At 57.0% G+C, this 131,736-nt stretch overlaps 41 protein-coding genes across 46 annotated transcripts; 24 read left to right on the top strand and 17 right to left on the bottom strand.

Annotated features, from left to right (window-relative positions):
- Positions 1-37,045: 37,045 nt before the first annotated feature.
- On the top strand, positions 37,046-37,772 carry KRP23_13454 (uncharacterized protein; the record flags this gene model as incomplete). The annotated part of the gene is made up of 2 exons (XM_067884169.1): positions 37,046-37,624; positions 37,695-37,772. The coding sequence occupies 2 exons, from the start codon at positions 37,046-37,048 to the stop codon at positions 37,770-37,772; spliced, it is 657 nt and encodes a 218-aa protein (XP_067738779.1).
- A 280-nt stretch (positions 37,773-38,052) lies between these two features.
- KRP23_13453 (NAD-dependent protein deacylase SIR4) lies at positions 38,053-39,071 on the top strand (the record flags this gene model as incomplete). The annotated part of the gene is made up of 3 exons (XM_067884168.1): positions 38,053-38,241; positions 38,303-38,748; positions 38,813-39,071. The coding sequence occupies 3 exons, from the start codon at positions 38,053-38,055 to the stop codon at positions 39,069-39,071; spliced, it is 894 nt and encodes a 297-aa protein (XP_067738778.1).
- A 221-nt stretch (positions 39,072-39,292) lies between these two features.
- KRP23_13452 (Myophilin) lies at positions 39,293-41,002 on the bottom strand (the record flags this gene model as incomplete). The annotated part of the gene is made up of 1 exon (XM_067884167.1): positions 39,293-41,002. The coding sequence occupies one exon, from the start codon at positions 41,000-41,002 to the stop codon at positions 39,293-39,295; it is 1,710 nt and encodes a 569-aa protein (XP_067738777.1).
- A 550-nt stretch (positions 41,003-41,552) lies between these two features.
- KRP23_13451 (uncharacterized protein) lies at positions 41,553-44,321 on the bottom strand (the record flags this gene model as incomplete). Its single annotated transcript, XM_067884166.1, has 1 exon — positions 41,553-44,321. One exon carries the CDS (start codon positions 44,319-44,321, stop codon positions 41,553-41,555), a length of 2,769 nt encoding a protein of 922 aa, XP_067738776.1.
- Positions 44,322-44,505: 184 nt separating this feature from the next.
- On the top strand, positions 44,506-45,670 carry KRP23_13450 (uncharacterized protein; the record flags this gene model as incomplete). Its single annotated transcript, XM_067884165.1, has 2 exons — positions 44,506-44,571; positions 44,633-45,670. The coding sequence occupies 2 exons, from the start codon at positions 44,506-44,508 to the stop codon at positions 45,668-45,670; spliced, it is 1,104 nt and encodes a 367-aa protein (XP_067738775.1).
- A 398-nt stretch (positions 45,671-46,068) lies between these two features.
- On the top strand, positions 46,069-46,992 carry KRP23_13449 (Uridine phosphorylase 1; the record flags this gene model as incomplete). Its single annotated transcript, XM_067884164.1, has 1 exon — positions 46,069-46,992. One exon carries the CDS (start codon positions 46,069-46,071, stop codon positions 46,990-46,992), a length of 924 nt encoding a protein of 307 aa, XP_067738774.1.
- Positions 46,993-47,244: 252 nt separating this feature from the next.
- Positions 47,245-48,687, top strand: KRP23_13448 (uncharacterized protein; the record flags this gene model as incomplete). The annotated part of the gene is made up of 1 exon (XM_067884163.1): positions 47,245-48,687. One exon carries the CDS (start codon positions 47,245-47,247, stop codon positions 48,685-48,687), a length of 1,443 nt encoding a protein of 480 aa, XP_067738773.1.
- Positions 48,688-48,823: 136 nt separating this feature from the next.
- KRP23_13447 (Phenylalanine--tRNA ligase, chloroplastic/mitochondrial) lies at positions 48,824-50,296 on the top strand (the record flags this gene model as incomplete). Its single annotated transcript, XM_067884162.1, has 7 exons — positions 48,824-48,906; positions 48,974-49,129; positions 49,206-49,293; positions 49,359-49,882; positions 49,953-49,988; positions 50,061-50,175; positions 50,246-50,296. 7 exons carry the CDS (start codon positions 48,824-48,826, stop codon positions 50,294-50,296), a joined length of 1,053 nt encoding a protein of 350 aa, XP_067738772.1.
- Positions 50,297-50,594: 298 nt separating this feature from the next.
- KRP23_13446 (uncharacterized protein) lies at positions 50,595-51,091 on the top strand (the record flags this gene model as incomplete). The annotated part of the gene is made up of 4 exons (XM_067884160.1): positions 50,595-50,666; positions 50,729-50,758; positions 50,837-50,935; positions 51,026-51,091. 4 exons carry the CDS (start codon positions 50,595-50,597, stop codon positions 51,089-51,091), a joined length of 267 nt encoding a protein of 88 aa, XP_067738771.1.
- A 1,737-nt stretch (positions 51,092-52,828) lies between these two features.
- Positions 52,829-53,218, top strand: KRP23_13445 (uncharacterized protein; the record flags this gene model as incomplete). Its single annotated transcript, XM_067884159.1, has 1 exon — positions 52,829-53,218. The coding sequence occupies one exon, from the start codon at positions 52,829-52,831 to the stop codon at positions 53,216-53,218; it is 390 nt and encodes a 129-aa protein (XP_067738770.1).
- A 23-nt stretch (positions 53,219-53,241) lies between these two features.
- Positions 53,242-53,454, top strand: KRP23_13444 (uncharacterized protein; the record flags this gene model as incomplete). The annotated part of the gene is made up of 1 exon (XM_067884158.1): positions 53,242-53,454. One exon carries the CDS (start codon positions 53,242-53,244, stop codon positions 53,452-53,454), a length of 213 nt encoding a protein of 70 aa, XP_067738769.1.
- A 2,145-nt stretch (positions 53,455-55,599) lies between these two features.
- KRP23_13443 (uncharacterized protein) lies at positions 55,600-56,514 on the top strand (the record flags this gene model as incomplete). Its single annotated transcript, XM_067884157.1, has 2 exons — positions 55,600-55,629; positions 55,690-56,514. 2 exons carry the CDS (start codon positions 55,600-55,602, stop codon positions 56,512-56,514), a joined length of 855 nt encoding a protein of 284 aa, XP_067738768.1.
- A 518-nt stretch (positions 56,515-57,032) lies between these two features.
- Positions 57,033-58,214, top strand: KRP23_13442 (Gamma-aminobutyric acid type B receptor subunit 2; the record flags this gene model as incomplete). Its single annotated transcript, XM_067884156.1, has 1 exon — positions 57,033-58,214. One exon carries the CDS (start codon positions 57,033-57,035, stop codon positions 58,212-58,214), a length of 1,182 nt encoding a protein of 393 aa, XP_067738767.1.
- Positions 58,215-58,414: 200 nt separating this feature from the next.
- Positions 58,415-59,837, top strand: KRP23_13441 (Protein ABHD11; the record flags this gene model as incomplete). Its single annotated transcript, XM_067884155.1, has 7 exons — positions 58,415-58,473; positions 58,563-58,672; positions 58,736-58,769; positions 58,833-58,882; positions 58,986-59,049; positions 59,131-59,282; positions 59,356-59,837. The coding sequence occupies 7 exons, from the start codon at positions 58,415-58,417 to the stop codon at positions 59,835-59,837; spliced, it is 951 nt and encodes a 316-aa protein (XP_067738766.1).
- Positions 59,838-63,745: 3,908 nt separating this feature from the next.
- Positions 63,746-64,224, top strand: KRP23_13440 (uncharacterized protein; the record flags this gene model as incomplete). The annotated part of the gene is made up of 2 exons (XM_067884154.1): positions 63,746-64,000; positions 64,060-64,224. 2 exons carry the CDS (start codon positions 63,746-63,748, stop codon positions 64,222-64,224), a joined length of 420 nt encoding a protein of 139 aa, XP_067738765.1.
- Positions 64,225-73,408: 9,184 nt separating this feature from the next.
- KRP23_13439 (uncharacterized protein) lies at positions 73,409-74,245 on the top strand (the record flags this gene model as incomplete). Its single annotated transcript, XM_067884153.1, has 4 exons — positions 73,409-73,663; positions 73,722-73,826; positions 73,887-73,980; positions 74,046-74,245. 4 exons carry the CDS (start codon positions 73,409-73,411, stop codon positions 74,243-74,245), a joined length of 654 nt encoding a protein of 217 aa, XP_067738764.1.
- A 112-nt stretch (positions 74,246-74,357) lies between these two features.
- KRP23_13438 (uncharacterized protein) lies at positions 74,358-76,121 on the bottom strand (the record flags this gene model as incomplete). The annotated part of the gene is made up of 1 exon (XM_067884152.1): positions 74,358-76,121. One exon carries the CDS (start codon positions 76,119-76,121, stop codon positions 74,358-74,360), a length of 1,764 nt encoding a protein of 587 aa, XP_067738763.1.
- Positions 76,122-76,228: 107 nt separating this feature from the next.
- KRP23_13437 (uncharacterized protein) lies at positions 76,229-77,239 on the top strand (the record flags this gene model as incomplete). The annotated part of the gene is made up of 1 exon (XM_067884151.1): positions 76,229-77,239. One exon carries the CDS (start codon positions 76,229-76,231, stop codon positions 77,237-77,239), a length of 1,011 nt encoding a protein of 336 aa, XP_067738762.1.
- A 268-nt stretch (positions 77,240-77,507) lies between these two features.
- On the bottom strand, positions 77,508-78,890 carry KRP23_13436 (the record flags this gene model as incomplete). Of its 2 annotated transcripts, XM_067884149.1 has the most annotated exons (2): positions 77,508-78,323; positions 78,395-78,400. In XM_067884149.1, the coding sequence occupies 2 exons, from the start codon at positions 78,398-78,400 to the stop codon at positions 77,508-77,510; spliced, it is 822 nt and encodes a 273-aa protein (XP_067738761.1). The 2 variants fall into 2 exon arrangements, with proteins under 2 accessions (XP_067738761.1, XP_067738760.1); XM_067884148.1 differs by having other exon boundaries at positions 77,508-78,890.
- A 136-nt stretch (positions 78,891-79,026) lies between these two features.
- Positions 79,027-80,111, bottom strand: KRP23_13435 (uncharacterized protein; the record flags this gene model as incomplete). The annotated part of the gene is made up of 2 exons (XM_067884147.1): positions 79,027-79,950; positions 80,007-80,111. The coding sequence occupies 2 exons, from the start codon at positions 80,109-80,111 to the stop codon at positions 79,027-79,029; spliced, it is 1,029 nt and encodes a 342-aa protein (XP_067738759.1).
- Positions 80,112-80,221: 110 nt separating this feature from the next.
- KRP23_13434 (Cotranscriptional regulator FAM172A-like protein) lies at positions 80,222-82,995 on the top strand (the record flags this gene model as incomplete). The annotated part of the gene is made up of 4 exons (XM_067884146.1): positions 80,222-80,243; positions 80,312-80,524; positions 80,588-82,142; positions 82,836-82,995. The coding sequence occupies 4 exons, from the start codon at positions 80,222-80,224 to the stop codon at positions 82,993-82,995; spliced, it is 1,950 nt and encodes a 649-aa protein (XP_067738758.1).
- A 68-nt stretch (positions 82,996-83,063) lies between these two features.
- On the bottom strand, positions 83,064-84,004 carry KRP23_13433 (Dual specificity protein phosphatase 2; the record flags this gene model as incomplete). The annotated part of the gene is made up of 3 exons (XM_067884145.1): positions 83,064-83,572; positions 83,671-83,836; positions 83,891-84,004. The coding sequence occupies 3 exons, from the start codon at positions 84,002-84,004 to the stop codon at positions 83,064-83,066; spliced, it is 789 nt and encodes a 262-aa protein (XP_067738757.1).
- Positions 84,005-84,276: 272 nt separating this feature from the next.
- KRP23_13432 (E3 ISG15--protein ligase Herc6) lies at positions 84,277-88,057 on the top strand (the record flags this gene model as incomplete). Its single annotated transcript, XM_067884144.1, has 8 exons — positions 84,277-84,359; positions 84,424-87,013; positions 87,080-87,154; positions 87,225-87,314; positions 87,388-87,513; positions 87,575-87,731; positions 87,795-87,937; positions 88,028-88,057. 8 exons carry the CDS (start codon positions 84,277-84,279, stop codon positions 88,055-88,057), a joined length of 3,294 nt encoding a protein of 1,097 aa, XP_067738756.1.
- A 181-nt stretch (positions 88,058-88,238) lies between these two features.
- KRP23_13431 (ATP-binding cassette sub-family F member 1) lies at positions 88,239-90,830 on the top strand (the record flags this gene model as incomplete). The annotated part of the gene is made up of 1 exon (XM_067884143.1): positions 88,239-90,830. The coding sequence occupies one exon, from the start codon at positions 88,239-88,241 to the stop codon at positions 90,828-90,830; it is 2,592 nt and encodes an 863-aa protein (XP_067738755.1).
- A 448-nt stretch (positions 90,831-91,278) lies between these two features.
- Positions 91,279-92,013, top strand: KRP23_13430 (40S ribosomal protein S24-2; the record flags this gene model as incomplete). Its single annotated transcript, XM_067884142.1, has 3 exons — positions 91,279-91,353; positions 91,437-91,505; positions 91,744-92,013. 3 exons carry the CDS (start codon positions 91,279-91,281, stop codon positions 92,011-92,013), a joined length of 414 nt encoding a protein of 137 aa, XP_067738754.1.
- A 532-nt stretch (positions 92,014-92,545) lies between these two features.
- KRP23_13429 (uncharacterized protein) lies at positions 92,546-93,013 on the bottom strand (the record flags this gene model as incomplete). The annotated part of the gene is made up of 1 exon (XM_067884141.1): positions 92,546-93,013. The coding sequence occupies one exon, from the start codon at positions 93,011-93,013 to the stop codon at positions 92,546-92,548; it is 468 nt and encodes a 155-aa protein (XP_067738753.1).
- Positions 93,014-93,707: 694 nt separating this feature from the next.
- Positions 93,708-95,638, bottom strand: KRP23_13428 (Transmembrane protein 87A; the record flags this gene model as incomplete). Its single annotated transcript, XM_067884140.1, has 5 exons — positions 93,708-94,023; positions 94,117-94,208; positions 94,280-94,674; positions 94,742-94,863; positions 94,941-95,638. The coding sequence occupies 5 exons, from the start codon at positions 95,636-95,638 to the stop codon at positions 93,708-93,710; spliced, it is 1,623 nt and encodes a 540-aa protein (XP_067738752.1).
- Positions 95,639-95,808: 170 nt separating this feature from the next.
- On the top strand, positions 95,809-97,523 carry KRP23_13427 (Transmembrane protein 87A; the record flags this gene model as incomplete). The annotated part of the gene is made up of 4 exons (XM_067884139.1): positions 95,809-95,973; positions 96,031-96,642; positions 96,718-97,245; positions 97,344-97,523. 4 exons carry the CDS (start codon positions 95,809-95,811, stop codon positions 97,521-97,523), a joined length of 1,485 nt encoding a protein of 494 aa, XP_067738751.1.
- A 204-nt stretch (positions 97,524-97,727) lies between these two features.
- Positions 97,728-100,319, bottom strand: KRP23_13426 (Gamma-interferon-responsive lysosomal thiol protein; the record flags this gene model as incomplete). The annotated part of the gene is made up of 12 exons (XM_067884136.1): positions 97,728-98,072; positions 98,139-98,237; positions 98,302-98,346; positions 98,425-98,550; positions 98,613-98,781; positions 98,857-98,913; positions 98,982-99,391; positions 99,480-99,524; positions 99,602-99,730; positions 99,804-99,951; positions 100,033-100,113; positions 100,183-100,319. 12 exons carry the CDS (start codon positions 100,317-100,319, stop codon positions 97,728-97,730), a joined length of 1,791 nt encoding a protein of 596 aa, XP_067738750.1.
- Positions 100,320-100,600: 281 nt separating this feature from the next.
- KRP23_13425 (Phosphatidylinositol transfer protein SFH5) lies at positions 100,601-101,543 on the bottom strand (the record flags this gene model as incomplete). The annotated part of the gene is made up of 2 exons (XM_067884135.1): positions 100,601-101,042; positions 101,125-101,543. The coding sequence occupies 2 exons, from the start codon at positions 101,541-101,543 to the stop codon at positions 100,601-100,603; spliced, it is 861 nt and encodes a 286-aa protein (XP_067738749.1).
- Positions 101,544-101,976: 433 nt separating this feature from the next.
- KRP23_13424 (uncharacterized protein) lies at positions 101,977-102,927 on the top strand (the record flags this gene model as incomplete). The annotated part of the gene is made up of 1 exon (XM_067884134.1): positions 101,977-102,927. The coding sequence occupies one exon, from the start codon at positions 101,977-101,979 to the stop codon at positions 102,925-102,927; it is 951 nt and encodes a 316-aa protein (XP_067738748.1).
- Positions 102,928-103,127: 200 nt separating this feature from the next.
- On the bottom strand, positions 103,128-105,152 carry KRP23_13423 (uncharacterized protein; the record flags this gene model as incomplete). Its single annotated transcript, XM_067884133.1, has 3 exons — positions 103,128-103,569; positions 103,642-104,190; positions 104,323-105,152. 3 exons carry the CDS (start codon positions 105,150-105,152, stop codon positions 103,128-103,130), a joined length of 1,821 nt encoding a protein of 606 aa, XP_067738747.1.
- Positions 105,153-105,835: 683 nt separating this feature from the next.
- On the bottom strand, positions 105,836-107,717 carry KRP23_13422 (uncharacterized protein; the record flags this gene model as incomplete). The annotated part of the gene is made up of 2 exons (XM_067884132.1): positions 105,836-106,174; positions 106,257-107,717. The coding sequence occupies 2 exons, from the start codon at positions 107,715-107,717 to the stop codon at positions 105,836-105,838; spliced, it is 1,800 nt and encodes a 599-aa protein (XP_067738746.1).
- An 88-nt stretch (positions 107,718-107,805) lies between these two features.
- On the top strand, positions 107,806-108,760 carry KRP23_13421 (COMM domain-containing protein 4; the record flags this gene model as incomplete). The annotated part of the gene is made up of 6 exons (XM_067884131.1): positions 107,806-107,808; positions 107,897-107,980; positions 108,046-108,102; positions 108,174-108,221; positions 108,289-108,471; positions 108,548-108,760. 6 exons carry the CDS (start codon positions 107,806-107,808, stop codon positions 108,758-108,760), a joined length of 588 nt encoding a protein of 195 aa, XP_067738745.1.
- A 161-nt stretch (positions 108,761-108,921) lies between these two features.
- KRP23_13420 (uncharacterized protein) lies at positions 108,922-112,157 on the top strand (the record flags this gene model as incomplete). Its single annotated transcript, XM_067884130.1, has 4 exons — positions 108,922-109,246; positions 109,308-109,739; positions 109,826-110,929; positions 110,995-112,157. The coding sequence occupies 4 exons, from the start codon at positions 108,922-108,924 to the stop codon at positions 112,155-112,157; spliced, it is 3,024 nt and encodes a 1,007-aa protein (XP_067738744.1).
- A 239-nt stretch (positions 112,158-112,396) lies between these two features.
- On the bottom strand, positions 112,397-112,903 carry KRP23_13419 (uncharacterized protein; the record flags this gene model as incomplete). Its single annotated transcript, XM_067884129.1, has 3 exons — positions 112,397-112,468; positions 112,525-112,596; positions 112,667-112,903. 3 exons carry the CDS (start codon positions 112,901-112,903, stop codon positions 112,397-112,399), a joined length of 381 nt encoding a protein of 126 aa, XP_067738743.1.
- Positions 112,904-113,546: 643 nt separating this feature from the next.
- KRP23_13418 (uncharacterized protein) lies at positions 113,547-114,338 on the bottom strand (the record flags this gene model as incomplete). The annotated part of the gene is made up of 1 exon (XM_067884128.1): positions 113,547-114,338. One exon carries the CDS (start codon positions 114,336-114,338, stop codon positions 113,547-113,549), a length of 792 nt encoding a protein of 263 aa, XP_067738742.1.
- A 2,845-nt stretch (positions 114,339-117,183) lies between these two features.
- KRP23_13417 (uncharacterized protein) lies at positions 117,184-118,198 on the bottom strand (the record flags this gene model as incomplete). Of its 2 annotated transcripts, none has more annotated exons than XM_067884127.1 (4): positions 117,184-117,581; positions 117,665-117,718; positions 117,797-118,030; positions 118,099-118,198. In XM_067884127.1, the coding sequence occupies 4 exons, from the start codon at positions 118,196-118,198 to the stop codon at positions 117,184-117,186; spliced, it is 786 nt and encodes a 261-aa protein (XP_067738741.1). The 2 variants fall into 2 exon arrangements, with proteins under 2 accessions (XP_067738741.1, XP_067738740.1); XM_067884126.1 differs by having other exon boundaries at positions 117,818-118,030.
- A 263-nt stretch (positions 118,199-118,461) lies between these two features.
- KRP23_13416 (Paired amphipathic helix protein Sin3a) lies at positions 118,462-123,318 on the top strand (the record flags this gene model as incomplete). Of its 2 annotated transcripts, XM_067884124.1 has the most annotated exons (2): positions 118,462-120,271; positions 120,346-120,401. In XM_067884124.1, 2 exons carry the CDS (start codon positions 118,462-118,464, stop codon positions 120,399-120,401), a joined length of 1,866 nt encoding a protein of 621 aa, XP_067738739.1. The 2 variants fall into 2 exon arrangements, with proteins under 2 accessions (XP_067738739.1, XP_067738738.1); XM_067884123.1 differs by having other exon boundaries at positions 118,462-123,318.
- A 217-nt stretch (positions 123,319-123,535) lies between these two features.
- KRP23_13415 (uncharacterized protein) lies at positions 123,536-125,677 on the bottom strand (the record flags this gene model as incomplete). Of its 2 annotated transcripts, XM_067884122.1 has the most annotated exons (6): positions 123,536-123,590; positions 123,652-124,132; positions 124,212-124,343; positions 124,418-125,313; positions 125,374-125,591; positions 125,663-125,677. In XM_067884122.1, the coding sequence occupies 6 exons, from the start codon at positions 125,675-125,677 to the stop codon at positions 123,536-123,538; spliced, it is 1,797 nt and encodes a 598-aa protein (XP_067738737.1). The 2 variants fall into 2 exon arrangements, with proteins under 2 accessions (XP_067738737.1, XP_067738736.1); XM_067884121.1 differs by lacking the exon at positions 123,536-123,590 and having other exon boundaries at positions 123,597-124,132.
- Positions 125,678-125,930: 253 nt separating this feature from the next.
- KRP23_13414 (Transcriptional activator Myb) lies at positions 125,931-127,645 on the bottom strand (the record flags this gene model as incomplete). 2 transcript variants are annotated; one of them, XM_067884119.1, is made up of 4 exons in its annotated part: positions 125,931-126,647; positions 126,728-127,154; positions 127,225-127,493; positions 127,559-127,645. In XM_067884119.1, the coding sequence occupies 4 exons, from the start codon at positions 127,643-127,645 to the stop codon at positions 125,931-125,933; spliced, it is 1,500 nt and encodes a 499-aa protein (XP_067738734.1). The 2 variants fall into 2 exon arrangements, with proteins under 2 accessions (XP_067738734.1, XP_067738735.1); XM_067884120.1 differs by having other exon boundaries at positions 126,788-127,154.
- Positions 127,646-131,736: the final 4,091 nt, after the last annotated feature.

The following is a 131,736-nucleotide window of genomic DNA, read 5'->3' as shown; positions in this document are numbered from 1 at the left end:
CAGTGCGTAGTGGTTGCGCCGGGCTGGCCGCGGGCCCACTCTGTGGGCAACCGACGAGCTTGTGTCGGGTCCGAGAGGCTGCCTTTCGAGCCCGATCGTTGAGGCTGGTATGAGACTCGTGTGCGCGTGTTGGACGGTGTGTGGCGTGTGGAGGTGGTAGAGAAGCGATGGATGGCGCACGGGGGAGCGTTTGGTGCGCGGGCTGGGTGGTTGCGCGTGGTTTGTGTGTTTGCTATGCGCAGCGCAGCGTTGTGTTGTGCGAGCGTGTGTGTGTGTCCGTGCAAGCGCCGTTGGTTTAGTGGTAAAATATCTCGTTGCCAACGAGATGCCCCGGGTTCGATTCCCGGACGGCGCATTCTCTTATGCCGCCTCGCCTCTGCTTTTGCCACCGTGCGGGATCGCGTGTTTCGCGGCGTCTGATGGCGGCAGTGCGTAGTGGTTGCGCCGGGCTGGCCGCGGGCCCACTCTGTGGGCAACCGACGAGCTTGTGTCGGGTCCGAGAGGCTGCCTTTCGAGCCCGATCGTTGAGGCTGGTATGAGACTCGTGTGCGCGTGTTGGACGGTGTGTGGCGTGTGGAGGTGGTAGAGAAGCGATGGATGGCGCACGGGGGAGCGTTTGGTGCGCGGGCTGGGTGGTTGCGCGTGGTTTGTGTGCTTGCTATGCTATGCGCAGCGTTGTGTTGTGCGAGCGTGTGTGTGTGTCCGTGCAAGCGCCGTTGGTTTAGTGGTAAAATATCTCGTTGCCAACGAGATGCCCCGGGTTCGATTCCCGGACGGCGCATTCTCTTATGCCGCCTCGCCTCTGCTTTTGCCACCGTGCGGGATCGCGTGTTTCGCGGCGTCTGATGGCGGCAGTGCGTAGTGGTTGCGCCGGGCTGGCCGCGGGCCCACTCTGTGGGCAACCGACGAGCTTGTGTCGGGTCCGAGAGGCTGCCTTTCGAGCCCGATCGTTGAGGCTGGTATGAGACTCGTGTGCGCGTGTTGGACGGTGTGTGGCGTGTGGAGGTGGTAGAGAAGCGATGGATGGCGCACGGGGGAGCGTTTGGTGCGCGGGCTGGGTGGTTGCGCGTGGTTTGTGTGTTTGCTATGCGCAGCGCAGCGTTGTGTTGTGCGAGCGTGTGTGTGTGTCCGTGCAAGCGCCGTTGGTTTAGTGGTAAAATATCTCGTTGCCAACGAGATGCCCCGGGTTCGATTCCCGGACGGCGCATTCTCTTATGCCGCCTCGCCTCTGCTTTTGCCACCGTGCGGGATCGCGTGTTTCGCGGCGTCTGATGGCGGCAGTGCGTAGTGGTTGCGCCGGGCTGGCCGCGGGCCCACTCTGTGGGCAACCGACGAGCTTGTGTCGGGTCCGAGAGGCTGCCTTTCGAGCCCGATCGTTGAGGCTGGTATGAGACTCGTGTGCGCGTGTTGGACGGTGTGTGGCGTGTGGAGGTGGTAGAGAAGCGATGGATGGCGCACGGGGGAGCGTTTGGTGCGCGGGCTGGGTGGTTGCGCGTGGTTTGTGTGTTTGCTATGCGCAGCGCAGCGTTGTGTTGTGCGAGCGTGTGTGTGTGTCCGTGCAAGCGCCGTTGGTTTAGTGGTAAAATATCTCGTTGCCAACGAGATGCCCCGGGTTCGATTCCCGGACGGCGCATTCTCTTATGCCGCCTCGCCTCTGCTTTTGCCACCGTGCGGGATCGCGTGTTTCGCGGCGTCTGATGGCGGCAGTGCGTAGTGGTTGCGCCGGGCTGGCCGCGGGCCCACTCTGTGGGCAACCGACGAGCTTGTGTCGGGTCCGAGAGGCTGCCTTTCGAGCCCGATCGTTGAGGCTGGTATGAGACTCGTGTGCGCGTGTTGGACGGTGTGTGGCGTGTGGAGGTGGTAGAGAAGCGATGGATGGCGCACGGGGGAGCGTTTGGTGCGCGGGCTGGGTGGTTGCGCGTGGTTTGTGTGTTTGGTATGCTATGCGCAGCGTTGTGTTGTGCGAGCGTGTGTGTGTGTCCGTGCAAGCGCCGTTGGTTTAGTGGTAAAATATCTCGTTGCCAACGAGATGCCCCGGGTTCGATTCCCGGACGGCGCATTCTCTTATGCCGCCTCGCCTCTGCTTTTGCCACCGTGCGGGATCGCGTGTTTCGCGGCGTCTGATGGCGGCAGTGCGTAGTGGTTGCGCCGGGCTGGCCGCGGGCCCACTCTGTGGGCAACCGACGAGCTTGTGTCGGGTCCGAGAGGCTGCCTTTCGAGCCCGATCGTTGAGGCTGGTATGAGACTCGTGTGCGCGTGTTGGACGGTGTGTGGCGTGTGGAGGTGGTAGAGAAGCGATGGATGGCGCACGGGGGAGCGTTTGGTGCGCGGGCTGGGTGGTTGCGCGTGGTTTGTGTGTTTGGTATGCTATGCGCAGCGTTGTGTTGTGCGAGCGTGTGTGTGTGTCCGTGCAAGCGCCGTTGGTTTAGTGGTAAAATATCTCGTTGCCAACGAGATGCCCCGGGTTCGATTCCCGGACGGCGCATTCTCTTATGCCGCCTCGCCTCTGCTTTTGCCACCGTGCGGGATCGCGTGTTTCGCGGCGTCTGATGGCGGCAGTGCGTAGTGGTTGCGCCGGGCTGGCCGCGGGCCCACTCTGTGGGCAACCGACGAGCTTGTGTCGGGTCCGAGAGGCTGCCTTTCGAGCCCGATCGTTGAGGCTGGTATGAGACTCGTGTGCGCGTGTTGGACGGTGTGTGGCGTGTGGAGGTGGTAGAGAAGCGATGGATGGCGCACGGGGGAGCGTTTGGTGCGCGGGCTGGGTGGTTGCGCGTGGTTTGTGTGTTTGCTATGCTATGCGCAGCGTTGTGTTGTGCGAGCGTGTGTGTGTGTCCGTGCAAGCGCCGTTGGTTTAGTGGTAAAATATCTCGTTGCCAACGAGATGCCCCGGGTTCGATTCCCGGACGGCGCATTCTCTTATGCCGCCTCGCCTCTGCTTTTGCCACCGTGCGGGATCGCGTGTTTCGCGGCGTCTGATGGCGGCAGTGCGTAGTGGTTGCGCCGGGCTGGCCGCGGGCCCACTCTGTGGGCAACCGACGAGCTTGTGTCGGGTCCGAGAGGCTGCCTTTCGAGCCCGATCGTTGAGGCTGGTATGAGACTCGTGTGCGCGTGTTGGACGGTGTGTGGCGTGTGGAGGTGGTAGAGAAGCGATGGATGGCGCACGGGGGAGCGTTTGGTGCGCGGGCTGGGTGGTTGCGCGTGGTTTGTGTGTTTGGTATGCTATGCGCAGCGTTGTGTTGTGCGAGCGTGTGTGTGTGTCCGTGCAAGCGCCGTTGGTTTAGTGGTAAAATATCTCGTTGCCAACGAGATGCCCCGGGTTCGATTCCCGGACGGCGCATTCTCTTATGCCGCCTCGCCTCTGCTTTTGCCACCGTGCGGGATCGCGTGTTTCGCGGCGTCTGATGGCGGCAGTGCGTAGTGGTTGCGCCGGGCTGGCCGCGGGCCCACTCTGTGGGCAACCGACGAGCTTGTGTCGGGTCCGAGAGGCTGCCTTTCGAGCCCGATCGTTGAGGCTGGTATGAGACTCGTGTGCGCGTGTTGGACGGTGTGTGGCGTGTGGAGGTGGTAGAGAAGCGATGGATGGCGCACGGGGGAGCGTTTGGTGCGCGGGCTGGGTGGTTGCGCGTGGTTTGTGTGTTTGCTATGCTATGCGCAGCGTTGTGTTGTGCGAGCGTGTGTGTGTGTCCGTGCAAGCGCCGTTGGTTTAGTGGTAAAATATCTCGTTGCCAACGAGATGCCCCGGGTTCGATTCCCGGACGGCGCATTCTCTTATGCCGCCTCGCCTCTGCTTTTGCCACCGTGCGGGATCGCGTGTTTCGCGGCGTCTGATGGCGGCAGTGCGTAGTGGTTGCGCCGGGCTGGCCGCGGGCCCACTCTGTGGGCAACCGACGAGCTTGTGTCGGGTCCGAGAGGCTGCCTTTCGAGCCCGATCGTTGAGGCTGGTATGAGACTCGTGTGCGCGTGTTGGACGGTGTGTGGCGTGTGGAGGTGGTAGAGAAGCGATGGGTGGCGCACGGGGGAGCGTTTGGTGCGCGGGCTGGGTGGTTGCGCGTGGTTTGTGTGTTTGCTATGCGCAGCGCAGCGTTGTGTTGTGCGAGCGTGTGTGTGTGTCCGTGCAAGCGCCGTTGGTTTAGTGGTAAAATATCTCGTTGCCAACGAGATGCCCCGGGTTCGATTCCCGGACGGCGCATTCTCTTATGCCGCCTCGCCTCTGCTTTTGCCACCGTGCGGGATCGCGTGTTTCGCGGCGTCTGATGGCGGCAGTGCGTAGTGGTTGCGCCGGGCTGGCCGCGGGCCCACTCTGTGGGCAACCGACGAGCTTGTGTCGGGTCCGAGAGGCTGCCTTTCGAGCCCGATCGTTGAGGCTGGTATGAGACTCGTGTGCGCGTGTTGGACGGTGTGTGGCGTGTGGAGGTGGTAGAGAAGCGATGGATGGCGCACGGGGGAGCGTTTGGTGCGCGGGCTGGGTGGTTGCGCGTGGTTTGTGTGTTTGCTATGCGCAGCGCAGCGTTGTGTTGTGCGAGCGTGTGTGTGTGTCCGTGCAAGCGCCGTTGGTTTAGTGGTAAAATATCTCGTTGCCAACGAGATGCCCCGGGTTCGATTCCCGGACGGCGCATTCTCTTATGCCGCCTCGCCTCTGCTTTTGCCACCGTGCGGGATCGCGTGTTTCGCGGCGTCTGATGGCGGCAGTGCGTAGTGGTTGCGCCGGGCTGGCCGCGGGCCCACTCTGTGGGCAACCGACGAGCTTGTGTCGGGTCCGAGAGGCTGCCTTTCGAGCCCGATCGTTGAGGCTGGTATGAGACTCGTGTGCGCGTGTTGGACGGTGTGTGGCGTGTGGAGGTGGTAGAGAAGCGATGGATGGCGCACGGGGGAGCGTTTGGTGCGCGGGCTGGGTGGTTGCGCGTGGTTTGTGTGTTTGGTATGCGCAGCGCAGCGTTGTGTTGTGCGAGCGTGTGTGTGTGTCCGTGCAAGCGCCGTTGGTTTAGTGGTAAAATATCTCGTTGCCAACGAGATGCCCCGGGTTCGATTCCCGGACGGCGCATTCTCTTATGCCGCCTCGCCTCTGCTTTTGCCACCGTGCGGGATCGCGTGTTTCGCGGCGTCTGATGGCGGCAGTGCGTAGTGGTTGCGCCGGGCTGGCCGCGGGCCCACTCTGTGGGCAACCGACGAGCTTGTGTCGGGTCCGAGAGGCTGCCTTTCGAGCCCGATCGTTGAGGCTGGTATGAGACTCGTGTGCGCGTGTTGGACGGTGTGTGGCGTGTGGAGGTGGTAGAGAAGCGATGGATGGCGCACGGGGGAGCGTTTGGTGCGCGGGCTGGGTGGTTGCGCGTGGTTTGTGTGTTTGCTATGCGCAGCGCAGCGTTGTGTTGTGCGAGCGTGTGTGTGTGTCCGTGCAAGCGCCGTTGGTTTAGTGGTAAAATATCTCGTTGCCAACGAGATGCCCCGGGTTCGATTCCCGGACGGCGCATTCTCTTATGCCGCCTCGCCTCTGCTTTTGCCACCGTGCGGGATCGCGTGTTTCGCGGCGTCTGATGGCGGCAGTGCGTAGTGGTTGCGCCGGGCTGGCCGCGGGCCCACTCTGTGGGCAACCGACGAGCTTGTGTCGGGTCCGAGAGGCTGCCTTTCGAGCCCGATCGTTGAGGCTGGTATGAGACTCGTGTGCGCGTGTTGGACGGTGTGTGGCGTGTGGAGGTGGTAGAGAAGCGATGGATGGCGCACGGGGGAGCGTTTGGTGCGCGGGCTGGGTGGTTGCGCGTGGTTTGTGTGTTTGCTATGCGCAGCGCAGCGTTGTGTTGTGCGAGCGTGTGTGTGTGTCCGTGCAAGCGCCGTTGGTTTAGTGGTAAAATATCTCGTTGCCAACGAGATGCCCCGGGTTCGATTCCCGGACGGCGCATTCTCTTATGCCGCCTCGCCTCTGCTTTTGCCACCGTGCGGGATCGCGTGTTTCGCGGCGTCTGATGGCGGCAGTGCGTAGTGGTTGCGCCGGGCTGGCCGCGGGCCCACTCTGTGGGCAACCGACGAGCTTGTGTCGGGTCCGAGAGGCTGCCTTTCGAGCCCGATCGTTGAGGCTGGTATGAGACTCGTGTGCGCGTGTTGGACGGTGTGTGGCGTGTGGAGGTGGTAGAGAAGCGATGGATGGCGCACGGGGGAGCGTTTGGTGCGCGGGCTGGGTGGTTGCGCGTGGTTTGTGTGTTTGCTATGCGCAGCGCAGCGTTGTGTTGTGCGAGCGTGTGTGTGTGTCCGTGCAAGCGCCGTTGGTTTAGTGGTAAAATATCTCGTTGCCAACGAGATGCCCCGGGTTCGATTCCCGGACGGCGCATTCTCTTATGCCGCCTCGCCTCTGCTTTTGCCACCGTGCGGGATCGCGTGTTTCGCGGCGTCTGATGGCGGCAGTGCGTAGTGGTTGCGCCGGGCTGGCCGCGGGCCCACTCTGTGGGCAACCGACGAGCTTGTGTCGGGTCCGAGAGGCTGCCTTTCGAGCCCGATCGTTGAGGCTGGTATGAGACTCGTGTGCGCGTGTTGGACGGTGTGTGGCGTGTGGAGGTGGTAGAGAAGCGATGGATGGCGCACGGGGGAGCGTTTGGTGCGCGGGCTGGGTGGTTGCGCGTGGTTTGTGTGTTTGCTATGCGCAGCGCAGCGTTGTGTTGTGCGAGCGTGTGTGTGTGTCCGTGCAAGCGCCGTTGGTTTAGTGGTAAAATATCTCGTTGCCAACGAGATGCCCCGGGTTCGATTCCCGGACGGCGCATTCTCTTATGCCGCCTCGCCTCTGCTTTTGCCACCGTGCGGGATCGCGTGTTTCGCGGCGTCTGATGGCGGCAGTGCGTAGTGGTTGCGCCGGGCTGGCCGCGGGCCCACTCTGTGGGCAACCGACGAGCTTGTGTCGGGTCCGAGAGGCTGCCTTTCGAGCCCGATCGTTGAGGCTGGTATGAGACTCGTGTGCGCGTGTTGGACGGTGTGTGGCGTGTGGAGGTGGTAGAGAAGCGATGGATGGCGCACGGGGGAGCGTTTGGTGCGCGGGCTGGGTGGTTGCGCGTGGTTTGTGTGTTTGCTATGCTATGCGCAGCGTTGTGTTGTGCGAGCGTGTGTGTGTGTCCGTGCAAGCGCCGTTGGTTTAGTGGTAAAATATCTCGTTGCCAACGAGATGCCCCGGGTTCGATTCCCGGACGGCGCATTCTCTTATGCCGCCTCGCCTCTGCTTTTGCCACCGTGCGGGATCGCGTGTTTCGCGGCGTCTGATGGCGGCAGTGCGTAGTGGTTGCGCCGGGCTGGCCGCGGGCCCACTCTGTGGGCAACCGACGAGCTTGTGTCGGGTCCGAGAGGCTGCCTTTCGAGCCCGATCGTTGAGGCTGGTATGAGACTCGTGTGCGCGTGTTGGACGGTGTGTGGCGTGTGGAGGTGGTAGAGAAGCGATGGGTGGCGCACGGGGGAGCGTTTGGTGCGCGGGCTGGGTGGTTGCGCGTGGTTTGTGTGTTTGCTATGCGCAGCGCAGCGTTGTGTTGTGCGAGCGTGTGTGTGTGTCCGTGCAAGCGCCGTTGGTTTAGTGGTAAAATATCTCGTTGCCAACGAGATGCCCCGGGTTCGATTCCCGGACGGCGCATTCTCTTATGCCGCCTCGCCTCTGCTTTTGCCACCGTGCGGGATCGCGTGTTTCGCGGCGTCTGATGGCGGCAGTGCGTAGTGGTTGCGCCGGGCTGGCCGCGGGCCCACTCTGTGGGCAACCGACGAGCTTGTGTCGGGTCCGAGAGGCTGCCTTTCGAGCCCGATCGTTGAGGCTGGTATGAGACTCGTGTGCGCGTGTTGGACGGTGTGTGGCGTGTGGAGGTGGTAGAGAAGCGATGGATGGCGCACGGGGGAGCGTTTGGTGCGCGGGCTGGGTGGTTGCGCGTGGTTTGTGTGTTTGCTATGCGCAGCGCAGCGTTGTGTTGTGCGAGCGTGTGTGTGTGTCCGTGCAAGCGCCGTTGGTTTAGTGGTAAAATATCTCGTTGCCAACGAGATGCCCCGGGTTCGATTCCCGGACGGCGCATTCTCTTATGCCGCCTCGCCTCTGCTTTTGCCACCGTGCGGGATCGCGTGTTTCGCGGCGTCTGATGGCGGCAGTGCGTAGTGGTTGCGCCGGGCTGGCCGCGGGCCCACTCTGTGGGCAACCGACGAGCTTGTGTCGGGTCCGAGAGGCTGCCTTTCGAGCCCGATCGTTGAGGCTGGTATGAGACTCGTGTGCGCGTGTTGGACGGTGTGTGGCGTGTGGAGGTGGTAGAGAAGCGATGGGTGGCGCACGGGGGAGCGTTTGGTGCGCGGGCTGGGTGGTTGCGCGTGGTTTGTGTGTTTGCTATGCGCAGCGCAGCGTTGTGTTGTGCGAGCGTGTGTGTGTGTCCGTGCAAGCGCCGTTGGTTTAGTGGTAAAATATCTCGTTGCCAACGAGATGCCCCGGGTTCGATTCCCGGACGGCGCATTCTCTTATGCCGCCTCGCCTCTGCTTTTGCCACCGTGCGGGATCGCGTGTTTCGCGGCGTCTGATGGCGGCAGTGCGTAGTGGTTGCGCCGGGCTGGCCGCGGGCCCACTCTGTGGGCAACCGACGAGCTTGTGTCGGGTCCGAGAGGCTGCCTTTCGAGCCCGATCGTTGAGGCTGGTATGAGACTCGTGTGCGCGTGTTGGACGGTGTGTGGCGTGTGGAGGTGGTAGAGAAGCGATGGATGGCGCACGGGGGAGCGTTTGGTGCGCGGGCTGGGTGGTTGCGCGTGGTTTGTGTGTTTGCTATGCTATGCGCAGCGTTGTGTTGTGCGAGCGTGTGTGTGTGTCCGTGCAAGCGCCGTTGGTTTAGTGGTAAAATATCTCGTTGCCAACGAGATGCCCCGGGTTCGATTCCCGGACGGCGCATTCTCTTATGCCGCCTCGCCTCTGCTTTTGCCACCGTGCGGGATCGCGTGTTTCGCGGCGTCTGATGGCGGCAGTGCGTAGTGGTTGCGCCGGGCTGGCCGCGGGCCCACTCTGTGGGCAACCGACGAGCTTGTGTCGGGTCCGAGAGGCTGCCTTTCGAGCCCGATCGTTGAGGCTGGTATGAGACTCGTGTGCGCGTGTTGGACGGTGTGTGGCGTGTGGAGGTGGTAGAGAAGCGATGGATGGCGCACGGGGGAGCGTTTGGTGCGCGGGCTGGGTGGTTGCGCGTGGTTTGTGTGTTTGCTATGCGCAGCGCAGCGTTGTGTTGTGCGAGCGTGTGTGTGTGTCCGTGCAAGCGCCGTTGGTTTAGTGGTAAAATATCTCGTTGCCAACGAGATGCCCCGGGTTCGATTCCCGGACGGCGCATTCTCTTATGCCGCCTCGCCTCTGCTTTTGCCACCGTGCGGGATCGCGTGTTTCGCGGCGTCTGATGGCGGCAGTGCGTAGTGGTTGCGCCGGGCTGGCCGCGGGCCCACTCTGTGGGCAACCGACGAGCTTGTGTCGGGTCCGAGAGGCTGCCTTTCGAGCCCGATCGTTGAGGCTGGTATGAGACTCGTGTGCGCGTGTTGGACGGTGTGTGGCGTGTGGAGGTGGTAGAGAAGCGATGGATGGCGCACGGGGGAGCGTTTGGTGCGCGGGCTGGGTGGTTGCGCGTGGTTTGTGTGTTTGGTATGCTATGCGCAGCGTTGTGTTGTGCGAGCGTGTGTGTGTGTCCGTGCAAGCGCCGTTGGTTTAGTGGTAAAATATCTCGTTGCCAACGAGATGCCCCGGGTTCGATTCCCGGACGGCGCATTCTCTTATGCCGCCTCGCCTCTGCTTTTGCCACCGTGCGGGATCGCGTGTTTCGCGGCGTCTGATGGCGGCAGTGCGTAGTGGTTGCGCCGGGCTGGCCGCGGGCCCACTCTGTGGGCAACCGACGAGCTTGTGTCGGGTCCGAGAGGCTGCCTTTCGAGCCCGATCGTTGAGGCTGGTATGAGACTCGTGTGCGCGTGTTGGACGGTGTGTGGCGTGTGGAGGTGGTAGAGAAGCGATGGATGGCGCACGGGGGAGCGTTTGGTGCGCGGGCTGGGTGGTTGCGCGTGGTTTGTGTGTTTGGTATGCTATGCGCAGCGTTGTGTTGTGCGAGCGTGTGTGTGTGTCCGTGCAAGCGCCGTTGGTTTAGTGGTAAAATATCTCGTTGCCAACGAGATGCCCCGGGTTCGATTCCCGGACGGCGCATTCTCTTATGCCGCCTCGCCTCTGCTTTTGCCACCGTGCGGGATCGCGTGTTTCGCGGCGTCTGATGGCGGCAGTGCGTAGTGGTTGCGCCGGGCTGGCCGCGGGCCCACTCTGTGGGCAACCGACGAGCTTGTGTCGGGTCCGAGAGGCTGCCTTTCGAGCCCGATCGTTGAGGCTGGTATGAGACTCGTGTGCGCGTGTTGGACGGTGTGTGGCGTGTGGAGGTGGTAGAGAAGCGATGGATGGCGCACGGGGGAGCGTTTGGTGCGCGGGCTGGGTGGTTGCGCGTGGTTTGTGTGTTTGCTATGCGCAGCGCAGCGTTGTGTTGTGCGAGCGTGTGTGTGTGTCCGTGCAAGCGCCGTTGGTTTAGTGGTAAAATATCTCGTTGCCAACGAGATGCCCCGGGTTCGATTCCCGGACGGCGCATTCTCTTATGCCGCCTCGCCTCTGCTTTTGCCACCGTGCGGGATCGCGTGTTTCGCGGCGTCTGATGGCGGCAGTGCGTAGTGGTTGCGCCGGGCTGGCCGCGGGCCCACTCTGTGGGCAACCGACGAGCTTGTGTCGGGTCCGAGAGGCTGCCTTTCGAGCCCGATCGTTGAGGCTGGTATGAGACTCGTGTGCGCGTGTTGGACGGTGTGTGGCGTGTGGAGGTGGTAGAGAAGCGATGGATGGCGCACGGGGGAGCGTTTGGTGCGCGGGCTGGGTGGTTGCGCGTGGTTTGTGTGTTTGGCTATGCGCAGCGCAGCGTTGTGTTGTGCGAGCGTGTGTGTGTGTCCGTGCAAGCGCCGTTGGTTTAGTGGTAAAATATCTCGTTGCCAACGAGATGCCCCGGGTTCGATTCCCGGACGGCGCATTCTCTTATGCCGCCTCGCCTCTGCTTTTGCCACCGTGCGGGATCGCGTGTTTCGCGGCGTCTGATGGCGGCAGTGCGTAGTGGTTGCGCCGGGCTGGCCGCGGGCCCACTCTGTGGGCAACCGACGAGCTTGTGTCGGGTCCGAGAGGCTGCCTTTCGAGCCCGATCGTTGAGGCTGGTATGAGACTCGTGTGCGCGTGTTGGACGGTGTGTGGCGTGTGGAGGTGGTAGAGAAGCGATGGATGGCGCACGGGGGAGCGTTTGGTGCGCGGGCTGGGTGGTTGCGCGTGGTTTGTGTGTTTGCTATGCGCAGCGCAGCGTTGTGTTGTGCGAGCGTGTGTGTGTGTCCGTGCAAGCGCCGTTGGTTTAGTGGTAAAATATCTCGTTGCCAACGAGATGCCCCGGGTTCGATTCCCGGACGGCGCATTCTCTTATGCCGCCTCGCCTCTGCTTTTGCCACCGTGCGGGATCGCGTGTTTCGCGGCGTCTGATGGCGGCAGTGCGTAGTGGTTGCGCCGGGCTGGCCGCGGGCCCACTCTGTGGGCAACCGACGAGCTTGTGTCGGGTCCGAGAGGCTGCCTTTCGAGCCCGATCGTTGAGGCTGGTATGAGACTCGTGTGCGCGTGTTGGACGGTGTGTGGCGTGTGGAGGTGGTAGAGAAGCGATGGATGGCGCACGGGGGAGCGTTTGGTGCGCGGGCTGGGTGGTTGCGCGTGGTTTGTGTGTTTGCTATGCGCAGCGCAGCGTTGTGTTGTGCGAGCGTGTGTGTGTGTCCGTGCAAGCGCCGTTGGTTTAGTGGTAAAATATCTCGTTGCCAACGAGATGCCCCGGGTTCGATTCCCGGACGGCGCATTCTCTTATGCCGCCTCGCCTCTGCTTTTGCCACCGTGCGGGATCGCGTGTTTCGCGGCGTCTGATGGCGGCAGTGCGTAGTGGTTGCGCCGGGCTGGCCGCGGGCCCACTCTGTGGGCAACCGACGAGCTTGTGTCGGGTCCGAGAGGCTGCCTTTCGAGCCCGATCGTTGAGGCTGGTATGAGACTCGTGTGCGCGTGTTGGACGGTGTGTGGCGTGTGGAGGTGGTAGAGAAGCGATGGATGGCGCACGGGGGAGCGTTTGGTGCGCGGGCTGGGTGGTTGCGCGTGGTTTGTGTGTTTGGTATGCGCAGCGCAGCGTTGTGTTGTGCGAGCGTGTGTGTGTGTCCGTGCAAGCGCCGTTGGTTTAGTGGTAAAATATCTCGTTGCCAACGAGATGCCCCGGGTTCGATTCCCGGACGGCGCATTCTCTTATGCCGCCTCGCCTCTGCTTTTGCCACCGTGCGGGATCGCGTGTTTCGCGGCGTCTGATGGCGGCAGTGCGTAGTGGTTGCGCCGGGCTGGCCGCGGGCCCACTCTGTGGGCAACCGACGAGCTTGTGTCGGGTCCGAGAGGCTGCCTTTCGAGCCCGATCGTTGAGGCTGGTATGAGACTCGTGTGCGCGTGTTGGACGGTGTGTGGCGTGTGGAGGTGGTAGAGAAGCGATGGATGGCGCACGGGGGAGCGTTTGGTGCGCGGGCTGGGTGGTTGCGCGTGGTTTGTGTGTTTGGTATGCGCAGCGCAGCGTTGTGTTGTGCGAGCGTGTGTGTGTGTCCGTGCAAGCGCCGTTGGTTTAGTGGTAAAATATCTCGTTGCCAACGAGATGCCCCGGGTTCGATTCCCGGACGGCGCATTCTCTTATGCCGCCTCGCCTCTGCTTTTGCCACCGTGCGGGATCGCGTGTTTCGCGGCGTCTGATGGCGGCAGTGCGTAGTGGTTGCGCCGGGCTGGCCGCGGGCCCACTCTGTGGGCAACCGACGAGCTTGTGTCGGGTCCGAGAGGCTGCCTTTCGAGCCCGATCGTTGAGGCTGGTATGAGACTCGTGTGCGCGTGTTGGACGGTGTGTGGCGTGTGGAGGTGGTAGAGAAGCGATGGATGGCGCACGGGGGAGCGTTTGGTGCGCGGGCTGGGTGGTTGCGCGTGGTTTGTGTGTTTGCTATGCGCAGCGCAGCGTTGTGTTGTGCGAGCGTGTGTGTGTGTCCGTGCAAGCGCCGTTGGTTTAGTGGTAAAATATCTCGTTGCCAACGAGATGCCCCGGGTTCGATTCCCGGACGGCGCATTCTCTTATGCCGCCTCGCCTCTGCTTTTGCCACCGTGCGGGATCGCGTGTTTCGCGGCGTCTGATGGCGGCAGTGCGTAGTGGTTGCGCCGGGCTGGCCGCGGGCCCACTCTGTGGGCAACCGACGAGCTTGTGTCGGGTCCGAGAGGCTGCCTTTCGAGCCCGATCGTTGAGGCTGGTATGAGACTCGTGTGCGCGTGTTGGACGGTGTGTGGCGTGTGGAGGTGGTAGAGAAGCGATGGATGGCGCACGGGGGAGCGTTTGGTGCGCGGGCTGGGTGGTTGCGCGTGGTTTGTGTGTTTGGTATGCGCAGCGCAGCGTTGTGTTGTGCGAGCGTGTGTGTGTGTCCGTGCAAGCGCCGTTGGTTTAGTGGTAAAATATCTCGTTGCCAACGAGATGCCCCGGGTTCGATTCCCGGACGGCGCATTCTCTTATGCCGCCTCGCCTCTGCTTTTGCCACCGTGCGGGATCGCGTGTTTCGCGGCGTCTGATGGCGGCAGTGCGTAGTGGTTGCGCCGGGCTGGCCGCGGGCCCACTCTGTGGGCAACCGACGAGCTTGTGTCGGGTCCGAGAGGCTGCCTTTCGAGCCCGATCGTTGAGGCTGGTATGAGACTCGTGTGCGCGTGTTGGACGGTGTGTGGCGTGTGGAGGTGGTAGAGAAGCGATGGATGGCGCACGGGGGAGCGTTTGGTGCGCGGGCTGGGTGGTTGCGCGTGGTTTGTGTGTTTGGTATGCGCAGCGCAGCGTTGTGTTGTGCGAGCGTGTGTGTGTGTCCGTGCAAGCGCCGTTGGTTTAGTGGTAAAATATCTCGTTGCCAACGAGATGCCCCGGGTTCGATTCCCGGACGGCGCATTCTCTTATGCCGCCTCGCCTCTGCTTTTGCCACCGTGCGGGATCGCGTGTTTCGCGGCGTCTGATGGCGGCAGTGCGTAGTGGTTGCGCCGGGCTGGCCGCGGGCCCACTCTGTGGGCAACCGACGAGCTTGTGTCGGGTCCGAGAGGCTGCCTTTCGAGCCCGATCGTTGAGGCTGGTATGAGACTCGTGTGCGCGTGTTGGACGGTGTGTGGCGTGTGGAGGTGGTAGAGAAGCGATGGATGGCGCACGGGGGAGCGTTTGGTGCGCGGGCTGGGTGGTTGCGCGTGGTTTGTGTGTTTGGCTATGCGCAGCGCAGCGTTGTGTTGTGCGAGCGTGTGTGTGTGTCCGTGCAAGCGCCGTTGGTTTAGTGGTAAAATATCTCGTTGCCAACGAGATGCCCCGGGTTCGATTCCCGGACGGCGCATTCTCTTATGCCGCCTCGCCTCTGCTTTTGCCACCGTGCGGGATCGCGTGTTTCGCGGCGTCTGATGGCGGCAGTGCGTAGTGGTTGCGCCGGGCTGGCCGCGGGCCCACTCTGTGGGCAACCGACGAGCTTGTGTCGGGTCCGAGAGGCTGCCTTTCGAGCCCGATCGTTGAGGCTGGTATGAGACTCGTGTGCGCGTGTTGGACGGTGTGTGGCGTGTGGAGGTGGTAGAGAAGCGATGGATGGCGCACGGGGGAGCGTTTGGTGCGCGGGCTGGGTGGTTGCGCGTGGTTTGTGTGTTTGGTATGCGCAGCGCAGCGTTGTGTTGTGCGAGCGTGTGTGTGTGTCCGTGCAAGCGCCGTTGGTTTAGTGGTAAAATATCTCGTTGCCAACGAGATGCCCCGGGTTCGATTCCCGGACGGCGCATTCTCTTATGCCGCCTCGCCTCTGCTTTTGCCACCGTGCGGGATCGCGTGTTTCGCGGCGTCTGATGGCGGCAGTGCGTAGTGGTTGCGCCGGGCTGGCCGCGGGCCCACTCTGTGGGCAACCGACGAGCTTGTGTCGGGTCCGAGAGGCTGCCTTTCGAGCCCGATCGTTGAGGCTGGTATGAGACTCGTGTGCGCGTGTTGGACGGTGTGTGGCGTGTGGAGGTGGTAGAGAAGCGATGGATGGCGCACGGGGGAGCGTTTGGTGCGCGGGCTGGGTGGTTGCGCGTGGTTTGTGTGTTTGGTATGCGCAGCGCAGCGTTGTGTTGTGCGAGCGTGTGTGTGTGTCCGTGCAAGCGCCGTTGGTTTAGTGGTAAAATATCTCGTTGCCAACGAGATGCCCCGGGTTCGATTCCCGGACGGCGCATTCTCTTATGCCGCCTCGCCTCTGCTTTTGCCACCGTGCGGGATCGCGTGTTTCGCGGCGTCTGATGGCGGCAGTGCGTAGTGGTTGCGCCGGGCTGGCCGCGGGCCCACTCTGTGGGCAACCGACGAGCTTGTGTCGGGTCCGAGAGGCTGCCTTTCGAGCCCGATCGTTGAGGCTGGTATGAGACTCGTGTGCGCGTGTTGGACGGTGTGTGGCGTGTGGAGGTGGTAGAGAAGCGATGGATGGCGCACGGGGGAGCGTTTGGTGCGCGGGCTGGGTGGTTGCGCGTGGTTTGTGTGTTTGGTATGCGCAGCGCAGCGTTGTGTTGTGCGAGCGTGTGTGTGTGTCCGTGCAAGCGCCGTTGGTTTAGTGGTAAAATATCTCGTTGCCAACGAGATGCCCCGGGTTCGATTCCCGGACGGCGCATTCTCTTATGCCGCCTCGCCTCTGCTTTTGCCACCGTGCGGGATCGCGTGTTTCGCGGCGTCTGATGGCGGCAGTGCGTAGTGGTTGCGCCGGGCTGGCCGCGGGCCCACTCTGTGGGCAACCGACGAGCTTGTGTCGGGTCCGAGAGGCTGCCTTTCGAGCCCGATCGTTGAGGCTGGTATGAGACTCGTGTGCGCGTGTTGGACGGTGTGTGGCGTGTGGAGGTGGTAGAGAAGCGATGGATGGCGCACGGGGGAGCGTTTGGTGCGCGGGCTGGGTGGTTGCGCGTGGTTTGTGTGTTTGGTATGCGCAGCGCAGCGTTGTGTTGTGCGAGCGTGTGTGTGTGTCCGTGCAAGCGCCGTTGGTTTAGTGGTAAAATATCTCGTTGCCAACGAGATGCCCCGGGTTCGATTCCCGGACGGCGCATTCTCTTATGCCGCCTCGCCTCTGCTTTTGCCACCGTGCGGGATCGCGTGTTTCGCGGCGTCTGATGGCGGCAGTGCGTAGTGGTTGCGCCGGGCTGGCCGCGGGCCCACTCTGTGGGCAACCGACGAGCTTGTGTCGGGTCCGAGAGGCTGCCTTTCGAGCCCGATCGTTGAGGCTGGTATGAGACTCGTGTGCGCGTGTTGGACGGTGTGTGGCGTGTGGAGGTGGTAGAGAAGCGATGGATGGCGCACGGGGGAGCGTTTGGTGCGCGGGCTGGGTGGTTGCGCGTGGTTTGTGTGTTTGCTATGCGCAGCGCAGCGTTGTGTTGTGCGAGCGTGTGTGTGTGTCCGTGCAAGCGCCGTTGGTTTAGTGGTAAAATATCTCGTTGCCAACGAGATGCCCCGGGTTCGATTCCCGGACGGCGCATTCTCTTATGCCGCCTCGCCTCTGCTTTTGCCACCGTGCGGGATCGCGTGTTTCGCGGCGTCTGATGGCGGCAGTGCGTAGTGGTTGCGCCGGGCTGGCCGCGGGCCCACTCTGTGGGCAACCGACGAGCTTGTGTCGGGTCCGAGAGGCTGCCTTTCGAGCCCGATCGTTGAGGCTGGTATGAGACTCGTGTGCGCGTGTTGGACGGTGTGTGGCGTGTGGAGGTGGTAGAGAAGCGATGGATGGCGCACGGGGGAGCGTTTGGTGCGCGGGCTGGGTGGTTGCGCGTGGTTTGTGTGTTTGCTATGCGCAGCGCAGCGTTGTGTTGTGCGAGCGTGTGTGTGTGTCCGTGCAAGCGCCGTTGGTTTAGTGGTAAAATATCTCGTTGCCAACGAGATGCCCCGGGTTCGATTCCCGGACGGCGCATTCTCTTATGCCGCCTCGCCTCTGCTTTTGCCACCGTGCGGGATCGCGTGTTTCGCGGCGTCTGATGGCGGCAGTGCGTAGTGGTTGCGCCGGGCTGGCCGCGGGCCCACTCTGTGGGCAACCGACGAGCTTGTGTCGGGTCCGAGAGGCTGCCTTTCGAGCCCGATCGTTGAGGCTGGTATGAGACTCGTGTGCGCGTGTTGGACGGTGTGTGGCGTGTGGAGGTGGTAGAGAAGCGATGGATGGCGCACGGGGGAGCGTTTGGTGCGCGGGCTGGGTGGTTGCGCGTGGTTTGTGTGTTTGCTATGCGCAGCGCAGCGTTGTGTTGTGCGAGCGTGTGTGTGTGTCCGTGCAAGCGCCGTTGGTTTAGTGGTAAAATATCTCGTTGCCAACGAGATGCCCCGGGTTCGATTCCCGGACGGCGCATTCTCTTATGCCGCCTCGCCTCTGCTTTTGCCACCGTGCGGGATCGCGTGTTTCGCGGCGTCTGATGGCGGCAGTGCGTAGTGGTTGCGCCGGGCTGGCCGCGGGCCCACTCTGTGGGCAACCGACGAGCTTGTGTCGGGTCCGAGAGGCTGCCTTTCGAGCCCGATCGTTGAGGCTGGTATGAGACTCGTGTGCGCGTGTTGGACGGTGTGTGGCGTGTGGAGGTGGTAGAGAAGCGATGGATGGCGCACGGGGGAGCGTTTGGTGCGCGGGCTGGGTGGTTGCGCGTGGTTTGTGTGTTTGCTATGCGCAGCGCAGCGTTGTGTTGTGCGAGCGTGTGTGTGTGTCCGTGCAAGCGCCGTTGGTTTAGTGGTAAAATATCTCGTTGCCAACGAGATGCCCCGGGTTCGATTCCCGGACGGCGCATTCTCTTATGCCGCCTCGCCTCTGCTTTTGCCACCGTGCGGGATCGCGTGTTTCGCGGCGTCTGATGGCGGCAGTGCGTAGTGGTTGCGCCGGGCTGGCCGCGGGCCCACTCTGTGGGCAACCGACGAGCTTGTGTCGGGTCCGAGAGGCTGCCTTTCGAGCCCGATCGTTGAGGCTGGTATGAGACTCGTGTGCGCGTGTTGGACGGTGTGTGGCGTGTGGAGGTGGTAGAGAAGCGATGGATGGCGCACGGGGGAGCGTTTGGTGCGCGGGCTGGGTGGTTGCGCGTGGTTTGTGTGTTTGCTATGCGCAGCGCAGCGTTGTGTTGTGCGAGCGTGTGTGTGTGTCCGTGCAAGCGCCGTTGGTTTAGTGGTAAAATATCTCGTTGCCAACGAGATGCCCCGGGTTCGATTCCCGGACGGCGCATTCTCTTATGCCGCCTCGCCTCTGCTTTTGCCACCGTGCGGGATCGCGTGTTTCGCGGCGTCTGATGGCGGCAGTGCGTAGTGGTTGCGCCGGGCTGGCCGCGGGCCCACTCTGTGGGCAACCGACGAGCTTGTGTCGGGTCCGAGAGGCTGCCTTTCGAGCCCGATCGTTGAGGCTGGTATGAGACTCGTGTGCGCGTGTTGGACGGTGTGTGGCGTGTGGAGGTGGTAGAGAAGCGATGGATGGCGCACGGGGGAGCGTTTGGTGCGCGGGCTGGGTGGTTGCGCGTGGTTTGTGTGTTTGCTATGCGCAGCGCAGCGTTGTGTTGTGCGAGCGTGTGTGTGTGTCCGTGCAAGCGCCGTTGGTTTAGTGGTAAAATATCTCGTTGCCAACGAGATGCCCCGGGTTCGATTCCCGGACGGCGCATTCTCTTATGCCGCCTCGCCTCTGCTTTTGCCACCGTGCGGGATCGCGTGTTTCGCGGCGTCTGATGGCGGCAGTGCGTAGTGGTTGCGCCGGGCTGGCCGCGGGCCCACTCTGTGGGCAACCGACGAGCTTGTGTCGGGTCCGAGAGGCTGCCTTTCGAGCCCGATCGTTGAGGCTGGTATGAGACTCGTGTGCGCGTGTTGGACGGTGTGTGGCGTGTGGAGGTGGTAGAGAAGCGATGGATGGCGCACGGGGGAGCGTTTGGTGCGCGGGCTGGGTGGTTGCGCGTGGTTTGTGTGTTTGCTATGCGCAGCGCAGCGTTGTGTTGTGCGAGCGTGTGTGTGTGTCCGTGCAAGCGCCGTTGGTTTAGTGGTAAAATATCTCGTTGCCAACGAGATGCCCCGGGTTCGATTCCCGGACGGCGCATTCTCTTATGCCGCCTCGCCTCTGCTTTTGCCACCGTGCGGGATCGCGTGTTTCGCGGCGTCTGATGGCGGCAGTGCGTAGTGGTTGCGCCGGGCTGGCCGCGGGCCCACTCTGTGGGCAACCGACGAGCTTGTGTCGGGTCCGAGAGGCTGCCTTTCGAGCCCGATCGTTGAGGCTGGTATGAGACTCGTGTGCGCGTGTTGGACGGTGTGTGGCGTGTGGAGGTGGTAGAGAAGCGATGGATGGCGCACGGGGGAGCGTTTGGTGCGCGGGCTGGGTGGTTGCGCGTGGTTTGTGTGTTTGCTATGCGCAGCGCAGCGTTGTGTTGTGCGAGCGTGTGTGTGTGTCCGTGCAAGCGCCGTTGGTTTAGTGGTAAAATATCTCGTTGCCAACGAGATGCCCCGGGTTCGATTCCCGGACGGCGCATTCTCTTATGCCGCCTCGCCTCTGCTTTTGCCACCGTGCGGGATCGCGTGTTTCGCGGCGTCTGATGGCGGCAGTGCGTAGTGGTTGCGCCGGGCTGGCCGCGGGCCCACTCTGTGGGCAACCGACGAGCTTGTGTCGGGTCCGAGAGGCTGCCTTTCGAGCCCGATCGTTGAGGCTGGTATGAGACTCGTGTGCGCGTGTTGGACGGTGTGTGGCGTGTGGAGGTGGTAGAGAAGCGATGGATGGCGCACGGGGGAGCGTTTGGTGCGCGGGCTGGGTGGTTGCGCGTGGTTTGTGTGTTTGCTATGCGCAGCGCAGCGTTGTGTTGTGCGAGCGTGTGTGTGTGTCCGTGCAAGCGCCGTTGGTTTAGTGGTAAAATATCTCGTTGCCAACGAGATGCCCCGGGTTCGATTCCCGGACGGCGCATTCTCTTATGCCGCCTCGCCTCTGCTTTTGCCACCGTGCGGGATCGCGTGTTTCGCGGCGTCTGATGGCGGCAGTGCGTAGTGGTTGCGCCGGGCTGGCCGCGGGCCCACTCTGTGGGCAACCGACGAGCTTGTGTCGGGTCCGAGAGGCTGCCTTTCGAGCCCGATCGTTGAGGCTGGTATGAGACTCGTGTGCGCGTGTTGGACGGTGTGTGGCGTGTGGAGGTGGTAGAGAAGCGATGGATGGCGCACGGGGGAGCGTTTGGTGCGCGGGCTGGGTGGTTGCGCGTGGTTTGTGTGTTTGCTATGCGCAGCGCAGCGTTGTGTTGTGCGAGCGTGTGTGTGTGTCCGTGCAAGCGCCGTTGGTTTAGTGGTAAAATATCTCGTTGCCAACGAGATGCCCCGGGTTCGATTCCCGGACGGCGCATTCTCTTATGCCGCCTCGCCTCTGCTTTTGCCACCGTGCGGGATCGCGTGTTTCGCGGCGTCTGATGGCGGCAGTGCGTAGTGGTTGCGCCGGGCTGGCCGCGGGCCCACTCTGTGGGCAACCGACGAGCTTGTGTCGGGTCCGAGAGGCTGCCTTTCGAGCCCGATCGTTGAGGCTGGTATGAGACTCGTGTGCGCGTGTTGGACGGTGTGTGGCGTGTGGAGGTGGTAGAGAAGCGATGGATGGCGCACGGGGGAGCGTTTGGTGCGCGGGCTGGGTGGTTGCGCGTGGTTTGTGTGTTTGCTATGCGCAGCGCAGCGTTGTGTTGTGCGAGCGTGTGTGTGTGTCCGTGCAAGCGCCGTTGGTTTAGTGGTAAAATATCTCGTTGCCAACGAGATGCCCCGGGTTCGATTCCCGGACGGCGCATTCTCTTATGCCGCCTCGCCTCTGCTTTTGCCACCGTGCGGGATCGCGTGTTTCGCGGCGTCTGATGGCGGCAGTGCGTAGTGGTTGCGCCGGGCTGGCCGCGGGCCCACTCTGTGGGCAACCGACGAGCTTGTGTCGGGTCCGAGAGGCTGCCTTTCGAGCCCGATCGTTGAGGCTGGTATGAGACTCGTGTGCGCGTGTTGGACGGTGTGTGGCGTGTGGAGGTGGTAGAGAAGCGATGGATGGCGCACGGGGGAGCGTTTGGTGCGCGGGCTGGGTGGTTGCGCGTGGTTTGTGTGTTTGCTATGCGCAGCGCAGCGTTGTGTTGTGCGAGCGTGTGTGTGTGTCCGTGCAAGCGCCGTTGGTTTAGTGGTAAAATATCTCGTTGCCAACGAGATGCCCCGGGTTCGATTCCCGGACGGCGCATTCTCTTATGCCGCCTCGCCTCTGCTTTTGCCACCGTGCGGGATCGCGTGTTTCGCGGCGTCTGATGGCGGCAGTGCGTAGTGGTTGCGCCGGGCTGGCCGCGGGCCCACTCTGTGGGCAACCGACGAGCTTGTGTCGGGTCCGAGAGGCTGCCTTTCGAGCCCGATCGTTGAGGCTGGTATGAGACTCGTGTGCGCGTGTTGGACGGTGTGTGGCGTGTGGAGGTGGTAGAGAAGCGATGGATGGCGCACGGGGGAGCGTTTGGTGCGCGGGCTGGGTGGTTGCGCGTGGTTTGTGTGTTTGCTATGCGCAGCGCAGCGTTGTGTTGTGCGAGCGTGTGTGTGTGTCCGTGCAAGCGCCGTTGGTTTAGTGGTAAAATATCTCGTTGCCAACGAGATGCCCCGGGTTCGATTCCCGGACGGCGCATTCTCTTATGCCGCCTCGCCTCTGCTTTTGCCACCGTGCGGGATCGCGTGTTTCGCGGCGTCTGATGGCGGCAGTGCGTAGTGGTTGCGCCGGGCTGGCCGCGGGCCCACTCTGTGGGCAACCGACGAGCTTGTGTCGGGTCCGAGAGGCTGCCTTTCGAGCCCGATCGTTGAGGCTGGTATGAGACTCGTGTGCGCGTGTTGGACGGTGTGTGGCGTGTGGAGGTGGTAGAGAAGCGATGGATGGCGCACGGGGGAGCGTTTGGTGCGCGGGCTGGGTGGTTGCGCGTGGTTTGTGTGTTTGCTATGCTATGCGCAGCGTTGTGTTGTGCGAGCGTGTGTGTGTGTCCGTGCAAGCGCCGTTGGTTTAGTGGTAAAATATCTCGTTGCCAACGAGATGCCCCGGGTTCGATTCCCGGACGGCGCATTCTCTTATGCCGCCTCGCCTCTGCTTTTGCCACCGTGCGGGATCGCGTGTTTCGCGGCGTCTGATGGCGGCAGTGCGTAGTGGTTGCGCCGGGCTGGCCGCGGGCCCACTCTGTGGGCAACCGACGAGCTTGTGTCGGGTCCGAGAGGCTGCCTTTCGAGCCCGATCGTTGAGGCTGGTATGAGACTCGTGTGCGCGTGTTGGACGGTGTGTGGCGTGTGGAGGTGGTAGAGAAGCGATGGATGGCGCACGGGGGAGCGTTTGGTGCGCGGGCTGGGTGGTTGCGCGTGGTTTGTGTGTTTGCTATGCGCATGCGCAGCGTTGTGTTGTGCGAGCGTGTGTGTGTGTCCGTGCAAGCGCCGTTGGTTTAGTGGTAAAATATCTCGTTGCCAACGAGATGCCCCGGGTTCGATTCCCGGACGGCGCATTCTCTTATGCCGCCTCGCCTCTGCTTTTGCCACCGTGCGGGATCGCGTGTTTCGCGGCGTCTGATGGCGGCAGTGCGTAGTGGTTGCGCCGGGCTGGCCGCGGGCCCACTCTGTGGGCAACCGACGAGCTTGTGTCGGGTCCGAGAGGCTGCCTTTCGAGCCCGATCGTTGAGGCTGGTATGAGACTCGTGTGCGCGTGTTGGACGGTGTGTGGCGTGTGGAGGTGGTAGAGAAGCGATGGATGGCGCACGGGGGAGCGTTTGGTGCGCGGGCTGGGTGGTTGCGCGTGGTTTGTGTGTTTGCTATGCTATGCGCAGCGTTGTGTTGTGCGAGCGTGTGTGTGTGTCCGTGCAAGCGCCGTTGGTTTAGTGGTAAAATATCTCGTTGCCAACGAGATGCCCCGGGTTCGATTCCCGGACGGCGCATTCTCTTATGCCGCCTCGCCTCTGCTTTTGCCACCGTGCGGGATCGCGTGTTTCGCGGCGTCTGATGGCGGCAGTGCGTAGTGGTTGCGCCGGGCTGGCCGCGGGCCCACTCTGTGGGCAACCGACGAGCTTGTGTCGGGTCCGAGAGGCTGCCTTTCGAGCCCGATCGTTGAGGCTGGTATGAGACTCGTGTGCGCGTGTTGGACGGTGTGTGGCGTGTGGAGGTGGTAGAGAAGCGATGGATGGCGCACGGGGGAGCGTTTGGTGCGCGGGCTGGGTGGTTGCGCGTGGTTTGTGTGTTTGCTATGCTATGCGCAGCGTTGTGTTGTGCGAGCGTGTGTGTGTGTCCGTGCAAGCGCCGTTGGTTTAGTGGTAAAATATCTCGTTGCCAACGAGATGCCCCGGGTTCGATTCCCGGACGGCGCATTCTCTTATGCCGCCTCGCCTCTGCTTTTGCCACCGTGCGGGATCGCGTGTTTCGCGGCGTCTGATGGCGGCAGTGCGTAGTGGTTGCGCCGGGCTGGCCGCGGGCCCACTCTGTGGGCAACCGACGAGCTTGTGTCGGGTCCGAGAGGCTGCCTTTCGAGCCCGATCGTTGAGGCTGGTATGAGACTCGTGTGCGCGTGTTGGACGGTGTGTGGCGTGTGGAGGTGGTAGAGAAGCGATGGATGGCGCACGGGGGAGCGTTTGGTGCGCGGGCTGGGTGGTTGCGCGTGGTTTGTGTGTTTGCTATGCGCAGCGCAGCGTTGTGTTGTGCGAGCGTGTGTGTGTGTCCGTGCAAGCGCCGTTGGTTTAGTGGTAAAATATCTCGTTGCCAACGAGATGCCCCGGGTTCGATTCCCGGACGGCGCATTCTCTTATGCCGCCTCGCCTCTGCTTTTGCCACCGTGCGGGATCGCGTGTTTCGCGGCGTCTGATGGCGGCAGTGCGTAGTGGTTGCGCCGGGCTGGCCGCGGGCCCACTCTGTGGGCAACCGACGAGCTTGTGTCGGGTCCGAGAGGCTGCCTTTCGAGCCCGATCGTTGAGGCTGGTATGAGACTCGTGTGCGCGTGTTGGACGGTGTGTGGCGTGTGGAGGTGGTAGAGAAGCGATGGATGGCGCACGGGGGAGCGTTTGGTGCGCGGGCTGGGTGGTTGCGCGTGGTTTGTGTGTTTGCTATGCGCAGCGCAGCGTTGTGTTGTGCGAGCGTGTGTGTGTGTCCGTGCAAGCGCCGTTGGTTTAGTGGTAAAATATCTCGTTGCCAACGAGATGCCCCGGGTTCGATTCCCGGACGGCGCATTCTCTTATGCCGCCTCGCCTCTGCTTTTGGGGTGCTGCGTGTGCATGTGCGTGTGTGCACCAGGTGTGGGTGCAAGGCGTGTGTGCGTGCGCGTGCCTCTACGCGTGTGCGGGGGGATTTGTGGCGGCGTCAAGTGCTCATGATGAGACGCGCAGGTTGCGTGCGCGTGAGAACAAGCGTGTGGGAGCGTGTCCAAGTGCTCAAGCGGCGTGGACATGCGTGTGGGTGCATAGTAGGAGTTACATATGTAGGAGTAGGGTGTGCGTGACTTTGGCCATGCAGTATGGTGTAGTGGGTTAAGTGCCGGGTCTTTGATCCGAAGGGTGTGGGTTCGAGTCCCCACATGGACGTTTTTCTTTTTGCCGACAAGAGAGCGTAGGAGGCAGGCTAGCAGCTAAAACTCACTCAATCAATCTCACTTTTGGTTTTGCAATCTCGGCCCGAAGCCGTCTTCTAAGCTTTCAACTCTCCGCAGCTCGTAGCCCAACTTCCTTTTGGTTATGAGCCCAAGTACCGACACCAAGTTCAAGGTCGAGCCTTTCGACGGCTCGAACTACTCGCTGTGGAGCTACAAGATGAAGATGTACCTGATGTCCAAGGGATTGTGGGAAGCTGTCTCCGGGGAAGCCGGATCGACGGCGAAGGAGCAACAAGCGCACGCGGCGATTGTGCTCAACCTAAACGACTCGCAGTTGATGCACGTGGTGACGTCCACGACTGCGAAGGAGGCGTGGGACACGTTGAAGAAGTTCCACAAGACTCAAGACATGGCGAACCGGCTGTGGCTCAAGGAAAAGTTCTCGGCGTTCAAGTTCACGGCGTCCTCCGTCGGCAAGCACGTGACGGAGTTGGAGAAGCTCGTGATGGAGATGAAGAACGCGGGGTGTGAGCCAACTGAGGAAGACGTCTGCGCGACGATGCTGCGGAGTCTGCCATCGAGCTACGAGGCTCTGGTTCAAGCGTTTCGCATGTCAGTGAGTGAGTTCAAGCTTGCAGACCTGGTGAGCAAGCTGATTGCGGAAGAAGTGCGTCAGAAGGACTCGAACCGCATCGAAGAGGCGACTGCGCTTCTTGCCGGCAAGGGCAATGGGAAGCAGCAGCAGAAGAAGAAGAACCCACGCGGGATGCGCAAGAAGGGGCCCTTCGGGAAGTGTTTCAACTGTGGCAAGCCTGGCCACTATGCGAGGGATTGCCGTTCCGAGGCAAGTCCCGATGAAGATGTCCAAGACCAGTCGAACGTTGCGTTCCACGCGACGGAAGCTTTTGCTAGCGAGTGCTGGGTGATGGACAGCGGTGCTTCGGCACACATGTGCAAGACACGCGACGCGTTTCAAGAGTACTCGGGTGTAAAGACTGCGCGCACCATATCGAGCGCAAAGAGCAGCGCGAGCTTGAAGATTCTCGGGGTTGGAACAGTTGTTCTGCGTGTCTGGACTGGTAGTGCGTGGATAAATGCGCGACTGGAAAACACACTGCACGTTCAAGATTTGAACAAGAACCTGTTCTCTCTCACGGCTGCAACGGCACGCGGCATGACCGTGACTATGGACAGCGAGCAGTGCGTTGTGAAACGCGGCAGCCAAGTGGTGGCGACGGGCAGGAAGCAAGGCAAGCTGATGTTCCTCAACATTGAGGGCGGCGACGAGTGCCATGCGGCTGAAGACAATATGGATTTGTGGCACCGGCGACTCGGCCACGCGTCTTTCGGCACGCTGAACTCCATGATCAAGAACGGGAAACTCAAGGGTGCGCTGGCAGAGCCTGGAACCGTGTGTGGCGTGTGTGCGACTGCGAAGCAGGCACGCAAGCCTTTCAAGTCGACCAAGGAGGGACTCGAAGCCAGGGAGAGCGCACGCAAGGACACCACTGTGTGCTCTGATGTGTTGGGGCCCGTCACTCCTGCATCCAAGTCGGGCTACAAGTACATTGTGAGCTTCATCATGATGAAGAGTCGCTTTGTGACAATCTACCCACTGCACAAGAAGAGCGAAGTGTGTGAGGCGTTCAAGAAGTTTCTCAAGGAGGCAGAAACAAGTGCGGGCATCAAGGTCAAGGTGCTACGCAGTGACAACGGCGGTGAATACTGCAACGCGGGGATGGTGGCTCTGTGCGACGAGAAGACCATCAAGCAAGAGTTCACGGTGCCTTACAACCCGCAACAGAACGGCATGGCAGAGCGGATGAACCGTACGCTGGTCGAAATGACACGCTGCATGCTGGGGGAGAGCGGGATGGACAAGTCGTACTGGTGCGAGGCCATCATGACAGCTGCAGACATTCGGAACGTGTTGCCTAACACGTCAAGCCCACACGCAAGCCCATTCCAGCTGGTTTTCAAGAGGGCGCCACGTCTGGAGCACATGCGCGTTTTTGGGACCGAGTGCTACGCCCATGTGACCAAGCAGAAACGCAAAAAGCTGGACAACTCGGGGATCAAGTGCGTGTTTCTCGGCTATGCCAAGCAACACAAAGCATATCGACTCCTGGACCCCAGCGACGGATCGATCGTGATTTCAAGGAGTGTGGCGTTTGCTGAAGCGCCACCGGTCACAATGGCGAAGACGCGCAACCAGGAGGTGATCGACATCATCGACAACGATGAAGAAGAGGAGCGCACCGAAGAACCCAGTGTTGACGACGGTTTCAGCACGCCCCCGACACGCCCACTCCACGAACCCGAGGAGCACAGCGGACCGACCGGATCTGTGCCAACGCGTGGCTCTAGCACGCCAGGGAGAGACGGCGAAGAGGAGTGGATGGTGCGTCCGGCACGCAAAAGGCGTGGAGTCGTGCGCTACCAAGACGAATTTCCCGGGACTCGAAGGGGTGAGTTCAACCTGGACGACTACGAGGCTGAGTTCGATTCCCTCTACTGCTTCCTCACCGAAGACGACGACGGTGAGCGCGCGGTGTCGTACGATGAAGTCATGCGGAGCAAGTACAAGGACGAATGGCTGCGCGCCATGGAAAGCGAAATGAAGTCGCTTGAGGATCACCGCACCTGGAAGTTGGTGGACATGCCGTCAGACAAGAAGGCGATCGGGTGCAAGTGGGTGTTCCGTATCAAGCGTGACCCGAGCGGGAAGATCATCAAGTTCAAGGCTCGTCTCGTGGCGAAGGGCTTCACGCAACGTCCAGGGGTCGACTACACGGAGACTTTCGCTCCTGTAGCACGCAAGGAGTCCATCAACACGGCGGTGGCGATTGCAGCAGAGGAAGACATGGAGGCTGAAAATGTGGATGTGGACACCGCGTTTCTCTACGGCGACGTTGAAGAGGAGCTCTATATGGACCAGCCGGACGGATTTGAAGACCAAGTCAACCCAACCAAGAAGTGCCTGTTGATGCAAGCGCTTTACGGCACGAAGCAAGCGGCACGCCAATGGAACAGCAAGCTGAACAAGCACCTGGAGGGCCAAGGTTTCCATCGGTCAGCGGCGGATCCGTGTGTGTATGTTCGGCGTTCGGACTCGAAGTTCAGCATCATTATCGTCTACGTGGACGACCTCATGATCTTCAGCAGGACGAAAGCGGAGATCGGTGAGATCAAGAAGGCGCTGAAGCGCGAGTTCAGCATCAAGGAGCTCGGTGAGCTGAAGTACTGTCTCGGCATCGAGATCCACCGCAACCGCGACGACAAGACCATCGTCATGAATCAGCGAGCGTATATTCAACGACTCGCGGAGAAGTTCGGCGTGGAAAAGTGCAAGGCAGTGCACACACCAGCGGACAGCAACTCGAAGCTGGTGAAGCCGTCAGAAGACGAAGATTTCGTGCCCAGGTACCCGTATCGCGAGTTGGTGGGGGCTTTGATGTACCTCGCAACTTGTACGCGCCCGGACATTGCTCAAGCTGTGGGTGAAGTGGCCAAGTTTTGCGAGCGGTACAACAAGTCTCACTGGGTGGCTGCGAAGCGGATTTTGAAGTACTTGAAGACCACTCAGGACCTGGGACTCGTGTTCAACGGCGGGACTAAGGGAGAGCTGATCGGCTACGCGGATGCGAACTGGGCAGGTGATTTGGACACCCGGCGCTCGACTACTGGCTACGTGTTCTTCCTGAACGGGAGTGCAATTTCGTGGAAGTCGAAGCGGCAACCGACAGTGGCAACCTCGAGCACGGAGGCAGAGTACATGGCACTGTACAACGCCACTCAAGAGGCAGTGTGGCTGCGTCAGCTACTACTGGACGTGGGGTGTGAGTGTGTGGATGCGACTACCATTTTTCAGGACAACCAAGGTTGCATTGCGCTGGCCAAGAACCCAGCGTACCACTCACGCACCAAGCACATCGACTTGAAGTATCACTTCTTGCGCGAGAAGGTGGAAGACAAGGTCATCGTGCTCGAGTACAAGCCGACAGACGAGATGATCGCAGACGGGTTTACCAAGGCACTGGCACGACCCAAGCACCGCCAGTTTCTCGTCGGACTCGGCATGGACGCCTAAGACGCCAAGCACAGCGCATCAAGGGAGAGTGTTAGAGGGTGCTGCGTGTGCATGTGCGTGTGTGCACCAGGTGTGGGTGCAAGGCGTGTGTGCGTGCGCGTGCCTCTACGCGTGTGCGGGGGGGGATTTGTGGCGGCGTCAAGTGCTCATGATGAGACGCGCAGGTTGCGTGCGCGTGAGAACAAGCGTGTGGGAGCGTGTCCAAGTGCTCAAGCGGCGTGGACATGCGTGTGGGTGCATAGTAGGAGTTACATATGTAGGAGTAGGGTGTGCGTGACTTTGGTCCATGCAGTATGGTGTAGTGGGTTAAGTGCCGGGTCTTTGATCCGAAGGGTGTGGGTTCGAGTCCCCACATGGACGTTTTTCTTTTTGCCGACAAGAGAGCGTAGGAGGCAGGCTAGCAGCTAAAACTCACTCAATCAATCTCACTTTTGGTTTTGCAATCTCGGCCCGAAGCCGTCTTCTAAGCTTTCAACTCTCCGCAGCTCGTAGCCCAACTTCCTTTTTAACCAAAATGATGATTGTCTTATGAACGATGTCGTGAATGTGAAGCTTGAAGGTGGTGAGCACTCCTCGTATGTCTCGAACAGCAAGCTATTACACCATTGCATGACGTTATTCACGAAGTCAACACTCGAATTAAAAAATGCGCACTCAAAAGCAAAATTCACTGTAATTTGTTTTCATTGGCGCGGTTTTTATTTTTTAGGAAATATTGGTTGGTGTCAAATGCACTTCTCGATGGCGGGAAACTTGACGCGAAGCATGTCCCCGACGGCAGAACATCGTGCTGGGTAAAGCTTGCAACAGGCTCCTTGTTTCCTAAGTGATATACTTGGTATGGCGACACGTTGCGCAAGGTTATACAAGTCCATACAGGCGTATACTGCGGATACAATAGGTCGTTTCTCGAGTTGGTTTGTTCTGGCATAAAGATCAGATGGTTAGCCCAAAGCGTATATGTAACTCGCCGAGAAACGCTGTTAATAGCCACATATCCAAAACAGTGGGAAGAACCTGCTGGACCGAAAAACATTTGCTTCTTCACGGGAGAGCTCTCGCCACGCGAACGCTCAAATCTATCCCGAACGCTTTGAATTCTCGGGAAAACCAATGCTCATTTGCCGATTATCCTCGTCTTTTGCGTCCGCACATACAAGACCAAGTGACTTATGCCTCGCCAACCAACTATCGAAGCTCAGCAGTACCGCAATTCTCAGAGTGCTCCCGTTGGTCGTGCCAGCCACAGTTCTCGCGGAGCGCTTGTCCGGCAGGTCTCACACAGACCCCCGCCGTTCGTACCGCGCAGGCCGAACGCGATCATGTTCAGGCTGTCCTAAACGCAATAGAGAAGCGTCGTATCGCCAGAGAGCAAGACATGGGGCAGTATCCAGCCACCCGACTTCATGACATCGATGACGAAGAGACAGACACGCCCCATTTCGATCGGTATCGTGACATCGGTGGTTCGTCTGGGGTGGAAGACATGACCAACTTCACCACGCGCGAGTTCAACGAGTTATGGCTCTCCATTCGCGACTTTATAGTTGTGAACTACAACGCTGGCAGAGGACGCCGTTCGCCAATTAGCGGGAAGGATGCGTTTTTCATGACGCTGGTTACGCTGAAGCAGGGAGGGACTTGACACCACCTCTCTGAGATTTTTAGGCTCCCGTCGACGTCTTTCATGGAGACAGTGACCAAGTTCATACAGCTCATTGCCCCTAAGCTGTACGTAGATCAAGTTGAGAACCGCTGTGATGACACGAAGATGCGAGCCGTCGCCACGTCCGGCAATGCTTTCAGCTACTTCCCTTGCGCGCTGTACGCCGTCGACGTGACTTTCCAACAGAGTTGGCGACCGCGCAGAAGAGACCAGCAATGACCAGATTTCCAGTGATCGCGTCATTGTGGAGAATTACTTTGGACGCCTGAACGTGCTGTGGCGCATCACGACCGACAAGTATCGGTGGAATGAAAGTCTGTACGATGACGTCTTTCGGTTGTCTGTTGCACTGACCAACTTCCACGTGTCGATAAGCCCACTGCGCGAGCAGAACGGTGAGTGGTACCGCCAGTCTCAGCACAAACTGATTCAACTAGGCTTGAAGATCAAGGAAAAACGCCGGCTTGCTCAGGAGAAGTATCGTGCGAAAAAGCGCAGACGTCGCTCGACTGAAGTGGGGGATCTGGGGGAGAAAACGACGCTAGCGAGGACGCATTGACGCAGCTTAGCCAGGAATTCTGAGGGAGCACGTATGGTATCTTTCAGAGGCATTTGTTGTGTGGTTTTATAGGCAATACATCGATTTGTGATGAGTTAGCGATTGTTGCGTGTAAGCTCTGTTCACACGTGTGTAAACCTACTTTTTCGCGAACCGGTTGAATACTGCATGCTCGCTCCTGTGGCCTTGCGAGCCACAGTGTGCCACGACCATCAATCTAAGCAGCAGTTGGCGCGCCGCCGAAGGAACCCACATCTTGCCTGCGACCATTATCACACCATTGACTACTTGATGCTCCACCGATAAAGACTGCGATGCGGTACGTACAGCACGCTGTGCCTTCACAATGTCTTCTAGGGCAGGAAATCGGAAGTCTTCGTCAGCCAATGGCCGCAGCGCTGACGGTCGAGGCTGGCTTCGCGTTCTGACCGCGGCTGCACGTACTCCACTTGGTTTCTAACGTGATATAATGTCCGCCCATGCATTGGTTTCGCCGGCAACATGTTCGATGGTGAACCGAAGTCCACAAAGTCTCATCGCCCAGCGCTGCAGACGATCACACACGTGCTTCTTGAGCTCAACGTGCGGCGCGAAGATGTAGATCAGGTTCACGTGGTCGCAGAAGAGCTTGAAACCGCGCTCACGTTGAAGGAGATACTCCAAGTCGGTACAAGCCTTAACGATGGGAAAGGCTTCTTTTTCGACGATTGCCCAGTTGAGTTGAGAGTCCTTAAAGGTACCTCCTTTGCAGAGTACCATCCGATGTTGTTGCTTGTCAACCGGGAGTGAGTCGTCCCATGCCTGTATTTCGGTAACCACAATACTCCAGCCAGTTAGCGAGGCGTCCGTCATCACCACTAGCTCCGACGTGGGGCTAGGAAATACGAGCTGTACAGAGGCTTTGATCAGCGTCTTGACCTCGTTGTAGCTGGTTACCTCAGCCTCGGTTAGCGTGACCGCCACGTTCAGCGCATTCTTGTTGCGCCGGCCAATGCGCTTGCGCTCCATACCCAGCCTCTCCTGCAGAGGCGCAACGACGCGCGCGTAGTCTGGTAGAGAACCGTGAAGCCAGTTGCTGGCGCAGACAAAGTATTGCAACTCCGCCACTGTCGATGGTACCGGCAACGCTGATAATGCATCCACGCGTTCTGAATCATGGTGAACACCCGATCCTGAGATCAGCTTGCCGCACCATAACGCCTCCAGCTGGAACAGTGAGCTCTTGGCAGCACTCAGCTTAAGACGTCGGTCTCGTAAGATGATGAAGAACTCCTTGAGTGCTTGTAGAAATTCCTCCACAGTTGGAGCAAAGATGATAACATCGTCTACCCACACCAAAGCGTTGCGCTGCAGCATCGGTGCCATCGCGTCTTGCATCTGCATCTGGAAATGGATTGCGGAGTCCACCGCACCCTGAGGCCGGGTAGGCGTATACACCGTGTCCTCCGTCATGAACGACATGAGTTCTTGACTATCAACATCAAGAGGTAGCTGCCAGAAACCTTTAATCATGTCGAACTTTGCGAAACATCTTGCACCGCGGACACTGGACGAACAACCGCAAGGTTGGGCATGGCCCCCGCAATTGGCACCGTCACCTTGTTGACTGGTCGATAGTCAATGGTAATGCGAAACTCCGTCTGAGAGCCCGGTTTCCGCACAGGAACAGCAGCGCAGGCCCACTTGGCAGCGTTGTTCTTCCTGATGAAGCCACGCTTTTCCAGTTCTGCCGTGTACTCTCGGAGAAACGCACTCTGGAGCGGGGCATACTTCCGCGGCTTGCAGCAGAATGGCACCACGTCGTCAGTGAGCGTTACCTTCAATGGCTCCACCAGTGCAGGAGGGTCGTCACCAAGTCTCTCACGGAAAACGTCGCCATGTTCATGTACCAGGGACCGTAGACGGTCTACATGTTCGCCGGGCATGCCATTGGCGAGCGCCTCATCCACGAGCTGATCGAGAACTCCATCTTCTCCAGAGTTAGCTGGTATCAGCTCATCTCCAACGGGAAATTCGTCTTTCTCCTCGAGTAGACTCGCCCCAGTGAGCTGTTCAATCATGCGCTCCACGTCGATGCCTAGAGACTTCATCACGTCATTGCCCAACAGGAGTTCCTCCATATCACTGTCCAATACGAGGCACACTACATCCCGCATGTGAACAGGACCAGCAGCAGTTACCAGCTCCAGCGCCACAGTAGCCTTCTCTAGACACTCGATACGCCTGCCACCGGCCAGGTAGACGGCCACTGGTGCCTCCAGTTTTGACAACTTGAGGTCGGGAGAAAATTCGGCCAGCGACGCGACGACCGATCGGGAAATCATCGCCCGATCAGCTCCACTGTCTGGGACGTACGGTATATCCACCATACCGTTGACGCGTACCATGTTCGGCCTTGCTGTAGCTAACACCGCCTTTGACTGCACAGATTCTTGTCGCGCATTCTTGGCGGCTCTAAGCTTTGCCAATGCGTCGGCCCGTTGCTCCGACGTCGCAGTAGGGCACTCGTCGAGCCAGTGCGGGCCACGGCATACCAACCAGCCATCACGAGGTGGTGTACGCACCTTCTTCACCCCTGCCGGGTGAGAGGGCTTCGCCGACTTCTGCATCCGCTTCGACTGTTGCTGCGGAGCCTGAGCTCGGGACTGTGGCGTAGTGCGCTTCCCTGCTTGCGAGTGGAAACGCTGCTGCACTCGTGCGTGCTTCAGAATCATGTCGAAGAGCGTCGCATCATTTGTCTTACAGTCGCGCCTCTCATACTTGATCAGCCTCTCGATCTGCTCGCGCAGCATCGTGGGCTGAATGTTTTCCACTAGGATTGAGCACCGAGCCTTCATACGGTCCTTGTATCCGAGGCTAGTGACATCGCCACTGCCAATCAAAGCCTGTAAGCCATTGTCCTCTACGATCTTTGTGAATGCCTGGAAGTACTTGAACACTCGAGTGTCACAGTCGTCCACAGTCATGTCCATCTTCAGCTGTTTGCGGAAGAGCGTGGTGACGTCGGGGATGAAGGCGTTCTTGAGGGACTTGCAGCGCTTCTGCACCTGCGCCAGGATCTCAGCATCGTCCAGGTTTCTTCAACACGTACGTAGCCAACGTCTTCAGCACGGCCGGTTCGACCGAGCCCTTCACCGTTGCCACTACACCCTCGAAGCTCTCTCCAGTCACGTTACAGCGATGGCGGATCTTCATCACATACTGCTCCCACTCACGATTCCATGCGATGAGGGAGGCCTAGTCCCAGCCGGCCAGTCGTGGCGCCTTGATGAACTCATACACCGGTTGAGGCGTGCTCATTTCGACGTCTCCGTCAGCGTCGACACCGTAGCGAGTTCCCATCGTGCCACCTTGAGGTACCGTAGTCTAGCACCTCGTTCACACCGAACCCGACGTAGCGCGTAGCCAAGTAGTCCTTGCAGCTTCAGCCGTCGTTCCTTGGTCCGGGGGGGGGGGGGGGGGGGGGTTAACAAAAGCTCTTCGGGAAGAAGCGTAAAGTTAACTTTATCGCGATATCCGGACTTGTTTGCGAAGAAGCAAATTTATTAATGAGCAAAATGTAAAACCCAGAACTAGACAACTAGCTCCGCTACATGCAAGGCACCAAGTGCTCCTAGTGCCCGGGGGACTTGTGCAGCGTCAACACAATATCTTCGTAAACAGGCTCGTAATCGAACGACTCCATAATCACCATCATAATCATCCTTGCCGCACGATGTTAGAGTCCGTAGGACCTGCCGACTTGAAGTGCTTGAACAGGAGATAATCGTGCTTGAACCTTGCCCTGGCGACACAGGTATTTAGTAAAGTTTGTCGATCGCTTTGTCACTCGTGAAACCAGAGCGAGCCGGGGATGATACTACATCCCAAAACACTTTTCTCCTCGAATATGCGAATTTATTCACGCCGCGCTCGATTTCAGTGAAGCCCTTTGCTGGTTTCAGGCCGTCCCACCCGAATAGGTATGCCATAACTCGAATAGATTCTTAGCTCGTTTTGAGAATCTAGCAGCAGATGTACACTGAGGCGCCGAAGGACTGAGCGAAGTATTACCTGGATTGTTTGCTGAACATCGGTCATTACCTCCGTTGTGTAGCGACGTCCCGCTGCGATCTGCGAGTTAAGACCTGCAAAGCGCCTTCAATCGTTGAGCACGGATTACTGGTACGTCGTAGGTTTGTTCATAGACCTCGTAGCTGTCGATAACAGCAAAATTTAGCTGAGAATCATCACTCGTAACGTAAAATCCCGGCCGGTGAACGGGGCCCATGTCTGCCCCCCCCCCCCCCCCCCCCCCCCAGTGTTCATGTAAACGCCTAAACTTTTCTGATTCAGCTTATTCGGCAGTAGAACATAGCTGGAACTATCAGGTGGTTCTAGAGCCGTTGTCGCAATTGATTCTCCCATAAGCTGTTTCACGGTCGGTCTAATCGACGAGAAGATTGGGTGTAATACATCTAAGTTCAGGTTTTAGAGAGTAAAAGCACGGGCCTGCTGATCCTGTCAGTGCCGCAGCAGTCAACGCATCGGAGTAAGGCTGTGCTCTATCTGTGTAGACGTCTTTTCGAGTTCGCCAACGCCCACAAAGATTTACAAATCCTTCGAAATGCCACTCCGACTCGCATACGTTGCTGCTCCTTTGCGAAGTCTGTGCGTTCCCAAATTTCCTGCCTTCGGTTTCTTAAAGGCTTCGCGTTTAACCATATCCCCCTAAGAAACACCGCACTGAGCGATCGCCATCCTTTGGGTTACTATACACAAACTCCGAACTTGTAACATTCGCCGTTGACTTGATGTAGACAGGAAGGCTGAGCAAAGCACACGGTTTTGGGTCCGTGCTACCAGTAACAAACTGTTCTGGAGCGTCTCTTTCTTCATGTATGTTCTTAGAGCACCGCATCTGGAAGAGGAGAGTTGATGAGTACTGAGTATTTGGCGAGAAATTGCTGAGCTGTAGTTACATCATGTCATCGATTCGAGCACACATGTGCCACTGAAGTGCTAGGACACTGCTCACCATGTTCGCTGTGTTTTCCTTCCCACAATGAGCTCTCACGACTAGCAACAGACCCATCAAACTCCACAGGGCGGCGAGCATTTGGGACTTCACTCACTCTCGTCGAACTTCTTCACCTTCTCAACCAACATGTTGACAGCATCCGAGCATGTGGGGTTTGCCGCGGTCTCCAAATTGAATGTATTCGCGGCATGAACGACGAAATGAACCTCTTCGAGAACTCCAGTGTGTTCGATCAGCGATGAACAGGTCCCATTTCTTCACCCTGGGAACTGAGTGGTTTGTAGCTCGGCTTGTCATGGGGTTTCGCATTCTCTCAAATCTGTTGAAGAAGTACCGTACTGGTTTTTTAATTTATACATATCAAATTAAATGAGGACCACGGTACGATCCCACACTATGGGAAATCAAACGGGGCCGTCGTGTGACTTGCTTTTTGGATGTCGAAAAAATTGAAACCTGTTTAAATGGCTCGGAAAGTCAAAATGTCGGGCAACGGATCCTAAAATTGATACTACGTTTGAAATTCAGAGCGGTCGAGGAGCTCGGCCAGAATTTAATATTGTATTTATTTAACAAGGTATCCTTCGAGATTTAATGACATGGACAGATTCAGAGCGGATCGAAAATTCGTTTTCAGAATTACTTGAAAAAAGTATGGTGCAATCGACAAATTGAGAGCGAAAGCTTGCCAAACCTGTGAAAAAACTATGCCTCTGAATATACGTTTTCGAAGGGTTGGCAACCTTTCGCTCTCAATTTGTCGACCTCATCCAGTCTCACAGGCGAATTTATCTATTTAAAAACGAACTTAATGATAATAAAACGAAGTTAGTAATAAAATACGAAGGGCTAGGCGACGAGTGCATCGTGGGTCACTGCCCAAATAATGTTTTGGCTGCCGTTTAAATGGCTCGGAAAGTCGGAAAGTAGGCAATTCACACTCCAGTGGAGGATAAGTTGGCTCGGAAATTTCAAAGTGGGCAACTTATCCTCTAGCATAGGATAAGTTGCCCACTTTGCGCCTTTCCGAGCCATTTAAACAGCAGCGTCGAGGATCGGACTTTCCGAGCCATTTAAATTACAGCAAAGTGGAGGATCGGAGGTGCCACCATTAACCTTGTTGTGTATCACACTTCAATGTCGGCGGCGTACGGCAAGACGGTCGGGGGCAAGCTGCAGCTCAAGGGCGGGCTATCACTCAAGGGCGTGAAGAAGCACACGAAGAAGAAGAAGAAGAAGAACCACGACAGCAAGAAGCGCGAGCGCGACGACACCGCCGACGACTCGGAGCCGAAGCCCTTCGAGCTGGTCAAAAGCAGAGGCTCGGGCCGCCTGCTGAGCTCCGGCACCACGTTGATGGGGCAAGTGGGGGCCAAGTTCCTCCAGGAGCTGCACGTGGGCGACGCAATCGTGATCCAGCACCCGACGTCGCTCGTAGAGGAGACGAGGATCGTGCGGATGGTACTGAGTGACGTTTCGGCCAGCATCAGCTCCGCCTTCAGCTCGGACCTGGTGTCGTCCACCCCGTTCTACTACATCAAGGCGCCTCCAGAGGATGAGAAGCAGCAGGAGGAAGAGCAGGAGAAGAAGAAGAAGCGCAAAATGGACGAGAAGACGGCGTTCGGGACGTATGCTGGCGGCACGGAGAAGGGGGGTCAGTACACGTACCGAGTCAGGAAGAGCGGTGCGTACGGAGGATACGCGATTGTGAAGGAGGTAAGGAGAGGATCGAGTTGAGGTGAAGGAGCTTTTTATCTGATGCTGGTTTGCGGTGGACGCTTTGTAGGATGCAGACGTGGAGAGAAGTCGGGAGGAGCTGCTGGATCTCCGCGAGAAAAAGAAGGGAGACCGATATTGCATGTGACCAGAGCTAACAATGATGACGATGCTTTCTGCTGCTTTTGTGTTGTGGAGGCCAGACAAGAATGGTGACTCGAACTCGTGAATCTCTGTTGGGCTTTTACTTTCGATTTCGGTGAGTGTTTCATGCTGTATTTTTTTTCTCGTTGAACAATGCTAGCAACGCCGACGAAGCAATGCTTATACACTGAAGGCAAAGCTGCGTCAAACTCCACTTGTCGCGCCAAAATGGGATCATCCCATCTAATTACGGGACACACGCTCCATATTTACATCACTTTCAGATGCAGTCCGCCAAGAAAGCGGCCGCGAGCGATGCCTCCCGCCTGCGCAAGTTTCTGGAGGCCGGTCGTGGCAAGACGATGGTGCTGACGGGCGCTGGCATCTCCACGGACTCGGGCATCCCCGACTACCGAGGGCCCAACGGCGTGTACAACCGCAACAAGGACTTCCGCCCCATCCAGTTCCAAGAGGTCGGTCGCCTCTGCGTTGCTCGTTCATTAGAACCTACTAACCCTTGGTTACTGTCCACAGTTCATAGGAGCCCACACGTACCGCCAGCGCTACTGGGCGCGCAGCTTCCTGGGCTGGCCCAAGATCCTCAACACGCAGCCCAACGGCTCTCACCACGCGCTCACAGAGCTGCAGCGAGTTGGCGCCGTCTCCAGCATCTTGACGCAGAACGTGGACCGCCTGCACACCAAGAGTGGCTCGCTCGGCGTCGTGGAGATGCACGGGTCGCTGCACGAGGTGGAGTGTCAGGACTGTGGCGACGTGACGTCCCGCCAGAGCTACCAGGACGCGCTGGGGGAACTGAACCCCGAGGTTGCTCAGTGGTCGAGCGAACACCCAGACAAGGAGACGGGCGACGTGGCATCCAGTGACAAAGTGAACCCTGACGGTGATGTCGACATCTCGTGGAACTACGATGCCTTTGTCTATCCTGCGTGCGGCAAGTGCGGCGGCATCGTGAAACCCAGGTGCGTAGTGTCGACTTGGTATGAAGAAGTGGAGCTTTCTCACCCCGCTGATTTGTGTTCTTAGAGTTGTGTTCTTTGGAGAGAGCATGCCGGCAACCACGCGAACGACGGCGTTGGAGAGAGTGAGCGACGCCAACGCGGTACTGGTAGTTGGATCGTCACTGAAGGTGTTCTCGGCCATGCGCCTCATCAACCACGCTCTCGCCCGCAACATCCCGATCGCCATCGTGAACTTGGGACCTACGCGCGCCGACGAGCTGTGCGATTTGCGCATCGACAGGCCCTGCACGAATCTTCTCACTGAGGTTGCAGACTTGTACTAACGTTAAATAGACCTGTGTCAGAGTAGAACTTCGTGAAAAACAACAACAACACTTGAATGACGGCAGCAAAGCATTCGCGGTGGAGCTTATCAATTAAACGAAGGATGAAACACACCATGAAGTACTTCGGTCGGCGAATATCTACACACGCAAAACACATCGTCGTAAGGCTCGCAAGAAAACTAAGCACTTGCGAGTCGTCACATCTTGCAGATGGTAACTTAGCTCCACACAGTGCGAGTCGGCAGGGATGGAGTGGATGCACCAACAGGGTTCGGCTTTGCAACGCTTCCGGCGCTTGCAGAGTTGAGAGATGCCACTCGCTGCGCGAGCCAGCTAGGCCCTGCCGACTTTGTTGGTTCTTCCTTTTCCACCTCTTCAACCTTGGGCGTCGCCGTAGCGTCGGCTTCAGCCTTCTCGGGCTCTGCCGGCGTGACCTCAGCCTTCTCAGGTTCTGGGGCCGTAGGTTCCGGCTGAGCGGGGACAACGGTCTTAGGCTCCGGCTTCGGCGACGTCTTTTCGCTTTTCGCCTTGTCAGCTTCGGCAGCCGCAGTTGCAGCCGTGTCGAAGCGGTAAGTGACCGATGCGGAGCGATCGAACGGGAGACGCTCCATCACCGACTGACTGCCATGCGCCAGCACCGGCACAGCAGACGCAGCCTCACGCAACTGAGCCTCCGAGAACTGTCGAAGATTCACGGTGGACTCTTTCACACCAAGACGCGGACCGTCGTACTCGGGCATAGTCTTCTGGATGGTGCGGCCAAGGGCATGGATGCAATGCACGACCTGTCCGATATTCTTCTGGTTGTACAGATCCACCGTCTCGAACAGATCAAACTCGGCCACGCCGATGCTGCGGCACGCACGCACAAAGCTGGTCACGTTCTCCATCTGCTTGAAAGGCATGGACGACGACTGAATCTTGGGAATAAGTCCAGGCTTGATCTTGTTCATCAGCGTGCAGAGCATGATGCCGTCCTTGAGGCTGTCGCCGAAGCCAGTCAAGAAACTCTCGCCCAGCACGGCCTCAATCCATGCTTGCGCCTCTTCCTCCGCCGTGGGTCCGGTACTAGCAGCCGCGCTGTTCAGTCCAGGAATCGACGACGAGACCGTCTTCCCGTTCAGCGAAGTATTGTCCACATCCTCCGACAGCTCAGCAACCGTCGCAGCGACCTCCTCCTGCGTCGGCACGTGCTTCCCAGTAGGCGACATTTCTCCTTCAGGCTGCGAGTCGAACGTCGTGAGCTTATCCGCCTTACGGAAGCGGGAGAGCTGCTCAATCTTCTGAGCCGACGGAGGTGGCGGCGGAGGCGGCGCGCGGTACCCGCTCTGGGCCGCATCGGCGCCCAGCATGACGTTGTTGGAGTGGGACGTCGTTTGACGCTTCATGGTGCGGAAGCTGCCCAGCGTTTGCTGCGCCGGGATGTTCTTCCCGCCCGCGAGCTGGTCGGGCGTGAAGACGCGCTGGTTCTTGCTGCTCTCCTTCACGCCGAGCGTGGGGCCCTGGAACTGCGGGTAGTTGCGCTGCACGGCGCGGCCCAGCGCGAAGATGCAGCGCACGACATTGCCCAGGTCTTTCAGCTCGAACAAGTCCACCGTCTCGAACAGGTCGAACTCGTTCACGCCCATGACGCGGCAGGCCTTGAGAAAGGCCGACACGTTCTCCATGAGCTTGAAGGGCATCTTCGACTTGGTCTCCACGCGCTTCACGACGCCTGGGTTGATCTTATTGGCCACGCTGCACAGCACGACGCCATCGCGTAGACCCTCGCCGAAGTCGTCGCCGATCGGCATCTCCGAAATGGTCTCGAGCCACGCGCGCGCCTCGTTCTCCATGTCGTAGTCGTAGCGCTCAGCGGCCTTGCGCGCTAGCTCTGCGTCCAGGCCGAAGCCGCCGCCGCGGGGCTGCACGGGCGCACGGATAGACATGCTGCTGGAAAGTTGCTGCTTCTTGCTGTGCGCTAGCGGTTCAATCGGGGAATGAGGCTCTCGATAGAGTCGGCGGACTGCGCTGATTGGCAGAGTACAGTGCTCTCCCTCACTTTGATTCCCTCTTGACTTCATACACTGCCCTATACCTGTCCGGCACAATTTACCTACAGCTTGTTCTGTGATACTGTATATTTACCAATTATGATCGATACACCACACGTGTCATATTGAGAAGCGCTGCGGTACCATGTGGATGTACAGATACTTTCGCGCGATTCGACCACAAGGTTCACCACCGCAGGCTGTTGCCACAAGCTGTTGCCTCTACCGTTACGCTGGCCGCATGCCACGAGGCACGCGGACGGCCGCGAATACGCCGCCCAGCTGCTCCGACACCATTCCGGCGTCGGCCTATTCCACGCAGTACCACGAGCGAAATGGTAATAATGGATTCACGTTAAGGCTGGCGGCTTCAACTTGGCAAAGTGCGGCTGCTCTAGACGGAATATGGACAGATAGATAAGGCAGGTGCTTCGTAGCCAGCCGCTCACACGTCGTCCTGGTTCGAGTGTGGCGACTTGGTCGAGTCCCAAGCCTGCGCCAGCCGCTTGGTCGACAGCAGCGGCTCCTTCTCCTCCTTCGATCCGGGGAACGCGCCGCCTCGCTGCGGGACCCCGACGGGCGTCGTGGGGCCGCTCACAACAGTGGCAGTGTACAAGCTGTTCGTGCTACCGCCACGAGCTGGCAGTGCTGCCGAAGCGGTCAGCGAAGCGGTGGTAGCGCTCGTCTCCTTGGCCGCGCGCTCGTACAGCTTCGACTTGAAGGCGTACTCCTGACGCAGCATGTCCAGCTGCACCTTTGCCGGGACGCTGCGGATGATCTTCCAGAACGACCAGATCAGCAGCAGCGACAGATGCTCACTCACGAGGATCATGACCATGCGCGTGGTGAGCGAGAAGCAGGCGAAGTCCGGACCGAAGCGGAAGTGCGAGAAGTCGCCGCCCATGGCGTCCGAGATCTGCTTCGAGCAAGACGGCGAGTAGAACTCCATGGCTCCAGTGGAGATGAAAATAAGACCGATGTTGACGATCACCCCCGTGAGTGCGATAAAGTGAAGCATGTTGTGCCACTCGCCAATGCTGCTGGCCTTGCGCGGGAATGGGCGACGGTTGGTTCGGCACAGGCGGAAGCCATCGCCACGGGTCTTGAGCGCGTTCACGATCATGCACGCAGCAGGCATGAGCGGCCACAGCATCGAGAACATAACCACGAAGCCGAACTGCACCGTCATGTGGTGGTAGTCATCGTACGGGTCGTAGTTCTCTTGCTCGCTCTCAAACAGAATCGCGCGTGCCTTCGCGTTCAGCAGCTCCACCTCGCGCTCACTGTTCTCCAGATACCGTGCCGACGACCGATTCAATAGGTGCGCCAGATTTCCGCTGTTGCGAGCAGTAGTAGTGTTCGCCTCGTTACTGCGCACGTTGTCGGAGCCCTCGTTACGGTAAGACATCTCGGCCAGCAGACGTCGCTCGCCTTGGGCCTTGACCATAGCCATAACCTTGCGGTCAGTGCCTCGAAGTCGCTGCTTGTAGTGCTTGCGGTGAATCCACGGGACGGCCACGGCAATGAGCAAGTTCAGCAACTGCGTGATAATGATGGGCGTGAGGAACAAGGTCTCCAAGTCGAGGTGGTTAATGTCGAAGGTTACCCAACCGCGGCATGGAATGCAACGCGTTTCACGAACCCCCAGCTCATTCCACGCTGGCGGACACGAGTCGCAATACGAACCCGAGCGATCCATATACGGCCCAAAGCAGCAGTTGGCCGGGTCTTTCCAGATCAGCGCGTTCAGGAAGTTGGTAATCGTATCACCAGCCCCAGGAACTACGTACACGAACGCCAGTAGAAAGAACCACGTGTAGTAGTTGAGGAAGTCCATCAGGAATAGCTTCCGGATCATAGACTTCTCGAACTGCTCGATTGTCTTCCAGTTTTCCCACTCCGTGAGCATGCGAGCAGCACGCGTCACGATCACACTCCACTGAATAATGTCCACGAACAACCCGTACAGGATACCACCGCCTAGAATGTAGAACCACTGCGCCGAAAAGAGCCCTCTGTCAGGGTAGCGAACTTTTAGCACCTCAAACGCGGTGATCCAGATCGCAATCACGAACATCATGATAGAGATCTGCACCACCATAAAGGTAACCACGGCCAAATACTTCGGGAACCTCTTCCAGCTCGGGTAGTATTGGTCAGGCAAGCCAGTGACTGGATTCACAAAGGCATCGCCGCGGAATTTCGGGTTGCGGTATACAATCGTGTTGGTTTCAATGTCGTTTGCCCACATGTGGTTGAGTTCATTGTTCCGGCGGGACCAAGCTTTGAGGAACCAGTAGCTCCAGACCACCGAAATGAGGATTGCCCAGACCACAAGCACGCGCATGTACATGGGCGTACCCATAACACCACGCAGGCAAGTCAGCAGCACCCCGAGCAGCGCGATCGGCACCAAAAACTTGTTGTAGAAGTCCATGAACGCAAAGTAGTAGCCGACCTTCTCGCCAAAATGAGCTCTCACTTTCTGCAAGAAACTCTCCGACAGAAACTCCAGCTTCTGCGTCCCGATGAACGTCTTCAACAAGTATCTGTTGGTAGCTGGGTCGTGCACTGGGAATATCGAGCGCACATTCGGGTGGTCTTGCGTGATCTTGGCCGTCTCTCGGATAATGTGGTCAATCACCTGGATCCTCTCCGCGGGGGTGACAATGGGGCTGCTCTGCACCACCGAGTCCACTTCGCGCGAGTTGCCACTGCGCAGCCACGTCTGGAACCGCAGGCGTCGGCCATAGATCGACAGCGCCTCGTCGTTGCCGCGGATCAGCAGCACAAAGTACTTGCTGGCCTTCTTGCCGTCGGCCTCCACTCTGCTGAAATCTCCTTCCAGCACGTCCACGTCCAAGCCACTGGACACGAGCTTCTCGATGAGTCTGCCTTCGACTCCGGCGCCAATGTCCACCGCCACGTCAACATCCACCGTCGTCGCCTTCTTGATGGATGAACCCCTTCTCGTCACAATGGCAAAATCGTAGGTGGCGCCCTCTAGCTCCGCGCCCTTGAGGTAGCGATACGTGCCTGGATGCACCACCAGCGGCTGCCCTGGCAGCGGCGACACGGGTGACTCGAAGGTCCATTGGTCGTCCTGCAGCGCCAGGCTCATGGCACCCGCCGACAGGTGGCGCTCGCTGCGGCTCTGTGTTAGGCCGGCGATCGGCACGGGCGTCACCTCAGGCGCGAGGTCGTCGTCCTCCATTGGCCTTCTTCTCTGGCGTGGATCTGATTCTATCGAGATCATATGAATAAGTCGGCAGTGTTTTATACACTAAAGAGGAGCTATCATTTAGATATCGATGCATACTGAAGTTCAGTGTCCCGCGAAGAGTCACGGAAGAAAGCCGTTCAGAAAGTTACTGCGACTGCAGCGAGAAGGCACGAAGATGGCGATGAAGACGTCGGCGCTCCGCTCAGCAGCGCCCGATGCAGCCCACGACGCCTATGCCAAGGTAGTGTGGTGCTCTCCATGTTGCTGATCGGATCTATTTCCTCACACTCTAACGCTTACAGACGGCAGGGAGCGACTCCGAGAGCGAGTATGAGATCCTGTACCCCGGGGACGAGGCCACCCAGGAGATCCTATGCAACAGCGACTTCTACACGACGTTCATGCCCAGCACCGACACGCTATCCGAGTCTGTGCTGCGCTTCTGCGGGAGTTTCCCCGTGCGCATGGCGCCTCTGGTCGCGGCGGCGCTGGTGCAACGGTTCACGGATGTGCGCTTCAACTGGGCCACCAAGACGCTACAGTCGTTCCTGGAGATGGTGTGCTGGACCAGCGTCTCGTACGCGACCTACTCGCTGTACGGTGATGTGCTGCTGGCCTTTGAAGTCGGCACGTTCGTCGGCGCCATGATGTCCGTCTGTGACGAGGTTGTGCTCCAGTTTGTGCGTGGCCTGGCTCGAGTGATCCGCAACCAACCAGGAGGTGGGGACTTGCTGCAACGACTGGGCTTTGATGTGCCGAAGAACGGGAAAGCCCCCACGGACGGCCAGGAGATCTCGCTCATCAAGAACTTGGTGTTCGGCTACCTCGGCGTCGTGGCGGTGCGGTCGTTGTGGGAAAACTTCCACGACGTCAAGTTCTTCGCACTGTTGACAGCGTGCACGGGAGTGGCGTTCGTAGTCACGGCCGAGTTCTGCTGCCTGTGGCTGCCGACGCGACGTGTAGGCTTGACGCTTCAGGCGCGGTTCACGCAGGTGAGACGGAACTGGGAGGAGCACTGGCTCCGGTCCTTGGTGGAGATGCTCTGCTGGACGCTGTCCACGAGCTACTTGTACTACAGCTCGGAGGACTTCTGGTGGGCCTTCCGGGTAGGCACGCTCGTCGCTGTCGGCGTGAGTCTGAGCTCGGGACTCGACCATCTTGCGGACATCGACATCCAGCAGATCGAGAAGAACGAGTACGGCTTCTGGGAGGAGCGCGCGCTGGACGACCCGTTCATGGCGCTCGCGAGTCGCCTCGTGAAGGTCCAGCACGCACTCGAGTCGCTCGGACGCGCAGTGGAGGCCGAGGCCATGGACATGTACGAAAACTTTGGCGAGTAAGCTAGCGCCGCCAACCACAGGAAAGTGGACGAAGAGCCGAATACACGGACTGTAGGATTGTTGGTGGTGTCTTGGTTGCCTTTTTCACGCGCAGCGTCTCTCGTGCCGATGTGATCACTCGGATTCTAACCGTCCCAGTGAAGTTCATCTTCAAGCGTATGCTTACCGTCCTGACTAGTTTTGGCGTCATCATTTCGAGTCAACTAGTCTTGAAGAAAGTAAGCGCGCCAAATCCGGTGCATGCACACTTGCACTTGGCTTGTGGCTGTCACATTGCAGCACGTCATTGTTGCCTCAACGCCTTACCCGCTCGGACACCGCAGCAGCAGCAGCAGCAGCAGCAGCAGCAGCAGTATCCAACTTTGTCCGCCACACACAGGTCTCAAGCAATAGTCAAGATGGCCCCCAACATGGACGCAGTCGCCGCCCCGCTGGCCCACGTGCAGAACGGCCACATCCGCGAGATGCACTCGGACGTGCTGTTCCACATCGGCCTCACGTGCTCGCAGGAGGAGCGCCAGCAGGTGGTCACCACCTTTGGCGACGTCAAGTTCTTCGTCACGGGCGGCAGCGCCGAGCGCATGACGAGCTTTGCGCACGCCGTTGCCAAGGAGCTGCATATCGCCGCGCCCTACGGCTACGCGCTCGCCCCCATTGGCAGCACGTCGCGCTACACTCTGTACAAGGTGGGGCCCGTGCTCGTGGCCAACCACGGCATCGGTATGCCGTCCATCTCCATCCTGCTGCACGAGGTGACCAAGCTGCTCGAGTACGCGGGGGCGCACGGCGCCACGTACATCCGCATGGGCACGAGCGGCGGCATCGGCGTCGAGCCCGGCACCGTCGTCATCACGTCCGAGGGCGTCAACAACAAGGCCGAGTCGGTGGACGAGGTGGCCGTGCTCGGCTCCACGGTGCGGCGCCCGGCCATTTGCTCCCCCGAGGTGCGCGAGGAGATCATCGCTGCGGCCAAGGACGTGGGGCTGCCCTACGCGGTGGGCAAGACGCTCAGCTGCAACGACTTCTACGAGGGCCAGGGCCGCCTGGACGGCGCCATCTGCGAGTACACGCTCGAGGACAAGATGGCCTTCCTGCACAAGCTCGCGGACGCCGGCGTGCGCAACATCGAGATGGAGGCGCGTTGCATGGCCGGCTTCTGCCACAAGCTCCGCATCCCCGTCGCGGTGGTCTGCGTGACGCTGCTCAACCGCCTGGACGGCGACCAGGTGCTCTCGAGCCACGAGACGCTGCAGGGCTTCGAGAAGCGCCCCGCCGCCGTGCTGCTGCACTACATCAAGACCAAGCTCAGCGCGTCGGCCTAGAGATAGAGATCCTGCCAATATAAATACGCTTTTGCCATCAGAAATGCTGCTTCAGAGACGCTGGGCGGCCGTTGCAGGCAGCAGCAACGGATGGCCATCAATCCAGCACGGATCACAGCTTAAAGTCGGGTTCAACCACTTCAGCTCGACGGCGGAACAGTGCAGGCGCTTGAGAATAACCGCCGAATCTGACTTCACCTGCTTCTCGCCAACGCGATGGGCACTTTCATTATCGCCGACCAAGAGCGCTCGATGTCCTCTCGAGCGTCGTCTCCGATCTGCTTCCAGACGCAGTGGCAGGGCTCCGGCCTGTGCGCGAACGTGGCGGTGAGCGGCATCTCGAACGTCGGCGGCGCCGAGAACCGCGAGAACCAGGACGCGTTCTTCAGCTTCTACGATCCCAAGAACGCCGCCTTGGTCGTGGGGCTCTTCGACGGCCATGGCAGAGACACAGGGCGCGAGGTGGCCCAAGCGACCAAAAGATACTTTGAGGCGCAGTTCCAGGGCTACTCGATCCAAGACTACGAGCGATTGGAGCGAGACCCGGAAGAGTTCTTCCAGCGCTTGTTCGCCTCGTGCCACCAAGCCCTGAAGTACATGCTGCGCGATCTATACGAGCGAGCAGGTCACTCGGTGGAGGAGCACCAGCCTGAAGGCTTCCTGGTGCGGCACAACTCGCACACGGGGACCGTGGCCAGTGTTCGTGGCGGCACCACCGCGACGGTTGTAGTGGTTTTGAACGGAGGACAGAAGATCTACTCGTCCAATGTTGGCGACTCGGTCGCCATGTTGACGTCGATGCGTCCTGTTCTGCGTGCAGATGACGTCAAAGTCCACGGAAACGACGGCGCCGAAGTGCACCGGCTGAACGAGCAGCTCAGTGAAGGATCTGCAAGACATGACGAAGACGAGCCTGACAATAATCGGGCACCGAAGTCGGAGCTCCTCATTCTGTCAGGAAACCACAGCCCCGAGAGCGCCACCGAGTTCATGCGTGCACGAGCTGCACGCTGCAACCCTCATGACCCAGCACTGCCAGCATTACGCTTCGTGTACGACAGCTCGGAGCCGAAGAGCCGACGTCTGCCCATTTTCACGATGACGAGCAGAGGCGAACTGCGCCACAACCCGCGAGGCGACTACTTCAAGAACGTCCGCGATGAATGGGCCACTGTGGTTGCAACACCATTCAGCTCGTTGTTCTCAGATGCATTGGCATTTACTCGTTCGCTGGGTGATCTCCACATGCACAGCTACGGCGTGAGCTGCAAGCCGACAGTGGTGGAGCTGTCGCTCGAGCGCGTCGTCGCCCAAGACCTCAGTCTTAGCAGCCACGCTGTAGACAACCAAGAAGACCACCTCGACAGCAGTGTATATGACGATGAAGAGGAGCGAACGAGCTGCGCGTCGAACAACAGCAGCGAGGAGGCGCCGACCACGACCGACTTCATGCTGGTGGTGGCGTCCGACGGCATCTGGGACAACTGGAAGTACCACGATCTCCACTCGTTCCTCCGCCAAGCGCACGACAACAAAGCTCTACAGATGCAAAGCCAAGAGGCTGGAGACTGCGTCCCTGTGGACGCCATCGCCACCTCGCTCATGAGTGTCAATCTGCAACGCGCAAGCAGCTACTTCGGTGACCAAGCGGACAACATGACGGCTGTGCTGTGCAACTTCAGCTTCAAAACCTAGGATACAGAGTATGTTAAACAATAGGCTTAATGTGAAATACACCAACTTTCAGCGTGCGTCCACCGCCGCAGATCACTATTGAGTGAGACCGTCCGACGATCATGATGCGCCGAGCGGCTCAGGGCTTAGGCGCGCGATGCACCACCGCGACGAGACGCCCCAGCGCTCTGCTGAGTGGAAACAAGTGCGCGGCTCGCGCGTTGGCCACCAGCGGCTCCGGTGCGTTCCGTCAGATGAGCTGCTCGACGGATTGACATCATCTGACTGGGTCTCTTGACTGCTGCAGAGCTCGAGTGGATGAAGAACCGCGACCCGTTCTGCAACGTGGGCGAGTCCATCACCTCCAAGATCGGCGTGAACCTGCACCGCCAGCCAACCACCCGCTGCACATCATCAAGACCAAGATCGAGAGCTACTTCGACGACCTGCACCTGAACCACGGGTGCGGCAATGCTCTGGGTTTTACGACAGGATTGTGGAGTTATTGATGAGGTTTTGTATATTGTTGTGCGCTGTAGAGCCCCCAAGTTTACGGTGTTTGACGATCTGGACCCGGTAGTGACGACCTACGACTGCTTCGACTCGATGCTCGTGCCCAAGGACCACGTCAGCCGCAAGGTCACGGATACGTACTACGTGGATAAGAATCGCGTGCTGCGTGCACACACTAGTGCCACGAGGTGGCGACGATGAAGAAGGGCTTCACGTCGTTTCTGGTCTCGGGCGATGTCTACCGTCGTGACGAGATCGACGCGAGCCACTACCCGGTGTTTCACCAGATGGAGGGCGTACGGATTTTCTCGGAGCTGGATGCGGCGACGCCTCGTGAGGAGAAGGTAGCGCACGTCAAGGAGGAGCTGAAGAAGACGCTGGAGGGCATGGCGAAGGAGCTGTTTGGCGACGTGGAGATGCGCTGGGTCGAGGCGTACTTCCCCTTCACGGAGCCGTCGCTCGAGCTGGAGATCTTCTTCAACGGCGACTGGCTTGAAGTGCTCGGCTGCGGTGTGCTGCAGCAGGAGATTGTGCGCAACGCTGGGCTGGGCGATAACGTGGGCTGGGCATTCGGCCTTGGTCTCGAACGCCTTGCCATGGTGCTGTTCGACATCCCGGATATCCGTTTGTTCTGGTCCCAAGACAAGCGTTTCATCTCGCAGTTCAAGGATGGCCAGATCACCAAGTTCAAGCCGTACAGCAAGTACCCGGCTTGCTTCAAGGACGTGAGCTTCTGGCACGATGAGGACTTCCACGAGAACAACTTGTGCGAGGTTGTGCGTGACATCGCTGGCGACATGGTCGAGCAGGTACGCACTTAATAACAAGGCCTGAACAGCCCTGGGTCCCATGTTAACGATATTTGTGTTTGTTTGCTGCAGGTGGCCGTCGTGGGAGTTCACGCACCCCAAGACTCAGCGCCAGAGCAAGTGCTACCGTATCACGTATCGCCACATGGACCGCAACCTGACAAATAGCGAGGTGGACGACATTCAGGTACGAGCTTCTGATGGGCTCAATGGGTCTGGATGTCTAGCTAACGCGTTATCTTGCTGCTGCATTGTAGGAGATCGTTCGTGCTACGATGGTGAAGGAGCTCGGCGTTGAGCTCAGATAGATAGCAGGACTTGGTGTTGATGTACAAAAAGGTTTTGCGAGTTGAGCTGGTGAGGCGGTGGATGAAGGAAGGATGCAGCAAACTGGAAAAATCAAACAACCAAACTTCTGCGGTGGCAGTTTTGGTCCTTATCGTAGAACTCAGCCTCGGTAGCTGGATTGCTCGCATGACTTAGGCGGTTTTTGAAACGGACTCGGCAAGTGAGGAGGCGTCGCGATTGAAGACGAAATTGGCCAGGTCAAACTGTGGGCACAGCTCATTGACACCTCGAAAACCTTGGTGGCACCGCGTCGCTAGCATGGACGAGTCGTCGCAAAGCCAAATGCCTTCGGCTGACGACTGGAAGCGGAGATTCCAAAGAGAAACCAAGGTAAACGATGAGGTTCGTTACGATGAGCAACTGCTTGTGCTTACTTGGCTTTGATTGTAAAGGTCAACAAGGAGCTCGGTCGACGCCTTCGAGTACGAAAACTGTATCATCGTCTTGTCGACTGTGAACGATTTCCATAATGAGCTGCCTTGTTGTTGTTGGCGCTGTAGGAGACAAAACACCAACTGGAGGAAGAGAAATTGCGCTCACAAGAATTGACTGCTCAACTGCTTCACTACAAAAAGCACCAATATGGCGGTGAAACTAGTGTACGTTGTCCTGTTCTCAAACTACAGGGAGGGTGCATGCCTGAGCCACTGACCACGATCGCCTTTCATTGGTTTTTCTGCTGCGTCTAGAAACAAAATGGCGTGTGCTGTAACTGCGAGCGACTCGGGAAGAGATCGCCAGGCTCAGGCGCATAATAGCTGGCGCAGACCAAACGTCAAGTCAGCAGCCGTCTTCAACCGCATGCATCATGATATCAGAGGACAGTGAGCGCGACAAAGACGAAGTCACCCCAGAGAGCAAATGCTCTGAGTGCGAGCAAGAGGATACACACCAAGTACAGCCCCCAAGCGCTGCTGGAGATAACGCGCCGACGATGCGCAGATCACTTTCTCCGGATAATACGCTGTTTCCTGCTGTGCTCCTACCCGCAGAGCAAACGTTAGTGATCGAAGAGCCTGAGGCGGATGACAGCAATCAGATGGACGATGATTCTCCTCGAGAGGTATTCCCGGACCTTGACGACTCGTTCCTGGGCGCTTTGTTCAAATATGCTGTTGTGCTTGCAGGACCAACGTCAGCCAAACCCAAACCAAAACCACGCGCGTCGTTCTCGGATCGCTTCAAAACTGTGGATCTTCAGAAAACACGAAATCCCCAGGAATGCATGGAGCAGACTGACCATCACGAGAGTACCCGTGACGAAAGCCGTCCGCGCAGTGCACCGGCGGGCAAATGGAAAGCGATATCTCCGAACGGGGGCAGTATGTGGTCACTGAAGCGCCAGTCGCAGGCAGTGCTGGATAATGTCAACGAAGACAGAGTTCCATCGCCACTAAGGCGAGCAGCGACGGGATTGTTTTCAAACCTCGTTCCCAATGGTCTGAGAAGTGCGCCATCCACACCCCCACTGCCCCCACCCGCTCCGGCTAAAGCCAAGATAGCGCCGCCTTCTGATGCATCTCCAGCATCGAAACTACTGTGTGTATATCCCCCAACGCTGGCGAAGTCCAAGAGCTCGAAGGTTTACTAGAGATTTGCTTCCCTTACGGAGAGGAGCCACCGGCAACCAGTGATTTTTCGCTTGTAAACCTCAAGCGATCGCTGCAAGAACGACATCGGACGTACCGAAGCCCAGACTCCACCTTTGTGCTGACGATCGCAAGTGCCAGCAACCCGACGGAAATCACGTACGCCATTTGCGTTCGTTGTCCCTTGTTTCCAGAATGGAGGACAATTCTGAGCCTGGAGACCAGAAGTCTGGGGCAGCCTCAGCATTTGCGGATGGACCCACTCAGTGCTGCCTGTGCTTGCTGAGTCCCTATCCTTTCTTCGGACTGTTTTTCAAAGTGCTATATGGCATTGCAGTTCTCTGGAATGCCAAGCGAAGGGAAGCTTTGACGACAAGGAGCGATAAGACAGCTTCGGCTTCAGACAGCGTGGCCACGATGCTCGAAAAACCGTTAGGGATGCTGGACTTTGTTGAAGTCTTTCAGGGGATTATGAACCGACTGAAAGAAATGCAGATACCATCGATGGGCGGGTGGAGTCGAATGGTACTGTCACCGCGGGTCACGCACTTGGCTTTCCATCGGCCCCACAGTGCCAGTCTTGCCGTGGAGCGAAGGCATTTGGTGCTGGAGTATGCAGCTCCCACACTCTTTGGACTGCTTTCGGTGGATCAAGTGTTGTTCTTGCTCGGATGTCTATGTTCCGAGCGCAAAGTTTTGGTGGTCTCTGACCACGTCAATATTGTAAGTTCCTGTGTGCTTGCACTGATAACTCTTCTTCATCCGCTACAATGGGCTGGCCCAGTGATCACGGTGTTGCCACCAAGACTCAATGAGCTCCTAGAGGCGCCAGTGCCATTGATTGCCGGCCGTGTATCAATCAATTCCTCGTCAATACGGAAATTCTCGACACTGGACCGACCTATGAAGGACGTCATCGAGATGAATATGGACCAAAACGCTCTGCACATGCACGACGAGGATCTAATCACATACCACGAGCTCAAGCTCCCAGAGTGCGACGAGTTGGTTCATGAGCTCGAGCCTTTTTCAGCGCAGCTCTTTGGGAAGCATGACACCCCTGACTTTCCAACTGTCCAACAAGATGAGGCGTGCAAGATCATGTGCGCTAGAATCCATCACCACATTGAGTCCATCTGCAACCTTGCCATGTCGGAGAAGGACGGAGGGATGATCGTCGGGACGGATTCTCCTGAAAAACGATCTGATTCTGCGACTTCCTCCTCACCGTCGCGGGGCTCGATCACTCGCCTGGGTGCCCAGCGTCGCTGCAGTGCCATGGTCGCCGATTAATCAACCGTTTCCAAGAAACGCAAATGTTCAGCATGTTCACACTTCAGGCCCAAGACGCGCAAAACGAGAGCGATGAAGCCGACGCCGAGCATGACGACAGCGAGAACGACAGTCACGAGGACGAAGAATATCATTACGCGATGGAAGATGTTCCGTACGTACTCGGTAGCGCCGGCAAACTCAAAAACGGGTTACAGGAGCCCGAGGCTGTGGGTAGTGATGAAATACTGAACTAAAAGATCGATAGAGACTAACAGACTTCGAGTTACCATTCTCATCATGTGGCTGACCTTCAATTGCGCTGAGAGTATCTTCCCTCTTTACCAGCGGAATTGGTTAGATTTCTAGAGGGCAGACTTTGCTGGTCGACACTCTGTCAATGGTCTACAATTCGAAGACTACTTAATGTCTAGAAGCGTCCTTCAAAGGACTGAAGCGCCGTCTTCCTCACGTCCTCCCCTGGCAGACAAAAATGCGGTTCTGTGAGCTAGTGATCGCATTTGTCCTCTTAGTGGTCTCATTACTCACGAGGACACCAGCAGCCGAACCTCTCTCGCATGTTGCTGTTTATGAAGACATCACTTGTACCTCCTCGCCAACGAAGTTCATCTTCACTACTGAAGCAAGTTGCGCGCCTCCAACGAGTCCAGCGTGTTTGACAGTGGGAGGATCCTCCATCTACCGCTCGAATCCTTGTTCAACGACATCCGACTACGGAAATGTCCTGATCGCTGCATTCCCATCGAAATTATTCCTAGTGGTCAAGATACAGCGATGTCGGGACGTGTGAGACTCTAAAAGGAGTGACGGCGTACCTCTCCGACAATTTGTGTCATGGTGCCGAAGATGGTGCATCAAACTTCAAGGTCACATGGCTCGGCTTCCCTGGAACTTTTTAGCGATGCAAAATGTTCCAGCAGCAGCCCAGCGAGTACCGAGCTCAGCTACACCAAGCTTACGACGACAACTTGTACGGTAAATGAGGATCAGATATTTTACATGGGCGGAGCGTCAAGTAAGTGGACGATCTTGTCGCTCTTCACAGGCAGCAAGTGCGCCTCCAAGCCTGTCAATCTTCAATCGTTTACCTGCGATGCCGAACAGGACCCTCAAGTGGGGCGTGCAATGTATTCGATGATCCTTTATACTCTACCTGGAGTTACACCGACGAGAAGTGCGTTTGGTTCTGGTGTACCGTTCCTGGTAGAGGAATCGTACTATGACCGAACAACCTGCAAGAGTTCGACCATTTGATGATTTATCTTGCAGACGGATTTCAATGAACTGGTTACGTTATAAGGTGGAGCTACGCGCAGGTGGAATAGCCACATTTGATACTTTTAATTCAGCTGACTACTCGGGCACTCTGGATACACACATCAGTACTAGCGTTGATATTAGCTCTTCTAGATAGTGCCACAGTGTACTAAGCTTGTGCTTTCGATCAAAGTGTCGACAACGAAAACCCTTCACTTTCAAGTTTCTACCGCACCCGCTTCGGTCCCAGTGAGCTGCTTTCAACGCGTTACTATCAGCTGCAGGCTAGTGCTACGAGTGATTGGTATACCTCTATGGCTGGAATATCAAAATTATGTTTGACAGAAGCATAGCAATGTTTCGGAAACTCTTTCAAACGGAGAACCAAGTGTTGATCTTCGCAACGAACTCAGAAGGGACGAGTAAAAGCACGCGTTGCACTGTCCCACCGGTCTTCGACTGCTTCCTGCCCTGCTCACGTGGGCAAAAGTGACAAATAGCCTAATGCGTATGACGCTTCAAATAAACTCGTGAAACGAACGCCATGCTCAAATTGGCCACTTCACATCGATTGATCATTGCAGGGTTGGCCATGGCGGGTGCTGGGCAGGGGCCAAGTCCTGCAGTGTATTCATGCATGAGTGTCTGTCGAGCCTTAGCGTCCCTCGTAGCCTGGCAGGTAAGTGCAAAGACATTGAAATTAAAATTTGGTTGATTGGCCATCCCACTAATACTTCACTCTGTAGACGATAGTACACAGCTTTCAACCGTTGGCACTTGCAGCGATCGCCCCAAATGAACTCTTAGGGGCTTGTCTTGACGATGACTGGGCAGCCTCGGTCTCAACGAGTCTGTCCATCTCAGCTACGGACCGCGATTCCTTTGGCACCCTGGAACATCCATATCTTCACGGTGCTCTCAAAACGCCACGTTTTAGAGTAGATGACACGCGCACAGCACGGAACCGGGATGACTTGTTTCAGGCCGATTGTATGGCATCAGATTCCGTGTTCTATGGCGCCGGAGCACGGGTAGATGCCAACGGAAATATCGTCGAGCCTGGACACGTGAACGGTACGCTTGTAATGGAGATCGACACTTGGAGCTCCCATTCTCTGGCGACGATGGTCGTAGCAATCGTAGCACAAGAACTGGTACACAAGCATGTTTCTATTCAATTGCTTTTTTTCGTAGCTGACTTTTGTGCTCGTTAGTTGGGTTATGAGGTGTCATTCTTCCAAGCTTCTGGGTCTGCTGACATGACGCAGCGCATGTCCTCCGTCGGAACTGGTGTTTGTGCACCCACCCACGTCAACGTTGAGGTCTGGATGTACGCTATTGACCAGACTGCTTTCGCCGTGTATTCGAACGAGTCCTCGTTTGGAGGGAGCATCGGGTACGACGGTCTCTCGGGGCTTTTCACGAGCACGCCTGTCATTGAGGCGGGCCAGAGTGCATCACCGACGTACAGCGCTGATTTCTGGCGGGATTATCGCGACCATGACTCTCTGATCCATGAACTGCGTGCCTCGGTCCTGTTTCAAGGTAAACACTATCCCCCAAAAGAGGTTGGGTGCGCTGACGGTCTGTTGGGCTGTAAAAATTCCTGCTCGAAGTCTGAGGCCTGCACCAAGCGCGAAGCCGCCGGTGGTGAATGCCTCGTGGTAATTATGATGGATCCATCTTACGACACTGGCTATTTGCAAGCTGCAATGTCCAACAACGACATCCCAGCCTACTTTTGTTTCCTTGGCATCAGCGGGGCAGCGGACTACGTCGAGGAAGCGCTGGCAAACGATATCCCCGTGGTATTTTACAATTACCAGCCAGACGACTTTTTCCAGCGTCATACGGGCAGGATTGAGCGAGTATCGTTACCGTGGGCTACTCCTGAACGAACGGCGGTCGATACCGCCACGTTTGGAGAAAACGGATACGGAAAAGCTACAAAAACCCCGTCCGAGTCGATTTCCCGCGAGTACTGGGGAAATACTCTGCTAATTTATTGTCGTCGAGCGACGGTGGAGCAGCGAGTCTAATAAATAAGCTGACATTGCAGGAGAAGGATATGGACAGCTTGCTCAGCGGATATGTTAACGTACGCAGCGCTGGTGTTCTGTCACAAACCGAGTCTTTCTTCAGAGTGGCCTGCAACTGGCTGCGCAAGCCAGAGAACTATCCTATCTGGAGTGCGTGGCTTGATCCACTCCCAAATTGCGCGTACGATACTCACTACAGCTTCACTTTGGAAGGGTGCGACTCTACCACGGAGGCTTTTCCTCGCCGTGCGAAATTCTACTGGAAATCACCACGACCCGAAGACGCCTCCTTGCCTTACACTTGTGATCCATACCATCTACCGAACGCTAGCTTACCGACCACACTAGTAACAAGTCGCTCATGTTCGTGGCTTGTAGAAAACACTCTCACGTGGCTCGCTTGGATTGCAGAGGGTACGAAGCCCGTGTGTGATAGTAGTTATTATACACACGATGTCTCCGAATGTGTGAGCTCGGGCCAACGTGAGGTAACATTCCGGTGGCTGCTACCTGACGAAATGAATGCATCGTTTTCAAGCGAGTGCACCGAGGGCAAGACGCTCCCGAAACCAGTTTTCATCGACTGCGAATACGTTCCGTACTCTACAGCGGCGTCACAGACAGTGCTTGTGATCGCATGTCTGTTTGGTGGAGTCATGCTGGGATGCATCGGCTTCGTGGTATACGAACGCGAGCAGCCCATTGTCAAGCGATCCCAGTACCAGTTCCTCGTGACAATGCTGCTTGGCGGTGCGCTCATGTGTTTTGCTACCGTCATCTATAGCGGAGCTCCATCGCGATTAGTATGCGCAATGCGACCGACACTAGTGTCTTGGGCTTTCACACTCATCTTCGGCTCGCTGGTGGTCAAGTCCATGCGGGTGTACCGCGTGTTCCTCTCGAGCTCCATGAAGCGGGTCGTGCTATCCACTGGTACCATGATGAAGGTGTTGGCCAGCTTCTTAGTTGTGGATATCGTGATTTTACTGTCGTGGGAGCTTGTGTCTCCATCTCATGCCATTCTGAAGGCCGAGTCCGTTGCTGAGATCGGCGGCCTTGATGTCGATCGCCTTCGATGTGCATCCAGCAGCTCCGTCTTCGTGGGCCTCTTGCTCTTCTGGAAGGCAATCATGCTCCTGGGCGGCCTGTACTTGTCCATTCTCATCCGCAAGGTCTCGTCCGACTTCCAGGAGTCCGTGTGGATCTTCACGTCTGCGTGTGTGGTCTTGTTCTCGAGTCTGCTACTGCTACCCATGGGCTACTTCGTGACGCTCTCAGCCTCCGCCTTCTTCCTGTTTTTCTCCTTCATCGTGCTGAGCGCCACTATGCTGGTCATCTGCCTCATGCTCGTGCCGAAGATGATTCGTCTACGTGATCTTGCCACGAGCGGGGTCAGCGAAGTCAAAATCTCGAAAACAACAAGAGATAAGGCCAACACCTCGTCGGGGGCAGACGCTCAGGTTGTGCCACTTCCAGTACGCTCAGGAACCAGCGGAGGCAGCAAGAACAGCAAGAGTCGCAGCAGCAAAAGCAGTCGAAGCGGCAAGAAGGACATTGTCCGAGTCAACGTGCGCATGCCCGCGTTGATCCGGAAGGCTTCGGCCAAAGTGAGTGCGCTGAACAACGCCACCCCGGTCACCACCTTCTCCGGAGCCCGAAAAAAAGGACCGAGGCCGTCGTGGATGCGGAAACGACCCTAGAATACGGCGAGTAATACACCGAGAAACACCTACTAGGCAGTCTTAGACGAAAATGCTCCTTTTTCCAAGTTGAAGTGCCCTTTGTCAACAGTAATCGACCACCGAAACTTTGTAGCCATATCGTAAATGATTGCAGCATACGGGACACGTCCAGTCAGCGCGTCATTCATCCATCACCAAGCAGCAGCCCACGTGAGTCAATGAGGCTTCCTAGTGGACTGTTCAGCTCGGTTGCACGTCGTGGAACTGCCGCTCGCAGGTGCGAATTGCTAGTGTTCATTTGAGTCAATGGGTGGTAGTGAAAGGGGGACTGATTGGTGACGGGAGGGGCTTTGTGGGGCTCTGCAGCTTCGCGCTGGCTCGTCGGGAGAAGAGCACGCTGTCGTATCGTGTGTTTGAGGACACGAGCAATGGGTCGAAGCCCACGAAGACGGCGCTCGTGATGCACGGCATTCTGGGTAAGGGGGGAGCGATTGGCGGTGTGGTGCAATGGGGGACTGACGGAGTGTGGGGTGACACAGGGAACAAGCTCAACTGGCGCACGTTCTCGCAGAAGTACGAGGTTATGAGAGGGAGATGTGGTGAGGGATTGCACTGATGGTTGGGCTTTTGCTGCAGACTGACGAAGGCGAACCCTGACTGGCGCTTTATTTGCTTGGACCTGCGCGGTGAGTTGCGTGCGGAGTCGAAGGGGTTGACGTTGAGGTGGACGAGTCTTGAGAATATGAGGAAATGCTGATGTTGCTATGGCTGGTGATGCGCTTTGTACAGGCCACGGAGACTCACCGTCGTTCTCGGAGCCGCACAATCTGGAGGCGTGTGCCGACGACATCTTGTACGTTATCGAGGAAATGTCTTGTTGCAAGTACCTACGAGTTGGTGACTCGATGCTAATTGACTGCGATGGCATTCACAGCAAGCTGGCTGCTCATTTGAAGGTGGAGCCGACGGCGGTCTTGGGACACTCGTTCGGTGGCAAGGTGGCGCTCACGTACCTGCAGCAGTGCATGAAGCAAGACCGTGCACCGCCCAGCCAGGTGTGGGTCCTGGACTCGCTCCCCGGAACAGGTACGAATAATGAGTCGGCACTTGGTCTTAAATTCTTCGCCACCTAGAGTCTTAACCTCTCATTCAATGGTAGGTGCGACGGACTACGCGAGCCGTGATCTCACCAACTCGATTGAAACGATCCTGCCAGTCGTGAAGAAGATCCCGTTGCCAATCCATTCCAAGGTGCAGCTTGTCAAGGACCTACAGGCCCATGGAGTTGCACTGGGTGAGGCTCAGTGGCTCACCACGAACCTGCGTCTCACCAGCAAGAGCCCGGAGCTGTACGAGTGGAAGATGGACGTGGATGTTATCGAGCAGCTCTTCGGTTCCTTCTTGGCCTCGGACCTCTGGCCAGTGGTGGAGAACCCGCCCGCAACGGAGGGCAAGGACGTGGAGCTCCACTTTGTGCACGCCTCAAAGAACAACATGTGGACCCCGGACCTGCTGGACCGACTGGACGCCCAGCAGGAGAACCAGGTCTACCACCACTTGCTGGAGAAATCTGGTCACTGGGTGCACATCGACAACCCAGTGGGTCTCATGAAGATTATTGAGACCTACATGCTCCAGTAGATATGGAGTGAACAAGGTAAGTAGTGCTTGATCGCCGTGGCTAACATTGCTTCACCGAATACAGTCAAGTGAGATCTTTACCTATGGTGGTTATCAAGATCTGTACTCATGAGCCGTCCCCTTACAGGGCCAATTATATTTTCAAGGACACAATTGTAGTATTCTCCTGTATCCTCCATCGTTTTGCTGATGCTATTGCTTCTGCAGCGCGTCGCCAAATCCAATTACCGACCTCCAAGAAGTGGCAGTCCCATGCCGTTGAGTGGCCGGATCATACCGGGGTTGGTGTAACCTGCTGAGCTAAACACGTTGGGAGGTGCCGAACTGGTGATACCCCGCAGTCGAGCCATAACCACAGATTGTGGCGATCCGTTGAATATCCGCGGAACGGTCGCATTTCAAGAGCCGCCTAGAGCAATATATCCTGGGCCAACGGTGCTTCCGTGTGGGCACCAAATCGAATCATTCTCAAAGTTGCCGAGTTCTGAAAGTAGCCAAGCGACCAAGCGACCAAGCGACCAAGCGACCTAGTGACTGCGACCGCCAGCGACTACCGTCCAGTGATCGTAATGAAGCCTTTCGGGCTTCGTAGCCTTGGTGTGGCTGCTTTGCTTGCAGCACTTGCACGTCCGGTTCACGCTACTCCTATCAGTCTGACAGCCACCACTCTCTACACTGCGGCAAGTCAATGCGGTGCAAACCCTTCGAGCCCAGGAGTGCCTGTTCAAGTCACTGCAGTGCCTGTCGCCGGGAGCGGCTCGTGTTCACCAGACCGCACGTGTGGAGCCTTGAGCAGCTTGCTGTATCCAGACGTCAACTGTTTTACCTCGGATGGCACCGCAGCTGGCGCTTTTGAAGTGGCAGTTAAAAACCTTTTCGGGTCGAACCCGTACCTGATCGTGGAGACGTACTCTTCGGCGAGTTGTGCAGCTCCTGCCGACATCACTGGGATAGCGGCATACTGGGCAGATGGCAAGTGCCACAAGACAGACACAGCAGCGAGCTACCGAGCAGCTAGGGCTGCAGACGGTTCAGCGTCGATACTCACGTACTCGACTGCTGATTGCACCGGCTCGGCGGCTTCCACACTCACGTGGACTGTGGCTATGGCGGATCCGAGTACTGGAAATACATGTGATGGTAGTGCGAATGGTCTCGCGAACAAGAAGGTGTACGGTGGCGGAGCGACGTTCTACTTGACATCGATTGTGAGCTATGACACGAGTGTGGGCGGCTGTAACTCTCCTGCCGTCCCAACACAGCTCTCGACGACCATAGGAGCCACCGATACGTGTATAGTGACGTCAACCTGTGCAGGTTCTGCTGTCCCATATACTAGGACGAACTGTAACACTGTTGCGAACTACAAAACCGACGTAGCTACGATGTACGGGTCTAGCCCTTACATCCTTGTGGAATCATACGCAGCAGCAAAGAGCTGTGATCCAGCTTTTTTAACTGGCATAACGACGTATCTGGCGGACGGCAAGTGCCACAAGACAGACACAGCAGCGAGCTACCGAGCAACTAGGGCTGCAGACGGTTCAGCGTCGATACTCACGTACTCGACTGCTGATTGCACCGGCTCGGCGGCGTCCACATTCACGTGGACTGTGGCTATGGCGGATCCGAGTACTGGAAATACCTGCGATAATACTGCGAATGGTCTTGTAGACAAGAAGGTGTACGGTAGCGGAAGGACGTTCTACTTGACATCGATTGTGAGGTACGACACGAATGTGGGTGGCTGTAGCTCTCCTACGGTGCCAACACAGCTCTCAACAACCATAGTTATGGCGGATACTTGTGTAGCATCGTCGACTTGCGCAGGTTCTGCTGTCCCATATACTAGGACGACCTGCAACACCGCCGCGAGCTATAAAACCGATGTCGCTGCGATGTACGGATCTAGCCCTTACATCCTTGTGGAGTCATACGCACCAGCAAAGAGCTGCGACCCTACTTTTTTGGCAGGCATTGTGACGTACCTGGCGGACGGTGTATGCCACAAGACGGGTGCGACGACGAGCTACGTCGCCACGCGAGCGGCGGATGGCTCGGCGATTGTCAAGACCTCGGCTGGCAGTGATGTATGTGCAGGCACCGTCACCACGTTGGATGTGTCGTCGTCTCAGGCGAAGGGCCAGTCGTGTGCTGCTGATGCGAATGGTATCTTGGACAATAAGATATACGGCGCCGGAACAACGACTCTTTACTTGACGTCGGCGCTGGGATTCGACGACGACACTGGTACGTGTGTGTCTCCTGCGGTTCCGACGTCTGTAACGACGACTGTGGCAGCTTCTTCGACTGCATGCACGGCCACGTCGGTTTGTGGCGGCACAGTGGATCCCTGGATTGGCACTGCGTGCAGTACGTCTCTGACATATTCAAGCGATTTGTTGGCACTGTTTGGTACGAATCCGTACGTGGTTGTGGAGTCATACCGTGCTGGAAAGAACTGCGATGGCACGAAGCTGCTGTCCAAGAATGTGTATCTGGCGGACGGCGTATGCCACAAGACAGGCACCAGTGCGAGCTACAAAGCTACACGAAAGGAAGATGGTGCCATTACGATTAATATGTTCACGGACTCGGCGAGCTGCGATACAGCTGGGACGACACTCGCTATGACTGCAGCGCAAGTCACAGGCAACTCATGTGCCAGTGATGGAAATGGCATCCCTGACACTAAAGTGTACAGAAGCGGCGCAGCTCAGCAATATTTGTCGACAACGATGGTCTACGATACCAAGATGGGTGACTGCAAGCTGCCAGCGGTGCCGACGCGGCTCTTTTCAGCGGTGGTGGACAAGAAATCTTGCGTATCGTCAAACTATTGCACGGGTGGATCCTCGCCTTACAATGGCACAATTTGTACGTCTACCTCAAGCTACCAGAAGGATGTGGCAGCCGTGTTCGGCTCGAATCCATACGTGATCGTGGAGAAATACGGCAGCGGGAAGAGTTGTAGCGCGGCAGCTCTCTCGAGCATCGGGACGTATGTTGCGGACACCAAGTGCCATCGATCGAGCTCGAGTACGAGTTTTAGGGCGATCCGCAAGGCAGACGGATCGGCCACGATCATGACGTACGCCGAGTCTGGAAGCTGTGGCCGCGGTCCAGCGACTCTCGCCGTCACAGCCGAACAGGCCACCAGCAACTCGTGTGCGAGTGGATCTACTGGTGTTGTGGACGCCAAGCTGTACGGTGGTGGAGCGACGCCGCTGTTCCTGACGGTGACTGCGGTCTACAGTTCAAACGTAAATGGCTGTAAATTACCATCGACTCCGATGGTGTGGGTTGCAACCCCGCTGAGCGTCGATGTGTGTGTGCCGTCAGCCGGCTGCCGTTATGCTGGGCCCTTGCCCACCAGCACCGTGTGCAGCTCCACGCGAACATACCACGCGGATGTGGCTGTCGCGTTTGACTGGAATTCGCACGTGACGGTGCAGAAGTACATCTCCGGAAAAGGGTGCTCCGAGTCAGCACTATCCAGCGTCACTACATACTTGGCTGACGGCTCTTGTCATAGCTCAAGCTCGTTCGCCAGCTTCTCTGCGACGCAACGCACCGATGGCTCGGTGATGATTGAGATCTACCTGGACTCGATGTACTGCGGGACGGAGGGCTGGAAACTGACTGCGAGTGCAGCCCAAGCCACCAGCCACGCTTGCATCAGCACTGGATTCGGAGACATCAAGGTTAGCAGCATACAAAAGTGAGATCGAGCAGGGTAAGTGATGCGACCGAGAGAGGGTAAGTCAACCAAGTTGAAGTACTACTCTGTAGCTATAATGATACAGCTACCGAATGTAGTCTTGATATTTGTATCGCGACCACCGAAGCCTGTCAAAAGATCGCGAAACGACGCTGATCAAAATCTTTCGTAGCTGCTCGAGTCCGACATGGCGCCCCTGCTGTTCTCTCTTCTCCTGCTTCTGTTCGTCCACAGCGTCAACGGCGCACGTTCTCCACCTCAATTGCCGCGTCAATTCCAGGCGGAGGTGCAAGTTCTGTCGCACCTGACCGACCCTCGACAGGAGTATCCGCCGTCCATGGGGAGGATGAGAGTCCAGTACGACTTCGACCAGCAGCTCGCGCGGGCCGAAATGGTGGAAGGTTACAACGCAGGGAAAACCTTCGTGCGGCGCTACGACGAGGTAGAATCTATTGGATGTTTGGTCTTTTATCTCTTTGGATACTGAGGCTTTTTGGCTAGAAACAAGAGTTCATGGTCAAGAGCGGAGAGTTCCGCAAGTGCGAGCGCGCGTATTTAGGGGATACGATGCCAACGCCCGAGATCCCTTTTGTCCAGGAGTTTGTGGTACGCTATATAGTCTATTCAATTGAACAAGGTGATGAAGCTGACGGCGGTGGGATGTAGACGATGGAGAGTGCTGCCCCGATACACCTGTTGGCTTTGCAGATCTGCAGGTCCGACGCTGGCACGGACCCTGCTACCACACACCTGCTCGCGTGTCAATGTGTGCTTGATTTCTGTCTACGGAGTTTGTTGGTTGAGCGCCGGCCGGGCCTTTAGGTCTGGAGGAGCGGGTTCAATTCCCGTCAAGGGCTTTGTGCCATGTCTGTGTGCGCTGTGTTTGTGTCTCTTGATATGTAGGCTGTCTATCTACACGGTACGCGCTGCCTTCGCCCACGGCTTGCCTGTATTGCTTGCCAACATAATACTGACTTTACTGAAATAGAACTTGTATCCATCGTGTTTGTGTCGTTCGTTGTGAATGCCACACCTCAGGCGAAGCAAAGAAATATGGGTAGTGCAGCCTTCGGCGTCGGATCGGTAATGTCGCCTTCGAAGATGCGCTCCCGGTACTGACCAAGAAGGTCATCCAGATCGCCAGTCTTATGCAGCGCACGCATGCCCTTGACGACAGGACCAACGGCAATGTCTCGAGGCCCCTGGGCCGCCAAGAACTTCAGCGTCTGCAATTCTGTCTCGACGCCGAGTTTGTGGACTTCTGCCTTAAACGCAGGGGGCGACGGATCCAGTTTGAAGCCTGAAGGTAAGCACAGGTTCATGAATGCTACTGCATACCTGAACTCATGAAAGATTGCCTTACTAACAGTGGTTGATTCGTACATGCGTGACACAACAGTAAACCACTTGAACCACACCGTGACTAACGGTTTGGAGGCACACTTACGAGCTCGCTTTGGTTGGCCTTGCGCGGAATCCTCGAGAGGTTGCAGTGTAGTTTTCTGTGCGTGATTACCAATATACTCCGCCTTCAACTCCACTGCTGCAAGTCTTTTCTCCACATGTGTTTGACGGAGCAACCGCTCCCTAAACTACTGCGACTGCTTCTACAGAAGAGGGAACATATTGACCTAAGCTGCTGTTGTTGCGTTTCCCTTTTCTTCAGGAGGCGGTTTGAAGGCAGCGCGGAGCGTGAGCGACCATGCAAACAGTTTGGAGCCACGTATTGCGAGCGAATCGAGTGCTTCGCGGACGTGAACAACGTAAGAACAGCTTGGACGGTGGTGCTGCATATCGGGGAAATACAAAATCGGCGTCACCAACAAGATTTCCAGCACCTGGGTGTCAATGTTCCAGGCCAGCTCTGGAAACCCCGCTACCACCGAGAACAGGACTTAATGCAGCTTGTCGACGCGGGATTTGACGACATCATCCAGGCCGGACGCGTGCCTATTGACCCCACCCACTCAACTGACGTGCTACTTGTTGATCCTCGTGTGTTGTGTTCAGCATGTAGGAAAAGGCCTTGCTCACGCGGAACATGTTCCGGCGCTCTTGCTCGACACCCCAGTCGGAACCAATTCGACTGTCAATGTTCGCGTACATGGCTCCGTCACGCCTGACGAAGTGCGATGTCAGCCGCTTGGTGAGTCAACTACCCTGTACCACAGACAGTTCTGTAATAGTGACTAAATCGATTGATGTAGGGTTTAGCGTCGAGAGCTGTACGTTTTGGATGTGGTTACGGCGCTGTGATAGTTAGCGCTTCATCGATCTCGCGGTTGAGCAGAGGGATCAGGGCGAGGTCTTCGTTCTCACCTCGAGCATCGGTCGTACACAGGGAAGCAGCAACAGCAAATTGGGGAAAGATGCGGGCTCCTGGTGTTTGCTGGAGGACCGAAGCGACGGCATAACCATAAGTAATAGTTAGCACTATAGAAAATAAAGGCATTGATTGTCACCTTGTAGTATGGTCACCAGGATATACGCACAGCTGTGCCTTCTCCAATTGCTCAGCATCGGAGCCACAATCGTACAGGTACCACATTGTGGCCACTAGCGCCGCGTCCAGGTCGTCAGAGTTGGTGGAAGCGTGCACATAGAGAGCCGAGATAATCGCCTTTAGATCCTTCTTCGTGCGCGGAGGGGCGTGTTTCGTGATGCTCTGCTCCAGTCTTTTTCATAGTACCTATCTAGCGTAGCTAGCATCTTTTGCAACTTTTTCGCTACGCATTGTCTTTGCTGCGGATACAGACCCACCAGTCAGTTTTTATCATTACAGAAGTATGAAAAACATTGTTTATCGACAGTGTTACGCCTAGCCTTCCTACCCTTTTCACCCATACTTTTCAAGAATAACAAACATGCTTTTACCTGTGTTGTCTTTAGTGATGCGGTCGTGCATACTCAATATCACGTAACGAACGATTCCTGCCAGATATTTGTGGAATGGCCCGATTGGCGGCGTGCAGTTTTAGAATCCTTTCTATTGGTAGATTCGCCTTTGTCGATTGGGCAAAAATACTCAAATGTGTTATTTCTATTAGCGGAAATGCAAAGAACAAGGTTCTAATTTGGGGCCAGAATGGCAATGACATGAGAACGGTCGCATTTCAAGACACCAGTGCTGGTCCTGGGCAACGGTGCACCAAAACGATTCATTCTCAAAGTTGCCGAGTTCTGAAAGTAGCCAAGCGACCAAGCGACCAAGCGACCAAGCGACCTAGTGACTGCGACCGCCAGCGACTACCGCCCAGTGATCGTAATGAAGCCTTTCGGGCTTCGTAGCCTTGGTGTGGCTGCCTTGCTTGCAGCACTTGCACGTCCGGTTCACGCTACTCCTATCAGTCTGACAGCCACCACTCTCTACACTGCGGCAAGTCAATGCGGTGCAAACCCTTCGAGCCCAGGAGTGCCTGTTCAAGTCACTGCAGTGCCTGTCACCGGCAGCGGCTCGTGTTCAGCAGTTCGAACATGCGGGGCCTTGAGCAGCTTGCTGTATCCAGACGTCAACTGTTTCACCTCGGATGGCACCGCAGCTGGCGCTTTTGAAGTGGCAGTTAAAAACCTTTTCGGGTTGAATCCGTACCTGATCGTGGAGACGTACTCTTCGGCGAGTTGTGCAGCTCCTGCCGACATCACTGGGATAGCGGCATACTGGGCAGATGGCAAGTGCCACAAGACTAATACGTCTGCCAGCTACAAAGCGACGAGGTCGTCGGGCGGCTCCGCGTCGGTACTCACGTACTCGACTGCTGATTGCACCGACTCGGCGGCGTCCACATTCATGTGGACTGCGGCTATGGCGGATCCGAGTACTGGAAATACATGTGATGGTAGTGCGAATGGTCTCGCGAACAAGAAGGTGTACGGTGGCGGAGCGACGTTCTACTTGACATCGATTGTGAGGTACGACACGAATGTGGGTGGCTGTAGCTCTCCTACGGCGCCAACACAGCTCTCAACTACCATTGGTACCACCGATACCTGTACAGCGTCGTCGACTTGCGCAGGTTCTGCTGTCCCATATACTAGGACGAACTGTAACACTGTTGCGAACTACAAAACCGACGTAGCTACGATGTACGGGTCTAGCCCTTACATCCTTGTGGAATCATACGCAGCAGCAAAGAGCTGTGATCCAGCTTTTTTAACTGGCATAACGACGTACCTGGCGGACGGCAAGTGCCACAAGACAGACACAGCAGCGAGCTACCGAGCAACTAGGGCTGCGGACGGTTCAGCGTCGATACTCACGTACTCGACTGCTGATTGCACCGGCTCGGCGGCGTCCACATTCACGTGGACTGTGGCTATGGCGGATCCGAGTACTGGAAATACCTGCGATAATACTGCGAATGGTCTTGTAGACAAGAAGGTGTACGGTAGCGGAGCGACGTTGTACTTGACATCGATTGTGAGCTATGACACAAGTAACGGTGGGTGCATCTCTCCTGTGGTGCCTGCACAATTTGCAACCACCAACGTTGCAGCCACCGACACTTGTACAGCGACGTCAGTTTGCGCAGGATCTGCTGTCCCATATACTAGGACGACCTGCAACACCGTTGCGAGCTATAAAACCGATGTTGCTACGATGTACGGGCCCAGCGCTTATGTGAGTGTGGAGTCATACCAAACTTCAAAGAGCTGCGACCCTACTTTTTTGGCAGGCATTGTGACGTACCTGGCGGACGGTGTATGCCACAAGACGAGTGCATCGACGAGCTACGTCGCCACGCGAGCGGCGGATGGCTCGGCGATTGTCAAGACCTCGGCTAGCAGTGATGTGTGTGCAGGCACGGTGACCACGTTGGATGTGTCGTCGTCTCAGGCGAAGGGCCAGTCATGTGCTGCTGATGCGAATGGTATCTTGGACAATAAGATATACGGCGCCGAAACAACGACTCTTTACTTGACGTCGGCGCTGGGATTCGACGACGACACTGGTACGTGTGTGTCTCCTGCGGTTCCGACGTCTGTAACGACGACTGTGGCAGCTTCTTCGACTGCATGCACGGCCACGGCGGTTTGTGGCGGCACGGTGGATCCCTGGACTGGTACTGCGTGCAGTACGTCTCTGACGTATTCGAATGATTTGTTGGCGCTAGTTGGTACGAAGCCGTACGTTATGGTGGAGTCATACACTTCTAACAAGCAGTGCGATGGTACAAAACTGTTGAGCAAGACGACGTACTTGGCGGATGGTGTATGCCACAAGACGGGAGGGACGACGAGCTACGTCGCCACGCGAGCGGCGGATGGCTCGGCGATTGTCAAGACCTCGGCTGGCAGCAATGCTGTGTGCAGGCACGGTGACCACGTTGGATATGTCGTCGTCTCAGGCGAAGGGCCAGTCATGTGCTGCTGATGCGAATGGTATCGTGGACACGAAGGTCTACGGCGCCGGAACAACTACTCTTTACTTGACGTCGGCGCTGGGATACGACGATAACTCGGGTTCCTGTGTGTCTCCTTCGGTTCCGACGTCGGTGACGACGACTGTGGCAGCTTCTTCGACTGCATGCACGGCCACGGCGGTTTGTGGCGGTTCGGTGGATCCCTGGACTGGTACTGCGTGCAGTACGTCTCTGACGTATTCAAGCGATTTGTTGGCACTGTTTGGTACTAAGCCATACGTGGTTGTGGAATCATACACTTCTGGAAAGAACTGTGACGGCACGAAATTGTCGAGCCAAACGGCGTACCTGGCGGACAGCAAGTGCCACAAGACGAGTGCTATGTCGAGCTACAACGCTACACGAAAGGAAGATGGTGCCATTACGATTAATATGTTCGCAGACTCGGCGAGTTGCGATACAGCTGGAACGACACTCGCTATGACTGCAGCGCAAGTCACAGGCAACTCGTGCGCCAGTGATGGAAATGGCATCCCTGACACCAAAGTGTACAGTAGCGGTGCAGCTTCAGGCTGCACGGACGGCTACTGGGGATCGGTGTGTGATAAATATTGCGCGACACCAGAACATTGCAACAGCGTACGATGTGATCAAAGTAGCGGGACAGGAGTCGAATGCCTGTCTTGCCAAAGCGGCTGGGAAGGGGATACGTGCGGGTCTTCGTCAACGTCTTCGTCAGCAGCTGATACGCCGAAAGCAACACCAAGCTGGACAAGGGAAACCCTCACAAGCGATGCGCCACTGACAAAAATGGCAGCCCTTTGGATTCAAGTATCTCTCGTTTTCTTTGGAATTCTTGGTTGTATTGAGGCAAGTTACCTATAGCATCCTGGCTTCCGAATCATAGACGATGACGTTGCAATGCATGCATATAAATCAAAAGTGCTTTACTTTCTGAGTGTAGCTCAATTTCGTTTCATGTCTGAAGTGTTATAAAAAAAATAGTTTACCTTAGTGAGGATCCAGCTATAATGAGCCATACTTACGCTTATTTGTCGGCGCATGGAGAGGCGATTGAGAACATGTTCGTGGCATGCTACTGCAGTACCAAGTTACTGGGTGCCGCTTCGCAATGGTCACGAAATCTTTTGTCAAAAGTGCCCCGCAGATTCCTCGAGTCACCGGTGCGATGAAGCCCTTCAGGCTGCAAAGCCTAAGCGCGCTTGCGTTCTTGTTAGCAGCTGCGAGCACGACCGACGCTGTTAACTTGGACGTTTCCGCTAAATACGATGTGGGGCCTTCGTGCACAGCTCATGTTTCGGCGACGGCACCACCACTGATAGTGACAGCCACGGCAAGTGCTTCTGCTTGCGCTGCCCCTACTTCGTGGTCTTCGTCGGCGTGTAGTGCGGCAGGAGGGGACGGCCTTTTTTCAGCTACTAGCTGCTCGACGACGGATGGCACTGCGAGTGGCGAATTTATCGGGACGAAGCTCGTGACTTTGTTCGGCACTTCGAATCCGTATGTGACTATCGAGGAGTATACCGACTGCACAGATACCTCTACTATTACGAAAGTCACTGCATACTTGGCGGACGGCAACTGCCACAAAACGACCGCATCAACAAGTTACAGAGCAGTCAGCAATGCAGTTGGAGCGAAGGTTCAGTTGTACTCGGACGATACCTGCACCTCACTAGGGGCCCTTACGAGTGTTACAACGGCCGATTTGACTACGTGCGATTCAGCGAAGGACTTGAAGGTGTACAGTTCTGGCACAACCCCGGTCTACTTGCTGTCGACGAAGACCTACGCTTCCGCGGCGGGCTCTTGCAAAATTGCAGACGTGCCAAACATGGTATCGGCAGTAAAAGTCGACCCGCTTGATGCAGCATCCTGTGTGACAACGATGGTTTGTTCGAACCAGAATTTTCCAGCTACTACCAGCACATTGTGCAGTTCTTCGGCATCATACGTGGTGGACATGACTACTGAATTCAGCTCGGCTCCTTTTGTGACAGTGGAGACGTACACCAGTTCTGGATGCGCTTCTGCAGCGCTCACGAGCATCAAGACGTATTGGGCAGACGGAGACTGCCACAAGAAAGATTCATCGACTAGTTACAGGGCTGTACGCAAGCCGGATGGCTCATCGTCAATTCAGTTGTACGCGGACGCCACCTGTGCCACGACTACTGATGCAACAGTTGTTACGGTAGCGCAGGAGAATACGTGCGTTGGTTCTACGAAGGTGTACGGGGCCGGCGTGACGTCGTCGGGTACTTCTTCGACGGTGTTGTCCTCGACAATGCTCTACGACACGGACGTTGCCAACTGCCGGTCTCCTGGAATACCGATACAAGTGGCAACGGCAGTGGTTACGGATACTGCTTGTGTTGCATCATCGACTTGCAGTGGCGCAGCTGCCCCGTTCACGGGAACGCTATGCAGTTCAGCGCTGACGTACAAGGACGATTTGGCTAATGCATTCGGGACGTATCCATACGTGATCGTGGAGAAGTACACTGCTGGGCAGTCTTGCGATGCAACGGAGCTGGCGGGTATCACGGCGTATGTGGCAGACGGCAGGTGCCACAAGACTGGCAACACGGCGAGCTTTATTGCGACAAGAGCGTTGGACGGCTCTGCGGCAGTCGTGACGTACACTGACTCTGACATGTGTGCTACGGCAAGTGGAGTGGTGCTGACTGTGACGGCAGCACAAGCAACGGGTAACTCGTGCGCCAGTGATGCCAATGGCGTCTTGGACATGAGAGTGTACGGCGGTGGAGCGACTGCCACAGTCTACTCATCAATAGTGAGTTATGGCTCCTTCACAGGAGGTTGCAAGCCGCCGGCAGTGCCGACGCAAGTCGTGACGACCCTCGAAAGCTCAAGTGCCTGCAAGTCGACGAGTGCTTGTTCTGGTACTTCCGCTCCGTTTACAGGTTTTGCGTGCACTTCGATCTTAACGTACAAGACGGATATGGCCAACTTGTTCGGAGGGACTCCACACATAATCGTGGAGCGGTACGCTCCCGGAAAAAGCTGCTACTCAGGAGGACTCATGAGTATCACGACCTTTCTCGCGGACAGCACATGCCACAAGACAGGCACCAGTGCGAGCTACAAAGCTACACGAAAGGAGGATGGTGCCATTACGATTAATATGTTCACGGACTCGTCGATCTGCGATACAGTTGGAGCGACGCTCGCTTTGACTGCAGCGCAAGTCACAGGCAACTCGTGCGCCAGTGATGGAAATGGCATCCCTGACACTAAAGTGTACAGTAAGCGGACGCAGCTCAGCAATACTTGTCGACAACGATGGTCTACGATACCAAAATGGGTGACTGCAAGCTGCCAGCGGTGCCGACGCAGCTCTTTTCAGCGGTGGTGGACAAGAAATCTTGCGTATCGTCAAACTATTGCACGGGTGGATCCTCGCCTTATAATGGCACAATTTGTACGTCTACCTCAAGCTACCAGAAGGATGTGGCAGCCGTGTTCGGCTCGAATCCATACGTGATCGTGGAGAAATACGGCAGCGGGAAGAGTTGTAGCGCGACAGCTCTCTCCAGCATCGGGACGTATGTTGCGGACACCAAGTGCCATCGATCGAGCTCGAGTACGAGTTTTAGGGCGATCCGCAAGGCAGACGGATCGGCCACGATCATGACGTACAGCCGAGTCTGGAAGCTGTGGCCGCGGTCCCAGCGACTCTCGCCGTCACAGCCGAACAGGCCACCAGCAACTCGTGTGCGAGTGGATCTACTGGTGTTGTGGACGCCAAGCTGTACGGTGGTGGAGCGACGCCGCTGTTCCTGACGGTGACTGCGGTCTACAGTTCAAACGTAAATGGCTGTAAATTGCCATCGACTCCGATGATGTGGGTTGCAACCCCGCTGAGCGTCGATGTGTGTGTGCTGTCAGCCGGTTGCCGTTATGCTGGGCCCTTGCCCACCAGCACCGTGTGCAGCTCCTACGCGAACATACCACGAGGATGTGGCTGTCGCGTTTGACTGGAATTCGTTCGTGACGGTGCAGAAGTACATCTCCGGAAAAGGGTGCTCCGAGTCAGCACTATCCAGCGTCACTACATACTTGGCTGACGGCTCTTGTCATAGCTCAAGCTCGTTCGCCAGCTTCTCTGCGACGCAACGCACCGATGGCTCGGTGATGATTGAGATCTACATGGACTCGATGTACTGCGGGACGGAGGGCTGGAAACTGACTGCGAGTGCAGCCCAAGCCACCAGCCACGCTTGCATCAGCACTGGATTCGGAGACATCAAGGTTAGCAGCATACAAAAGTGAGATCGAGCAGGGTAAGTGATGCGACCGAGAGAGGGTAATTGAAGTACTAGTCTGTAGCTATAATGATACAGCTACCGAATGTAGTCTTGATATTTGTATTGCGACCACCGAAGCCTGTCAAAAGATCGCGAAACGACGCCGATCAAAATCTTTCGTAGCTGCTCGAGTCCGACATGGCGCCCCTGCTGTTCTCTCTTCTCCTGCTTCTGTTCGTCCACAGCGTCAACGGCGCACGTTCTCCACCTCAATTGCCGCGTCAATTCCAGGCGGAGGTGCAAGTTCTGTCGCACCTGACCGACCCTCGACAGGAGTATCCGCCGTCCATGGGGAGGATGAGAGTCCAGTACGACTTCGACCAGCAGCTCGCGCGGGCCGAAATGGTGGAAGGTTACAACGCAGGGAAAACCTTCGTGCGGCGCTACGACGAGGTAGAATCTATTGGTATTTGGTCATGTATCTCTTTGGGTACTGAGGCTTTTTGGCTAGAAACAAGAGTTCATGGTCAAGAGCGGAGAGTTCCGCAAGTGCGAGCGCGCGTATTTAGGGGATACGATGCCAACGCCCGAGATCCCTTTTGTCCAGGAGTTTGTGGTACGCTATATAGTCTATTCAATTGAACAAGGTGATGAAGCTGACGGCGGTGGGATGTAGGCGATGGAGAGTGTGAGAGGTAAGGTGTGTGAACACTGGATGCACGCGCATGAAGATGTCCGTGTGCATGTGTACAGCGATGTTGCTACGAATGGTACGAGTGATACCTGGTTCATCTCTAGACTCGACATCTTACAAACCTTGGTTTTACCGGTCCAGTTCCTATTCGACTGACGGAGGAGAACCTTATCGACGGACAGCCGACCATGTTGCTGACGTTTGACCTGCTGAACGTCCACGTGGGGCCGCAGAACGTGTCGAGTTTCTCTATTCCGGACGGCTACGAACCGAGTGACTGCGTACGAAGTGTGGGGGGCTTCCCGTACATCCACGCGTTCCACTACTACCTGCGATTCTAATACTTAGAAGCGAGTCAACGATGGATAACTGTTTTTTTTCTCTCGATACAAATGTTCATCACTCGAGCACAATGCAGCTGCCCCTGTCGGCAGCGACGTGTCGGTATCCTGCCTATCTCCAGTATTCTCCTGATCCACCCATATATCCTCCGTTGTTTTGCTGCTGCTGTTGTTGCTGCTGTTGTTGCAGCTGCTGCTGTTGTTGCTGCTGCTGCTGTTGTTGCTGTTGTTGCTGCTGCTGCTGCAGCGCGTTGTCGAAGGCTAGTTGCCGACCACCAAGAGGCGGCAATCCCATGCCGTTGAGTGGCTGGCCCATAGCGGAGTTGGTGTACCCTGCTGAGCCAAACACGTTGGGATCTTGGGTGGTGCCGTAGTTGCCGAACTGGTCGCCGTAGTACCCCGCAGTAGAGCCATACCCATAACCTCCGAAGCCCATCGGCAATCCACCGGTAGCGTTGCTGTTGATCGTGGCATCTTCCGGTTCAAAGCCCTGGTGATACTGCGGCTGGGGAGGAGCCAAGTGGTGCATCTGCATCTGCTGCTGGGTCCGGTACAAATCCTGGAATACGGGTGGCTGCAATTGTTGCTGCTGAATCGGCTGGTGCTGACCCTGCATCTGCTGGTTTTGCTGGCTCACAACCTCCTTCATGATGTCCTGCGTCGAGTGGAAGGCGGCGTTAAGTAACGCCTGCGTTCCGTCCGGGACATAGTCGTCTCCATCTTCGCCCTGATTCACTTCAGTTTGCTCCGTGATGCTCTCAGGTTGCAACGGCTGCTGGGAGTACTGCTGCACGGACTCGTCCGGGCCCGGCTGCTGGTGCATCGCAAAGATGTCAGCGGCAATGGCAGCGTGCTCCTCGTTGACAGTGGACGCAGCACCTTCCTCCAGCGCTCCGCTCTTGTCGCCCGTACTGGCAGTCACCCCAGGCGCTGCAGCGCCGGTCTTCTCCTTTTCTTTCTCCTTGGCCTTTTCCTTCTCCTTCTCCTTGGCAGCCAGTTTCTGCTTCTTCCTCTCCTCCGCCTTCTGCGCCTTCTCCGACTCGATCTGCTTCACCTCATTAATATCAATCATGGAAATGCGGCTTCTCTGGCGCTTGAAGCGCCCCGCGTCAGCCTTGCGTCGGATCTCCGACGACAGCTCCGTCAGGTTCTTCTTCTTCCCCACCGGAGGCTTCGCCGCCGCTTGCGTCAAACGCGTCGCCGTCGACGCTGTAGCCGCCGTCGAAGCTGCCATGGCACCCGACGCCCCCAGCGGCCGCGCCATCTGCGGCCGGTGTAGCGGCTTCTTCACGGGCGACTCGCTCACCTCGTCCTCCTTCCCATGGGCGTCGTCGTCCTCTCCGCTCACGGTGAAGTGCGTGGTGGTCGCGGGCGCCACCTGCGGCCGCAGCGACGCGTTCAGCAGTCCGTTCTCCAGCGAGAAAAAGTCGTCGAGCGCCACCTGCGACGAGCCTCCGCTTCGGCGCTTCTTAGGAGAGGAAGCCACCACCTGCAGCACTTTTGAGGCGGTGGCCTCTAATTGGGAGTGCAAATACGAGTCTGCGGGCTGTCCGTCGGCCTGCAGCACCAGGAACTGCTTGACGATGCCGCCGCTGACCTTGACCCACTCCTCGGCGTCGCTCTCGGCCAGTCGCAGCAGCGCGTCCACCTCCTTCTGGCCAGCAGCAGCGTCGGCTTCGTCTCGGCGGATGCTCAATAAGGACAGCAGCAGTCGCACCTTAATGGGCGTCTCCAGGTGCGGGAAGCTGCCGCGCGCCTCCGCCAACTTTGGGGCCGTCAGAAGCCCCCCGAACTCGCGCGAACTCCACTCCAGACGCAGCTTCTGCAGCAGCCACGCGTCGAACGAGGACGGCGTCGACGCAGCGGCTTCCACCATTTTAGGCCGATTTTGTATTCTCGCTGGCGAGAGACAAAAATCAAAATGTTGAAGTGGACCACATAAACCGCTTGAAAACATCGAATTTTGATTTGGGAAATCGCTAGATGAATGCAATGAGCACCAGGAACACCAGGTTGGGCACGGTCAACTACTCTGAAGACGAGATGCAGCGCCTGAACGCCAAGGTGCGCGCCGTGCTGCCGCGAACGGACGAGGACTGGCTGCGCGTGGCCTACGATTTCAACCACCAGCGGCCGTCTGCCGTCCCGTTCCGAGGCGTGGACAGCCTCAAACGCAAGTTCACGAAAATGCTGTACTGTTCGCGGGGTGCCAGAGTGCCGGACTACGTAGTGGAGGCTAGGAGGGTGCGGGATCTCATCAGCCAGCGCTCGGAGGAGGACGGGGATGAAATGACGGAGGCGGAGGGGAGGGACCTGGCACTCAGGTTGCAGCAGATGGAGGAGGAATATCGACCGGTGGTGGAGGGCAGGAGGCTGCAAATGACGGGGGATGAGACGGTGCCGCAGATATCGGCGGGGGGTATTGGGGTGTTGAGGAGGAGTGTGGAGGGCAAGCGACGCTTCAGTGAGGACCAGACGCCGAGTGGCCGGAAGAAGCTGAAGGTTTGGATGCCGATTTCTCGTGTACGGGAGCTGATGGGAAGTTGGGATGATACTGCGACAGAGACAGAAGAAGCTTCGACGCCTGCAAGTACACTATCCGCTGTTAGAGCAGGATCGAACCGCCATACCTACAGGACCTCAGTGAACCACCAAGGAGGTGGGGTTCTGTCTGATTCGGGAGCGACGCCACCGCCCGCTGGTGATACGGCCCGACCAGCTTCAACTCGTGAGACGCAGCCATCCGGGGTCATGGACTTGCTGCTGCAGCTTATGGCTGCACAGCAGATTGAGAACACCCATCGACTAGAGGCAGAACAGGCACGACGAGAGCAGGAAAAGCGCGAGCGTGATGCACGTCGACGTCAAAAAGACCTTCAGCGTCAGCAAAACCACCGAGAGCTCATGCTAGCAATGGCAGCAATGGTGGGCGATCGATTTCCAGATTCCTTAAAGCATTATCTGAACGAAGATGAGCACCCGAGCCGGCAGTAGGGACCCGCAACACAAGCGCCATCTTCATATACAACGTCAGTTCTGTTGCCCGAACATCCGGTCGGGACAGCGCCCATTCTACGGCCGATTCTGTGAAACTGCATGTGAACCCTGAGTAAATGAACCAGCCCCGGTGACGTTGTAGCAATTTCCTAAAGGCACAACAAATTGGGATCACGCTGTTGATTGACTACCTCAAAGATTAGAAGTCGCAGAGGACATCCTTTCTTCTCGCAGGTCTTCCTATTGGCAGCTAGCAAACACGAGCTCAGAAGTCTTGGTCGGAGTCTGAATTTGTCTCCGAGCCCGATGCCCCCGATCCTGAACCGGAGCCAGAGCCAGAGCCAGCATCGGAGCCGGAGTCATCATCGTTGTCAATGAGCTCACCAGAGTCCGCTAGTGACACCTGATCCGAGTCCGAGCCATCTGCAGCAGCACCTTTCCCTCCAGCGCTTGGAGCTACGCCATCGGGAGCGCTTTCGTCACTTGAATCGTCGTCGTCACTGCTTCCACTGCCGCTGCCACTAATGTCCGAGCTGTCCTCGTCAGAGCCAGCTTTCTTCTTGCTCACAGCAGCACGGCCCTTCTGGTTGCTCCCGGGGATGCTCGCTTGCCGTGCTTTACCACTATGTCTGTTGTTATTGTTGGCCTCCATCGCGTCCAGCATCGAGTTCTCAATCTGGTCCTCCTGCTCTCCACGCAAGATGGCCAGCTCGTCGTCACGGAACTTCTTCTGCAGCTTTTTGAGCGACCTGTCGTTCTCAGCGAGCTTCTTCATCTCACGACTGTTGTGCAAGTCCAGCTCGCGTTGCAGGTAGTCGAGGTTGCGGAAGCGCTCACAGTAGATGGCATATTGGCGTTCCAGCTCCTTCTCCAGCTTTTCGTATTCGTCCATGAACGCCGGACGAACATGCTGCAAGCTCTTGAGCCGCTTTTCGCTGCGTTCGAGGTCTGTCTGCGCCTTTTTGATCTTAGCAGCGAGAGCTTTCTCTTCGGCATCCAGCTCCACGACTTGGCGTTCAGTCAGCTCGACGTTCTCTTGCAGGTTGACCAAAATCTCCTGGATACTGCGCTCGAGGAACTTCTGCTCGCTCGAGTTTTCGTTGTTGGTGGAGAGCGCGTCCAAGAAACGGATGGCTTGTTGTCGTGCATCACGGACATCGAGCTCCGTCTCCAGGAGATCGTACAGCTTGGCACCGGACTGCGTGATGTCCGATGCCAGCTGCCGAGTGGCCTTCGGGTCCTTCACACGTGAGCCCAACAGAGACTTCACCGACACCTCGTCGTCGTCGTCGTCAGGCTCTTGCTGTGTAGCGAGGTCGATCCGCGAGGCTTCATACAACACGCGAGCCAACTTGATCAACTCCTTGACAGCAAAGCCGTCAGCTGCGTAGAGCCGCTTCGGGTTGAGTCGGATGCGAGCCTTGGCCAGTACTTCCGTCGCCACCTGCGTGAGGAACTCCACCCGGTCGTCCTCCGTGTCAATCTCCTCCGTGACGCTCGAGCTCGGGTCGTACTTCTTCACCATCCAATAGAGCAGATCCGACACCAGCTCGAAGTTGGGCGTTCGGAAGTTCTCCATCGAAATGGGGCGCGGGTAGCCCAGTGCACGCATCATCTCCGTCAGGTTTCGCAGCTCGCGGAACGACATCGTTGACGCGTGTTCCGACAAGCTATTGATCCTTTAGCGCAGCAGCAACAGCTCGCTTTATCTCGCTCCCTTTTTGGCTGAGGCGATCCACCCGACGCGGTGCGCCGTTTCGCGGATCCGGGATCTCTGCGCCGCTCTACGCTTGTCTATCCTTGCGCCTGTACCTCGCCAGCATGGTGGCGTTGCCAGACGTGCCTCCAGTGTGAATGTACATGAGCTCTCGCTCGCTACCAGTAGAGTCCTCCTCCCTAACCTCCCCATCAAGTCTCGAAGCAACACCCAGCCTACCGCGATCCAGCACTTCGTCAAGCACTTCATCGTCCGCAAACAGCGTGTGCCAAGCGAACGCGCCGTACACGAGGTCGAAGTCCACCTCGGTCTCCTGCAGCACCTCGTGGTACATGTCATGCAGCGGCCACCACAGTCGTCCAAAGTGGCTTTTCCGCTCGGGCGTCAAGACCTGCGGCAGCAATGCCGTCTGCAGTTGTAGCGTCGGGTCTTCGTCAATAAGCTGGCGGAACTGCAGCTGCAAGTACGCAGCGTCGCCCACACAAGGGACAGCGTACAACTTGATCTCTGGGTGGAGATGCTGCGCCAAGTACAGCGCCGTCGTGCCTGTACCACAAGGCAGCACAACCGAGAAACGCTTATCCTGCGTCTCCACGTACTCGTTGATCTCCTCAGCCAGCAGTTTCACGCCGTCCTGCGCTTCCGGGAACGCAGCTCCTTGTGGGACGTACAGACTCCTCGTGCCCGGTGGAAGTCGCAGCTCTCCATCCAGAAACGCCGCAAAGTCGCGAGTGCGAACCAGTTCGTGGTACGCGTCAGGATGCAGCTGCACGTGCTTCATGCCCAAGCTCATAGCCAGCGCCAGGTTCCCCTCTTCCTGTTCTTCTCTCAGGCACAGTTCCCGACTGAAATACGTGAAAGGCACTTGTCTGGCATCGGCCAATTGCGCCAACGCCAACATCGCGTTGCTCTGAGAGCCGCCGAAGCTGAGCAAGTGCGCGTCCGAGAAGAACTCGTCGCGCTGCCTCACGAACCAGTACATCTTGCGCATCTGCAATTGATACGTCAGTCTCCAATAGAAACAATGTCCACAGCCTCTTGCAGTACCTTGTTCCCCGCCAGGTGAAACACGTCGTCCCTCTTCACATGAACGCGCTGGCCGCGGAAGACCACACGACTCACGGGCGACTTGCACCACCTCCAGCCCTGCATTGTTAGCTCGCTTTAATTTGCGTCCATATTCGTACTTAGTGATCGTCCACAACGCGACGAGTTCATCCGTCGGCGTCAGTTTCCAAGCGGCTTCTCCCCGGGACGGCGGCATGCGGCGTCTAAGCTCCCGCAGTGCGTAGCTGCGTCCTCCTCCTGTGTGTGGTGACTGTGTAGACTGAACTGACTGCTGACTGCTGCAGGCGCGGGCAAGAACTTCAGCCTCAAGAGCGAGGAGGATGTGGAGGAGCTCATGCAGACGCTCGTGGCGCAGATCCACGCCAAGCTCAAGAGCGAGCTCAACCTGCGCGAGATCTTCATCCCCAACTCCAAGGCCGAGGCGCGCTGCAGCGTCTTCGTCTCGCACAACTACGCGGCGTGTCCCAAGCTCTGCGTCTTCATGCAGCCGGGCGAAGGTCCGGCTTTTGTCTTTTTCTTCTCAGCAGTTTTACTAATGCTTTACTATATATTAACGACAGGTATGCAGCCAGGCATGTGGAGCCGCACGATCCACCCCAAGACGGGCTTCCAGGGCTCCATGATCCCGTACTTGAAGACGGCGATCCAGGGAGGCTACGGCGTCGTGATCTTGAACCCGAGCACCAACTTCTGCGTCGTGAATGGCCACCGAGCCAAGATCCTGCACTCGGCCACGCCCGAGGCCCACGTGGCGTACGTCTGGAAGAACTACATTGTGCCCAACGCGGCGCAGGAGATCAGCTTCATCGTGCACGACAACGCCGGCGTGCTGCTCAAGTCCTTTCTGTCCTCGTTGAGTGGGCACGAGGAGCAGCGGGTTGGCGGCATTGCGTTCATTGAGTCGACGCACCAGGTGTCGTCGGGGGATAGCAACGCGCTGAGGGAGATGCTGCGTGAGAAGGCGGTGAACTTTGAGGCCTCGACGGAGCCCATGTTCACGGTGATCGGGTCCTCGAAAGCACGACTTGGATGCACCTCGCTGTCGGTGGGACGCACTTCGGGCGAGGCGAACAACCGCGAGTGGACGGTCCACTCGGTGCAGACATCGGCGTTCGTTTTCCTGCAGTCCATTGCCAATGGCATCGAGGACTCGCTGCATGCTATCCGCGCAACGTTCCCGAACAAACTCATTGTCACGGTTAATCGTGCACGGCTGACTGGACAACCGTACAACAACCCGTTCGCGGTGGTGCAGTGCGCTGGACAAAAGAAAGAGACGGTGGGCAGTCATAAGCACACGATGGACCCCGAGTGGAACCAGACCTTCTCCTTCCCCGTCACGTCGAGCGAGGCTAAAGTTGTGATCATAGTGAAAGACAGATCCTTCCCGATGAACACGTCGCTGGGCCAGGTCGTTGTGAACATGAGTGAGGTGGGCTTGAACCGCGCTGACCGTCGATGGTTTTCACTGCGCGACGAGAGAGTGCCGACGGCGCACGGTAACGGCGAGGTCGAGCTGACACTCGAGTGGGTGCACGACACGTTTGTGGCTCGCTCGGACTCGTTCATCCGCGGGAATCGCATGCCGACACTGGAGTCTCAACAGCAGGGGGGCGATGGCGAGAACTGCTGTTACCTGTGCAAGACCACTTTCGTCTTGCACCGCCGGAGATACTGCCGCATGTGCTTGCGTCTGGTCTGCACGTCGTGCTCCGATCGCCTGTTCCTCCCAGGATTTAGCGAGCCGAAACGGGTGTGTTCTGGTTGCTGTGACCTTCAAATGATGCTGCACAACAAGCTACCGCGCATGAGTCCGAATGGCAATGCTGCGAAGGTGCCATCCGACGAGAAACTGGCCGAGCACACGCAGCGAATGGAGGCTATGCGGAAGCGTGAAGAGGCTGAGAAGAGGCCGCTTTCTATTAACGACTTCGACCTACTCAAGGTTGTCGGTCGCGGCGCCTTCGGTAAGGTGCTTCTGGTTCGCAAGAAGGACGGCAAGAATGCCGGCCAGATTTATGCTATGAAGATCCTCGTCAAGTCGCATATCATCAAGAACGACCAGATCGAGAATACAAAGGCGGAGCAGCATATCCTAAAGGAGATCAGCCACCCGTACGTGGTGCGGCTGCGGTACGCGTTCCAGAATGCCGACAAGCTGTACTTGATCATGGACTACTACCCGGGCGGCTCCATGTTCTACCACTTGCGCAAGTCGAAGCGGTTCGCGGAGGACCGTACGCGGTTGTACATGGCACAGTTGCTCACAGCACTGATGCACCTACACAGCAAGCAGATTGCCTACCGCGACTTGAAGCTGGAGAATATTTTGATGGACCCGAAGGGGAACATCGCCCTGACCGATTTCGGTTTGTCGAAGGAAGGGCAACTTGTTGAAGGCGCGATCCGCGCCTCTCAGTCCGACTCGGGCATGAAAACCATTTGCGGTACAGCCGAGTATATGGCACCCGAGCTGCTGCGCCACCAACCGTACGGGAAGGTGGTGGATTGGTGGAGCTATGGCATCCTGCTGTTCGAGATGCTGACAGGGCGAACTCCCTTCGTGGATCGCAACCGCCGGCAGATGTTCAAGAACATTATGCAGTCGGAGGTGATCTACCCCTCGCACATTTCGCCGGTTGCACGGTCGCTCATCTCGAAGCTGCTGAACCGCGACCCCGCACGGCGACTCGGTGGCGGCCCCAACGGCGGCCGCGACATCATGGCCCACCCGTTCTACGAGTCCATCGACTGGGACCAGCTTATGCGCAAGGAGATAGAGCCTCCTTTCGTCCCCAACGTCTCTAGCGTGGACGACATCACGAACGTGCCCGAGATGTTCCAGAACATGGCGGCCGTGGACTCTCCTGTCAACAAGAAGAACGGCGAGGGCCACCACTTCGACGACTTCACGTACCAGGAAGAAGGATTCATTATGCGCGCAACGCACAACCCACACGAGCACTGAGAGAGCTATGCTAATACATCGTCTGTACATTTCGTTGCAGAGCAGCCTTGTTACATGCACCAGCAAGCTCACTCTTCACGGTCCAGCTTCTTCTTCTTACTGGACGTGTCTCCGTCCGCATCGACTCGATGGCGCTTCAGGTTCGGGGGGAAACTGGGTCCGATGACCACCTTCTCCTCCTCCTCCTTCTGCAGTGTCACACTGTCGCCGTTGCTATCGTCACTGGCGGGTTCTGACTCGACTTTCCGAGCTCGCATGAGGTGCGGCGGCAGTTGTGGTCCAATAGAAGCAGCAGCAGCTTCATCATTGCCGTCAGATGCTGGTGTCGGAGGCAGTTGTGGCCCTGCTGGTCCGCGTACAGCTCTAGCCCCTTTATCCTTTGGTACAGTGCGCTTCAGACGGCGCTCATACTCTTCCAGCTGCCGACGGAAGCTCTCGTTCGGGTTGGCAATAGCACGACGCTCGACTACGAACGCCAACGCCTGCTCGAAGCTCATGGATCGCAGCTTCATGAGGTACGCCACGACCATGGACGACGAGCGACTCACTCCTTTGTTGCAGTGAACGAGGATCCTGCCTGATCAAGATGGAAGGAGAATGCACACCACACGCCGTACTTGGCCATCGTTAGCAACTCCATCTTGTAGCAAAGCCCCCACCAACAGAGGAAGATACCATAGTACTTGGCTTGGTCTATGAAGGCGATGCAGCCTTCCAGCATCCCCGAAATGTCCTCCGCCTTGTTGTCGAAGATGGGGCAGCGTCGATACGTGAACGCCTTGTCCTTCTCGAAGAAATTGGGCACTCCCGCCACCGGATCCATCTTCTTCGGGGGCGTCACCTGCATCATCCATCAGCTTCCGTCTTCCTGTCCAGCATGCAGACCAAAACTTACATTTAGAATGTGCGTGATGCGCAGACGCTGTAGCTGTTCCTTGTCACGCGCGTGCGCTCTGGAACCGAGGAACACGTGCTCCAGTATCTGCGACGGCTCGGCGTCGTCCCCCATACCTCTTAGTTTTCGCTCCAAAAACTGCAAGGGATCCGTTATTGAAAATGGATGGTGTGGTGTGCACGACGTGAATTCCCCATCGATGTTGGACAAGTATGTCGAGCATTGCTAAGGTTGGAGCCATGCCAACATGCTGCTCGATAGCGACCTGCAGCCCTAGTAGACCCGAAATCCCTGCCAGCATTTCAACGACCCTCGAGCGCGTCGCGGCTCTTCGTCTTGACTGCGGATTGCCTTCCCCCGAGGCAAGAAGGTGACGCTGCTCAACGATGGGAGGTCGGTTCTCTCGAGTGCAGTACCGAGAGCAGGATGCTGCCGTTTTGAGCCACTTGGTGCTGCTCACTCAAGTTTGGTGCGTCCCTAGATACCACGAGCTGCTGCTTTTTGACAGCTAACGTTGTTGTGTGTGCTGGTAGGGGGCTGGATGAGATTGCATTCCTGTCGATGAGGCTGCGTCGCCTGTCGTTCAACTTCTGCCTCACTTTCCAGCAGTTTGAAGACCTCGTGGGGCTTCGTAGCAATCCGCTGTTCAAGACGATGCTGCATCGCTGGTTCGCCACTTTCCAGAACACCCACAGCAGCAGCATCGTGAATGGACTCGAGTTCCTTACCGCGTTGGCACTTTCCACCGCGGATGGGAAGCTGGACGAGAAGGCGGGGGCTGTGTTTGACATCTTCGACTTTGACGACTCGGGCGCCATCACGCGCGACGAGCTGGGGATTCTCATCAAGTCGGCAGTCCGCGGCTTGTCGAAGGCCACGAAAGGCTTGGGCCCAAGACTTGCAGCGCTGTGTCCAATGCGTGAGGTGGCCGAGCTCACTCGCCAGTGCTTCGTGCACTGCGATCTCGATGACGAGCAGGATCTACCCCGTGCGCGGTTCATCCTTTGGGTCAAGCAGACGCCTAAAATCGTGAACTTGCTACGTTGCTTCGTGCAGCGAGAGTACCTGTCAGAGGATGAAGCCGCTCTAGTTCTCCAGAGGTGCACCCGGGGGATGCTGGCGCGTCGAGAAGCAGCTGAACTTCGTCTCGATCTGCAGCTTAAAGTGGAGCAGGAGCTGTCCCAAGCAGCCCAGAAGATCCAGGACGTGGTCGTCACACGCAAGAAGAAGCGAGAGCGCTTACGACAGCAAAAGGTGGAGCAGTTCGCTCACCATGGCGCAGTGTATTCGTTTGGTGCCAACGCTCGAGCCCAGTTGTGTCATGCTCGCATGGAGCTCACTCGACACGTGACGTCTCCCTTGCTGGCGGCATTTTTCAAGAACAACGAGTTGCGTATATCCCGCGTAGCACTGAGCGAGACGCACGCGAGCGCTGTGGCGTCTGATGGTCAAGTGTTCACGTGGGGTGCGGGCGTACCAGGTTCTTTTGGCTTCCTCTTGCCGCCATCGTCACAAGACGGCAGCAGTTTTAGCGGTGGAGGTGGGGTGATTCGCAGACAACCCACTAGAGTGGACGATCTGAATGACGTTGTCATTGTTGACTCGCGACTTGGTAGCCACCACTCGGTCGCTCTGAGTGCTGGCGGGTTAGTGTATACCTGGGGCTCTGGTGGCTACGGACAACTCGGGCATGGCGACTTTGCTACAGCAGATGAGAGTTCCGAGCGCAGCGACGCCATCTTTCGATCCCAATTCGACCCACACAACGGTCGAGAGTATCCCGTGATCGATTTGCCAATGCAACTGGACTCGAGCTACTTCGAGGAGATGAAGGTGACGCAGATCGCTTGTGGCTACTACTTCACGTTGGTCGTGACGGAAGACGGCAGCGTGTTCAGTTGGGGGGAAGGCTCCGATGGGCAGTTAGGCCTGGGGTTCGCGGACGCTTTTCGTGTAGGCTTCTTGGACCCCAACATTAGCGGCAGCAACTTCGTGTACATCCCGTCTCCGACGCGTATCGACGCACTCAAGGAGCCCATCGACAGTGTTGCGGTGGGTGGCAACCACGTGTTCGCTACTGGTCGTGCACCAACAAGACACGTGTTTGAGTGGGGCGCTTGGAAGCGGCGTGGTGCCTCGGACGCACGTGAGAGCGCCTTCACGCCTCTGGAGAACGCTGCGCTCTCTGCTCTCAATGTGCACCACATTGCAGCTGGGAAGGAGCATGCGCTAGTTGTGGCCTCGCGCGTTCAGGTCTCCCTCACCATTGACCAGTTCCCTTATCGTCGTCGACCTAGTGGGGCTAACGACGATGAAAAAGACGCTGAAGACAAGTCTCTGCGTGCGATTGCGCTGTGTGCAAGGTTCGGATCCCAGCCGGCACAACTCTCGCGTGCGATCACAGGCTCAGTCTTCGCCGTGCCATTGCCCACCGCTGACTTCGGGAGTTCCTTTCAGACGAACTCAAGTGTATCAGCTGCATCGCCTGCAGCAGCAGCAGCGTTGAGCGCTGCAGTGTATAATCGCTCAGACGCGCACCTCCGATCGAGTCTCGCCCGCTGTACTGGCAAAATTGCATTACTTGATCGAGGGACATCCACAGGCCACTGGGTATCGCTGCTAGTGGACTCAACGTGCCCTCCGGAACTGCTGGAGATTCCGTGTGTACCAGCAGCTTTTGGCCCACCATTGAACGCTACAGGAGTGCGGGCCCAGCTTTTTTATTCGCCCGAGAGGTTATCAAGTCTGCGTTTGTACGTCCGGCCGGATGAGGTTGTTGGCCGCATCGCCGTGCTGGAGTTTGGCCAAGAAGACGTTGCTTTTGATGCAGACGCTCTCGAGGCGAGTGAACTTATTGGGCGGCTCATGCATTCTTTAGTTGCGCTGGTCAAAGATGCCCAAGACGCGGGTGCTGTGGGTGTCGTGGTCATTTTTGACTTTCTTGAGGCCGACGCTTTCTCGCTTGAGGTGGATGACGAGGATTGCGACAGTGCTGCCTTCACGATTCCTGCAGTCATGATACGCAAGAGTCAGCATGGCGAGCTGTTGCTCGAGCAGCTTCAGACCCCTGGAAGGCGACCGTGGTCTATACTGTCGCACAAAGAAGACGTACTGGGAAAGCAGGTAAGCCTCGATGCTTCGTTTGAGAGAGATGCAATCCCTTGATTCATGACACATTGTTGTGTGCAGATTTTGACGGCGCAGAAGGCTGGGGCGAAGGCAGTGATGGTCGCTCAGACTCGCGTTGATCCCGATCCAGCAAGGGTGAGCAAGCGGATTCTGAAGTGGTCTGATCTATTCGGGTTGTTAACATGCACGGTTGCTTGTTCTGCAGTTGGGAATGAGTGTGTTTGGTGCAGGTGACGATGAGAAAGCTCCTAGCAGCTCAGGAGTGAAAATCCCGGTGATATCAATCCCTTACGGGGTAAGCACCAACGGCTGCCTTTAACATGTTGGAGCTGCTCAATGATGTCTATCGCGTTTCTCAATCCATTTAGGTGGGAGCTCGAATGAAGTCGAATTTGGAGGGTGTTGAAGCCGAGGACTCGCAGTGCCGCATCGCCCTGGCTGGCGCAGGGACGCTGTATGCGTGGGGACTCGCGGAGAACGGGCGACTGGGACTGGTATGTAGTAGACCTAAAAAGTTATCTTGATGTTTGGTTGCTCACAGAGGGTGATGCACAGGGCGACATTGAGAACGAGTCATTGTTTCAATCGGGCTACGATGGTGCTCGACAAAAGAGCTACCAATTCGTACAGGATCCGGAGGTCATATCGACGCTGCTGTTCAAGGAGATCACCCACATCTCGTGCGGGGAAGAGCACTCAGCTGCAGTGTCCAGTACGTTGTGCTGCCCCCTGCCACATCGATTGACCTGACATCATTGCTCGTTTGCTGCTGTAGGCGATGGTACGCTCTACTGCTGGGGAAGTGGTCGCTACGGAAAGCTCGGCACCGGATCCTTGGAGGATGAGGACACACCTGTGGCCATCGATGCGCTGGGGTCCGTCAAAGTCGCTCGCGTCGAGTGCGGCGTGAACCAAACGGTGCGTACAACTTCAACATGCATGGAAATGGCTACATTTCCCGAAAATGTCCACTAACGTCCGCCAATGTCTTCCTGTATGTCCACACAGCTGGTCGCGACGCAGAACCCTTCCCTGTAGAGCTGCTATAGACTAGTAGTAGCGATTGCCACTACTGCAGCAATCGCCACAGTCCGCGAACGAATTAGACACCGTTTTATAAATCGTCGCATAATTCACCCAATCACGTCACCACCTCTCCTCCGTCGTTTTTATCCAGTCATGGCGTCACTCCCATTTCATCGGATTGACCCATAGAACGATGGCTCGCGGCAAGAAGAAAGGAGGCCGCCGCGGCGACGACTCGGACTCGGACGACGCCAAAGCAGCACCGCCCGCGGCCCCCGTAGCCGTAGACGAAGGCGACAAGAAGTCGGCGCGCAAGGAGAAGCTGAAGGCCCGCAAGGCGCAGCGCCAGGCCGTCAAAGCCAATGAGGAGCAGGCGAGCCAGCGCACAGCGTCGGACGCCGAGCAGGACGAGGACGAGGAGGATCCGTACGCACAGGTGGCAGCCAGCATGAGCAAGAAGAAGAAGAAAAACAAGAAGAAGCAGGTGAACTTTGCGGCGCTCATGGACGACAGCGACAGCGAGGAGGAGGAGGAAGAGCAGGGAGAGGAGGAAGAAGAAGAGGAGGAGGAGGAGGAAGACGAGTACGCGCAGGCCGCTGCCAGTGTGAGCAAGAAGAAGAGCAAGAAGAAAGACAAGAAGAAGGTGGAGAGCGAGGAGGAAGAAGAGGAGAAGCCTGAGCCGGTCGTGGAGAAGAAGAAAGACAAGAAGAGCAAGAAGAAAGTGATCTCCAGTGACCTATTCTTCGACCCCGTGGATCAGCCTGAGGAGGACAAGAAGGAGAAGAAGAAAAAGAAGAAGAAGTCCAAACTCCCGTTCGAGACCAATGACGACGAGGAAGAGGAGGAGGAGGACGGCGAGAAGAAGAGCAAAAAGGACAAGAAGAGCAAAAAGGACAAGGAGGGTAAGCGGCTCAGCAACAAGGAGCGCAAGCGCCTGAAAGAGGAGCAGGAGCGCCAGGAGCGCGAGGACGAGTACCACCGCGCGGCCAACCCCATGGACGGCGCGCAGTTCTCCGTCTCGCAGCAGGCCTTCACGGAGGACTCCAACTGGGAGAACGCCACGGACATTCACATTGAGAACTTCAGCATTAACGCGCACAACAAGCTGCTGTACGACAACGCATCGCTGCACATCAACGCGGGCGGCAAGTACGGTCTGGTCGGCCCTAACGGCCAGGGCAAGACCACGATCCTGAAGATGATTGCGCTGGGCGAGCTCAAGATCCCGCCCAAAGTCGACTGCCTGTACGTGGAGCAGGAGGTTGTGGCCGACGACACTCGTGCCGTGGACGCCGTGCTGAAGGCTGACGCCGAGCGCTGGGCGTTGCTGGAGGAGGAGAAGCACCTGCTTGTGGAGCTGGAAACTAAGCAAGACTCGGCGCTGGACGACCGATTGAACGAGGTGTACGAGCAGCTGTCGACCATGAACGCGTCTGCCGCTGAGGCTCGCGCGCGCCGTATCCTTTTCGGTCTGGGGTTCGACTCAGCCATGCAGGAGAAGGTCACGAAGGACTTTTCGGGCGGTTGGCGCATGCGTATCTCGCTGGCCAAGGCCCTGTATGTGGAGCCGACGCTGCTGATGCTGGATGAGCCGACGAACCACTTGGACTTGAACGCCGTCATTTGGCTGGACGACTACCTTCAGAAGTGGAAGAAGACGCTGCTCGTGGTGTCCCACGACGCCGACTTCCTGAACAGCGTGTGTACGGAGGTGCTGCACCTGGAGAACAAGAAGATTGTGCACTACAAGGGTAACTACGACATGTTCCGTGACATGGAGAAGCAGAAGCGGAAGCAGATGGAGAAGGCGTGGGAAAAGCAGCAGAAGCAGCTTCGTAACCTCAAGGCTTCGGGCAAGTCGTCCAAGAAGGCCACGGAGATCGTCAAGAAGAAACGCGAGCCTGGTGCTCGTTCGTCGAAGAAGAAAGCGCTCACGCCCGATGACGCTGCGGATGCGTCGGCCCCGATGGACCTGCTGGAGCGACCGAAGGAGTACATTGTGCAGTTCAGCTTCCCGGAGACCACGGTTGTGTCGCCGCCCATTCTTGAGGTTCGCGAGGCCAGTTTCCGCTACGGCGATGGCCCGTACCTGTTCAAGAACTCGGACTTCGGTATCGATACGACGTCGCGCGTGTGTATCGTGGGCCCCAACGGTGTGGGTAAGAGTACGCTGCTGAAGATGATCACGGGCGAGGTTATCGTGAAGGAAGGCGAGGTGCGTCGCAACCCGCGTGTGCGTCTGGGTATCTACAGCCAGCACTTTGTGGACAAGCTGCCCATGGGCGAGACACCCGTGGAGTACCTGCGTCGCCTGTTCCAGGACCAGACGTACCAGCAGGTGCGTAACCTGCTTGGCAAGGTGGGTCTCGAGGGCCACGCGCACGAGATCAAGAACCGCTTGCTGTCGGGCGGTCAGAAGGCGCGTGTGGTGATCGCCGAGCTCATCCTGATGCGCCCGCACATCCTGATTATGGATGAGCCAACGAACAACCTGGATATCGAGTCCATCGACGCGCTTTGTGACGCTATCCGTGACTATGAGGGCGGCGTGGTGATCGTGACGCACGACGCGCGTCTGATCGAGTCGACGGAGTGCGTGCTGTGGGTGTGCGGCGGCGACCAGGACGTGGTGGTGTACGACGGCACGTTCGAGGACTACAAGCAGTCGATCCTGGACGACCTGCACAAGCAGGCGCAGGCCGAGGAGGAACGTCTGGCCGAGAACGCCGCCAAGAAGGCCGAGGCCCGCGCCCAGAAGCTGCTCGCCAAGCCTACCGAGGCGTAGAGTGTCGGTTTGTACAAGTCGGAGCGGCTACTGCCATAACAATGTTTGCTGTGCATAGCTGGGAAATTAGACGCGCGAATCCGTCGCTAACTTGCATATACTTCCTACGACCATTTGATCGAGTGCGTGTCCGCAGCATGCATGTTGCAACATGTACGTTGTCTTTGCACTTTAGTGCCAGGCCACTCTTCAGCGGCAAAAGACCTTTAGAACTGCATCCATTCTGTAATCATATTGTAAAAGTTATCGCTAACGATTGGATCTCACCTTTAATATCGAATAGACCTTCTGCATTAGATATACAGTTTGGCCTTCGCGCGATGATTGGCCGGTGCGCAGAGCGGCGGATTGGTTGGCTCTGGCGGTCTTTCGGCTCGGTCGCGCCGCCCGCCAGCAGCTCATTCCATTCCCCGCAGAACTTCTCGTTACTAAGTCAAAGACAACAAGCATGGCTGACAAGGTCCCCGTCACGGTGCGCACGCGCAAGTTCCTCCGCAACAGCCTGCTGGCTCGCCGCCAAATGGTGCGTCCCTGCTTCTCCTCTGCGTACGCTCGTCTTCGTCTGCCCCTGTGCTGACCTTTATCGCCTATTATTGACGACTGCAGGTGGTGGAGGTGATCCACCCGGGCCGCGCTAACGTCCCCAAGGCGGAGCTCCAGGAGAAGGTCTCCAAGGTACGACACAAATTTACTGAATTCTGTCGCCGATCCACCCGCCAGCCAGCAGCACAGCTAGACGCGACACAAAACATACAGGACACAGATACAGGACGCCGTTCAGAGGCGAATGCACTGCCGATGCGCTTGCTTTTCTCTCGGGGTTCGGCATCAGAGAGCTCTGCTGGCTGGCTGGGAAGGCGAAAATCAGATGCAGAGTGGATGGCTGACAGTGCTGGGGTGTTGTATTGCGCAGATGTACAAGGTGAAGGACGCCAACACGGTCTTCCTGTACGGCTTCCGCACGCAGTTCGGCGGCGGCAAGAGCTCGGGCTTCGGCCTCGTGTACGACACGGTGAACGACGCCAAGCGCTTCGAGCCCAAGTACCGTCTGATCCGCCAGGGTCTGATTGAGAAGGTCGAGACCTCGCGCAAGCAGATTAAGGAGGCCAAGAACCGCGGCAAGAAGATCCGCGGTGTCGGCCGCCGTATCGCTCGCCACAAGGCTGCCAAGGCCAACAAGTAGAGTTGAGGACTCGGTCGCCACGGCGATTTCGAATCTGGCACGAGCTCGCGCCTGCGCTGTTCGCCGCGCTTGGCTCGTTGTCGCCATTCCGCTGAGAGTATTTTGGGGAACAAGAAGGTCATGCTGGGAAGTGTAACTAGTCAAGAAACTCACACGTTTGCTTGATCCACCCACCACGTCGCCTTGTCTGCCTCAAATGTATTTTGTCAGAGACTTATGCTGTTGCCGTCTTGTGCTAGTTGCTTGGAGTTTGCAGGTGGGAATGGAAAGACATACATAACGTGACGCAGAGCGCAATGGGAGTTCTATGCATTATGGGGACGGAAAGCTGTCTGCTTGCTGGCAAACTGCGCTCATAATAATACCGGGACACGAGCTGATGGCGGTGGTGGTCGACTTCAACACGGAGTAACTTGTCCAACGAGAGTCACACGAGTTTGACTCGGGCAAGCTTTTCATAGCGTAGCTGCCTGGAACACTCTACTCTCGGCTCTGGAACTGGGGTGCTTGACTCGTTGAAGCTTCGGGTGGGCTATTGAACGACGCAGCAACCACCTTTGGGCACTCCTTGCACCATGCCTGGGCCGGCCTGTTTGCTGTAATGTGTCCGATTCGAGTAACTCATCTCTACCAGCGCGCCACCGGTCTCGTCCGCAAATGTGAGCTGTCTACCCGTTTTGGTGATATTATACTCATTGCCGCCACTTGGAGGTGCTGGAAGAATCTCCGCCGCGCCGTCAATGTCGTCTTCTTCAAACTCGTGGCCGGTGGCATCTGAAGTCCCGTTCACCTTGAGATTACTGTTTCTTGTCGTCAGCGGTGGCCTTGCTGCTTGAGGTAGACCATCGCCGGAATTGTCTTGAGTCATGAAGTCTGGTGCCGTTGTCGGGTCCAAATCGAATGAAGGCCCTCGATAGCTTGCTGTATGGTCTGTATTCTCGGTCTGGATGTTTTCGGACGAGGTTTCCGTCGCGAGGTCCTGCCAGTCATCGTCTCCCATGCCGAGTTTGTGTCGTCTCTCTCCGTCTGCGTTTGCTTCCATTGGGTGTACTGATTGGCGCATGAAGCCTAGAGATCTCGTCTAGGCGCCAGCAGTTGGTTTGGCTGGTGGCGTGTGTCTGCTCTTGAGCGTCTCGAGAAGCAAACCGAAATTCACTTTACGAGAGCAAGGCGCATCAGGCGGCTGACTTCCTTGTGCAGTGGTTAACGAAGCTCTCGTCCTCGCTGACCCTGGGTTACCCGGGCCAGTACTAACTACCGACTGGCCTGGGTTGCTACTCGCAGGTGGGTATTGTTGTCCTGCCCTTCCTTGGCGTTCTGGTCGAAATATGCGCCTCCAGTTCTGGTGCAGGCAGCCATCGCTGCACAGACAATAATAGGGACGAGAGAAACTCGCGTACCAAATGGATGACAGAGCAGTTTTGTAGCCATTTGGGTTATGCTAAGGTTAACTTTTCGTGAGCAAGAGTAACAACAGATCGACGCGCTGCACGAGCCCACTATATGTATTATAATACTTCCTGCAATCTCTACATGTACTTTAGTCAAAGAACGCGATTTCAATTTGTCAGCCGCATAATAATTATTCTTTGCCTTCGTGCATGAGCGTACACTTCCTCGGCTCAAAACCGACACATACCTGGCACCTCGGACATTTCCTCTACTGTCTCCAATCCGGATATTGTGGTGCCATTTTACAGCGACTCGACGGTGGAAGGAGGACTTGTATCCTTCGCAGCCGACGCTGGAGCAGGCGACAATTTGGAAGGTGGGGAGTTTTCATCGTCCGCCGCTGAAACCACGCGCTGCGTCAACTCGATGCCGCGCGCGATCGAAGCTGGCGTCTCCGGTTCACGACTGGGAAGTTGGTCCATTTGCGCGTAGAGCAGACCATGCTGCTTTGGCCGCCACAGATACACCGCTACCATTAAGATCCCAAAAAAGAGCAGGCGCGTAGCAGCCCACACGACCCATGTGTACGCCCACGGTAACCAAATTGCACCGGAGTAGCTGTAGCATTCCCACGACAGCATATAGAGACATATTTCAAGAATTAGTCACGTGACGAGACAGCAAACGATAAATCTCTGGATGAAAGCTTACACAGCTCCTTCAATTGCCATCAGGACAAAGGAGATCACAACGTAACCCACGAGAACTCGGTTCAGTGACGAATACATTTGCAATTTAGCTGTCTGCCAAGCATAAAACAAATAGTGATTAAAAAGGAGGAAAACTGCCCCGCATGCATTATGACAAAGCTTACCTGGCCAAAAGCTGCAAGGTTCTTGCGCGTCAATTCGAGCGACAAGAAAATCCAGCCTCCAAAACACGCATTGGTCATAATGACGAGCGCTTCCCACACCGCAGGGGGCCGCACGTCACCATCCGACTGGTTGGCTAGATGGCTCACCTCTAGCGCCCCGACTGCGACGAAGTAGCATACACCGAGTCCAGAAACCACGAAAACTTCCGGCCATGAAATCTCCATCCGCACAATGCCGTAGCCCAGACTGACTAACGTCGTTGCAATGCGTGCTACCATACCAGCTAGTACTTTCACGAATGTGGACAGCAACACCGAGTCCGGGTAGGGACAGCATACGGGAACGCCAGAATCATTCAGGAGCTTATACGTCACAAACCATGCCAACGACTCGCCTGCACACACACAGCAATCATATCAACTACACATCTCTTTCCAAAACGCGATGCCAAAGCGACATACCAGTTGCAAGTAGCAGAACTGCAAGCAAGAAATAGTGAGTTCCCACCACGCTCTGCCGATGGCGACTGATCAAAACCAAAAAGTACACGTCCAGTGCACCATACATGAACGACAACACGCCACTACACAACAAATAAAACATCCACAATAAATAAGTCGTTCGTCCACCTTCACCGACACTAAAACGTCTTCGACTCACTTGAAGGGGAACAGCCCATACAGCAGTCCTGGCAGGTATCCGTACGGGTTGTGGAATGCAATCTTCGCGTCCACATGCAGCAACGGGTCCACCATCGGATATGCCACAAACTCGTCTGCACTCACAGGGTAGCCGAACGCCGCACTCTTCTGCTTCCAGCACGGCACCAGCAGCATCGTCTGCAGCCCGCCTTCTCTCGGATAGAACGTTGCGTTCATCCGCAGCTCCTGGTCGCTGTCCATTGGGTAAAACTGGCCCTGCAGCTGCCCCTCCACGTTGCTCCCGTTGCTGAAGTTCCAGCTACAGGCTGAGCGGTCGTCGAAGCCCGCAGCGAGCGCCGCGTCCGCCGAATACGCGGCCAGGACGACGCCAAAGTCGAAATAGTCGCTCAGTCTGCGCACAGTGATGGCGTCTTGCACTTCGTCCTTCTTTAGTGGACGCATCGTCGCATCCACGCAGACACTAGATCGTCCGGTGAGCCCCCAGGGCCCGCGGCCGTCCGCAAACATCCTCTCTGTGAACTTGCAGCCCGTGACTTTCTCGTGCACCTCGTGGATCGAGCAGGAAGCCAGCAGGTCTCCACGACATATCATCAGAAGAGCGAGAAAGAGAATCGTATAGTGGTGTCCACTGCGAACTGAGAAGCAGCCTACGAGACGCAGCGCGGCGGCCGCAACACCGCGCACCAGCGGCGCCATCTTGGTTGTCCTTGTCGTGAATCGGGAGTGATGGTCAACTGTCACACTCGTCTTCAAACTGATTTCGACCAATACAAGCCGTGATTGGCTTCTCGTCTTTTCTACCAATGAGAAGACGAATCTTTCTCCGATCACTCGACATCGTCGCCAGAATCGAAGAAGCTCCCAACATGTCGTCGCTGCTGCTGCTAGCGGCGCTGGCGCTGCAGGCCGTGGCCGCCTCCATCTACCCCGTGGAGAGTAGCTACTGGGTGCCGCCCTTCCAGCGCGCCGAGAAGCTCTTCGCCACAGACCAGGGTCCCATCCTCGCGCGCACGGGCAACTCGTCGGTCACTGTACGTCTTTATATATCATGATGCGAAGGGCCTGCGCTAACCTGTTTCCCTCTGTAGATCGATATCAGCGGCGTGAATGTGACGCAGGACATGGCCGGCTGGAGACTCGTGGTCTTCTTCTACCACGTTGACAACTACGAGGACTTCACGGCCGTGGCCGACAAGATCGAGCTGCTGGCTTGCTCCGACGTGGCAGGAATGAAGTTCGACGGTATGTCGGATATCCAGCGCTTCGTGTTCCCCGTGTCCAACGAGTCGACGCCCACAGTGAGCGCCAACGTGTCGCACGTCGTCAACACGAGCGGCTGGACGGATACGCAGGTGTTTGTCTGTGCGGACGATGAAGGCGCGGCGACCGAGACGCTGACGTTCGCAGGATCCATGGAGGTGCGCAACCCGTACGGACTGTTACCGGCTGTGCTCTACGGTATGCTGCCGTTCAGCGGCTTCTTGACCATTGGGTACTTGGTGCTGGACGTGTTCTTCGTCTTCCTGTTGATCCGGTACCGTCACCAGCTGCTGTCGCTGCACTTTGGCATCCTGTTGATTTTGGTGATGGGGACGGCGGCGTCTGCGGTCTGGTTCTACGCTTTCTACCGCATGAACAAGACGGGCGAACCGGTGTGCTGCCCCTACCCGACGACGTTCCTGATTGCCGTCATTTTGGACGTAAGTTTGTGGATGAGGATATAGTGGTTGATAGCAGGCTGACACTTTTGCGGAATGTTGTTTTGAATTGTGCAGACATTTGTGCGTACGCTGGCGCGTATTATCCTGTTGGTGGTGTGTCTGGGCTACGGCATTGTGCGGAGCAACCTGAGCCGCGTTGAAGTTGGCGTGATTACGTTTCTGTCGCTGGCTTACTTCGTGTCGGGCATTGCTGATGAAGTTACGCGCGGCACGTCGAGTGGAGCGGACTTCCGCGAGAAACCGACTGCTTGGTCGTTCATCCAGCTGCTGTGCAACCTTGCGTTCATCATGTGGATCCAGTACTCCATGGAGCGTATCCTGCGCGCTCTTCGTGACCAGAAGCAGTTTGCCAAGCTCAGCATGTACCGCTGGCTGGCCTGGTCGCTCGCCGCCTTCATCGTGTTTTTCACCATTCTCACGGTTGTGGCCGTCTGCAGTCGGCTTGGCGTCTTTGAGTGGGACGTTGAATGGGAGTGGATGCAGCTCGTGGCGTGGCCTGTGCTAAACTTCACGGTCTCGGCTGCTATGACCTTCATCTGGCGGCCGACGCAAAACAGTTCCCAGTTCGCCTACTCCATGCAGGTACGCTCCGGAGACCGATTGATGTATACGTGGTTGCTCTATCGTTTGGTACTAACGATAACAATGCCGTGTTCTTGTCATGCTATAATGCTGTACAGTTGCCGATGACGGACAGCCCCGGGATCGAGATGACTCGCAACACACACGGATCCTCTTCGGATGAGGACGTGAATCCGGAAATGGAGTCCGACTCGGACGAAGAGAATCCGCGCCCTCCCATCACCGAGAAGAAGCTGAAGAGTTACAGCAAAGATAGTGACGATATGGAAGGGGTTTAGCCGACTACTCATACCAGGTAGTTTAGTGGGCTAACTCGTTTTTGTATTGCGCAGTGTGTGCGTGCACATTGATACAAATCAAGAAGCGGAGGGTGAAGAATGAGAACGACACTTTTGTACGAAGTTGGATCCCACGCTCTCAAGCTACATGTAGCAAATATCTAGCGGTGCTTACACACGCTTGCTGTCGCTGCCCCCACTCTTTCAGGCGTCTTTCTTGTGGTCGCGTGTTAGTCGTAGAGCCACCACGATCAGTCCAACGAAGCACGCGCCAGGCAAAATAACCGCCGTCATGGTGGCGTTGTCCGAGGTTTCCTCGTCGTCAGCCTGCTTGCCTCCGATGACCTTGGCTTCAAACTCCGTCACAGTCTTCGCCTCTGGCAGAGTTGGCAGCGGCTTACCGATGCCCGGAGCATCTTCATATTGCGCGCCAGTATTGCCGGTGTCCTTCTTCTTAGGAGCGCAGGGCTTAACCACGTCGTCATCGGCTGGAGGCTTGGATTCCGCCTGCTCGCGAAGCCTCTTGGGCTGGCACGCCGTCGGCCACAACTGTTCAACATTTAGCACACCATGTTAGAGTGAAGCAGGTTGGTAGCTACAACAAACGCAACGCACGTCCTTAGGTCCCGAGTAGGCCTTGCACACAGCATCCATCAGCTGCTTCAAGCCGATTCCGTGCGACGCATCGCCCAGCGGCACGCCATTAAGAACGATCTACAATCACAAGGTCATCAAGATCAGACACGGCAAAACATGATGTATCAACTACACAACTTACGTAGGGGACCCAGGGAACGCGCAGTGATTGCCTCTTGGCGACATTCTGCATCAAATAACAGCATCCGTCGATGAGGATGATTTTAGCTAGTGAACTGCCAGACACAACTCGATTCAAACCAACCTGTCGGAGGAGATCGTCGCTCTTTGTGTCATAGCACGTTTTCATCTTGGTGTGAGCTTCGCCTTGAAAACAGCGGTTTATGATGAAACTCCAGGTCAAACCCTTGTTGTCTTTGCTTTCCATACACTGAAACAGTACACAAAACAGTAAGTAACTACAGCGTGACAAGCAACCGGGCAGAAACTTACAGCGATACGTTCCACCAGCTCTCCAATTTGCTGAAACTCCTCAACAGCGCAGCTTAACCACTTGTGTCCAAGGCACTCCACCATGCCAGCAGTGCATACGAAGTTGCCCTTTGCGTCGAAAGATGTACCAGCGGCGGGTACTGGGCGAAAGTCGATGATTTCCTGAAATCTGGATTGAGGCACACATTAATACAAAAGGGTCAGGAATAAAGCGTCACGGAAAGATAACTCGTTGTACACGTACTCCTTGTCGCGAATAAGTGAAATCAGTGGCCTCGTGATGAACGACATGCACCCGGGGCTACACAAACAATGTTAGGGGAGGAGCGAAGGTGGAGAGAAAGTAGTTTTCTACGAGAACATACGTACCAGAATGCTCGCCAGTACATATCCAGCTGCACCTTTCCTGATACTGCGGCTGTAATAGGCACAACGGCAGGAACGGCGTTTGCCTTTTCTTCCTTCATGTCTACAACAATATCGCCGTCCCCGCCTTCAACAGTATCTCCATTAGCAGGGGCCTGCACTCCAGTGTTCACTGCTTCTCTCTCTGGCGCACTGGTAGCTTGAGACTTTTCTCCAGCGGCCACCAGAGGCTTGTCGCCCTTATTTTCCACCGCTTCTTCAGGCGCAAACTCCTTCTGCTCCCCAACAACCTTCACACATTCCGGAGGGTAAAAGCTCTTGGGTCCAGTATAGGCTGAGCAAATGCTAGTCTTGAGCATGTTCAAGGGGACACCTTCCGTGGCCGAGCCAAGCACCTTATCATTCACAATCGTCTGTTTACAACAGAGCAAAGCACGAAGTAGCGCCATGAGCATGTCAATCTGGATAATCCAACAGGAAGAAAGTGGCTTGCGAACTTACGTATGGCATCCAAGGAACGCTGCCTGAGCGCTCTTCGCGAATCATCTAACACCATCAAACCAGCAGATTTGGCGTTAAGACCCACTCCCCGCCCAATAAAAAGAAAACTCCCAAGCCCGCACTTTCAGCAGTATGTCCTTGCTGCGGTTATCAAAGCACTCCTTGACCACGATGCGTTCTTCATCCGTCAGACAGTTTTTAATCTTCGTAGGCCAGTCACCCACTTGTCCAGACTCGTCTCCTTCAATGCACTGCAATCACAAACCACCGATCCAATCCGTCACGCCTCCGCCTACTCATCAAAACCACCGCTGAGCAACGCACCGCAATTGTACCAAGGTACTTGACGACATCGTCACGGTCCTTGTCGAGCACGCAGACTTGCCAGCGGTGACCCGTGCACTCTAACGGGCCCGCCTCACACGTGATGGTCCCGTCCTGCTTCTCTTGCATCCCCGCAGCTGGAATCAACCTGCGTCAATGCATAACACAATCCACAGCCAGAATTATCAGCCCTGTAGCTTACAGTAGCCAGCCTAGGCGAGTTGCTCACGTTAGGTCGATGATGTTGCGGTATTCCTCCGTGCGCACGAGCTCCAGCAGCGGGTCGCCGACGAACCATTGGCAGGCGGGGCTGCAGAACAAACAGAGTGATTGTCAGGAAGTTGCATCTGCAGAATATGGCGCTGTAGGAGCAGCATACCAGAAGGCGCGGAAAAAGACACGCAAGTTCACGCGCTGCTGCTGTGTCACCCCCGTGGATTCGGTCGCTGCGCTGGAGACGAACGCATAGACACCTAGCAACGACGCCACAGCCGCCAGAGAACGCAGGAGGCCCATGGAGAGAAGGGAGAGACGCAGCCTCGAGCAGCTACGATACACTCCTGCTAAATGGCAAGAACTCGTGTGCAGAGTGTGGTGTGCGATACATCAATTAGAGTACTAGGTATCCGGATTCGTTGTAGGCAAGTTCCAGGTATCATATGGGCAATATATTCATTAGAACCGCGGCGGCTTAGCTGGGTATGAGGACCCACGCGCAAAACACACAATAAAAACAGGAGACTCCGATACGATGATCTGGCCGGCAGCCACGACAAGAGTCTTGACGAAAGCTTCACCTAGCTCGTCTCCGCGTACAGCGTCTGCTCCCCGATGGTGTCGAGTGGGGCGGACTTGCCGCCGTAGACCTCAGGAACTCCGTCGCCGAGCTCGGTGTAGAGCTGCTCGCCGTAGCTCAGCACCGTGAACTTGCGAACGGTTTCCGCAGACAGGAAGAGCTTGAAGGCCGTGAACACCCAGCCCATGAGGACAGGCACGTTCAAGAAGAACTTGCGGCTCAACATCTCCGGGTATACCTTGGAGAAGACGTCGATGGTCTTGCGCGACGCGACCTTGACGTCCGGGTCCTGGCGCAGGAACGAGATGTTGAGGTAGTCGTGGATCTGGATGCCCTGGTACGGGTCGGGGCCCTCGCCATAGTCCGGAATAGACACGGTCGCCTCGTTCAGCTTGAGCTTCTGGATGCCCTTCTCCATTAGCGCCACACGCCAGCGCAAGAACCTGAAAAGAGCCATCCACAAACACCAAAAGTCAGCAAAATGGCATCCCCATTCTACTATCAGCCTCCGACACTGTTACTCACTGGTCGAGGTTGCCGAACGTAGCCTTGTTGTCTTTCACCGCTCCGTAGATGTTGAACGTCACAACGTCTTTCTTGTTCTCGCTTCCGGGAACGCCATCGATCTCGATCACGTAGCCCAGGCCCCCAAAGACCTCCTTGGAGAACTTCTCATCCAGCGTCTCCAGTGGCTTAAAGCTGCTGCGCCACTCGAGCGTCTCGCCCAGCTGCGTCTTGGCCTTGTCCACGTCGTTGGCGTTGGCGCGCAGGAACTTCTGCAGGATGAGTTTCGTCGTGAACGGGCCGCTCGGGTCCAGCGTCACACCGAACACTTCGCTGTAGCCGCTGGAGGCCTCGATGAGCGACGGGAGCGCCTTGAGCAGCTGGTTGATGGGGTGGCTCTCGACGATGGCGGGCCACTCGGGGGCAGCAGGCGACGACATGCTCCTGACACTCGTTCTTCAGGAATGAAACCCATGCAGAAAAAAATGCGCGTCCATCGAAAACTGTGATCTGGAATGAGAACCTGCGATACGGAATGACCCGCGATTGGGCGGAGGCACACTTCGACTTGCTGGTCACAAATGAGCTCTTGCTCTGGGCTGCCCAAGGCACTACCTGGTCTTTTGATAGTGCATTAACGATGGCATCTAGGCAAGTCTGCAAGACACACATGCGATATCAATCCCACACACTGTTTGTTGGAGGCTCATTTGACTAGCATGCGACGACAAAATCTGATAACGCTCACGGGTATATTTGGGGGAGCTGCTAGTGTCGACTAACGTTACAAGGCAGTAATGCTGCTGGTTTCATGCTCGTCCTCGCTTCCTTGGCGTTTCGCGGCCGTTGTGTTCGCTGTCGGCAGTATCAGAGATGGCTCGACCGCGGTACGTCGACCCTCGAGACGAGCTCTTGATGTCGATGGACGTTGAAGGCGCCAATGCGGTAGATGAAGACGAGCTGGATGCTCACCATCAAGTGCTGGCGATGGCGTCGGCTATCGAGCAGCTCACGCAGGACTTCGCTCGGCAACAGGAGGAACTAGCGGACGCGTACAAGAAACTGCAGCAATATGCACTGCGGGAGCATAGTGGAGAGGCTCCGACGCCTAGACTGAATGTTCGTCCCGGTGGAAATGGCCATTGTGGCTGCAGTCACGCGGCGGAGCTGGAAGAACTGAAAAGGTTGCTGGAGGTGAAAGACCTGGCGCTGGCTGAAGCATTACAGCAGCGCAATGAGCACCGGGTGGGGCTGGAAAAGGCCGAGGCGCTGATTGACGAGTTACGCTCACTGCATCTCGATACCACAGGAGGCAGAGTACCGAAAGTAGCGTGGAAAGCGCCGCCTCCAGCGCCAGGGTTTGCTGCAACAAACATGATCAGCCGCAGTACTCGGAATGCCGCAACAGCCATCCAGTACGCGCAGGCAGCAGTAGGAATTCGCACGCCCATGACGTCGGCAGCCACAGCGGCTTTGCTGGGATGTTCCGGTGCCATTGAAGTGCCTCACGACGAGCGGTTCGACGTCGAGAGCACGTACAAGCAGCGTAAGGAGACTGGTGACGCCTTCTGGCGCAAGCAATATAAGGAGGCCGTGCGGATGCGCAAGTCGCCGTCGCCTGTGGGTCTACAGAGCGCTGTTACCACACAACACAACCCAGCTACTGCGCAGCCGTCTCTCAAGATTTTCTCGGGCCCCGACAACCGTAAGAAGAAGACAGACCAACTTCGTGACGAGACGGTGCCATCTTCACGCTACATCGGCATCAGCTCGAGGCAGAACAACATTATCAAAGAGCAGCACCGCATGTTCGCAAAAGAATAAGTTGGAATAACCAGGTAGGATACCGGATGTAGAAACTCACGCCGACCCAGTAAGCAATTACTCCGTTTGGAGAAAGCGGCTCCATTATACACGGCTGGATTGAAGCTACTGCTACTACGAATGACGGCGGACGGAGCCATTTCACACCACTTTTGACTGCTAACCTTTTAGGATTCGGTGCGCTCCGGTGAGTTGATAGCCTACTCCGCGACCGGCACCGGTACGGAAACAGACGCAGCGGTGGCGGCAGCGGCGTCCACGGCGACGGCTGCTTCAGCCGCTGCCATGGCATCGATTGGTGCCTCCGGTTCCTCCTCCTTGAGCTCCTCAGGCTTCGCAGGCACTGTCGAGTCGAAGTACTTGCTTTCCCGAGCCGACTTAATTGCCGCAGAAATCACAGCGCGGCGCTTGAACTCAGTAGCATTCTTGGGAATGGGCGGCGCCGGAACAGTGCGGCCGTCCACCACGAAGTGCGTGACGCGCTCGTACGGGAACGGCGCCAGACTTGACTCGTGGAAGTAGCCCGAGAACTTGAGACGGCGAAGGTAGACTTGGTAGATTTTGTCTTGGGGACGGGCTTCCACCACGAAACCGGAGCCGAAAGTCGTCAGCACGCGCTCCTCCTTGTGAAACTTGCCCTTCCTGTAAATCAAAAAGCAACACGCACGTCAAAACTCGTGACCGACAGTACACAGCTCCGAATGTGAGACTTACGGGGCCATCTTGATCGTTGCCATAGTGGACACCTTGGCCTTGACACTGGAGAGCGTGGGAAGGTTACCCGGCAGCGTGGGCAGATTGGCTGGCAGCGTGGGGAGGTTACCCGCTACAGAGGCACTGCGCATTCTCTCGCCCGCGTTCATCATGGACGTGCGCGTGAGGTTCAGAATCGACGACAGGCGCGTGGCCGTCGCCGGCGCGTACGTCAGGTCCGTCTCGGCATGAACGTCGTTAATGAACAGCAGCGGCGATTGACCAGACTGGGTCTCCAGCACCACTGCGTACGTCTCGTCCTCCTCGCGGAAATGCACAACGTGGCCTGGCCCGAAGGGTGTGTCAACACGGTCTCCCTTGACGAAGTGCGTCCGCCTCCCCAACATCCGCACCGAGTCGGCATTCAAGTACGCCGTCGCGCCGCAGGGCGTCTTGACCACGAAGAACTTGTCCGTGCGCACCTCCAGCACCGTGCAAACCCCGAAAGGCGTCTGCGCCTTGCCCAAGTCCGCTTGCTGCACCGCGTCATGCTTGGTGTTGACCGCGAAGCTGTCTCACCAACCGACCGAAAGGCGAAGAGGCACACACAGCAAACGAAACACCATGAGAAACCCATCCAGAAACGATCTAGCAATATATAATCCCTATACAGCAAACACCAGCATAGCAATGGGCCTCTACCTCTTGCCGGTCGTGTTGAGCTTGGAGCCGACGCTTTCCCGCAGCGAGCTGTAGCCCTCAAACAGGCGGTTCTTGGTGTTCTGGATGAGAGTCCCCCGCGGGTGAACCTTGTCGAACTTCTTGGTCGTGGCCTTCATGCGCCAGACATGCTCGTCGTCCCAGCGCCAGTCCAGCGCGATGCTGTACATGTCCTCCTCGACGTAGTACTGCTCCACGGTGGCCATGCCCCAGCGGGTCTTGACCCTCTCCCCCACGACGCTCTTAATCTCCCTGATGATGGTCTCCTCCCTCAAGTACGCGACGCTCTTGGGCACGAGCTGCACCACGTAGAAGCCGTCCTCTAGACGCACGTCCAACACTGTGCCCGTACCGAAGGTCGTGGCCACGCACATGCCGCGGCGGGCCTTGAACGTGGTGTCCGAGCACGGCGACGGGGAGCTGCCACTGCTGCCCGTGGGTGACGTCTTGGCCGTCTCCGCCGGCTCGGGCGCCGAGTTTTGGCGTACGCTCATGCGGCGGTACAGTGACGTGGCGGTCTGCTCGATGGACATACCGCGGCGGCGGATGGCGGCGGCCGCCACAGATGCAGCGGACGGGGCGGGCACCACACCGTCATGGGAGCGGCGCTCGTCGGGGAAGTCCGGCAGCTCCCCGGGCTGGTCGTCGTCCTGGTTGTCGTCCAGCACAGGCTCCTCCTCGGCCTCCTGCTCTCCCTCCTTGGCGCCCTTCTGCGAGGTGCGGTACGTGGGCACCTTGGGAAGGAAACCGCCGAGCGCGAAGCCCGCGCGCTTGGGCTTCACGGCGCTGTCTTCCTTGCTGGTCGCGACCATGTCAACTTGTATCGGAGCTCTTCTTCCACTGGACTTTTGCGTTGTGTGCAACTGCGCAGACGTGTTTAGTGAGTGTACTTAACGAGGAACGGCCGTGGATCTCAAGTAAGTGACCATGGGTGCCGTTGAAACAGACGAAACGTATGTAACGACGCGGAAATGGCTACACATTGTATATTCGGGTAAGTAGACATGTCGCGTAGAGCACCGGGCACTGCAGTGGGCAGCTGTTGCTGCAGCTCCCGAGATGCAACAGCGGGCCGCTGTCAGCGGCAACGCCAGCGTCATGAGCTCGCCACCAAGGCAAGGTGTGGCCAAATGCCAATACATACCCATGACAAGGTTGCTGTTGGCCATGCAGTTCTCCCGCCTCTGCTGGGGGCCACCGTAGCCATGCCATCACCTTCAAATCGCTTTGGTCTAATCGGATGCCCAATTTTTACTATCCGAAGCCATCTCTGGTCGCGGCAACTTGCAGGCATTGCATTGTTGACATCGTCCGCCTCCCGCCTTGTTCGCGTCAAAGTCATTGCAAGCCATCGCAGCGCACGGTTGTTTTCATTTGTGCCTTACGCTCTATCGGATACCTAGTTACAAGTCGTCGCTCAAACCTTGTTGTTGTTAGCACGTTTCGCTGCTTCGAGACTTGGGATGGCGTATCTGGCGCATCTGCACTTGCTCGTTCAGCGCATGATCTTCTGCCACTCGTTCAGCGTCAGCATGTGCAGCGAGTCGCTCCGCAGCGTGTCGTAGTGGAGCCGCTTGGACACCACGCCGAGCTGCACGGGGGTGCGCGTCTGTCGCCGGCGCCGCCGAATCACCTGTGGTCGGCCGTCCGTTTTGACTTCCACGACCTCCTCTACGTCACTATCGTCGTCGTCGCTATTGAGCTCGTAGCTGTGGAAGTCGAGCGGGTCGCAGCGCTCGAGCTGATGCCGCTCCCTGACTTCGAGGTCCTTCAGACCTTTGGTTGTGTCACGCCTCTCCTTGGCCTGCTGGGCTCGACGTTCCGCCGACGAAGGCTGCATACGAAAGACAACGAATTAGATGGTCAGCGGTTGCCTCCAACCACCAAATCGCTATGTCGTAGACTAGCAAACGTACCCGGTAGGACGAGTAGTTCAGCACCAACTGAGAACAAAAGGCACAGACCGGAGCCTCATCGTACAAGTGTGTCATCCGAGCATGGCTCATGCCCTCGGCGGTGCTCTCTGTCACTTTACCGCTGTCATCGTCGATCATTTCCCCAGCGTTAGTACCCATTGAGGACCCGTTTGCTGCTGCCCACGATGCTCGCAGATCGGCGATACTCTTGAACGATACTTTCGTTGTAAGAGTTATCTTCGGGAATACGTACAAGCAGAGCGAACATGGCTCGCTGGTGAGGGATGCCATGGTGCTGCTCAGTAGTGGCGTCTGTTCTTCAGCCAGCACACGGCGTAATTGACGCAGCTTCGCTCGCGCCTTAATCTTGTCGAGCGTGCGCTGAGACTTCTCGAATTCTTGTGAACATGCATGCGACTTCGCTAAAACACGGCGCAGCTTCTTGATAGCACAGCGCGAGATCGATCCAAACTGCTCTATGAGTCGTTCCTCGCTCATTTCCTCGAGAGATAACTTCGGAGCCCGCTGAGAGGGCGCTGCATCGTCGTCGCTACCCACTTTGGTATCTCCATTTGCGCTATCATCTTCAAGCCCAGGCAAGGCTGCAGGTCCTGTAGCCTCCGTAATGTGAGGCAGACTTGCACGCAGCCCCACCACCGAGCTTCTGTGTCGGACAATTGTCTTTTCCGCTGCTGCATCGGTTGCCGCTGCCTCCATCACACTATGCAGGGCAGTAGTTGAAGTCGGAGAGCCCGATAAAGGGGCAGCTCTGCTCATAATTCCTGACTTCTTCCGAGTTACCGAGTCCCGATGCAGGGTCAGAACGCTGGCAGCGCTAACGGGCCGTTGATTCGTCCCGACGTGCTTAGGGAGAGAACCTGCATCAGACGGTAGCGATGGCTCTGCCACAATGGTCTTGAGCGATTCGCCACTTAACGTCTTCGAGATGAGCTCCGACGTGCTCTTGCACACCATTGCAGACTTTGGTCGAAGCAGAAACGACGACGCGGAGCTCGATAGCTCTGGCGAGCGGTCGTGCGCGTTGTTGTTGGGCGACGGAGATCTCGAAAGCGGCAGCGACCGTTTGCTGACGAACCTCAATTCTCTCTTTTTGCTCATAACCACTACCTGTTGCTGTGGAGTGAGCGCTTGGCTGCGAATCGTCTGTGCCACATCCTTCTCGTGCTGGTCCACGGTTCTCCTGATCACAGCTTCAATCAGCGTCGTGTCGCCACCACTGCGTTTGCCTCCAGACGCTGGACTGCGCGGCCCGAAGCCAAAGCTCTCTACCATTCGATTCCACACCGCCCGCGCCGGGATATTCCGCTCCGTTCGCGCACATTCGTCCACCAGGCACCGCGCCGTGGACTCGAGTCTGCAGGCCACCAGCCATTCCTGCACCAGCAGCAGGGCGAAGTCGCTCGCGTTGGTATCGCTGGAGGGCAGCCCCATGACAGCCATAACTGCACAAAATAGCTTTGCCACATACTTGTACGACCTTTCAAAATCGGAATTAGTGCGATTTTGATCGAGATCCGCAAAGAGGAAAATGGTGCGTGGATTACCTGCGCGAGTTGCAAGGATGGGAGCTGCGCGAGGGTTTGACTGTGCGGGACTCACTCGTTGCTATTGTGGCACAGAAATTTCGGTTCTGCGGAGGGCTGGAGCCGCCCGACTGGCTGCTGGCCGAGATGCCGCTGCTGTCGGGGGAGCACACCAAAGTGGTGCGTCTTGCGACTTAGCTGAAGTAATGCTAACTGACAAGATGTTGCTGGCGATACTTTTGCAGACAGCTAGCGATCTGGTGGTCATGTGCGAAGTTATTGGGGCGGATATTGCAATTCAGGTTTGTGGAGTCGGCGGGGAGTTTGAATGTGGAGTGGATTGGAACTGAGCGAGGTTGTTTTGCGTTGGTAGGAGCTAGACCACGCACACACATTGTTCGAGGACGCAGCAGATGCCAAGGTTGGGAGGTGTGGGCTTGGCTGCGTGTGTGCAACGAGGTTTACGCTGTCGTAATGCTTATCCTTAGGCTACAGTTGCTGCGCTGCGCTTCATCCTGACGCATGCGGCCAAGTACGACGTCGAGCGGCGAGATCTGATTGAGGAGCTACAGCAGTTGGGCATGCAACAGGAGGCCGCCGAGGGCATCGCGCAGAGCTACGAGGACCAGCGCGTCCGCATCCAGGACCAGCAGCGGGCGCACCGCTTCCAGGTTTGCATTCTGCACCCGTTGCATGTACTGTTTTACAATACATAGTACAATGCTCTCACACTTGTATGTGTTGCAGTTCGCACACGTGGAGAAGGTCGAGTGGAAGGTCAAAGCCCCGGCGGAAGTGAATCTCACCTTGAAGCTGGACCAGCCGGCGACGGTCTGCAGTACAGCATCAACCGCCGCAGTGAATCGCGAGCTGCGCTTTGACGTGAGCAAGATCAAGTTCCTGGCGCTGGTCGAGGAGCTCCGTCACGCGCAAACGATGTTACGCGGCAGCAGCGTCTAGCGCAAAAAAGGCAACATGTCGTTCCGCCCTGACTTCAGGCTGCGCGTCATCATGGTCCAAAACAAACGGATGTCGCATATTCATTTCAGCCAATAGGAAACGCTCCACCCCTTCTCTGACTGTCTTCATCTTCATACCCAGAAAGCCCATACAAATACGAAATGGGCGGCGGGTCCTGGGTCGTGCAGGAAGGCTTCCTGCTGTGCAAGCGCGACGGGGCCGCGTCCCCGCGCAAGGGCCTGCAGGAACTGTACGTGGTGCTCAGCATGAACCGCAAACTCGAGTTCTTCGACGGCAGCGACGCCGCCACGCGCGCCAAACAGGACTCTGCCTACCTGCTGGGGTTCGCGGGCTGGGACGGGGACGGGCTGCTCAAGGTGGACGCGTACGGACTGGAGCTTAAAGTAGAGCGCTGCGCCAGGCCGCGCATGTTTCTGGCGGCTTTCAACCGCGTGGACCAGGAGAAATGGTGTCGAGGATTCATGGGTACGTTGCCAACAAGGGGGTACGAAGGGTACTTTAATTGACCTTGTTCCGTTGTTAACAGCGGTGCTGGACCCTCATAGTGCGGCGGGTGAAGAAGTTCGACGCGAACGACGTCGCGTAAAGAAGGAGGAGAAGCGGCTGCAGGAAGAGAGGGACGAGAAGATCCGCAAGTGGAAGGAGAAGAAGGCCAAGATGCTCCAAGAGGAGCAGGACCGGCTGCTGGCACGTGAAGAAGAGATTAATAACATGACGCCCTTGGAGCGCGTGGACGGACTCGGCTCGCTGGACGACGACACGGCCAGGCTGCTGGAGAAGAGGAAGCTAAGGTTGCAGCGACGACAGGCGCCGACCACAGGCAGAGTGAACAAGGCGGCGTACAGACGACGGCTGGAAGAAGCGGCCGGAGGAAAGACGGACAATGTGCAGCCGCTGCATACGAAGATTGTGGAGCAGAGGACCAAGGTTCGCGTGGAGCTCCCTCCACCTGGACAGTGTACGTACATTTTGCTAGACTTTTGGATAGTTGCATGTGGCTGGGAGCTGACGTTTGCTGCTAAATGCTGACTATTTCGTGGACAGTTTTCGAGGTTGGCGGTATTGTGCATCATGACGCACCCGTGCGTCTGGGCTCCTCTGGGAGCGATATCTCGGACAGCTCTTCGATGTCGTCGCGACTTTCTTCTGTTTCATCTGCGCCAGGAATGGGCAATGCGCCTCCTCCTCCTCCGCCGCCACTTCACTGGTCTGCCAGCAGCTCTCGTGTGTCCATGTCTTCCAGGGCGTCGATGGGTATTCCCCCTCCGCCACCGCCCCCACCGTTATTTGAGCGCCAAAGTTTCAACGATGCCGAATCTCGACTTTCGAGGTCCAGCAGCAGTTTACGCAGCGCATCCTTCGACTCGTTCGCTTTCGATCGCGATGAAGATCCCGTGGCGTCTCGTTCATCGTTCTCTCAAAGCAGTCACCGTATTTCGAATGCGGGCAAGGACAAACCGAATATCCAGGACAATTTGGCTGCCATTTTAGGTGGCGGAAGGCCCAAATCCGCGTCACAGGCGTCTCGCACAAGTCACCGACGAGACTCTTTCGGCTCAACTGTGAGCTCGATAACGACTACTTCTTATGCAGCACCAAACCGGAAGTCGAAGATGAATATGAATCGATCGAATGGCAGCAGCAGTCCTCCAGCAGCAGAACCTTCGATGGCTAATGCGTTTGCTGCTAGTCTTGCTGCAATTCGTCGCAACCGGGCTGATACTGTCGAAGAAATGAGCGTTGCCAGTAGTGTTACGAGGCCCGTGGCAAGCGCTCCAGTCAACGGCAAGGTGCGCGATCGCAAACGTGATTCTCAGCTTAGTGCTGAAGGAAAAGAAATATTGAAGAAGGCCATGAATGGCGACAGCGCTCGAGCTGTAAGTTCCAAAGCAAAGCCGAAAGCGAGTTCGGGTCGAAGGGGACTTTTTGACGACAGCAGCAGTGACGAGGACGATGATTCGGATACTGGTTTGTTTGGAGTGGGTGGGCAAAAGAGCAAGGTGCCGAACAATGTCCCTCGTGCTTCGACCAGTATGCGCTCCAGTGATCTGAGTATGGACACACGTCCGACACCAGTGAAGAAGAATGTTCCTGCGGCGTCTGTGAGCAGTGATGACGTTGTATCAAGTGATTCCGACTCTGACAATGGTACGCACTTAATGTTGCCTGGCCTCTATGATGTTTGTTTTCTTACATAGATGTACTGTGCGCAGAAACCTCATTCTTCGCGCAACCACGCAAAGCGGAAGCTACAAGTCCCAAGAGTACCACGACACACAATGCTGTCGCCGGCGGCGCAGGACCCAGCGTTGTTGTGCTTTTCACGACGTCTGCTTTGCGCAACGAAGGAAAGAAATCGGTCGGCGTGTTCACGTTTACGCTTCAGTTCGGGAACTTGGAGCACAGCTTCTCGTTCACGTACTCGGAGTTTGAAGAGATCCACACGCGGTTGACATCAGCTTTTCCTGGAACCGTGTTGCCCAAGTTTCCTTCGAAGCACCGCCTGCGCAACAACACAAAACCAGAGAACATGCAGAAGCGCGCACAGGAATTCCGCTTGTACTTGCAACAGTTGGTGGCGCTACCTGGGGTGCTATCCAGCGATCGGTTCCAGTTTGAGTACCACATCGATGGTGCCTTTGCGCGCGCACTGGCGAACAGCCAACAGTCTAACGGAAGTGCTACAAATGGTGCCCAATCCAACGGTCGTCCGCCAAGAAGCCCAGTTGCCCCACTGCCCAGGAAGGAGCAGGTAGCATCATCTACCTCTTCTCACAGTGACAGCCCTCCCGCCCGAGCTGCCAAGCCGAAGGCATCAAAGGGTCTATTTGGCTTGGACGATTCGGATTCCGACCCAGAGTCGGGCTCGGATACGTCGATCGACACTCCAAAACCTCTTGCACGGCGACAGCGGCGCGAATCTGCAGCATCAATAACTCAGCGGAGGAAGCCGAAAACGTCCGAGCTGTCGAGCAGTGTTATCAGTTCTGTCCCCGAGGATACGCAGCGCGGGAAGAAGAGTCGCTCACGCTCACGACTGAGCTCTCGGGCGAGTTCGAGAGCAAGTTTAGCGCCACCTCCAGCGGAGCAGACTTCGAAGCCAGCAGTGACAGGCTTACCACCAGGACGCCCGAACCCCTTCGCTGGTGGTCGTGGCGATCTGCTTGCTGCAATTCGGCAGGGCGCTCAGCTGAAAAAAGCTGGGGACGCGGAAGATGGTGACGCTGCGTCGAAACCTCCTCCACCGCCAGCGCTCACGCAGCCGGGCTCCATCAACGAAGCCATCACGAATGCCATGGCGTTGCGGCGCATCCACGTAGAGTATGAGGAGGCGAACTCGGGCGCAGACTCGGACTCGGACGACGACTGGGATTAGTTATGCTACAAACAAATCGCGTAGATCTGCCTCTGCGAGCTCCAATGGAAGAGCGAGCGATGAGAGGCGCTAGATTGCGTACTGGACCAGACTGCGCGAGACCGTATTATAGTATGTACGCTGGGAGTTGTGGGCAAGGAGCGGCGGCAAAGCGGATGCTGCCGAGCATTTCTGATTAGAATTCAATGAATGAACGTAAAAATCTTCGGCTGGTGCCGATTTCAATTCGAACACGCTGCTTAGTCCTCGTGCTCGTATTGACCTCCTGCAGGTATCACGAGACTGCCCTCGTACTCTCCTGGCGATGTTGTCTACAGCATTGAACTCTTCGTTAGCCATCGCATAACACCATGCCAAGCTTCCGTACCTCTTCCATACTGCTGAAGACAACGCCGACCACCGAGAAGGCGACCGCCATGCCCATACCCCACAGGAAGCTCTGCAACATCCACAAAAAACAGTCAATATTCAGTCATAAAAACACATGCCTCCAGCCGCCACGCGCTGACCTCCTTCATGACACCGCCAAACGACTGTGGCGCCTGTTGCTCGGACTGCACGAAGGGATTCGCGGGCGGGGGCGGAGCGGGGACCTCCGTGAGTGCATCCGTGGGCTTGGATGCCTCAGGGACCGAGCGGCGCGCCTCACTCTTCTTCACTCGGATGGGCTTGGCGCGCTTTACGCCGGATGCGAAGCCCCGCGCGATGGCCGGCGAGCGGCGCAGGATCGGGAGCAGCGGCGTCATGATCTTAAGAATTGTAATTTATTAATACAATGTACCAGGGGTACAGTAACCATACCTCTCCTGTGCAACTAGGTTACGCCAACAACGCGAATGGATTTTCTCCGGCACCAAGTTGATGCCAGCAGCATTGGGTTGGCGGCCGGCCATCCATCTTGTACTTGTGTAGGCAAGCGGTGGTGATTGCCGCTGACAGCTTGATGTCCGCCTTGGACTCCAAGGTCCTCGGCGAGAGGCCATAGAGGTCTCGTTGGTGCGAGCTGCACTGTTTCCCGCTGGACCGACGGGTTGCTCATCAGATGGCGGTGTGCCGTCTGCCTTGGACAGCGCTTTCTTGTCGCGCCGACCCGGCCTAATACAGCCCGTACGCGCGATGAAATGCATCAAAGACTCAATAACATGAATGTATTGCTCCGTTCGACTCCGCCACTCTACCAGTACATGCAGCAAACGCTGGCCGAAATAACTCAGTAAATAAATAATTTACTCTCCATAATGTACGCGTCCTGCTCCCGCTGAATGTCTTGGTGGTGTGTGTGTGTGTCGTCTCTCTTGTGACGTCTTCGACCGAATCGCCCTTTGGTTGTGCCCGCCTCCCCCTCGTCCTTCTCTGTGGTTCTCCATTGCTATCATCTCCTTCCCCTCTTTACACCGAGTAGCTCGTGTCGAAGGTTCCCGCCGGACTCAGTTGCAGCTGCTTGCCGCTCGTGGGGACTTCATACCCCGACAGACTCACGTAGCCGGCGTCGTAGTTGCTCGGATTCGTGCCGATGAACGCGCTGAACGCCGCGCTCTTGCACAGCGTCGGGTGCGCGTGGATCACCAGCAGCAGCTCCTGCAATCGCTTGGCTCGCGCAGTCAGCAGCTTGTCCGGCGAGACGAACATCTGAAAGACCGACACGATGCCATGTGGCGGCAGCTGCGGGAGTTCCGACAGCTCGGACAGCCCCTCGTGCAGCAGCTTGAAGTCCGTGAAGCGGCGACGGACCACGTACGCGTTGCTGTCACTGGGGCCACCCACGTCCACTTTGAACATCCACGTGCCGTGGGTGTTCTTGGAGTAGCCGGAGATGGTCACCATGCGGAGGAGGTCGAGCTCGTCCCCAGCCGAGTATGGGCGCGCGCGCGCCGCGCCTCTGGACGGGGCGGGCGGGGCCAGCATGCGCTCGAGACGCAGCGCGGACTCGGAGTAGCTCTTGTGTCGGCGGCCGCGACGGCGGCCTTCACTGGCCACCAGCGCTCCGGTGCTGGCACTGTTGGTGATGGTGGGGCGGATCTGCTGGACGTACACGATCGCAGTGGCGCCCGAGGCCGTCGAGGACGTGGACGGCGTGGGCGACGCTGGCTTGAGGCTCAGGCGGTACACCATCGGCGGCACGGCCGTGGCGTTCCTGTACGTGATGGAGGTCCCCCGCGGGGAGTACTCCGGGATCATCATCTCGGTGACGGCGTTATGGTGGCGGGGCCGCAGTCAGCGCTCTGGAAAAACTGGGTTGGCGCGGGGGTGCGAGATCAGTCGAAGAACAATACAGCGACCAGGCTCCGCAACAGTGCAAAAGGAATAGTGAGCTGGCATCAGCGCCACGGACTTGAGCGACAGGTCCACAAGTTTGCTGTGACAGAAAAGAGCCGTGGTGATGCTTTTCTAGCGCAAAGCGTGCTTTGTGGAAAAGATACTTGGACGGCCAAAGTGATGGTCTATTGAGCTGCAAGTTTGCTCCACGGCGCGAGAATGAAGGCGTCGGGTCCTGCTGACAGGTGGAGGCTGCGTCTTGGTGGCCCCATGTTCGAGCGGCGCGCTGACAGGCCGGGGCCACCTGGGCGGCGCGGGCTGGCGCGCTGTGCATGTAAAATTATCGGCTGGGAAAGCCTCATCGGTCCGGCCGGTCTCTGCATTGAAAGGCAGAGCGAGCGAATTTTCACCGAGGTTCGCTCCGTCAATGCTGTCGGCGCTGCTGGCAATATCACCCCCACACAATTTTCCCCATCGAGTTGGCCGCAGCGCGCCTTCGCCGAGTTGCGACTCGCAACGTGCGTGCCCTGCTTCATGTGCGACTCGTATCGGATACTATGGCCTCCGTCAATAACAGCACACACAAGGTGAGCAGTGCCATGTTGACCGAGCCGGAGATCGTCACTGGTGCTCGCAGTCACTGCGACAGCGCGTGCATGAGCTGCGATACCCGCCAAAAAGCTTATCTGCAGCACTTTCGGTCCGACGACCAGCGGCAAACTCGGCTGCGGAGTCAGCCATTTCCCATTTTTCGCGGCTCCGAAAATCTGAACTTCAGACGCGACACACAAGACCGGCGGTGGCGGCGCCGCAGCCACTCGATGCTGGAGCGCTGGTGGGCGCAGGCTGTCACAGCTTACTTGCGCGAGCAACGCTGTTGCTTGTACGGCGTGGCGTGGCGTGGCATGCCCCTGCGTGCGCCAGTCCGCGAGCGCTGGCGCGCAACGTTCGACTGGACGCAACGTTGGCCTCGCAGACTGCGAGTCGCAGTCGCGCCAGCTTTCTGAATGTGAGGCCTTATCCGCACGCGAGTGCCTCGGTTTGCGCCAGTTGATTTGTTGCCGCGCTGCGTGTTCGTGGACAGTTCCGACCGCGGCACTCGAGGATATCTGACCGTCCATGGCGCCCCGCTGTCTTGCTGGCGAGCTCGGAGCAGCAGCAACCCGATGGTGACCACCCTGACGTGGTTCTCGGCGCTGTCTGCTTCGCGATCTACCTGTAGCAATCCAGGCTAGGTAGCGTCGCGCGCGTCGTCACTGTGGCTCTGAAAGCTGCCCCCGTGGCTTCGATACGGTCTCGCCTCGATAGCAGGAAGAGACGCACAATCCACAACTCAAGTCGAGCGAAAACGGAGACGCTTGCATCTGCCAGCCTGTCACACCTTTTCAGTAGGCTTCGCGATGAAGACCACAGCGCTTGATGAATTTCTCCGGGGCTAGAATAGCATGGCGATGTTCTTGACGAGGATGTTGAGGATCCTTCCATGACCGTGCCCCAGAACGCGCACTTGAACACACACCTCGCTGCTGACCCTCGATCTTCAGAGGTATATTCTTCTCCGCTGACCGGCTTCATCTTGTACTCGAGAAGCACCCAGAAATCTAGTGGCGCTGAGATAGCATTGCGCGCGCCGTCAGTCTCTGATGAAGAGTTCAACTCGGGGGGACAGCGGAGTGACGACCGCCGCCATCTCCTCCTCGTACTTGTGCACCATCTCGGACGTCTGGGACGATGGCAGCACCAGTGTCCTGTACATGGCAGGCGAGCACGCTCGCAAACTTGCCGTGGAAGTCAGGACGCGACGTCGCTCTCGCCCTCGAACAGCGGTGCTGGTGCTGGATCGGTTGGAGTCGGATTGGTGACCTTCGTGTTGGCGTCCTGATCTCGCGACGTAATCGAGAGCGCCTCGCGAGTTGGCAAACTTGATAACCGCTTCCTTTGGCCGTCTTCTTCGCCGTGTGAATCCGGTGGTGGTGCTCCAGGGCCGCAACCTTGACGGCGTAGCCCTGCCTCGCCAGGCGAGACTTGAGCGTCGAAGCGGCATTGGCGTAGCTCCGATCCATAACGCTGAATGCGACGCTGTCGGTGGCCACCACGATGTCAAACTTCCGGGCGCCGGGATCCACGGTGCCGATGTCCTTGGCCGCTCTGCTGGAACTCCTTGTGCGTGGAGAAGGCAAGGTTACTTGCTCCTGCGACGCGGATGAGGCGAGCCATGTGGTCGAGAGGCTCCAGCGCCGAAACATTTACAGCGAACAAAGTGCTTGTCCTCGTCGTCGACGAGTTTGAAGTGGTTGCTGTCAGTGCGGAGATCAAATTGGACGTGGCGTTCCCGCTGCAGGAAACAAGTGGGCTTCTTCTCCTTGAGCAGTCCGAAGAACTCTCCCTGGTCTCCTTCTCTGCGTGCATGGTGTCCTTGATCGCGAAATCTCGATCCCCACACCTCCTATCCACCATTTCGCAGCCTTGTCCGTGGGCTTCACAAGCTTGTCCGCCTCCACGTCGAACGTCGCCGTCGTCTCGAACCCCCCTGGCCGACCTCATTCATGCTGTAGCAACCGAAGAGCTCCAGCATCCCACTACAGTAGTCGGCAGCATCCACTCGTTGCTGCTGCCCCTGCTCGCTCTGGTCTATGATGGCGCCTAGCATCAGACCAACAGTAGACGCCGCTGCGTGTCCACAACGACCGACAAGATAGGTAGGTGATTGTAAGAGGGAAATATGCGGTGAAAGGTAATTTTGAAATGAATACAGTCCCGGCAGCAACCTTCAACTCACAAGGGTCCAAGCTTCCCTGGAAATTACCGGCGGGGAGCCTCCACTTGGCGATTCTAACCCCACCGACAGCTGCAAGTTGCGCATGTTCACGATGATGTTGATCTTCTTGCCGGTTGGCGAGTCGGCCTTGCTCGGCAGCACAGGAGCCGACTTGGACGGCGTGAGTTGCTCCGACTTGTGGCTGTCAGTCTTCTTCTTACGCTTCTTCTTGCTCTGTAATGGCTTCGACTGTCGGCTATTTAGATCTGTTTCTTCATCACTTGTCGCAGTAGAGCGATGCTGGGACTGTAGCACAGGCTTGGCGGACTGCGGGCGTTGCGGCAAGCTGTCCAAGACCATGCGAGGACTCGGAGCTCGTGCGGACTGCAGAGGTCGGGACTCCAAATGGACTGCAGAAGCAACAATACAGACGCGACGTATGTTGTTATACATTGTTGGAGCACAGATAAACACAAGACCACAATGTTCGTACCAACGTCTTTGAGGCTCTGAGTATGGCGATCGTTGACTTTGAGCGTGCCTCCCTCTGCACAAACACCACACGACAACACATGAGCACACGACATGGAAAATTCACCTCCCAAACTACAACAATAATGTCCACCACTCTGCAAGCAACACGCACTTTTTGCCGATTTGTCTTGTTTCACATTGCAATGCAGACTGCGACGCCTGGCCGTTGCAGTCTCGCGCCGCATCAGCTTGAGCTGCGCGAAATCCTCCACAGTCTTCTTGCCCATGATCTTTAACTGCACGTTCCGAAGCTGAACCACTTCCTTCTCCTCGCGCTGCTGCTTGCGTCGCTCCGCCAGCAGCTCCGTTTGCAGTTTGAAGCTGACTGTGTCATTGGTGCGAGCGCTTAGTCACAGCAAGCAGCACTAAAATGAACCAACCAGCGCTGCTCACCTGGCGCCACAACGCTCTTCTTGCGGATCACGCCATCATGTGCTGCCTTCTCCTTCCGCTTGACGCTGGTGCGTCGAGGACTTCGCGCGCTCTGCTCCATGATTAACTTCGACTTTGCTTCAACATCGCTGGGCGGAGAAACGGGCATCCTATGATGTACCGTTATACTCCTTCTAAATACGTTAATCTAGTCAATAGTGAACGTCATATAGGACGTAGCGAGTGCCTCCACTAATATCCGACAGCTATTGGCTGCATGGGTGGACGGGTCCGCCGCTGAGCAGGCCGTCCACTTGCTCATTTCCAAAGAACCGGCGAAGCCGACAAGCGCCAAACCCAGCGAAGCCCTCGCCGCGTCTCGCGATGAATCCATCGTATCCGGGCTCTTCGGGGGACCGCCACGGGCCTCCGTCGCTCAGCTCGGCCTCCAGCTCGGGCTTGGGGGGAAAGGGTGGCCCTCCCTCGGGCCAGCAGCAGCAGCAGCACAGCTACCACCCACAGCCGTCGCTGGCGCAGCTCACGCACGGCGGCCATCTGCACCCACTGCACGGCGGCTCCCAGCAGCCTCAGCAACAGCCGCAGCACTCCATGATGCACCCGGGAGGGCCTGTGCTGCCTCCCCCGCCCCTTCAGGGGTCACTGGGCGGTGGCGGGCCCAACTCGTCGCGCTCTCCGCATCCGCTCTCGGGCTCCATCCTCCACCCGCCCCGCGGGACCTTGGGAGGATCCTCCGGTGCGGGCGGGCCCCCCTCCGTGCTGGGGAAACCCGTGGGCTCACAGGGGGCTCCACCTTCCAGTGCCACCGGAATGATGGGCCACTCGGTTCGCATGCAGGCGCCCAGTTTGAGTCAGAGCATGGGCAGCGTACAGCAGTCCATGGCTCCGTCCTCCGGGGGGCTCAATCCGCCTACACAGGGCTACAGTGTGCGCCCGCAGTCGCCCCCTCGTCGTCAACCGGATCCACAGCAGCAGCAGCAGCAACAAGTGCCGATTCAGCAGCAGTACGGACTGGACGGACGCATCATCCCCAACGACCAACTTGAGGGAGACTACTACCAGCAGCAGCAGACCATGTCGGGTCCGCCCCCGCGCCATCGGGAGCTGCGTGTGGAGGACGCGCTGCTGTATCTGGACCAAGTGAAGCAGCAGTTCGGAGACCAGCCTGACATCTACAACCAGTTCTTGGACGTCATGAAGGACTTTAAGGCGCAGGCCATCGACACGCCCGGCGTCATCCTGCGTGTGTCGACGCTCTTCCGCGGTTATCCCAACCTGATCCTGGGCTTTAACACGTTCTTGCCGCCTGGGTATCGTATTCGCCCCGACACGTCTATTGAGGTGATCCCGTCGCAGATGGCGGGGCGTGGAGGTGTGCAGCAGTCTATGTACTCGGGAGTGGGGCAGTCGTCGAACGCCAACATGGGCCACCGCCCACCGCCGGTGACGATCCCTCCGCCGCCGTATTCACCCCCGGAGCTTCACAAGCCGACGCCGTCGTCGCGTCAGCAGCTGCCCCCTTCTGCCCAGATGAAGACTGGTGGGAAGCCGAAGAAGCAGCAGCAGCAGGCACCGACGCCAAGTGGTGGCAACGGGGGGTCACGGAGCTCGACGAACCCCGTGGAGTTCGACCACGCGATCCACTACGTGACCACTATCAAGCAACGCTTTGCTGATGAGCCTGAGACGTACAAGGAGTTCCTGGCCATCCTGCATACCTACCAGAAGGAGCAGCGCTCCATCCGCCAGGTGCTGGACCAAGTCTCGCACCTTTTCCGAGACCACCCGGATCTGCTGCGTGAGTTTACCTTCTTCTTGCCCGATGCGGTCCAGGAGCAAGCGAAGGAGCGTCTGAACCGTGCTGCCGAGAAGGCTCAGCAGCGCAAGGATCAAATGGCACTGAAGGCTCGCAAGTTTGGCCAAGGTGGCTACCAGCAGTCTGACCGACGAGATGACCGTGGAGGTGACTCGCCGTCCAGTGCTGCGATGAAGGGTGGACGTTTAATGGGAGATGACGAGGATGCTTATATGAAATACGGCAAGAAGGGAAGAGGCTACAAGGATGATGACCAACGCCTGAGTGGCAAGGCTCTGGAGCGCCGCGAGAAGGAGCGCGAACGCGAGCGCAACCGTGCGCAGTTCAACCACAAGCGCGCCAAGCGCCGCCCGTACGACGGTAAGGAACGCCGTGCGTACCTGGCAATTTCGGACGTGCTGCTCGACAAGGAGGAGTGGAATATTTTTGAGAAGATCAAGAAGATTCTTCCGTCCCGCGACAACTGGCGCGAGTTCCTGAAGTGTCTTGAGCTGTACAGCCAGGAAGTGCTGGATCGCAACGAGATGCTATCGCTCATCAGGAACCTTTTTGGCCGTCACACGGACTTGGTGGAAGAATTCGACCACCTGCTGTGCTCGCATGGTGTGCAAAAGACGCCCAAGGAAATCTGGCCATTCATTCCTCTGGCGGAAACGGACCTGTCGCAGTGCCGCCGCGCTACCCCATCGTACCGTGGTCTGCCCGCAAGCTATCCAATTCCGCCTTGCTCTCACCGCTCAGCGCTCGAAAAGCGAGTGTGCAATGACTCTTGGGTATCAGTGCCTACGGGCAGTGAAGATTACTCGTTCAAGAGCATGCGCAAGAACCAGTACGAGGAGGCGCTGTTCAAGTGCGAAGACGAGCGCTTTGAGATCGATATGGTGATCGAGGCTAATGCATCCACCATTAGCATTCTCGAACCGCTTGCGCACGAGATTGAGGTACTTAACAGCAAGAAGTCGAGTGGCGATGATGACAAGCTGTGGAACTATGTTGTGGACAAGGGTACGTTCCGTGTCACGCACCTAAATGCTATCACGCGCATCTACGGCGATTCTGGTGCGCAGATCTTGGACTTGCTGCGTAAGTACCCGGCGGGTGCGATTCCCGTGATCCTCAAGCGCCTCAAGCAGAAGGACGAAGAATGGCGCCGCGCGCGCGAAGACCTTAACCGACAGTGGAAGGAGGTCAATGAAAAGAACTATCACAAGTCGCTGGACCACTCGAGCTTCTACTTCAAGCAGAAAGACAAGAAGCAAACGGGTATGAAGATGATGATGCAGGAGGCGAAGAAGAAACTGGAAGCAGACGAGAAGCGCGCGGAAGAGTCCAAGACGGACTCGAGCGCAGCACCATCCACTGTCTCAGCTACTGTTGCTGTTGCCAGCGTTAAGGCTCCTCCTCAGGCATCGGATATTGCTGATGCGCTCAAGAAGGAGCAGTTTGCACATTCAGCAAAGGCTCCAATTGCGGCAGATGGAAAGGCGGCGGCAATTTCGGCGCAGGCTTCGTCTTCAGCTAAATGGAAGCCGCACTTTGCGTACAAGTTTGCTTCAGTACAGATCCACAAGGAGGCGTTCGGGTTACTTTCGTATGCGGCCGAGAAGAACTTGAGCGTGGCCGACAAAGAAAAAGTTTCCAAGGTTTGGCAGGCTTTCTTCTTCCCGTTCTTCCACTTGGAAGAGGAGTGGCTCGTGCGCAAGCCTCAGCGCACTACTGTGACGCTCGAGAAAGCCAAGACTTTGCCGATGGGTACGGAGGCGAGCACAGACTTTGGCGAGGGTACCGTGGAGCAGTTTAACAAGGCGAAGGGCTACTTCTCGATTAACCTGGCTACCATTGGGTGCCAGGCATACTTGCAGCCTGGTGCCATTACCATCCAGGAGGCTGCTGCTTTCCCTCCAGGGCTCCCAGCGCTCGACAGCAAGCAAGATGCTGCTAAGGTGCAAGCTGACTACAAGTCTCGCTTCTATGGTAACCAGCACGCGTATGCGTTCCTGCGTCTGTACCAAATGCTTCACAACCGTCTTGAGCGTGCCTTTGACCTGTGCGAGAAGGCGAAACGCAACCGCAACCGTCGTACAATCAACCCGGCAGCGCGCGCTCTTGCCCACGCACACCACTCCCTATCTGCTTCAACCAAGGAGAAGACCGGCGACTACCAGGCTTTCCTCTCGAAGCTGTACTCACTGATCGATGGCTCGGTTGATAATTCCAAGTACGAGGACTCCTGCCGCAGTCTCATGGGATCTACGTCGTACTTCTTGTTCACGATGGACAAGCTGGTGACTCAGGTGCTGAAACAGATGCAGCACTTGGCAAATGACGACATATGCCAAGAGCTCACCAAGGCGTTTGGGGAGCAGCAGGGCGAGCCAAAGCCCTCAGCAGATCCGGCAGGCGCCGAAGCCAAGGCCGCCGCCTACCTCAATAAGACGAAGTCCATCTTCGAAGGTGAAGGTGCTTTCCGCATCGAGTTCAATCCTGGTGTGCTGCGCAAGACACCCCTGGAAGCCCGTGGTGGCTCCACTCCGTCCGGTTTCTCTGAGCCATTTAAGATTTGGGCGCCCTCGCCACGCGTAAGGGCCCCGGAGTCCAGCAAGTGGCTTTTTGAACCGGAGTTGGCTATTGAGTACCTGGGTTCCATGGATGAAGATGGAGACGACGACGATGATGACGATGAGTCCCCGAGTGCTACACCTGTAGACACGCCGTCGGCAACACCCGTGTATGGATCGCCCGTGCATGAAACGCCCGTGCACGATTCGATGGATGACGATGACGACGAGCTGATGGGAGAGTCAAAGGAAGACGATGATGTGAAAAAGGAGGTTGCGACGCCAGCCTCCTCTGGAAGCGTTGAGCAGAGTGACAGTGCCAGTGCTTCGTCCGATGATGCTCGTATGGGCAATGCGACGAAGGCTTTGGAGTCTGCCACGTTGCTGAAGAAGCGTGCTCGTGGCTTATCTGAGGATGACAGCGCGGTATCAGAAACATCGCCGTCTTCATCCTCTGCGGCTGCCGATGAATCAGTTGCTGCAAAGAAAGCTAAGACAACGACAGACACAGTAAATGCAGCGGGGGGCAAGACATCTACCGATGAGGCCACGCTAACGGCTCTGAAGACGCTTGCATCAGCTTCACAGGAAGATAACCCCATGACGGGAGAAATTGCAAAGCCTAACGCTCAAGCAGTCACGCAAGGGGTGAAACTAGATACATCGCAGGAGCACCGGAAGGAGTCCGAGAGAGAGACTAGTGAGAAGCCCATGGAACAGCAAACCTCATCGTTTGAGAAGGTGAAAACGGAGCGCCCGAGTGACAATGCTGCAGCCACTTCCTCAGTTGCCCTTGCTGATGACGCCAAGATTCGAGGGCCAGACTTCGCGACCGCCGACCAAAAATGATGACAAAAGGAAGGCCTACTGAGATCTATTTGATCGTGAGACTGAGGAGGTGAAGGCAGAGTGAGACGCCGCTGCGAAGATTGGTACTTGTGTTCGGTAATTCATGTATGCTTGCCCAGTAACGGAGAGCGAATTGTATTTGTGTTGGTTTGATCCGATCTTGCTTGTGCAGTACAGGGTTGTACGAGACTATCTGATGAAGGAGCAGCTGAAGCGCTTACTCTGTTGGGACAGCATCGAAGCCTCGATATCGAGGCAGCAGTGGTAAATTCCTGTCATTACCATGGAGCTGGATCAGTGACGATGAGGCAGACCAAGACAAGGTTTACGTACTTTCCGTGAAGTTGTCGGCGCTGAGTCATCGTGGGGAACAAAAACAGCAGGTCCTCGGTTTGCGGAGTGGCTTGCAAGTCTGGACTTGTGACGGGAGACTCGTCAACTGAGGCTCTGCTGGGCGTCTTCACGCAGTCCCCGAGACATTTACCAGCCACAGGGAACTGCAGGCTCGCAAAGGCTCGCGCTGCTTTGCGTTGCTGCCGAGTCATTCCTGTGGAGCTTTCGAGTGGACCTACGTCTTCTCCCGCAACGGCAGCGACGGAAGTCCCGAGCTGGTTACGGATGTGTTGCCTTCTCGTGACTGCACTGGCTGTGGCATGCTTCAGCACTACCGATGGCAGAGATACGACGCTAGAGCACTGTCCTCCAGCATTGATGGCTTCTGGTTGTTCAGGCTGAGAAGATGTACTGGAGGCTCTGTGCGTATTTGCAGTAGAACCCGAAGAAGTGCTTGTCGACTGCTTGTCTTTCGTCATCACTGCGTTGCATCACATCGGTGTGTCAGTGAACGTCGCAGTACAAAGCAGTAACATGCGTATGATCCAGGGGGGAGATACCTGGATGTTTCTGGCGCAGTGCTTCGCGTAAGGAATCGATCTTGAGACGCTGGTCGCAGTGCTCGTTCTTGGACTCAATTTCGACACGTTCCAGCACGAATCGCAGTGTATCGTACGCTGTGCTCTGCAATTCTGAGCATCGTTAGACAAGTGCAGCAATTAGCGTGCGGAGACAACAGGTATCAAAGCTGGCTTGCGATGCTTACTTTCGATGCAAGTGGCTATAGCTGGATCATGTCGGTCACTGCTCTCGCGCACGAAGTCTTCCTGGGAAAGCGAGAGGACATTTACTGTCGTGACAGCCCTAACGGTGGTGGGCTCTGGGGTTCCTAGCATGAGTGAAATATCCCCAATCGTGGACTTTGGTCCGAGCGAGGCCACAGGCAACTGAGAATCGTCACTCCAGCGAAATTTTCGAGTGTGCCGGAGCTGAGCCTCTGCAGTCGTCAGTGGTGGTTTGGTGCTGTTTGAGTTGGCGTCGGTTGGCTGAACGGTGCTTGGGCTATTGGAGTCGTCACGCCCAACAGAGGCCCGACACTCGCCTTCAACAACGAGATGGAGAGAGTTAAGCTGGTGGCCCTCTTGGACAATAATCGCACCAGGCTCGAAGACAGCCTGCCGCAGACATCCTGCAAATCTCTCCAGCCCAAAAATCTTGGCCCAGTGGAGACGATCAGATGCACCGGAGGCATTGTCCCGAACGTCACTCGCGGTGAGCACGATGTAGTCGGCCGGCCCCGAGAGGACGATCTTGTTGTACAAGTGGATATCCTTCCGCAGCGAGTTTTCTCGCTTGACCCGACGCCATTTACTATCGGCTGCACCAACCGTTGAATTTGCTAGTGTATTAGAAGGCGAAGCTTCACTCTTTTCAGAGGTAGCAGGACGCTGAATTGATGCGCGAGGTGGAGCCCCAAGATTTCCAACAACAGAGCCTTCTGTGAAATTCAGCACGGGTGCAGTGGCGAGGTTGAAAGGCCTGGCCTCGGCATTGCCGTACAGAAGAATGCACGATCGTGGAGTCTCCATAGACGTTAGCCAGACCACGTGCTCTTCACCGCGACGAAGGTGCTGCATCTTCATCCGACTCGCAGTTTCCAGACTACAAGTAACAAGGTAAGGTTAGCAAAGTACTAGAAATGAGGACTGAGTGGTGACCTACCGCTCGGAATGTGAAAGCGCTCGCCACCATGGCTGCTCGGAGATCGTGGTTTCATTCACCAAATACGTGACGATGAAGCTCAATTCATCAATTGAGAAGTCTAGCTGCCGCAGAAAGAGTGCACGCAGGTGGAAACGCGCCCCTAGTTTTGTGGTAGCGTGTTCGGTACCACCTAAAGCTAACGTCCAATGCGTCACCCCCTGCTGCATAGCCATCCGCTGCGTTGCAGTACGACACGTTCATCTTTCAGACAGCTCTCCAGACAGTATCGATGGAGTTGTATTCCTACCCGCTTGTTGTTCATGGCTGCACGACTCTGCTTCCCGCCCAGCGAATCGCCAATATTTTTAGTGAACTATGGCAGCCACCTCAAATAGCGGCAGCCGTGCCTTCAATCGTGTAAATACAGCAGCGACAAGGCAAAAGTATAAACACAGAGACGTAAGGGAAGACGCTGCTATTCGCCTCCAGCAATAACTTTAAAGAATAGAAGTCTATGGGGAGTAAATTACTCGGGAAAGGAGATCTCACCTTCCCACCTCAAAGCAGCACATTGTTCACAGATAAGCATCATCCGTCCACACCTGCTCCATGCCGTTGAAGTGACCCATGGTCGGAGCTTGTCTGTACACTGGCATCGGTACTGGCTTGGACTGCTGCATCGCCATCGGCTCACTGACTTGGCCTTGCTGGATATGCTGCGGGACTGGCATGCCACGGAAAATATGCGCTGTCACAGATACAGGACTATCATTCTTCCACATATCACGCTGCGAGCCCTGGACATCGAGAATACGCTTGTGCGATAAATTTACTGGCGGCCCATCCGCTTGGCGATATTGCTGGGCAGGTCCAGACGGGCCCGAGTACATGCCGTTGCGAATATTGTTGTTCGCGTACGGGTTTCCCGACATCATGTAGTTGCCAGACTGCTGTTGCTCTTGGTGCTGCATGTGGCTTGCCGGTGAGCCGTAAGGTGAGTTCATCATGCCCATTGACGTCGAAGGAGAGGGCGTGCCCATCACCGAGCCAGGACTCGATGACCGCAGTCGCTGGATGGTTGCCTGCATCGGGACATAGTCGAAGTTCTCGTTCTTCATATCATCAGCGGGGGAAGTCGAGCAGGGAGACGATGTCATGGACATGGGGCGACTGTAGTCCGGACCCATCCCGTTTGAATAGCCGCCGTTCACTGGGTAGACCATCGTCGGTTGTCGTAGTGAAGACCCCACCATGTTTGAGCGCTCAAAGTCGACCATGGAGCTGCCATCGTTCTGCACCAACAGAATACAAAAACTCATTAGTTTTCATCAACACAAAGCCAAGAACACTCAGCCGGAGCGCGGGGACTCACGCGTGCGGCGTTCCCTGGGAAATCCGAGAAGAGCTTCTGAAAAGTGGATTGGAAACTCACCCCTCGCTGCTGCTGAAGCTGCTGTTGCGGCGACAGTTGGGGCTGCATGCCACCTGTGCAGTTCATGGCTCGCTGCATGGGCCCAGGACCCACTTGACTGTTGTTCTGCACTGGGGACGACGTGACGGACGCCACACGGATGCTCTTGCCCTCGCGCATGGGGCCTTTCTTGCGGATCGACTGGCGCTGCATGCGGCGCATGGTCGAGTAGTAGCGGTTCTTGATGGCGTTGTCCGTGCGGCCGGGCAGCATCTTGGAGATCTCGGCCCACTGGTTGCCCACGTTCTTGTGGCACTCAAAGATGACGTAGTCTTCCTCGGCCGTCCACGCGTCCTTGCGGACCGACGGGTTCAAGTGGTTGTGCCATCTACAAGATCGTCAGAAAAAAAAGTCAGCCTCCAATAACCCTTCAACTGCTTCAAAGTGGAGGCTCTCACCTCTCTCTGCACTGCTTGCCGACTCGACCGGGTAGATGCATGGCGATGAGCGACCAGCGCTTGGCGCCGTACTGCTTGACCAGCTGCATGAGCTTGTCGTTCTCCTCGCGCGTCCACGGGCGCTTGCTGTTCGAGTCCGTCTTGCGGCGCGTCGCCGTCTTCTTGTTGTCTTCGTCCTCTTCGCCCAAGGATTCCTCGGGACTGCCGTACTTGCTGCTGGTCGTGCTGCTCGAGCCGTCGTGCGTCGCCGAGGCCCTCAGATAGCTCAACTGCAGAGAAAAAAGACCCCGATCAGCCCCCTATCACCCGTTGATAAGACTCAAGGCACACGTACGTCAGGGTTGTCCAGGATCGGCATCTCCGTTTGCTGCTGCTGGTTGTCGCCGTCCTCCAGCCCCATGAGCTCCAACTTGCGGTTCATGTCGACGGGAAACGCTCTCGTTACGAGCGTCGCTTGCTGTGCTTGAGCGGTGCGGGGGCGTTTTGCGACTGGAAGTTGAGTGCCGCCGCGTCCCGTTCGAGTTTCGCTGGCGGCTCCCCAAGATCGAAAGAGTGGAACGTTTCGGGTTTCTCCGGCCGTTTTGGCCAATCACGGCGCGAATAGAACCCGGAAACGCCGCGATGGATACGTTTTAGACTCGAAGGGGCACGGGAGAGAGAGCTTCTTCAACGGCCGGCCGTTGGGCCTTTCAGCGCTGAAACCACGACGAAACCACCGTTTTCGCGTGTTGAAGCGCGCGACATGGCTGCCTTTCCTCGGGTTGTTACTCCTTGCTTTGACTTTGGCAGCGTTACTGCGTTCGTCTGCAGCAAGCCTGACTAAACCTCAGTCAAAACCTGCAACGCCCAGCGTTACCGTGTGAACTGAACGAGACAAAACCTACGCTGGTTCACTACTTCAGGTCTCGCGTTGGCTATTGTGCGAGACCGTGGGCGTCGTCGAGAACTTTCGCTTTTTCACGACGCGCTGGGATTCTTGCAGCAGCAATGGAGCGAGGTGGACTAGTATTGCCGCCGTCTAACTGGTGGTCTTGCAAATCCATCATTCATTTTCGCCAAGGGAATCCATTATAGTACATCAAATAATCACGAATATTGGTAATAAGGGAAAATGACTAAATCTGTATCAATCGGGAACTACATGTATAAGAGAAGCTCGTTAAACACCCGGGTCAGGCAAACGTAAATCCTCGGAAATAGAGCCACAGCCAGAGCCGTCCAGCGAGAACATGACTTTGGCTACTTCTTCGCTAACTAGCATAACAGCGGCGGAGCGACCGATCACGGGTATGGAGGCAACAAAGTGGGATAAAGAGGAGCTGTCTATGAGTACCGTACCGGTAAAGCTCAAGAAAAGCTACCCAAGTTGTTGAACTACTAGGTGAATGTCCAGAAAGAGAAGCATTTGATTAATCAAGCCCAACAGCATCTACAAGAGGAACAAACACTGCATGCAATGATCAAAGCATTCTTCTGCACTGGTCCTTTTCGCGGCAGCGTCGCCATCTCCGTCCAACTGTCATTGTCTCGAGACTGTGACCTCTGGATTTCATTTCCAATCGCATTTTCTGGGGGCACTTCACCACATTAGCTTACACGTGTGCGCACGTGTAGGGGGAAGCGTAGGAGTATTTAACTTAGATTCAGTATGCTTGTATCCACAAGTATACTTGAACTTAGATAAAGGAACCGAACGATAGCTTTGGTGCTAAATGAGAACTGTATTGATTGTAAATGGGGTTTCCTCCTAAAACTGATATTTATAATGAGAGGTTCTGCCATCGGATGGCTGACAGAACCCCTATCTAATGAATGACTCTCATTGGTAGAAAGGTGTTACTTTCTACCAGTCATATGCCTTTTGCTATGAATGTGGACCACCCTGTGGAGTGGTCACCTGAATGTATTCCTTAGTGCATGTTGCACTAAGGTAGGAGGTGAACCGAATGTGTAGCCCCGCTACACCATCCCCCCGTTAGGATTTGACGTGCCGGTCTCGACACGTCAATCCGTATTTTCTTCGGGAGAACACGTGCTCATTCCCAATGAGCACGCCAACGACGTCTTCGTCTAAGACGCCGGCCGCTTCGGCAACAGCAAGTGCTGTCGTCGCCTCCAAGGCGACGACGGCCGCTGCCTCAGCCACGACCGCTACTGACATCGCCTCGACGGCGATGTCGACAAGCGCGGCAACAGAGTGTCGCCTCTCTGTTGCTGGATCCACTCGAGATGGCATGAGAAACATGCCATCCGAAACAAGACAGGCAAGATCATTGCTGTCGAAACCGGAGTGGGTATCTACTCTCCGGGTGGAGATGGAGTTCCCCTCGACTACGGAAGCGAAGTCGAGGAGGGGGAACTCGAAGGAGACAAGGACACCTTGTCTCCGGGCCACACTGACCCCAATGTGGGTTTGCGTCGTCCACGCGAGGACGACTCGAACGCTTCGGGCTCGAAGCGTTCGCGCAGCGGCAGTGGAACACCGCTCGCTGCCGCTGGAGCCTTAACGACTCCGCGGGATGGAGATGACTCTGATACGAGGCGATCTTGAGTTTCTCGTTCGCAGCTGCGCCGTCCGGTCTGTACCCATCAGAATCAAGTGGGAGAGAAGATGATCCGGGATACAGCCACGTGCGTCACCCGAGGGACTGGTTTTCTAGAGACTGCAGCCAAGACCGAGCAACCTGGACCCGTACAGGCCCCTGATGAGTACGTACATCCTGAATGAACCACCCAAGTCCGAGCCTGGAACGACTGTGTAGCGATGAACCTGGAAGGAGAGCCGAGTGATGAAGGCACAAGATGACAGAAGCCTATACCTCCGAATGCGTGAAGGAAAGCGAGATCCGAGCTCACAGAGCTCGTATAACCCGAGTTGGCGACGGACATCCCGAAGCGACGAGGACATCCCGGATGATCAAGTGACTTCCCGAATGAATCGACATCCCGGATGAAGTTGAAGCTGCGTGGCTCTCAACCAATCAGCGAGTGACACGGCGCCCGACCAGCTGGCCAGGGGGCCAGTTTCAAGATGTGCCCGGAGAAACGCAATGCCGGTCCCACCGTCGGGATGGGTCGTGCTGCAGATCCCCATACAAACCGCAAGTGAGTCCAAGGGACCCCAAAGATATCAGCGTCGACATGTGATGTGTGCTCCGCTCCAGAGCCCGACGTGACGTTCGACGTGCAACCCACCATACTAAGACCAAGTCAACCTGAATGCGAGTGCGCGGACACGACGAAGGAGACCGCCAAGAATCCAGTAGACCAAGTCAGACAGAAGAAGAAGATAGTGATAAGAAGAAACAGAGTTTGTTTTGCGTTGGAAGTGAGAAGTGGTGCCTTCTCGGCCCCCTTGCTTTGAGCGTACTGCGTTGAGGAAGACTGCTGCGACCTATAGCGACTACTACGAGGCTGCGACCCGGGAGCGCTGGCGTATCGGACGACCAAGACCGCACGAAAATCGAGGAACCCGTGCGAAAACTCTCACCTAAGTCTAAGTCCCATTTAGGTGGGGACCAGGAACTCGTATCCCTGGATTGATCCGCCTATTTCATTTGTCAGTTGACTGTGGTTGCTTTAGATTGACTGCTTTCATTTCATATTCACCTACGATTCGGGAGGTTATTAGCAATCCCCCCTGGATTTTGATAGTAGATTGCTGTGTGGTTCGAAGGAACTTGTATATTTCTCCCATCCGGGAGTGGTGCGCGGAGGCATCCCGAATTTACCTGTATTCGGGACTGTAACTCATTCGGACAGGCTGTATATTGTGAGTGTATAACAAACTCTGTTGTTGTTTCTGTATTGCTTTTGGTTATATTGGAGAAGGTCTTTGTTCGTGACCCCACTCCCAGCCAAGACACTCCGGACTGTTAGAGTCTGGTAGTCTCTCTACATATCTACGTATCCTTATCGAAGAACATCCCAAAGGTCAAAGCCCGGTCCGTCGAAGATAAACGACACTGATAGGGATTACTTCAAGGTCACACGCCAAATCTCGGGGCAGACACTAGTTGTCTGCATTCGGGATTCTGACCCCGGCATCCGGACGCTCCCTCCTAGAGGAACGGGTACTCCCCGAAGCGTTCGGGTCGTCTGAGTTCTCGAAGCTCGTTCGTCTGCCGGCACGACTGTACACCCTGGACGAGATAGGCGTTCACCCGCCTCGCCTCAAATCCGCTCCATCCGCTGTTGTTGCGGCCTCGCGCACTGAGCCAGTGCGCGAGCCGTGGATTCCGTCTCAATTTGAGATCAGCAGCCGATTCGGTGCGACCGTGCAATCGAATCTGTACGCGCTGTATTCGTGCAACGCCATCGTTGACGATGACGTCGCGAAGCGATTGCACTTTGATCCGATGACGGATCAAAGGCGCGATTACTACATCGGGCTCTTCCATGAGCTCCGATGGTTTGCGAGCAAGAAGACTTCTCGCAGAAGCAAAGTACCCGAGTGGCAGGCACTTTGTCAAAGTTGGAGTGCCTTTGTTGAAAACATCAACAAAAATCCCG

This window comes from Phytophthora ramorum (genome assembly GCF_020800215.1).
Source record: "Phytophthora ramorum isolate Pr-102 chromosome Unknown Phyram_PR-102_s0017, whole genome shotgun sequence".
NCBI lineage: Eukaryota > Oomycota > Peronosporomycetes > Peronosporales > Peronosporaceae > Phytophthora > Phytophthora ramorum.
This window is presented reverse-complemented; position numbering and strand designations above follow the sequence as displayed.